Source organism: Equus caballus, chromosome 1 (assembly GCF_041296265.1).
Source record: "Equus caballus isolate H_3958 breed thoroughbred chromosome 1, TB-T2T, whole genome shotgun sequence".
Classification (NCBI taxonomy): Eukaryota; Metazoa; Chordata; class Mammalia; order Perissodactyla; family Equidae; genus Equus; species Equus caballus.
Window position 1 is genome coordinate 174,985,146 of NC_091684.1, and position 116,830 is coordinate 175,101,975.

At 51.0% G+C, this 116,830-nt stretch overlaps 8 protein-coding genes and 1 long non-coding RNA gene across 29 annotated transcripts; 5 read left to right on the forward strand and 4 right to left on the reverse strand.

The window, feature by feature from the left end:
- Positions 1-11,736: 11,736 nt before the first annotated feature.
- Positions 11,737-18,964, reverse strand: DHRS1 (dehydrogenase/reductase 1). The gene is made up of 9 exons (XM_023623078.2): positions 18,711-18,964; positions 18,109-18,281; positions 16,424-16,564; positions 16,200-16,279; positions 13,810-13,942; positions 13,342-13,488; positions 12,734-12,803; positions 12,318-12,398; positions 11,737-12,133 (listed from the first exon to the last, which is right to left on the reverse strand). Exons 2-9 carry the CDS (start codon positions 18,256-18,258, stop codon positions 11,997-11,999), a joined length of 939 nt encoding a protein of 312 aa, XP_023478846.1. The 5' UTR covers positions 18,259-18,281; positions 18,711-18,964; the 3' UTR covers positions 11,737-11,996.
- Positions 18,965-19,024: 60 nt separating this feature from the next.
- On the forward strand, positions 19,025-24,569 carry NOP9 (NOP9 nucleolar protein). 2 transcript variants are annotated; one of them, XM_023623039.2, is made up of 10 exons: positions 19,025-19,388; positions 19,601-20,056; positions 20,808-20,960; positions 21,199-21,340; positions 21,462-21,654; positions 22,293-22,433; positions 23,100-23,225; positions 23,392-23,628; positions 23,837-23,942; positions 24,290-24,569. In XM_023623039.2, exons 1-10 carry the CDS (start codon positions 19,025-19,027, stop codon positions 24,445-24,447), a joined length of 2,076 nt encoding a protein of 691 aa, XP_023478807.2. In that variant the 3' UTR covers positions 24,448-24,569. The 2 variants fall into 2 exon arrangements, with proteins under 2 accessions (XP_023478807.2, XP_023478816.2); XM_023623048.2 differs by having other exon boundaries at positions 20,850-20,960.
- On the reverse strand, positions 24,538-30,130 carry CIDEB (cell death inducing DFFA like effector b). 3 transcript variants are annotated; one of them, XM_070262343.1, is made up of 6 exons: positions 29,824-29,937; positions 27,189-29,201; positions 26,750-26,894; positions 25,727-25,876; positions 25,305-25,495; positions 24,547-25,136 (listed from the first exon to the last, which is right to left on the reverse strand). In XM_070262343.1, exons 2-6 carry the CDS (start codon positions 27,227-27,229, stop codon positions 24,998-25,000), a joined length of 666 nt encoding a protein of 221 aa, XP_070118444.1. In that variant the 5' UTR covers positions 27,230-29,201; positions 29,824-29,937; the 3' UTR covers positions 24,547-24,997. The 3 variants fall into 3 exon arrangements, with proteins under 3 accessions (NP_001420456.1, XP_070118444.1, XP_070118484.1); NM_001433527.1 differs by lacking the exon at positions 29,824-29,937 and having other exon boundaries at positions 24,538-25,136; positions 27,189-27,348; XM_070262383.1 differs by lacking the exon at positions 27,189-29,201 and having other exon boundaries at positions 29,824-30,130.
- LTB4R2 (leukotriene B4 receptor 2) lies at positions 29,290-35,573 on the forward strand. Its single transcript, XM_070273380.1, has 2 exons — positions 29,290-29,394; positions 29,742-35,573. The coding sequence occupies exon 2, from the start codon at positions 29,762-29,764 to the stop codon at positions 30,836-30,838; it is 1,077 nt and encodes a 358-aa protein (XP_070129481.1). The 5' UTR covers positions 29,290-29,394; positions 29,742-29,761; the 3' UTR covers positions 30,839-35,573.
- LTB4R (leukotriene B4 receptor) lies at positions 33,564-35,573 on the forward strand. Of its 2 annotated transcripts, none has more exons than XM_023623087.2 (2): positions 33,564-33,710; positions 34,309-35,573. In XM_023623087.2, exon 2 carries the CDS (start codon positions 34,318-34,320, stop codon positions 35,371-35,373), a length of 1,056 nt encoding a protein of 351 aa, XP_023478855.1. In that variant the 5' UTR covers positions 33,564-33,710; positions 34,309-34,317; the 3' UTR covers positions 35,374-35,573. The 2 variants fall into 2 exon arrangements, with proteins under 2 accessions (XP_023478855.1, XP_070129494.1); XM_070273393.1 differs by having other exon boundaries at positions 33,564-33,706.
- Positions 35,574-37,232: 1,659 nt separating this feature from the next.
- Positions 37,233-52,228, reverse strand: ADCY4 (adenylate cyclase 4). 6 transcript variants are annotated; one of them, XM_070273419.1, is made up of 27 exons: positions 52,067-52,213; positions 51,913-51,985; positions 51,552-51,778; positions 50,116-50,313; positions 49,829-49,990; positions 49,059-49,208; positions 48,473-48,621; positions 48,284-48,395; positions 47,186-47,313; positions 46,874-47,032; positions 46,502-46,634; positions 46,126-46,299; positions 44,097-44,140; positions 43,901-43,961; positions 43,588-43,653; positions 43,146-43,243; positions 42,413-42,497; positions 42,166-42,303; positions 41,418-41,528; positions 40,968-41,152; positions 40,679-40,763; positions 40,061-40,219; positions 38,627-38,773; positions 38,216-38,323; positions 37,985-38,099; positions 37,531-37,655; positions 37,233-37,448 (listed from the first exon to the last, which is right to left on the reverse strand). In XM_070273419.1, exons 3-27 carry the CDS (start codon positions 51,708-51,710, stop codon positions 37,296-37,298), a joined length of 3,204 nt encoding a protein of 1,067 aa, XP_070129520.1. In that variant the 5' UTR covers positions 51,711-51,778; positions 51,913-51,985; positions 52,067-52,213; the 3' UTR covers positions 37,233-37,295. The 6 variants fall into 6 exon arrangements, with proteins under 6 accessions (XP_070129520.1, XP_070129511.1, XP_023478861.1 ...); XM_070273410.1 differs by having other exon boundaries at positions 43,588-43,657; positions 43,875-43,961; XM_023623093.2 differs by lacking the exon at positions 51,913-51,985 and having other exon boundaries at positions 52,067-52,228.
- A 927-nt stretch (positions 52,229-53,155) lies between these two features.
- On the reverse strand, positions 53,156-57,276 carry RIPK3 (receptor interacting serine/threonine kinase 3). Of its 4 annotated transcripts, none has more exons than XR_011440715.1 (10): positions 56,956-57,123; positions 56,590-56,730; positions 56,149-56,458; positions 55,512-55,657; positions 55,340-55,386; positions 54,965-55,132; positions 54,786-54,853; positions 54,196-54,488; positions 53,992-54,052; positions 53,156-53,481 (listed from the first exon to the last, which is right to left on the reverse strand). XR_011440715.1 is itself a non-coding variant. In XM_005603254.4 (10 exons), exons 1-10 carry the CDS (start codon positions 56,973-56,975, stop codon positions 53,255-53,257), a joined length of 1,542 nt encoding a protein of 513 aa, XP_005603311.3. In that variant the 5' UTR covers positions 56,976-57,276; the 3' UTR covers positions 53,156-53,254. The 4 variants fall into 4 exon arrangements, 2 of the variants coding, with proteins under 2 accessions (XP_005603311.3, XP_070129540.1); XM_005603254.4 differs by having other exon boundaries at positions 54,196-54,549; positions 56,956-57,276; XR_011440716.1 differs by lacking the exon at positions 53,992-54,052.
- LOC111768928 (uncharacterized) lies at positions 56,939-63,349 on the forward strand. Of its 2 annotated transcripts, none has more exons than XR_011440722.1 (3): positions 56,939-57,121; positions 61,965-62,040; positions 62,932-63,349. It is a non-coding gene; the product is annotated as an uncharacterized lncRNA (long non-coding RNA). The 2 variants fall into 2 exon arrangements; XR_002801611.2 differs by lacking the exon at positions 56,939-57,121 and adding an exon at positions 57,253-57,387 and having other exon boundaries at positions 62,932-63,067.
- Positions 63,350-86,636: 23,287 nt separating this feature from the next.
- NFATC4 (nuclear factor of activated T cells 4) lies at positions 86,637-97,741 on the forward strand. Of its 8 annotated transcripts, none has more exons than XM_001489002.6 (11): positions 86,637-86,759; positions 88,684-88,812; positions 89,909-91,004; positions 92,451-92,613; positions 93,195-93,394; positions 93,717-93,889; positions 94,358-94,498; positions 95,403-95,458; positions 95,736-95,862; positions 96,012-96,593; positions 97,317-97,741. In XM_001489002.6, exons 2-11 carry the CDS (start codon positions 88,713-88,715, stop codon positions 97,382-97,384), a joined length of 2,706 nt encoding a protein of 901 aa, XP_001489052.2. In that variant the 5' UTR covers positions 86,637-86,759; positions 88,684-88,712; the 3' UTR covers positions 97,385-97,741. The 8 variants fall into 8 exon arrangements, with proteins under 8 accessions (XP_001489052.2, XP_070129586.1, XP_070129566.1 ...); XM_070273485.1 differs by having other exon boundaries at positions 86,669-86,786; XM_070273465.1 differs by lacking the exon at positions 86,637-86,759 and adding an exon at positions 87,350-87,550.
- Positions 97,742-116,830: the final 19,089 nt, after the last annotated feature.

The following is a 116,830-nucleotide window of genomic DNA, read 5'->3' on the forward strand; positions in this document are numbered from 1 at the left end:
TGACCCAGACTAAGGTCAAGAGGAATTTGTTCTAGATCTGGTGATAGGTAATGGTTTACAATTTTTTCTTAAACTCCTGATGCTTCTTTTTTCTTCCTATAAAACTTGTCAGAGAAGCACAACATATATAGTAGAATGAAGCACAAATCAAATCATGAGTGTACAGATTTGATCCTCTTTTTTTTTTTTGGTCAGGAAGATTGGCCCTGAGCTAACATCTGTTGCCAATCTTCCTTTTTCTTTTTTTTCCCTCCCAAAGCCCTCCAGTACATTGTTGTATATCCTAGTTGTAAGTTCTTCTAGTTCTATGTGGGACACTGCCTCAGCACGGCTTCATGAGTGGTGCTGGATCCGCACCCAGGATCCAAACAGGCAAACCCTGGGCTGCCAAAGTGGAGCACATGAACTTAACCTCTTGGCCATGGGGCAGGCCCCTAATCCTCCTATTTTAAACTCTCCAGCCACAGGTATAGGGAAAGGGGTTATTGGGTCCCAGAAATACAGGAAGTGGAGGGGAACGTGGGAAAGGGGGTCAGAAAACCACTTCCTCAGGGATATTTAGGCACGACCTGAAATCCAAGATCCGCATCCTGGAGTCTTGCTAGGGGGTGAGGAGTAGGGGTGAGGGGGGGCTATTTCGGAGAAACAGTAGGCAGGGCATGGTGGTGGGTGGGCTGAGACACCTGTAGGGACATAGGAGACTTTGAGGTAGACTTGCGGGGTGTAAGGCTGTGGCACTGGGGAATGTGTGGTGTCCACAGCGGTCTTGGAACAGGGGTTGGGGGAGGGAGTGTTATGTGAGAAGAGAAAGGCTAGTTCTCACATGTCTGGTCTGATGTGGAGATGTCCTGATGACAATGAGCAGTACTTGCCTGGCGAGGGGTTGAGAGGTCAAGGCAGAAGTAGTCAGCGTGGGTGCAGGTATGTGCAGGTCGTAATTACACCTGGTAGAGAATGGGCACTCAGGATGGGGAGCTGAGGAAACCCACAAACAAGCTTTGGTAGAGTCATGGTGAGGGCAGGACTGGGGGTGTGGGGCAGAGAAGCCTCAATGGGAGAGCAGAGGAAGAAATGGGCTATAAAGAAGAGTTCTGTGGCGTTGAAGCCAGTATTAATGACAACTAATAATGACTGAATGCTTGATGGCCGTGACAAGTAACTGAGACTCTGCCCAAGACCACACGACTCAAGCAACAGAGCCTGGTCTCACCCTCTGTCTGTCTGATTGCAGAAGACACACCCTTCTTACTTTCTCTGGATCCCAGCCTGGCCCACCATGCTCTGCTATAGGCAAAGGCGGAGAGCTGGGGGAGAGTGAGAGGAGGGTGGAAATGCCTCGAGGCTTCTGGGGAGCTGGGGTGGCTGTGCTGGATGGCCTGGTGGGGAGGCAGCCAGCAAGGGGAACTCAGGCCTGAGGGTCCGGATCTTCTTGGGGTCCTAGGTCAGCAGGTTATCAAGTGATCCAGGATTGACATTTGGGTGGGGGCATGCTGGGCACTTGATGGGAAATTAAATATGAGAAGTCTGGGGGTCAGCTTAAGTTTTGGTACAGGAAACAAAGGGGAAGAGCTGAGCAGGGCACCTGCTGCACAGCAGGAAGGGCGGAGATGAAGGTTTCCCACAGCATGGGCAGAAGTGCCCGCTTGTTATCTCTTGCAACATGGACACCCCCCCCCCTTTGCCCCTAGCTTCCTGACCCTTTCTTTCTAACTCTGACCACCACAGAACAGGATGTCAGAGCTGGAGAGAGCTTGACAGATCGTCTGGCCCCTGCTCATTTCCCAGTGGCTCAGAGCTACTCCGTGATATGAACTCACACGCACTTTGGCAGTAGAGCCAGGGCTGGAAACCAGATTGTCCAATGATTATTGCAGTACTTTGGCATCATCAGCCCATCTCAGGACACGTTTAGGAATGAAATGGTGAACTGTGGGTGGGATGATAGGGTAGGTGATATACCTGGTAGGACATTCATGTCCAAATAACGTTGTTTAATGTGTCTTTGTCAACCTGGAGGGAAGTCCCTAGTGGTATCAGTTTTCCAGAGCCATGTTGGATGAGCACACGGTGCCATCCTCATATTTGAAGATAGCTAACATGTATTGGGAGGAATGCTGGGTGATGGAATCAGGATCTAAACATAATTTGAGGGGCGAGATTTGACTAGATGATATTTAATAGGGACAGAGGTAGAGTCTGGTTCTTTGGTCCCCAAATCATCATCTGCACAAGAGCAAGAGGTGTGGGAGGTGGAATAACATGAGTGTGTGCAGCTAGGGAGAGGCTGGTTGGCACAGGGTTGGTCAAAGTCGACACTGTGACTTGCTTGCCAAAAGCACTGACATGACTTTCAGCTGCATGAAGAGACCTTTAGGATCCAGAATCATGGGGTGCGTAGACCCCAGATCTGTGATAGTCAGACTCCATTTGGAGTGTGTGGTCCACTTTAAGAGGGATGGGGACAAATCGCAAGATCCCGAGGGAGAAATCAGGATGGTGAAGAAAGCCCATGACCACAGGGAGGACATGGAGATGTTGGACTCAAGGGGCAGATGATAGAGGTCTTCAAACCCCTGAAAGGCTGCTAGTTGGAACAGAAACTACGTTGATTCTGTGTATATTGAGAGCAAAGAACAAAGACCAGTCAGTGGATATAGACTCACTATGAGGAAAGACTTTCCAATAATTAAAGCTGTCCAGAGGTGGAATGGGCCTCAATGAGTGATGGTGAGCTCACTTTCATGGGAGGTAATCAAGCATGTGTTGGTCAACCACTTTATGAGAATGTGGTAGAGGACATTTAAGGACTAGAGTCTCCCCACCCCAAAGTTCTGAAAGGTTCTGATCACTGGGATGGACCAGGGAATTAGAATGACTCAAACCCCAGGAAGATCCTCTTCACTGCCTGTTCCCCTGGGGTCCTGGGGTTCCTTGGGCACTTGGTCTGAGTTCTTGGACTTTTTCCTCTCCTCCCTGCTCCCCAGTTCCTTTTGCTAGGCTGGGGAAATCCCTCAATGGCCAGGACTGCCGCCATGTGCCTAGAGCACACTTCCTGGCTGGGAAAGACAGGGAACAGACCGGCAGTAAGAGGGAAACACAGGGCTCCAAGGGTGAGCCCGAAAGACAGATGGGCCCCAGAGGGAAAGTCCCCACAATAGAGCATCCTATTTCACCCAGGGCGCGGTGAGTGCTGACTCAGGTTAGCATCTCTAGGGGAAGAGATGCAGGAATCACAACCAGGAAATGGGGCTGAAAAGCTGGAAAAACGTCTTGAGCCAGAACTGGAGCCTCTGTTAGAGGAGGAAGGCACTGCCCAGTGGTTGGTGAAGATGCGACATCGCCTTAAAATTGCCCACAGCATTGGTGGGGCTGGGCATGTGGCCAAGAAGCTCGCTCCCTGGCAGGGTCTGAGTGGCAACAACTGCTGTACAAATCTAGGGGACACCTTGGGTATGGGGCGGACACAATGTGAATGGCACCAGGAGGCAGCAGCCCAAGGTTCTCCACCCATGTGAGAAACAGAAGCCTTAGAACAAGGTGAGGCTGGGGCGGCCAGGGGCAAGAAGGGATGCTCTGGCTGGTAGATAAGCACAGGGGAGAAATGACCAGTTCTGGGAGGGAGGGGCTGCTCCCTGGCGGAGGACCGAGCCCTTACCCCTTTCCTGTCCCATTCATTAACAGAGAGTGACTAGTGCCCTCAGTGCTGGACACCATGCTAGGCATGGGGGCTGTGGCAGACAGTCCAGAGCAGGGCTAACCAACAGAACTTTCTGGATGATGGAAATAGTGCAGAGAGGAAGTGGAGTAACCGTATCAGCAAATGTAAGATTACAGCTCTGCCCCTGTGGAGAGGTGTGTGGTGCTGGGCGAACTGCAAACGGGAGAGCTGCCCTCTCTGGGCTGGGGGAAGTTTCCCAGGGAAGTGAGCTTAGAGCTGGGGCTGTAGATGACCGGGGGGGCCCTGGCTGGGGGCTCAGAGGCACATGTCCCCTGTTCTGCTCCAGCAGCATGCAGTGGGGCCTGTGCTGCTCACATTCTAGCTCATCCTGTGGGGTGCAGCGCCCCCCCTTCCACTCCCACCATGAATTACCCAAGGAGGCTCATTTGACTGCATTTCCCCTCACCTAGCCTGGTGTCTGCACTGTGCTGGTTGCTCAACAAGCATTGACATAATTCAGCCAATTATCAAGCAGTAATCATTGAGCACCAATTCAACTCACTGCACAGCAGGGCCCCAGACAGCAGGCCCTGCTCTCCTAGGGCTTACACGTGCGCTGGGGAGACAGCCTCTGCAGAAGCAAATGCACACAAAAGGTGTTTTCAGAGTCATAGTGCTCCGAGGAAAATTAAACAGAGTGTTGAGACAGAGTTAGGGTTGGGGGAGGGGGTGCCTGGGAAAGAAAGAATGAATGAATGAGTGAATGAATGAATGAGTGAATGAATGAATGGTGGGCCATGGGCATCAGAGCAAGACATGCTGCACCCCACTGGGCTGGAGTGGGGATCAGGAGCGGGAGCTGGAGACTCTAAGATCCCAAGGCAGGGAGCTTGGGGCGAGGTCAAGGGTGGCTACGCTCCAGGCCTCACGGCCAGGGCGCCGTGGGGAGGGAGTGGACAGGGAGTGGTTGGAACCTCAGAGTTCAGTAAAAATGAGAACGCCTGGAATTGCTAACAGGAGCAAGATTGTGCCCCTGTGTCCCCTTTGTACCCAATCATGACTCAGGCTTGAGTTCTGAGGGGAGGGGTGGGGCAGGGAGGACCTGGAATTGAGATTCAGGGAGCTTGCCAAGGGTTGTCCAGCTTCCCCAGGACCTGCCCCCAAAGAGGCCCCAGGCCCACAGCTGAAAGCCCTGATGGACAGTACTCTCCCAGACCCCAGGCCCAGGGAGGGAGGGTGGGGCCCTCACCAGTGGGTCCCACTGTGCCTGTGAGCTTGGCCACACTCTGGGTGGCTTGGACACTCCAGCACTGTTCTGTTCTGTGTGCGGGGTCAAAGGTTCTGTGAATATGTATGTGTGTGTGTGTGTGTGTGGCAGAGAGCGGTGGAGGGGGAAGGGTCCAAAACCCAGCCGCTGATGGGGGGGGGGGGGGCGGCATTGTCAACCTTCTCTAGGCGAAGGCATGAGGACATTTATGGCTCTAATACCATTCAAGAGCCAAGTCATAGGTTCCCAGAAGGGACAGGAGCAATAACAGAAGAAACCAGAAGTTTCTAGGAGGCTGAGATGGGCCTTGTGGGAAGAATTCTGTCAGGTAGAAATGGGGCAGGACGGGGAGTGTGTGGCACCCCGGGGATCAGAACAGCTCAAGCAAAGGTGCGGACGAAAGGAAGTGTGGTCAAATGGAGAGGAGGGTGATTCTGAATTTGGCCAGGGGGTCCTCGGGCCGAGTGAACTTGGGAATGCTTTTCACCATTCTGCCCGATCCCCATTCTTCTCTGCCAAAAAGAAAAGCTTCTCCAAAACCAAACAAAAAATCCCAAAACGCCAAGCAGCAGAGGGCAGCATGATGCGGGGGAAAGAGCCGGTGCTTGGAGTCCCATGTATTTGGTTGAATCCATACACTTTTGCTGTAAAGATGTGAAATTCTGGACAAGTTCCTGAGCTTTTCTGAGCTGCAGTTTCCTGAGGCGTAAGAGAGTACTTGCCCCATATGCAGATGGAAAAAGATGAAGTCAGACCCACGCAGAGGGTTAGGTCATTGTGGGCACTCAATGAACACTAATCCTCTCAGCCCTACATCACTAGGCTGTGGCCGGCTCAGCGGTGTTAAAGTGACAGCGAAAGCCCGGAGCTGACTCATCTTGCTTCCTCTTGCACAAGCCCCTCTGAGGATGCTGGGACACTGCTGTCTGTGGAGTTCCAGCTTTGCTTGTTTCTTCTGGAAACCCCTCTCCAAGGAAGGGGGAACCAAGACCTGCTCACTGGAGGATAGGGGCATTTACATGTGTTCCTACTTGCTAACAGAAATTGCACAAAGCTGACCCCACTTCCTCCCTCTGCCTTCTTCCCAGCATTCTGTGCAGGTTCCTCCGTTTCCAAGGACTTAAGGAGGGGTCCTTTTCTCTCCCAGATTCCCATTTATCGAGTTAAGCACAGGTGGCTTCTAGTTCCTTTCCTCTTGTGGCACACAAGTCCAGGCAGGCCTTGTGACCCCTTGACCTAGCTCCCAGTGAGTCTGTGCTGGGCCCTGGCTGGGGCCGGCCCACTTCTGAGCTCCATGAGGTGCCTCTGTGCAGAGAGCAGTGGCAGCGGCCCAGAGATGGTCCAGCCTATGCCTGTCTTTAGCCCCTGCTCAGTCTTGGGGTGAATTCTGCCTCTGCAGCTCAACATAGGCCAGGGCAGCCTGGTCAAAAGGGAGGCCACGAGGCTCTGCAGATGGCCCCTGGGCAGGGGTACCCACTGTGTGTGTGTGTATGTGGGTGGGGCTGACAGAGGCTGGTGTCTGGGAGGGAATCGGGACAGACCATGATGGGCAAGGTTGCCTGGAGGCAGAGACAGAGACAGAGGTAAAGTTTTGCAGAGAAAGGCAGGGATAAGGATGTGGTAACACTCCCAGGACGGTGAAACCAGAAAGGAACAAGAGTTGTGTGTAGCCTGGGGAGGAACCCGATGCACTGACTTCTCCTACTCCTTTGGCTCCTACCCTGGCTCTCTCCGTGGTTGCCGAATTAGTTCGTGGTGATAACTGAAGGCACTTTGAGAGCCAGACCTTTGTCTCACAAAGCTTGCCTGTGCCTGTCTGCCCCGGCCCTACCTAGGGCTGGGCACAGAGGAGGCTGCAACACACGCCAGCTCCTGGGAGACGGAAGGGCAGGTGATGGGGGGGCCAAGGGGCTAGGAGGAGCAGTGGATGGATGGGAAGCCTGAGAGGGCTGAGGCAGAGGGTCCAGGGTGGAGGCGTGACAACCTGGGGGCGTGGACAAGACAGCTGACAGGAGAGGGGCAAGCGGAGGCCAAGCGACTTCTGAGGTCACAGTGGGGGCTCTCCCCAGGGAGAGGGAGATGGGATGGGAGGCCAAGGAGCTGAAGGGACTTTGCACAACATCTCAGAGACAGTGTCAAGGACTTTGGGGGCCCATGGGTGGGTAGGAGGGAGGATGAGGAGGGAAAAAGGGCACGTCTGGGCCCGAGCACCTCACCTTGATTTGTCCACGGAGCTCAGCTCCTGTAGGGCCCTTGTGTGGGCTCCTCATTCCTCGTGTCTGGATCCCCACCCCACTTTCACTCACATCACCCAAAGGGGCCTCAGAAGTCGATGGAAACTCCTCCTCAGTGACTTCTCCTGAAAGCTGGAATCTGAGACCCCTTGGTCCAGCCCTGCTTCCATCACCTTCCTGCTTTGTGTCAGCCAGTTGGTCAGCGCTCTCATCATGGGGATACCCTGGGGACAGGCGCTCCACAGTCGGCCTCATTTGGGTACGCCTAACCCCTGGGGAGCTCCTCAGGTGTGACATGCACCTCACAGCTGCAATGTGGGTCCGCTTCTGTGAGGAGGCCGAGCTGGGCCACTCGGACTAGGCTCCTTGGTATTCACTTTGCTTCTCTGTAGTCATTACTCTCTGTTCCTTAAGCCATCAGTTCCTTACCCTCCCTGCTGGCAGGGTAGGGAATTTTCTGGTGATGGGAGCAGCTGCATCAGGACCTGGGAAGGGTTGGGGCCGCTGGGCCCAGAGCTGCTTCTAGCTTAGAAGTGTAAGATACAAAGACCAGAATAGGCCTCAGAAGCTGGAAAAGACAACCCTTTAGCTGGAGAAAGAGAGGCCCAGATTTGCACGCAGTCACATCTCTTCCCTGAATCTGCTTACTATTTGCTTGTGTGGGCACAGGCTCTCTCTGTGGCCACCCAGTGCTATGGTAGCACTGGCTGCCTCTGGCTTGAGGACTGGGCACTAGGGAGCAGGAATGGTTTGGCTTCTGACCCATGTGAAAGTTTTATCTTTTAAAAACGTAAATTAAAAAAATACAAGTCAAAAATCTCTTCTTCATCCCTCCCTGTGCCCCTTTGGGGGATTAACCATCTTCTGAGGACCAGCCAAGCCCCTTGGTTTGGCCCGATGGGGGTAGGGGCTGCATCTCAGCCAGCCCCTCAGACTAACCTCAGGCAAACTGGCACCTCCGTCCTTCACAGCTCAGGCACATCCTTTCTTTTCCTATGCCTTTTGCTGGTTTCAGGGTCCCCCAGGCCAGTGGTACCACCACAGCAGTCCTGCTCTACCCCACCTTCCTTCCTACGTTCCCAGTCTGTTGACTCCTACAGTCTCTCCTCAGCCCACACCTCCACTGCCCATCACATCCTGGGATACCCGGCCAGCCTCCTGGCGGCTCTTCTGATGCCGGCCTCTCCTCCCTCTGCTCCATCCTCTCCATATCTCCACCCCAGTGAACTTTCAAAACTACAAATCTGGTCACACTACTCTCCTGCTTAAATCTTCCTGTAGCTGACAGTGCTAGTGCTCTGCCCGGATCCCCTCGGATGCCCTTTCCCATTTTGGGGCATCATGCTCCCTTTAGTGTGCTCTCAAGGTTGACATCTGCGGCTCTCTCGGAGGGCTGCCCTTGGCTTCCTGGAGCTACTTTGCCCCTGGGTCACAGCATAACCTGTGAGTGTTCAGTGGGGGTGGGGGTAGGGGTGGTGGTGGTGGTGGTGGTGAAGGAAAGCCTGGCTCCCTTGTCCCAGGCTGGGGCTACTCTGAGGCCTTACACTCCAGGGCTGTTTCCTGGCATCACTAAGACGCCCTCCACAGCTGAGATGGTGCGCTTGCTTGGCCTCTACCCCGTCCGCGGGCCTCCCCTGAGTGCACTTCCTTAGTATGTCACTCAGCATCTAAGATGAATCCCTCAGTGGAAACCTACGCCCACAGTTTAAATCGCAGTCATCTGTCTTTACTCCTCTTGCTCTCTGGAAATCTATCCCATCATATGTATATTTAAGCCACCTCAAACTTCTAGCGCTTCTGCCACACGTTTGTGTCTTAGTACCTGCTTTTTTTCTTCAATTAAAAAAAAAAAATAAACCTCCCCTGCTTCCAAGACCAGCTAGGCAGCCAGCTGAAGGGGCGGACAGAATTAATAGACAGAACACAGTCTATATAATAGACACAACACAATCTATATTATTCAATGGGACAGGGGACCATCAGCCTCAAGGGCTGAGGTGAGGTCCCTCTGATTGCCACGTATTTATTTGCAGGCAAAGAAATACAAGCATAGCAGGAACTCATGCCAGTAGGGATATGCAAGTCAAAGCTCAGCAGTTCTAGTCTTCCTCCCTTCAACAGACCGGGGCCCTACCCAAGGCCATTCCCTTAGGGAGTATCCTGGGAACAATCAGCAAGTTATGCAAATGGCCTTCCGTTCCTGCAAGGGCCCTGCTTCTTAAGTCCCTTGCCTTCATGCTTGATAAGATACTCCCTTCCCGGCCTTTGATTCCAAAGCACAAACAATCTAGTATAGTAATTTATGAGAATGAGCAGATCACATATTTCTCAGCCACCCATTTGTAACTTGCTCTTGCTAAGCTTAAAGCCTAGCAAGAAGGTTGCTATGATCTCCTATAACACTCCCCTCTCCTGCCTCTCGGATTCTTTAAGTCTCTGGACAGTATCACTTCCTTCAATTCTCTAAGGGAGCTAGTTGCTTCCTCCTGTCTCAGGGTGCTCTGTGTAAACTTCACTACAGCACCCATCTCACCAAATTTAACGAGTCTTCCCTGGTGCCTAGCATGGTGCTGGGCAGAGAGCAGGTGTTAAGTAAAGGTTTTTTGAATGAATATTGATCCTCCAAATGTCCTAAGACTCCCTTCTATTGGGCTTCTCAGATCTGGAATCTTTTCTGCCTTCAATCAAAACTCACTGTCCATGTTTCGTTCTCTCAGAGCTCCGTGCTCTATTGCTCATGTTTCTAAGATTGATTAATCTTGTCGGAGGGAAGCAGGGTGGTGGACTGTAAGGAACACTTTCTTCTGGTTTCTTAGGAAACCAGAAACCCGTGATCAAACTATGTGTGGTGTGAACTCTTGGAGCCCCAGTGTGCTCACTTCCTTCAGTAATAAGGTCTAGATGACTTCTCAGAACAGGCTGAAATGAAAGTCTTTTTTTTTTTTTGAGGAGGATTAGCCCTAAGCTAACTACGGCCAATCTTCCTCTTTTTGCTGAGGAAGACTGGCCCTGAGCTAACATCCATGCCCATCTTCCTCTACTTTATACTTGGGATGCCTACCACAGCATGGCTTTTTGCCAAGCGGTGCCATGTCCTCACCCGGGATCCGAACCGGTGAACCCCGGGCCACCAAGAAGCGGAACATGTAAACTTAACCACTGTGCCACCAGCAGGCCCCTGAAATGAAAGTCCTTTGTGGCCTGTGGCCTGGTTTGTCTTGTTCTCTGCCCTCCCAAAACCAGGAATGGTGCCTGCTGCAGAGCATGCTCTTAAATTTCTGTGGAGAGAAGCAACTGACAATTTCAATGGCTACATATTGCTTGGTGCTTCATATATGTTACTTCATTCAATTTTCAAAGTGGTGGAGTCAGGATTTATATGCAGATTTGTATGGCTTTGAAGCCCACGTTCTTCCCATAATACCTTGTGGCCTTTAGGAGAAAAGGCCACCATGCAAGGATTTGTTCCAGTGATGTCTTCTAATGATGGCCGTGGAAGGCTGGAGGAGATCCTGTGGTCCTCTCCTTCGTCTAGCAGATGGGCAACTGCCTCTGCCCCTCACCAACCTCAGGGAGTGAGAGGAGTTGAATTAGGCTGGTGAGTGGAGGGGGCGAGAGGGCAGAAACCTGCTCACTGTGATCTAAATGGGAGTGCCCTGGCAGACAGTGGCCTTCAAGTGCACAGTCCCAGTAACGTGCTGGTAAGCCATCTCTCTAAAAAAAAAAAAAGCCCTGATAGGCAGCTTTTATTGATTTCTGTGGTATATATACTCTCACTATGACTGATTTCAAGCATTCAACAGGAAGTCAGTGACTCATAGTTGGAAGAGATGAGCATCATCAGGCCCCACAGGCCAGTGACCTGTCCAGCACACCCCTGAAACAGTAACGGGGGGCTGTCCCCAGAAAGCCACAGGAAGATCACAGCTTCTGCAGATGCTCTGGGCAGCCTGGGGGAGGCCGAGCTCTCTCCCTGCCTTTTCTGAAGACTGGAAATGATCTCTGCCCCTGATTCTCAGCAGCCATCCCCTGACCTCGATGGCCATCTAGGCTGCCGGCAGGCAAGCCCGCCCTAAAGAGCACTTGCCATCAGTTCTTCAGAGACCAATTCAGGACCTGAAAGGAGGGAGGAGAGAGTGTCGGTGCCATTAGTTATTCCTCTGCCCTCACTTGGATTCGGGCAGTACTTTCCACCCAAATTCCAGGAAATCATAAACACCATACCCTCCCTGGATCGGGCTCACCTGGAGATCAGGCCCAGCTGGAAGGCAGCAGGCATCCCAGAAGCCAGGGTGGAATGAGGGGGCGGGAAAGCAGCGTGAGCCTGGGGCGTGCCCGCTTCTGGTGTGGAGGGACCCAGCTTCCCAGCTGGCACCTAGGAAACTGGCCTCGCTGTGAGGGGCAGGTGCCCTGAGATGGGCAGCTCTCCAGGGAAGAGCAGGAACAGCTCTGGAGGAAAGGGGCCTTGTCCTGGGGATGGAGCTCCGAAAGAAGAACCTAAACATTTTGCTATCTTTGAGTCTTTCTCTCAAGTACCTAACACTTTGCTAAGCACAGAATCAGCACTCAAAAACATGTTGAAGAAGAAATAAGACCTTTATTAGTCCCCAGAGAATTTTTCAATACTAAGGCAAAAAGTAAACTGTAGGAGCAAGGAAGACCAAGAAACACAGATGAACCTTTAAGGGCCTCAAGGCTCCCCCAGGACACAGAGGGGCCTTCTCTTCCTATCACGGGCATGTGGCAGGCAGGAAAGCCGCCACGTTCCACTGAGACAGGCCCAACCACCCAGCCTGAATGAGAAGACGAGCAGAGTTGTGACGTCAGGCCAGGAGGTTTAGAACTTGCTGGTGTAGAGGGTCAAAATCCACTTGGGCACACGGAGAAAGCTGGGCAAGAAGGAGGCCAGCCAGCCCAGGCTGGAGACACGGGTGAGAACGGAGCTCAAAGAGAAATAGTCATCAACGGGGCGGCCTGGGGACAACAGGAAGAGGAGGAGGATTAGACCCCATTTCCCCCCCATCCAACACCCCTCACTTTGGCTGAAGAGACAGAGTTGGGCGTGAGGGAGGAAGGAGCAGGGAGAGAGTGAGGGAGAAGGAACGAGCAGAGAACAGAAGGAAGAGAGGTCCAGGCTGCTGCCAGGCTGAGCTCTTACCATCCACGTCCCGAAGGCCATAGCGTCGAGCAAGGTCACAGGACGGCAGGACCTTCCCACTCAGGCTCAGGATATTGGGGTCTGTGGGCACAGAGACAGCTGAGACGGCAGGGCAGTGGTGCAGGGTGACAAGCTTTGGGCCCAAGGGGACAGGGAACCACTGACACACCACAGGAGCCCTGAATTGTTTCTCTCTGTTCCTAAGAAGGCTCCTGGGCCTCTGGCTCCTGGTCACACCTGTTTCTAAGACTCTCAAACCTCAAACAGGGCATTTGAATCCTTTGGGTCTCCAGAAGCGAGAGAAAAGAAGGGTGTATTCCTCAACCACCTCTGGAGCCAGGACCCAGAACCGGCTGCCACCACCATGCAGACCCTCCATGCCCTCTCTCGTCACCAGCTGTCCCCAGCCTCTTCACCTGTTGCCAAAGCTACCACACATTTGCCACTCATTTCTGTGGTCTCTGCGGATGAGAAGCGATTTCTGACCTGAAACACAGGGGCAGAGACGTGAAGGTTAATCTCCAAGAGCACAGCCCAAGTCTCTCCCCTGCTTTCAGTTTCTGTTCCACGAGAGACACCCTCACCGCTGCCCCCGTGGGACTTAGCAAAACGCTGGAGTCACTCCTCCCCACATCCAGGTGAGCCCTGCAGCCCAGCACCAGGACCCACTGCTTTTCCTATGAGAAGGGACCTGGGGAGGCCAAATATATCTGGACCTTCTAGGTTCGTTCAGTGTAGGGGTGAAGAGTATGGGCTTTGAAGCCAGACAGCCTTTCCTCTTATGGCATATGTGACCTTGACCAAGTTTCTTAACCTCTCTGGGTCTCGGTTTTGCCATCTATAAAATGGTGATAGCATCTCCCCTACAGGATTAAAGGACATAACGTGTGACCAGTGCTCAGCTGTGTGCCTGCCACTGTAAGCACCAGGTATTTCCTCTCTGATCTTGTTACTGTCCTGTCTTTGAGGATGGTGAGGCTGACTCCCCTGCATCCCCTGCCTCCCTTGCCCTCCCCTTGCCAACCAGATTAAACAGGGAATCCTCAGTGTTGTCATCCTTCATCAAGTGATCCTTCAGCAGTTCCGTCTGCACCAACCCTGGCCACAGAGACACGTAGCTGACCCCGTGGCACCGCAGCTCCTGGGCACAGTCAGCAGCGAGCCTGTCACACTGTAGAGGGACAGAAGGCAGGGTGAGAGCCAGGGTACCAGGCCAGTCACCTTCTTCCCCTGCCCTCCCTGCTTCCGCTGAGGATGCCCCAACCCCCTGCCCTTCCCAAGAGCCCTGTCCAGCTGTGCACCTTCCCCAGGGCACCGCCACTCTGGCTGGCTGAGAGGAGCCCAAGAAAAGGAACTGTCCATGGAGGGGCAGTGGGAGAGGTAAGGGCCAGCCGTCGGCCTTACCACTCTGACCACTGGGGATTGGACCTCCTGAGCTGTGGGTACCGTCACTGTCCTATACCTCCCCAACCCCGTGGCACTGGGTCCTCACCGCAGCTTTGCCCACACCATAGGAAACATTGAAGAGATACTGCAGCCCCCCAGCTGAGGAGATGACCACGATGAGCCCTCGGCCAGCTGGTACCATCAGCCGCGCCCCATACACCGAGCACAAGTAGTGGCCTCTAGAAGGTGGGGCAAAGAAGGAGAAGGAATGGACCGTGTTCAGGGCTGGCCTGGGTGCTGTAGCCCTGGTGGCTTCCTCTGCCCCTAGCGGCTGTAGCAGCTGGGAGGCCCCGTGGGGTAGCCGCAGACCTGGCAAATTAAGGGATGGAGGCCACATTCTGGGAGGAACAAGGGTAAAATTAACTGTTGAAGGATGAGAAACAGCAGTCTTTAGAAGATGTAATGGAATAAAAAAGCTCTTCCATAATAGCAATAACAAACCTAAAATAGCTCAGGGGGCAAACATAGAAATATATAGGATCTACATGGGAAAACTATAAAATTCTGTCTGATATAAAAGAACAAGTACACACACAATCTGTTCAAAGAAGAATCAACATGTAAAACATCAGTTCTACTTAAATTAATCCATAGATTCAGTCAATTTGAGATATATCTCAAGAAGACTTTTGGAGGAATTGACAAAATAATCTAAAGCTCAATGAGAATAAACATGTGAGGGGCTGGCCCGGTGGCATAGTGTTTAAGTTTGTGTGCTCCATTTTGGCAGCCTGGGGTTCTCTGGTTTGGATCCTAGGCACGGACCTACTCAGCGCTCATCAAGCCATGCTGTTAGGGGGTCCCACATACAAAACAGAGGAAGATTGGCACAGATGTTAGCTCAGCGACAATCTTCCTCAAGTAAAAAGAGGAAGATTGGCAACAGATGTTAGCTCAGGGCCAATCTTCCTCACCAAAAAAAAAAAAAAAGAAAAGAAAAGAAAAGAAAAAGAAAAACAAAACCCAAAGAACTAGAAATGGGCAATGCCACATTCCTTAACCTGCAAACAGGTACCTTCCACATCCTTATCTCTTCCTGGTAAGGGTTTTGAGCCTACAAGGCAGAGGCCCAGACCCTGACCCAAGTCCTGGTGAATTCTCCAAGGTAAAGGCCAGTTTGTGAGCCTCTTGGAAGCCCACCAACACTTCCTCTTACCTTCCGCACACAGGTTCACATATACACTTACTGTGCCTTCCCTCTGTGTTACCTTAGGCTGGGCTTTCCTTTTGAAACTATAACTCTCTCTACTGATTTTCATTTGGAGGGTCCTGTTTCCCATGCAAAGGAAATTTTTTCTGGTTACCAAGTATGTGTGTATTTTTACCAAAAAAATTATGGACAAATGTGAAGACCAGTATAATCCTATTCCCCTCATTACCACTCCTTCCTCCCTTGACTGAGATATAGCTACTATTAACAGCCTAGTATATAGTCTGTCAGGTTTTTTCACATAAATATTTCTTGGGTTTTTGTTTGTTTGTTTGTTTTTTGTTTTCACTGGGAAAGATTTGCCCTGAGCTAACATCTGTTGCCAATCTTCCTCTTTTTTTTTTTTTTTTCACTTTTCTTTTTAAACACCATGCCACCAGGCTGGCCACTGGGTTTTCTTTTCTTGCCTCTGGGCTGACCATTGCCCTCTGTCCTCATTCTCTTTCTTCCACTTTGGAAATCACAATTGCTTTCTAATCCTGCTTCCTTGGGATTGCCACTAGAGTACCAGATTTGAAGTCGTGGGTGGTCTTAAACACTGTAGTCAAAGATTTGCAGATAATCTCTTGGTTACTCCCACAGGTGGCTGATCATATCAAGAGTGTAGTTTCTGAGAGGGTACCACTCAGGGTACCACTGTTCCAAAAATAATAAACAGAGACAAAACTGATGTATATCATGCTGGGTGAACTCAGGCTGTGTTTCACCTCCTGTGCCAGAGGTCTGTGTAACCCCATGACAGCTCTGCCCTCCCAGTGCTGTCCTGGGAGTGCCCTTGTCTGTGGGTCTGGAGTGAGGATGTGGAGGCCAAGATGGCCGGCACCCATTCTTTCTTAGTGACCTTCTCTCGATCTAAAACAACACAATTTTTTCCTCTAACCATTTTTGAAAATACCCACTGTGGGTGGTGTGCATTACTGAGGGAGGCAGCTCCCTTCTGGGTTATGCATTGGGAAAGGCAGAAAGCGAGGCAAGAGAAAGCCCCAAGGCAGGTTCAGATGAAAATTACTGATGGAAACAAGGCAAAAGGTGATGTTCCCAGGTACAGCCTCACCTGGATGGAACTTCTCCAGAGGTAACTGAGACAGATGGGACAGGAGAGAAGAAAGAGCAGGGGGAGGGCAGAGGGAAACGCAGAGGGTGTACGGGGAAAGGCCTGTGCCCTTGGCCTGCTGAGTGAGTGAGGGAAGCCCAGGCCCTTGCAGCAGGGAATGGAGAACACCCACCTGAGTCCCACGTTGTTCATATCATCCCACAGGGAGGCGGGGCTTTCCCAGAATGGCTTCTTAGCATTGGTCAGGATTGCCTGGAAGGCATAGGAAGGGTGATGAATTGGATGATCTGAAGGCAGGAAGGTATGAGGGGCTGGATAATGGAAGGGACAATGAGGACTCAGGGGTCAGAGGGGGAGGTCAGGAGTGTGGAGTTTGGATCAAGTTCAAAGGGCTACCTGGACTCCAGCATAGGCATTGTTGACCAGCACGTCCAGACGGCCCTGTTCCTCATTCACTTGCTCAAATAGGCTTTGCACTTGACTCTCCTGGCTTGAATCACACACCACCGGCACACAGCGGCCCCCTCGGGATTGCGCCTGGAGGGGGACAGAGGGGATATGAGCTCACGGTAGCGCATGAGTGTGAGACAAAATTCAGCTCCCCTTAACTCCCAGCTTGGGAGCTGAGAAGCCAGTCATAGGAATCAGAGCCAATAGCTGAGGGAACATGGTGGGCAATACTGCCCTCTGGTGTCTGTTTGAGGAGTTTCAGGAATGCTAGGTCCTCCCATTATAGAGCAAAGTGGATTGGGATCCCGGGTTTAAAATCTACAGACATTTACTGGGGCCAACCATGTGCAAAGCATTGCACTCTGCATGTGGAAGGTAAGGGACAGACAAGGCATGGAGGCTGCTCTTGAGAAATGAGGGTCTGTCTTTTTTTCATCCTTGGTCATTCCCATCTTGCATGCCCTTAGCTCCCACCTTCACCACTCACATAGAACCCCTACTCAATCCCAGCCCTCTTACCCTCACTCCACCAACACCCCTGCCTGGTAAGTGGGAAATCAAAGCTCTCAGGCACGATCTACTTCTACTTCCCGTTCTGCCTCACCGTCTACAAATGTGCCCCTATCCTCTAACTTCAGAGGAAGAATACCTTATTCAAGAACTATTGTCCAGATCCAGGCTCTGGGTCCCACCCTTTGACCTCCTTACCTCCTAACTGCTCACCTGACCTCCAGTCTTTCTGCCTTAACTTAATTCTTCATACTCCAGACAGTATGAACTACCTAAAACATAAATCTGTTCAAAATCTTCCAACGGGATCACCATCTCTTAGAGAAAAAGGCCAAAGTTCTCTACTGGCTTCTTCCAATACCCATTGTGTCCTCTCTGCAGACTCTCGCCTACCACTCCGTCCTTGTACCTTTATGCTCTGGCATTATTTCTCACAATATCCACACTCTTTCACCATCGTCCCTCTGCTCGTGTAGCTCCCTTTGCTGGAATGGTTTTCTTAACTTCCTTCACCTAACTCTTACCTTTCAAGACTCAGTTCAAGAACCATTTCCTCCAGAATGCTTTCCCTAACCACTCCCCCATTTTCTCTCGATACCCACTGGTGCTCCCAGAACATTCTGCGCCTATCTCCCTCTTATCACTTACTTCATTCGCATTACATTGAAATGATCCATTTCTGCCTCTGACTTCCTGCTAGCCTCTATCTTTTAAAAGCAGAATTATATATTATTAATCTTGCTAACCCCAGTGCTTCATGCAGTACCTAGCAAACCAAATGTACCCAAATATTTATGTAACTGATATCCAGCAGAAAAGTCAAATAAAAACGTACAGTTCAATAAAGTCTTGCCTAAAATAGGGAAAAGCACAGGTCCACAACTCTTTAGTTGCAATTCCAAAATCCCTAACACAGAGCTAACACAGAGTTTTTTCATAAAACTAACTTGGTGGCTAAATTTGACCTGATCTGAAGTTGTTTATGGGGTTTATTTACCCAATTTGAGTTAATAGTCATGTTGGGTTGAGTATTATTGTTTCAGGTAACCGATTAGGAGTGGTTAATGGGACAGGCTCCCTCAGGTGGTTTCTGCCCCTGTGGTTCTAGGGGAAGGACTCACCTCCTGAGCAGTGACCTGCAGCGTGTCCAGATGACGGCCAGTGATGTACACTGTGGCACCAGCTTGGCAGAGCTGCAAGGCGATGCCGCGGCCGATACCCCTGGAAGCCCCAGTCACCACGCACACTTGGCCCTTCATGGGAGCTGCCATGACTCACAAGCAAAGAGGGAAATCTGTGGAAGCAAAGACTTGCTCTGAAGGAAGGCTGCAGATTGTCTACTCTATGGGGAGGGGACCCCGAAAGTGGTAGGAGGGGGGGCCAAGGTTGGGATCCTTTGAGGGGAGAGAGGTTTCAGAGGGGGACAGCGGAGTGCAGGCCACAGGGCAAAGTTGGCTGTCTCTTTCGGGAGGCCCAGGAGTGAAGAACGGGGCTGGGTGGCGCTGTCCAGGGCACCTACTGGGACTCTGAGTAGGGCTGACTAGGGGGGAGCTCCGTGCGGCGTCCTTCATGGCGCATCCGCACAAAGTCTTGGGCCATCTGGAGCTCTCGCCCAACCCCGGCCCAGTCAGGCGGAGCCCGGAGGAGGGGCTTCTGGATCGGAGGTGTGCACGCAGCCCAGGGACCCTGGACCTTAAGTGGGGAGAAGTCCCACTCCTCCTACCTGCCAACTTTGCTGCTTCTGGACTTCCTTTGCTGCCTGGGGAGTCCTCGCGCCGCCTCTCTCGTAAGGTTCTCGGAATCGAGAATTTAGATCCTCCCGCCGGGGGGGTGGTGAGGTGACTACGACGCGGTTAGAGTCCGAGGCTGGCGTGGAAATCCGTATACTGCCCGAGGTTCAGCGGGCAACGTGGAGATCAGGATCAAAGAGCGCATCAGCGGCTCCGGGATACTTCTGGGCGGGGCCAGGACAGGCGCATGGAGGCGGGGCGGTCTGGAGACACACCCCCTCCGGCCGGCTCGAGCGGTCGCTGGACTATGACGCGTACTCTGCGCAGCGAGCGCGCTGGCTTTTCTAAGCTCTGTCTGGGCCTGGCCCACGCTTGGTGGCAGGAGGCTTCTCCGGTGTCCAAGGGAGCCGGTCCCGGAGCGCTCATGGGGCTGGGGCCGCGCTCCCCGCACAAGGCGGGGCGTCGGTTCCCAGCTGGTGGCAAACGAGGCCGCGGGGCCAAGGGGTCGGGGCGCCCCCCACCAGGCCGCCGGCGACAGCCCTGCCCGCCTCCGGACGGGCGCTCGGAGCCGGCTCAGGATGCGCTGCCCCACCTGAGCCCCGAGGCTCTGGGGTACTTCCGCCGGGCGCTGTCTGCGCTGAAAGAGGCCCCCGAGACCGGAGAAGAACGAGGTAGGGAGCAACTTCGCGTGGGACCGAGAGGAACTTGGGCATAAAATCCGGACAGGCGAGGAAATTTTCGTGGGTCTCCATGGCACGGAGACTTAGTTCCATCTCCCATATCCTCTTTCTAGCCCTCCCCGCCTCCCAGCTTGGCCTAACCAAGAACATAACCCTATCCTCCTCTCAGTCTCTTTAAAATATTTCTTTCCTTGTCTTTCCAGAGCTGATGGTGCACAATGTTTTGAAGGAGGTTGAGGCTCAGGCCCTAGCCTTGGCCACGAACAGGACTGGCAGTGAGATGCTGCAGGAACTGTTGGGGTTCAGTCCCCTGAAACCGCTGTGTCGAGTATGGGCTGCTCTGCGCTCCAACTTGCGCTTTGTGGCCTGTCATCGATGCGGGGTCCATGTACTGCAAAGCGCTTTGCTGCAGCTGCCTCGGTTGCTGGGGACCCCTGCAGAGGAGGAGGAGGAGGAAGAGGAGGATGGAGATAGGAAGGATGGTTCCTTAGAGACCCTGGAGGAGCTAGTCCTGGGACTCGCCGCTGAGGTGTGTGATGATTTTTTTTTCTACTGTGGAGACACACATGGCACCTTCGTGGTCAGAACTCTCCTGCAGGTGTTAGGAGGGACTCTCCTGGAGTCTGAGAGAGCCAGGCACCGTGGCTCCCACTCACCTGGTAAGTATTACAAGAGAGGGAAGTGGACCTAAAGGAGAGTTTAGGAAGTTCAGAAGGAGAGAGGGAGCAGAAGAGTATTTCTTCATGACCTTGAAGAATTAGCAGAGAAATTAGGACAGGGTTTAGCAGGCCAAAGGTTAGTGTGTGCAGAGGCCCAGAGGTGAGGACGCCTAGATATGTTTAGGGGACAGCCGTTAGAAGAATGGGGCAAGGGGAAGAGGTGATTCATTTGAGCATTGGATTTCAAACTTTTTTTAAACCACCACTCACAGTAAGAAATCTATTTTTTTTTTAAACAAGACTCAACATACATATGTGTATATATACACATATTAGATTCAAGCAAAAGTTCAGGAAACATTACTCTTACTACATGCAACCCACTTTGATGTTTTCTTTCCTTATTTATTCTGTTCTGTGTATTCCATTAAAAAAATGTCTCTTGAGACCCACTAAATTGATTTCGTGATACACTCAGGCAGCAGCCCACATTTTGAAAAACTCTGGGAAATAAGGGTAGAGAGTTTAGGTAAGGCTTGATTTTGGAACACCTCAAATTCCTGGCTGAGGAGTTTGGACTGTCTCTTGTGAACCATGGGGAAGCTGGTTGAAGTTTTTTAGAAAAATTAAAACAAATGTAATCTGAGTTCACTGATCCAGACGAGAAGAGACATTGAGTTGTACCATATGCGTTCTGCATCTCCAAGCTGAATCCCTGTTCATCTGTGGAATTCTCCCTCCTGGATGGCAGTTTGTGATCTCACTCCTGCACACGTTCTTGATCTTCCTTCAGAAGCACAAAGGGCCCCAACTCGGGACTGTAAGCCAACTGATTTTGAGGTCCCTGAAACCTTCCTGAATTGCCTTCGGGACCTGAGCTCCTGCTTTCTGAAGGACATTGCTGGTAAGGAGGGAGATGGGAGGCTCTAGGATCTACTTTTCTGGGAGTTATTATCAAACAAGGCCCATATTTAGATCAGTGTTATTCCTCTTCAAATCTGATCTGGTTTGATGTTGCAAAGATTCTGTATGGACTCTTTGTGTCCATAGTCCCTTGTACCGTGTTACTTGAGGTTTGAGGTTGTCCAGGTCATCTGGATTTGGGGAAAGCTGCTTTTATTATTTCTGCCTTCTCTCCACAGTGTTTATCACTGACAAGATCTCCAGCTTCTGCCTTCAAGTGGGCTTACAGGTCTTACACCGCAAACTGCCCCAGCTTTGTGCCCACCTCTGCAATGCTGTGATTGGCTACCTGAGTAGCCGCAATTCTTCAGCAGATGGCAGGTATGGTCGGGGCCTCAGGATTGACCCAGGTTGATGGACCTGTGTGAAATGAACGAGGTGATGTGGGTATTTTGGATGGAGTGGAGTTAAGAGTACCCATTCACCTTCTGCTTGTCCCTAGTCCCCTCCTGCTGTTTCTGCGGGATCAGACGAGCTCCAGACTGCTAGAGCAGGTGCTACTGGTGTCGGATCCCCCGAGGCTTCAGAGCCTCTTTGAGGATCACTTCCAAGGGCAGCTGCAGACCCTGGCTGCACATCCTATTGCCAACTTCCCTTTGCAGCGTTTCCTGGATGCGGTCACTACCCCTGAGCTGGTGAGTGGGGAACTTGACTGGGTCTGTTTCTGCACTCTGTTGTTTGTGTTATTCTCATTCAGTCGGCCTTATTTTATTGTGTGCCTGCCTCTGTATCTCTGACAGTGTGCTGGCCTTTTCTCTTGAAAAGTTGTTCCCTGGGGGTTTCCCAGAGCTTAGGGTGAAGATGCCTTCTTCCCAGAGAGGATTTGCTTTGGCTTCTCTCAGGCGCCACTACCAGCAGGCGACTGGCTTAATCCAAGTTCACAGCTTGAGGTTCTGTGGCCCACTCATCTTGGCTACAAATCCACATGAGGGCTGGAGCTGTTGCCATGGCCTCTCTTTTCCTTTGCTGCTTAGCACCAAGGCATGCTTCCCCGGATCTCCTGGGTTGGGAGTTAGGGTGGAAGGGCAGATTTCATTTTCCCTTACCCTGAGAGTGTGGCCATTTAAAGTCTCCTCTACATGTGAGGCAGCACCTCCAATCCTGCTCTCTTGTCTTGGACCTTCCTTATCTGGCCAAACCAAAGTTCTGATAATGGCAATGCTTTTATGTTTTATCTAGCATTTTTAGTTGTTTTTGGCAGGAAGCTTTCTTTGAATAACTTAGCCCACCATTACCAGAATGCCAAAGATTCTTTACCCCATGTCTCCGCTAGCTATCGCCCATGTTCAAGGAGCTGAGCCCTGCCCTGGAAGCTGTGTTAGCCCAAGGTCACCCAGGGGTCATCGTTGCCCTGGTGGGGGCCTGCCGCAGAGTTGGGACCCACCAAGCCCAGGTCCTGCAGCTGTTGTTGGAGGTGAGTGAGTGTTACCCACAACCCATTTATGCCCTCAGTTCAAATTCCACCTGTTAAGACTTAGCTAATCTTTTCTTTCTTTTTTTTTTGGAGGATTGGTCTTGAGCTAACATCTGTTGCCAATCTTCCTTTTTTTTTTTTTTTCTTCTCCCCAAAGCCCCAGTACATAGTTGTAGGTCATTCTAGTCTCTCTGTGGGATGCTGCCACTGTCTGGCTTGATGAGCGGTCCATAGGCCTGTGCCGTGGATCCGAACCGGAGAACCCCGGGCCGCTGAAGTGAAGTGTGGGAACTTAACCACTCAGCCACGGGGCCAGCCCCAAGACTTGTCTGATCTTCAGTGGTTGTATCTCTGGGACCCAAGAGGTCTCGTGCTCAGGGAGTTCAGATACAGGGCAGAACGAGGCCAAAGCATCTCACAGTCCTGCAAGGAAAACTACCTCCCAGAACGAAGAGAGAAGTTTATTTAAGACATAAATGTTTATTCAACCCCTGTTGTTTGTATAGAGGCTGGGGATACAGAAGGCAGGCGAAGTCCCGTCCTTGCGCAGCTTACATTCTTGTGGAGTTAGGTGTTCTCACCTCTCCTGAATGCTTTCCCCTGTCAGAAGGTCGGGTTAGGGATGAGGTGGTTCTCAGAGTCATCATGTTTTGTCTTCCCTTCTAGGCATTCCACTGTGCAGAGCCCTCTTCCCGGCAAGTGTCCTGTGTGCCTCTCTTTGCCACTTTGATGGCTTATGAGGTGTACTATGGACTGATGGAGGATGAGGGGGCAGTGCCTGCGGAGCACCAGGTGAGGTAGGGGAGAGGCCAAGCCAGTGACTAATTGGGGACCAGGCCTCCCAGGGCTTAGGAAGCCCCTCACCACTGAGGTGAGGGTGGTGAGATCTCTGGCTCCATCCCAGTGAAGGTGGCAGTCTGGTGGTTACCTCCTAAATTCCCTGTCTCTGTCCTCCCAGGTGGAAATGGCCACAGCCAGGGCCCTGGGGGAAGTGACGGTGCTTGGGTCTCTACTGCTCCAGCATCTGCTGCACTTCTCCACTCCTGATCTTATACTTCGAAGTCTGGGTGCCTTGACAGGACCGCAGCTTCTGAGTCTGGCCCAAAGCCCTGCTGGTTCCCACGTGCTCGATACCGTCCTGAGCAGCCCCTCCGTGACGCGCAAGCAGCGCCGCCGTGTGCTGAAGACCCTAAAGGTTAGACTTCTGGCTTCTGCTTTGATTCCTCTGCCGTCATCCACTGAGAGAATGTGAGCTTCCCAGGACTGTCCTTCAGAGTCACAGAGAATATGTAGTTCCTAGATTGTTACGACTCAACCTCTAAACTTCCAAAAACTTTACCTCCCCCGCCAACACACTTTTGTGGCCTGCCATAGAGGGACCTATCTTGCTTGTCTCAATGCAGGGACAATATGTAGCTCTGGCCTGTAGTCGCCATGGCAGCCGTGTGCTGGATGCCATCTGGAGTGGAGCAGCCTTGGGGGCCCGGAAGGAAATTGCTGCAGAGCTGGGTGAGTACTGGCACCTCTCTCTGATCTTTCCAGACTTTCTTTCCCTCACTCCAGTAGCTGGGTGGCTGGGTAGTGGACTTAAATTCAGCAGAGACTTCAGTTCCAAAGGGTGGTCTCGGCTTGGGTTCTTAGCAGTCAGCTCTCTGCTTCTCCTCTGCTGATCGTGCAGCCCTGTGCGCCCACCCCTTCTCCCAGCATCTCTTCTTTGCAGATTGAGGTGTTAAGTCTATACCCAGGCAGGCACAGGGTCCAGGGAAAATGGAGGGACCTTCACCCCAAGTAGAGTCTCTTCAAGCGTGGGTGGGTGACTGCATGGTGATACTGAACATGAATGGTTCCCTTTGCAGGGGAGCGGAACGAGGAGCTCTTAAGAGACCCTTTTGGCCACCATGTGGCTCGAAATGTGGCCCTGACTACCTTCCTGAAGCGGCGAAAGGCTTGGGAACAGCAGCAGGGGGCAGTGGCCAAGCGGAGACGGGCTCTGAACTCAATACTTGAAGACTGAGGCCTTTGGATCTGGGACTGGGTGTTGATGGGGGAGGGGAAAGGGAGTATCTATCCTGTCCTCTTCCTAGTTTAAATTGGAGTCAAAGACTTATTGATAAACATTTTTATATTTTTATTGGACATGTGTTTGTTATTTTTTGGGGGAAGGTTTCAAACAAATAGAGATGTCAAGGTAAAGTCAGAGAGGGCTGCCCTCAGTGCACTGGGGAGCTTAGGGAAAGGAAGAGTTGTAAGGACATCTAGATGTAGCAGCAGTCAGGGAGGGATCAAGATGCCTGGGGCCAGGCTTGTGGCCTTTCAGGCTATGTGGGAGGCTGGAGAGATGGCTAGGCAGGGACAGCATTCTTCAGGAATAGGCATAGGCTAGGGGTGTAAGGCATTATGCTGATGGAGTCTGTTACAATGGGGTCAGAGGACACTGGGGGAATCAGGTAAGTTATCTGGTCTGCACTGTCTGCACAAGTCTGCGGGTCCCCAAACTTGATGTTGTCAGAGTCCTTACAGTCTGTCTCTTGGAATGAGTAGTGGCAGAAGCTCAGAGCCCCTTCTCAGTAGCGATGGAGGCGACCCTGACGCTGCAGCTGCCACTGCTCAGCCCCTTCTACCACATGTCGAAGGGTGGAGGAAATTCCCAGCAGTATATGGCCCAGGCCTTGCAGCAGAGCGGAGATCCATCGGAGGAGCTCCCTGAAGGGCAGACAGCAGGAAGTCAGACGGGTAGGGGAAGGGAGGGGAAGCCGGGAGGAGGCCGTGGAGCTGGGGGCTGGGGGTTTCCACAAGGGGTAGGAGAGTGCAGGAGAGGGAATTATGGGGACTGCAACTCTAGGGATGGGGAAGTATGACTTGGTCTCTGACCTGAGTACTTTCTTTGGGCCGAGTCCTTGTATGTCACAACTCATGGAGTAGAGCCCGTAGAATGTGGCTTTGATGTTCAGGCTGCCAAAAAGGTCTCGAGGGTTTTGCTTGTATACGTCGAAGGTGATGCGGGCGATGTCCTTGCTGTGCTTGGGCTTCTCCCGGCCCAGACCATAAGACAGCACCCTGCTCTGTAGGGCACCCCCATCAGTGCAATGGACCCTCACATACTGACACCCACCACTAATCCCCATCAGCACCAGGACAGACCTGCCCTTGTCTGGATTGTTTGTCCACTATAAGGTGTCCTTGACAACTCATCTCTCCCATTGCCTCTGCCCCCAAGATCAGGGTCAGGCAAGAGAACAGGCTTGCGAGAGAGAAGGACTGGTGACCTATAGCAGTCCCCGTGTGGGCCTCACCCTGATGGGGCTCCAGCTCTGCCCGGACTCCAGCACCATCAGGCACGTGTCATCCTCCAACAGCTGGAAGAAGTCCTCGCTCTCCACGGCTGTCCCGTCCTCCTCTAGCACCAGTGTCAGCACTCCGCTCAGCAGCAGGGTCTCCAATGCCTAGGCGACCGGTGGCGGGAAGCAGGAGGGAAGGGGCAGAGCTTATCCTGTGCTACTTCCCTTCCAGCAGCCCGCATCCCTCTGCTGGGCCCAGACACGGGTTGATATCCCAGCTCTTCGCCCCGGGGCTTTGCCATCCTTTCAAATGGCTCTAGTGTTCTTAGTCGTTGGGGAACCCTCACTGAGGGCAGATGGTTTTTTCCTATTTGCTCCTGCTTTGCTCCTACCATGTCATCGTCATCTCCCTGTGCTTCCCTCTAAGCCACTCCTGCTGGTTTGAAACTGATAAGCTGGCCAGGTTCTCTGGAAGTCTATCGTTCAGGAATGGGTATAGGCTAGGGGTGGAAGGCATTATGCTGGTGGGGCCTGTCACATGGGGTCTGATCTCCAATGTCCCTCCTCACTTTCCCCCATGCTTACAGAGGTATCCAGAGCTGTTTTCACTCACACTGACTTATCCTTGAGTCTTCTATGTAGCACTGTACACACATTATCCTCTACTCCTTTCAGTAGCCCTAAGGAGTAGCTATGTCATTCCCTTTTTATAGATAAAGAAACTGAGTTTTGATAGGTTCAATAACTTCCCAAAGTTTGATGTTAGGAGGTGGCAGAGTTAGGATTTAAACTTGTTTTATCTTATGACTTGCCATTTTATACTGATTTCTGAACTCCATCCCTCCCTATCTACTCCTTCCCCTACCCTCAAGGAAAAGCCCACTCCTTGGGGAAAAAATGAATTGACCCAAGTGCAGCAGAGGTCATTGCCCCCTCAGTCCCCCCTCTTCAGCCCTTTCTGCTGTCATTCCAAATTCTCACTCTTCTTGAGCCCCTTGGCTGTCCCTGCAACAGAACCCAGGGACTTGGCTCCCTTACCTTGTCTAGCAGTTCCTGTCGGGTGGCAGCTGTCAGACCTTTCCGGGTGGTCCGCTTGTGATCACAGACACGGAAAGGTCGCTGGGGTGGTGGAGCTGAGGTCCAGACCCTACGGCCAAACTCAGAGCTCATATTGGATACTGACCTGGTAGTTGGGAAGAAAGGTCATGAAGGAGTGAGGGGTTTGGTGGGTGCAATGGGGATGATGGGCTGGAGAGTTAGGGAGGGAGGGAGGGATCTGGGTTTGTAGCCTAGGGAGAGGGAGAGACCATGGAAAGGGGTGGGGAAGCGGTGGCTCAGGGCTGGACAAGCCCCCAGTGCAAAGCCGGGGCGAGGAGGGGAGGGGTGCAGCTCGCCAGGCTCCTAGGGGCTGAATGGAGTTCCATTGCCTTGCCTGTATCCCCAGAGTTGGAGAGTGGAGAGGAGGGTTAGAAGTCACCTGAGCAGGCCGCTGGGGTTGAGGGCGGAGAGGTACTCCATGGTGGCCGGAAGGCGCAGGAGAGTCCTGGGCCGGGTGGTTCTCTGCTGTGCTGGGGCTGAAGTGGTGGTGTTTTCTGTTACAGAGCTGGGACCTCAGCCACAGGGAGGTGGGGGATGAGTCAAGCCCGGACTCTGGCCCCCCAGGCCTGGCCAGTAAGAAGGGCAAAGTCCAAGGGGAGGGAGCAGGGGAGGGACCTAGATGGGGTCTTAGAGGAAGGATTAAGGCCCAGAGTTGCCCGGCAAAAGCCTGGAAGTTTGTGTGTGTGTGTGTCTCTGGTGGCGGCACCCGATGTGAGGGTAAATGGGAACTATGTGAGAGAATGGAATGTGGTGTCTGGTGTTTTTCTTTCTATGGAGGGAATTTCTAGGAAGAGTTTCTGGCTCCCAAACTGTGAGAAGCCGCATTATGTGTGATTTGCACCGTACATGCTGCCACCTAATGAAAGCCATAAACTGCAGCTTTAAGACGAGGGAGGCGGGGCTGAGGATGGGATCTTGGTCAGGGCTTGGAGAAAATGGGAGGTGAGGCAGTGTGCCTGGGTTGGGGGTGGGGAGAGGATGGGTCCTGATCCATGGATCCAGGATCAACAGGATCCTGTCTGGGAGACTCTGCCTTTCTACTCTCCTGCTCTTTTCTCCATGGTCTAGGGCAGGGGCTAGCTCAACATCTCTCTGGCTTCATTCTCCAGAACTACCTGCTTCAGCCACACTGGACTAGTCACTTTCTCGGCTTTCTCCTTTGGCCACTTAATGGGCACGAGGCAGATGTGAAGGGGCGGGAGGTGTCCTTTGATGGCATCAGGACTTTAGCTTTGGTGCCCCGTCCCATCTCTGATTTCAGCTGTGATGGATGGTTGTGTGGAAGCTCAAGACTCTTGCTGACAGTGGACCCCTCACGTGAGCACACGTCTCTCTGCTTTCCTCCTAGGAGTTTGCCTGAAGCTGTGGCAGCTTACTCAGCCCTCCCGACAAGTACAGGCTGCAGGTGTGTCTAGGGGCATTAATACCTCTAGGACAGCCAGCAAACAGTGGGCGAGCCGGCATAAATGCCCCAGGCTCTGTCTCTCTGGAAGGCATTCTGTGTCCTTCTCAGGCCTGATGCCTACTAAAGGGACTCAAGAGCACGCCCTCATTGGCTCTCCTCTTCCCTCTCTTCCTCTGCTCCTCACTCCTGCTTCCTGAGCTGACCTCTCACATACAGAATCACCTGTACAGACGCCCTCTACTCAGGCTCTGCTTTGGAGGGAACCCAAACGGAGACAATACTGGTGTCCTGGCTCCTGAGGAACCCTCAGTTCTGGCTGTTGACTGGGCAGGGGCCTTTCTTTCCCCTTCCTTCAACTTTATCAATCTGCCAAGTCCCCCTCAAATTTCCTCATTTCCAGGCTTTGCCTGACTTCTCCACCCAGAGAAGGCTTCTTTCCAGTATGTCTCCACCACTGCACTCTTTCCTTTCCTCTTGTTCCGAATCCTGATGTAGCCCTGTTGTGTGGTCTCTTCACAGATGTGTTATGAGTCCTCAACCAGCTTATAAGCCCCTGACACCTCCATGCATCTCCCCTTTCCCCTAGAACTTAGCATTGTGCTTGCCACTGAAAGCTGTCATTGACAGCCCAGTGAGAGCCCTGGGGGAGGAATGACTGGGTCAGGGCCCAAGGCAAGACAGGAGAGGGGTAGGTGGGAAGCTGAGGAAAAGGGGGCTCAGCAGGGTCAGGAGTGCAGAAAGGTGAGGCTAGAGCAGCTGGCGGAGTGAGTGGTTTGGGTCACCTTCTCTGTGAGGGCAGCCAGGGAGGCCAGGAAGCATACAGGCTTCAAGGCCAGAAGCACTGCGACCGGAGCTGAGGGAGGGATGAGTGCAGAAGCAGGACCCAGGGTCAGGATTCTGCAGTGTCCCTCCTCACCCACACAGCCAGGGAAGCGTGTCTGCACCCCTTAAGCTTTTCCAGTTCCGGAGAGGCAGGTTCTCGCATGCCTGGATGGTTAGTGATGGGAAGGAGTCGGGTGAGGGAGGGGCCCCAGCAAAGGCTGAGAGGAGCCCCACCTTGTCCCTCCCTCTTCTCACCTCACCCTCTGCAAACCTGACAGGCACAGGACAGGCAGCGACACCTTGCCTTTCAGCTTCCCCAGGCCCTTCGCTGCCCCCAACCCTGCCAGCTCCCAGCTGGGTAAGCAGATCTGCCAACGCGCCGTTACTCCCCACCATGTGCTTTTGCCCTGAGGTATAAGGAATGAAGCTGAACAAAGAAGGAGGGGCCAGGCTAGAGGGGTGGAGGTGGAGGTAGTGACAGCCTGGGAGTTAGGACTGGGGAGGTCAGCTGACTGAAAGCAAGGATTTGGGTTCCAAGAAGTAGGCTTGAGTTGGGGCTGGGGTCCTGAGAGAGGAGAGGCGGGCTGCTGGGAAGTAGGGGCAGGTGCAGTCCCTCTCACCGGCATCCCCCACCCCCGCCCGCCCCGCCCGCCCGCCAACATGGGCTTTTGCGCCACCACTGAACGCGCTCTATGGCTTTTCCAGCCCCTTGTAGGCGCAGGAGGATGTCGGTCTGCTACCGTCCCCCGGGGAATGAGACGCTGCTGAGCCGGAAGGCCTCACGGACCACAGGCTCGGCCTTCCTTCTGCTGGCGGCACTGCTGGGGCTGCCCGGCAACGGCTTTGTGGTGTGGAGCTTGGCGGGCTGGCGGCCCGCACGGGGGCGACCGCTGGCGGCCACGCTCGTGCTGCACCTGGCGCTGGCCGACGGCTCGGTGCTGTTGCTCACGCCGCTCTTCGTGGCCTTCCTGACGCGGCAGGCCTGGCCTCTGGGCCAGGCGGGCTGCAAGGCCGTGTACTACGTGTGCGCGTTCAGCATGTACGCCAGCGTCCTGCTCACCAGCCTGCTCAGCCTGCAGCGCTGCCTGGCCGTCACGCGCCCCTTCCTGGCACCGCGGCTGCGCAGTCCGGCCCTGGCCCGCCGCCTGCTGCTCGCCGTCTGGCTTGCCGCGCTGCTGCTCGCCGTGCCGGCCGCCGTCTACCGCCACCTCTGGGGGGACCACCTGTGCCAGCTGTGCCACCCGTCGCCGGCCCACGCCGCCGCGCACCTGAGCCTCGAGACTCTGACGGCCTTCGTGCTTCCCTTCGGGCTGGTGCTCAGCTGCTACAGCGCGACGCTGGCGCGGCTGCGGGGCACCCGCTGGCGCACCGGGCGGCACGGCACGCGGGTGGGCCGGCTGGTGAGCGCCATCGTGCTCGCCTTCGGCTTGCTCTGGGCGCCCTACCACGCGGTCAATATTCTGCAGGCCGTGGCCGCGCTGGCGCCGCCCGAAGGGGCCCTGGCGAGGCTCGGCGGGGCGGGCCAAGCGGCGAGAGCTGGAACGACGGCTTTGGCCTTCTTCAGCTCCAGCGTCAACCCGGTGCTCTACCTCTTCACCGCCGGCGATCTGCTGCCCCTGGCAGGTCCTCGCTTCCTCACTCGGCTCTTTGAGGGTTCCGGAGAGGCCCGAGGGGGCGGCCGCTCTAGAGAGGGGACCCTGGAGCTCCGAGCTACTTCTCGACTCAAAGTAGTGGGGCAGGGCAGGGGGAATGGAGACCCCGGGGGCGGGGCGGAGAAGGACAGTCAGGGATGGAACCCTTGACACCAAACCCTGCACCCGGGCCTGCTCTTTCCTGTCTCCTTCCGTCGCCCCCCAGAACTCAGGGAACCGCTCTGGAGCATTTGCGGATCCTTCTCCGATGTAGTTTGGAACTATCTGGGCAGAATTATTATACACCTGGGGCAGGCCTAGGTTCTTCCAAACTGAGGGGTTGTCGTGGTGATGGTCCATGTGAGTGAATATTGTGTACTCGCAGGCTGGCATATGCTCATGTGCCAGAGCTGCTTATTTGTCGCCAACAGCTATGGTGAAATACGCTGGGCAGCCATTAGATGATGGCTTAAGCTTGCGCCCCCTGGTGGTGCATCATGACTGAGCTGTGTTGAAGCTGCCTGGTTCCCTGCTGGGTCAAGCCAAGGCTGGGCAGCACCAGCCTTCAGTGGCATCCTAGCCCAGGTGGCCTGGTTCCCGGAGGCCAACTCATAGAACCACTCTGAAAATAAAGAGAGAAAGAGGAAGGAAAGGTAAGGACGCTTGGATGAGGAGTGGGGCTGAGGTCCATTCTCTGGAGTCTGTAAGGGTTTGGCTCTGGAAGGGGAAAGTCAATGTGTGGGGTTTGAAAGGAATGTTTTCCTGTCTTGCGGTTGGTACAGTGGGGGAGGGGCCCTGGGAGTCTGAGACTTATCTTTCTCTCTGAATCCAACTCTCCCCCCAAAGGTCACTTGACTCAAAAATTTGCCCAGGAGCAGGCACAGGCTCACCCAGGGGATGTTTGGGGGTTGGGGACAAGGGGCTATGGGGAATGGTGTAGATATTTGGACAACAAAAAGAATTTTTCAGGGAGGGGCCACCTGTCCTTTCTCTCCGTTTTCTCTCTGCCAAGTCTTGACTCCTCTCAAGCCTTCCAGCTGTTCCTCACCCCCACTCCCCAACACTTCTCAGCCCCCCATCTTTTGGAAGCTTCCCATCTCTAGCTCTCAAACCTGTTCTGGACCTTGATGCTTTTCAGTTTGGGGATGTAAGATGAGATTCTTTTTATGGGACGTCCACATGCACACACCTGTAGTCAGGGTGACCAGTGCCTCCCGATTTGCCCAGGACTTTCCCAGTGTTGGCACTGGAAGGCTCTTGTCCCGGTCCCCTCAGTCCCTGGCACATGGAGATGGTTGGTTCCCTCAGGGGTCACCCTGACCATCACCCCAACTTCTGCTTTCGTGCTTCTTCACACCACCCAGGCAGAGGCCAAGAGAGAGCCAAGGAAATCCAATCCTCAGGGTCACAGCAGGGTCACCAAAGCTCCAGGGGTGGAGCTCTAGACGTGGGGGGGGGCAGGGAGTATGCCTAGAGTATCTAGTCTGGGGTGGAAGAAGAAAGACCATTGAAAGAGATGGAGGTGGGAGGCAGCTTGGGAGAGGAGGCAAAGACAACCCAGTTTCCATCAGAACAGGCCTCTGAGTCAGAAGCTTCTATCCCCAAACAGCGACTGCGGGGGCTTCTTCCTGTCCTCGGGCACCGGGTCAGAGGCTCCTAACTTCCTCTGTTACATATGCCTGTGTGGTCAGAAAGCCCTTCCTCAGCTCTACCTTCAGTTCTTGCTGTGGTTTCAGCCCAGTGCTTTTCATCATATCTTCTGCCTGACAGCTACTGAGTCAACGCGGTGGTGGCTCTTCTCAAAGCAGAGGAAGTGGGGACACTGCAAAGGGTAAGGGACCTCAGTGACCACCGGTACACTCTGCATCTTTCCTGAGAAGTGACAGATTTGAAAAGGAAGCAGGAAGCCTCATGGTCAGATTGAAGGAAAGACTTTCCATTTCTTAGCTTCTGTAGGAGAGCTCCAGAAGAGGAGACTGCCCTCCTTCCGGGCAAGGGGAAGAGTGCTCCTTTTAGGGACTGTTTCCCTTTCCACATTCCTGGTCTCTCCTCTTGGCAGGGCACTGTCCCCACTCCCTCATGCCTGCTGCCTAAACTCAGCCCCTACTTTCTCTGTGTGTCGAAGGTGGGACTGACAGTCGGCTGTGGGAAGGTAGGAAAGAGGTGGTGCTGACCTCCTTGCCCAGCGCCCAGACCTTAAATCCAAACTCATGTGGCAGCGCAGCCACATGGGCAAGAACAAGGCGAACGGTTGGGAGAAGGGGGAGAAATTGGCATTTTAAGTGATACTAAAGAGACTCTTTGGACTTTCGCTTCTACCAGAGAGAAGGGAAAAGTGATTGACCTAGAATGGAACCAGTCCTTTTGAATGAGGGGAGGGATTGGGGGTGCAGGAAGAGAGACCTCTCCCCGGACTCTGCTCATGGCTTGAACGCAAGCCAAGGACAGGGTACTGTCCTCTTTAAGTCACGATGTTGCCTAACCCAAACTCTGAACCTAGCCACACCTCCAACCTACACTTCCTATTAATTTAAAAATCTACACCCTTCACACAATATAAAGATAGCCCGTATTCCGGCCTCTTAATCTGAGCCCATTTCCCATCTCCGGCTTCCCTCTCTCCTCTTGGATGACATAATTTATTACTCTGTTCGCTTCTCCAGTCTAGACCTGCATCTGAGGTCACACCCCAGCCTACTCACTCCCCGCACCCCTCTTTCCTCTCTCACTGCCCCTTCCTGGGCTCTTCTCATCTGGCCCCACCCCTGAGGAGTCCTCCTCCCGGCTGGGCTCTTCTGGAACACAAAGACTATTCCCTCTTCTAGTGAAGGGAGGGAGTAGGAGTTTCAGCCCCTCCCTGAGGACGATGTGTCTTCCCCCTGCCCTGCTCCGTAGTACTTCCTCTCTGGCTGACTTAGCTGACAGCACCCAGGCCCAGGGCCAGGCCCCTGGCACTGGGACAGATCTGGGGATAGGCTACACCACTCTGCCCTGACCCTGGGATTGGCACCAGCTTCCAACCAGTACCTGGAAGAGCCTGTAAGTAAGTATCCTGGGAGTAGGAGAGGTGATGGTGGGGCGGGTGCAGCCATGAGAGAAGGTACTGAGGAATTTCCAAAGACAGCCTTACCAGTGATAAAAGGACTTGGGAGGATTTGTTCTTGTCTCTTATCCACAAACTTCTCCCCATCCCTGTTATTCCTGGTGGACCCTGGGCATCTCTGGGGAGAGTAGGCAGGTGACTGGAGGAAGTCAATGGGACTGCGGTGGCTAGGGGCCTGGCAGGGTACAGAGGAGCTAGCCTTTGGAGGGGTGCAGCATTGGTAAGGAAAGCCCCCAGTTTGGAAGGAAGCTGAAAGGGTGTGGAAATACTGCCGCTGCTGTTGCCGTTGCCATATATTTTGCTATTGGGTCTGTGGGCAGGAAGGGGCCCTGTGGCCCAGTCAGGAAGTCAGTCTTTCTACTCAGCTGGATCCCCTTAAGACAGGTCAATTGGCAGTGATGAGGGCAGTATATTGCACAGGTCCGTCTGACACTGCTGATCTTGGAGACAGACTCCAGTATTCAGGCTAAGTGTGTCCAAGGTGTCAAGAAACCCTTGGTCCCCCACCCTCATGAGTGTGTCCACTCTCACTCTCCAGGTCCTTGCAATGGCCACAAACATTACATCTCCTGTAACACCCTCCTCAGTAAGTGGCATGGTCATCCCTCTGCTGGCTATCATCCTACTGTCAGTGGCGCTGGCTGTGGGCCTTCCTGGCAACGGCTTTGTGGTGTGGAGCATCCTGGTAAAGATGCGGAAGCGCTCTGTCACTGCCCTGCTGGTGCTGAACTTAGCTGTGGCTGACTTGGCTGTAGTGCTCACTGCCCCCTTTTTCCTCCACTTCCTGGCCCGAGGCACCTGGATTTTTGGATCAGCTGCCTGCTGCCTGTTCCACTATGTCTGTGGAGTCAGCATGTATGCCAGTGTCCTGCTTATTACGGCCATGAGTCTGGACCGCTCGCTGGCAGTGGCCCTCCCCTTTGTGTCCCAGAAGATCCGCACCAAGAGGATTGCCTGGCGGCTGCTGGCAGGCCTCTGGGTGGTGTCCTTTCTGCTGGCCACGCCTGTCATCGTATACCGCAAAGTAACCTCGGGACGCAACAACAGGACCCTGATCTGCTTCCCAGTGTACCCCAGTGAGGGACACAGGGCCTTCCACCTGCTCTTCGAGGCCATCACTGGCTTCCTGCTGCCCTTCCTGGTCGTGGTGGCCAGCTACTCCGACATCGGGCGCAGGCTGCAGGCCAGGCGCTTTCGCCGCAGCCGCCGCACGGGTCGCCTGGTGGTGCTCATCATCTTGACCTTCGCTGCCTTCTGGCTGCCCTACCACGTGGTGAACCTGGCCGATGCGGGCCGCGTGCTGGCTGGCAAGGCCTCTGGGTCCGGGCTGGTGGGGCACCGGCTGTTCCTGGCCCGCCAGGTGCTCATCGCGCTGGCCTTCCTGAGCAGCAGCGTGAACCCCGTGCTGTACGCGTGCGCCGGCGGCGGCCTGCTGCGCTCAGCGGGCGTGGGCTTCGTCGCCAAGATGCTGGAGGGCACCGGCTCCGAGATGTCCAGCACGCGCCGTGGGGGCACCCTGAACCTGACTGTAAAGGGCGCCCCCACCTCCCCCGAGCCTGCACCCTCCGAGAGCCTCACTCTCTCCACCAACCCTCTCGAATGAAGCGAACCCAAGTGGGCCTGGGGGTATGGTGATGGCGGAATGCCCCCTTGCCAGCCTGACCCAATTTCTGTACCCCAGGAGGAGAACTCATGTTGGGGGTGGAGCGGAAGAAGGGGGGGGGGAGGGCCGAGTAAGGGCGGAGTGAGAGCCTGGCTCCCGAGGCAGCTTTACAATTAAAACTGAGTCTGAAATTGGGTCAACTCTGTATGTGGGGCGTGTGTATTATGGGGGATTGGGGTGCTCCTGGGCGCCCTTATGGGGGACCTTCTCAATAGTTGAGAGTCACATCCTTTAGTTTCCCATGATTTTCAGTTGTGGAAGGGACACAGAGACGTAGAAATCAGACCCCTCCTCCCCTCCTCTATTCTGAGGCAAGCCATCTGCAGCTCACCCTTAGAGCCAAACAGGTCCGCAGACTCTTGAAGGCGCTGACCAAGGAAGACCACCCATTTGGGCTCATCTCTCCAGACTCCCTGACCCATCGGACCTTCCGAGGAAACTTAGCCCAGCCGTGGGGCATCTACCCTGAAGCCTGGGATGGGTATAATTGTTAGCATGACTCCAACTTTCTGCCAGTAATCTTCCTCCTCTCAGTGGGAGATGCTCTCGGGGATTGCCTTCCTTCCCCCCATCTCCCAAGGAGGCTTCACTTGAGAACCAGGTCATCAGATGTCATCCCCAAGAATTCCGCACATCAGCATCCGCCAGCCCCCAAAACATGCGCTGGTACAGGGTGGGGCTGAGGGCCCATGTGACCCTGATCACCCTTAGGAAACGAAGACTCCCCAAAGTGAGAGATGAGTCATTCTTTCCTCAGAATGACTTTTGTCTTGGAGAGCCTTGAACTGGCTCTGTCCTGACAGCATTTAGGAAGATGGTAGCAGCAGTGGCAGTGGTGTACTTTTTGAATCTGTCCCAGAAAAAGAGAAAGCGCAACTAGGAGAAAACCCAAAAATCCATGTGCAACATCTTCCGCAAACCTAGGATGTTGAGATCTCCCCTACGGACCCCAAAATATGAGCAGGTGGGAATGGGCTGTGGATGCTTCAAACCCTACATAATATCAGCATCTGTGCAGAAGGATGCAGAAGGAAGCCAAGGGCATCTGAGGGACCTGAGAACAGAACCCCCAAACTGTCTACAGGTCCTCGCTGGAAAGCTGGGTGGGTCAATCTGAGAAGAGCAGCTAAAACAGGGAGAGACCTAACAGGTTATTTCTCAGGCCTCCCACCTATGCTGCATAGGAAGCACATAGTGGTGCTTGTTTAGTGTTTGTTGAATGAATAAAGTTCAAATGACATTTTCCTGGAGATTCCTTCTAATATTTGTGGGCGGGGAGCAGGAAAGGACAAATCCATGTTTTTGGTTTTTTTTTTTTTTGAGGAAGATTAGCCCTGAGCTATCATATGCCGCCAATCCTTCTGTTTTTGCTGGGGAAGACTGGCCCTGAGCTAACATCCATGCCCATCTTCCTCTATTTTATATGTGGGACACTGCTACAGCATGGCTTCACAAGTGGCATGTAGGTCCACACCCGAGATCTGAACTGGTGAACCTCAGGCCACTGAAGCATAACGTGTGAACTTAACTGCTGTGCCACTGGGCCAGCCCCGACAAATCCATGTTTTGAGTCACATGACTAAAATTCTTTATGCTTCCAAGGCATATGCTTTATGCCTCAGGCAGGCTGAGGCAGTCCTCTTCCTGAGCTTATGTAAAAGAATAACTCCTTTCTAACACACTCATGCTCCCACTTGCACACATGCTAGCACTCAATTTGCCTTGGAAGAAGGTGTCCTGCTGAGAGGCAAGGAGGAGAAGGATCCCTAGATATACCAGCAGCTCTGACATCAACTGGCTCCAGATGTAACAGAGTCTCTTTATTGAGGATCCTAGAGGTGGAGGGGAGGGGGCGGCGGGTCTCAGCCCAGGGCGGCAGAGGGAGGTCCAGTTCGTGTCAAATCTGTGTTCAGGAAGTAGGTGCAGAGCTGCCCTTTGCCTTTGACCTTGATGACACCCCGGCTGTAGCAGGTGTAGCCTAAAGACTGCAGGGCCCGAGCTGTCTCTTCAGTCACCTGCAAATGGAGGGGAGTGAGGGGCTGTGGGGGTGGCCCCATCCTGTCCCCTTGCCACCTGCCTCCAGTGTGGCTCCCTCACTTGGATCTTGCCCAGGACTCCTGTACTCTCCATGCGGCTGGCCACGTTCACCGTGTTGCCCCAGATGTCGTATTGTGGCTTCTGGGCCCCAATCACTCCAGCCACTACTGGTCCGTGGTTCAATCCTGACAAGAGGTGTGGTAAAGAGGGACTTTGGTGGGAGGGATTTGAGGAGGGAGAGTGGAAGAGGAAGCGAGGAAGCTCAAGGAACTAGGGTGAAGGGCCTGGGGTCCTTAGAGGAAAGGAGTGTGGGGTTGGAGGAGTGGGGCTTGGGGACAGGACTGGGTGAGCCTCAGAGCTCCTGGCCCAGTAGCTTCATGCTCCATCCCAGGGGTGAGTCTGGAGGGGGGTCCAGGGATGAGCTGGGGAGCACCTAACAAAGGACTTGGGGGAGGAAGAGCTTGGGGAGGCGAGGAGGAAGTCTCAGACTGCTCCAGCAAGGGAGGGGCCTCACCCACACGCAAGCGGAAGTTGTTGAATGAGTGCTTGTTGATGACATCTAGCTTAGACCCGAGGGCCACCGTGAATTCCACCATGGTGCCAAGGTGGCTGCAACTTCGCTCAGCATCCTAGCAATGGGCCAGCCCACCAGAATGGGTCAAGGAGGGCAAAGGAATAAGTCCCACTATGAGCCCACCAATGAGAGTCCAGACAAGGGTTGGTAGGTAAGGAAGGGATGCGGTACCTGCTGTGCGTCCTGTCCAGAGGTGGCATTTAAGCCTGTAGCTGCCATGTAGGTGCTGCCAATGGTTTTGATCTTCTCCACGCCACTGAATTTGGGCTTGGAGAGCAGCTGTATAGAGAGGAGGCTGTGTCCTCAGCCTCTCTTGCTCGCTCCCTCCTCTCTCCCAGAAACCCAGCCCCAGGCCTTTGGAGGCTAAAGGACCAGGTTGTCGGGTTAGGGATGGGGGCAGGAGGGAGAGTGGGTAGTGGGCAGAGTTGGTGGAGAGGACAGAGCTGGGGGATCAGAGGAGGAGCAGGAGGGCTGGGGAGGGGAGGATGGGCCTCATGGTTGGGAGAGCAAAGTGGAAGGAGGGACTGGTAGGAAATTCTAGAATCCATGACATAGGGCCTCGAGGACCCTTGGAGTTTTCACCTCATCAAAATCAGCAATTATCTCATTGAGCAGCCGCAGACACTCTAGGCCCTCGTGGTTGATATTGGATTCAGAGTAAAACTCCTTGAAGTCTGGGACGGAGGCGAAGAGGACACAAACACACTCGTACGACTGGTGGTAGAGATCCTAAGAGGGCGGGAGGCTGGGTGAGGGGGATGCCGTGTTCTTCCTCTCTGGGTCTGCAAGGGCCCTCCTCCCTGTGTCCACACTCCTCCCTCTCTGTTTAAGAAGGATTTGGAAGGAGGGGGGACAAGGCCAGGTTATCCCAGGGATGTGACATGGGAGTCAAAGATTGGGTCTCATTGTGATTCGAGGAGAGACAGGGGTTTGGGGTCAGGATTACCTCACAGCAACGTGAAGGGAGTCTCTTCTAGAAGTGGGATCACATCAATGGGCATTGTCTTTATATCCTATCTAATTACTGGGAGGTGTTGTCAGTTGTCAGCTTACAGACAGTTACAATTTGAAAGTGAAAATAACAGGGGAAACGAGCAGAGGGACAAGTAGGGAAAGATGGTGGAGAGGGAGTCAGATCTGAGGCTGGTTCACAAAACAGGCACCATGAAGTCCTAATTAGTCCTAGATTCTGGCTCTGAGCTTTCCAGTAGCCAGTGTGAAGACAGAAACAGGATCAGTTACAGGATTTCCAGGTCTATAAGAGAAGAAATCAGGAGAAGTGGAGCTACTCCTGATCTTGAGAGAAGAGAGCAGGTCGGTGGGGGCACGAGGCTGTGAAATAGCCCCTGAGCTATTTCTTTAATACCCCTCAATATAGGCCAAGAACACAGCCATAGCAGAGAGAGCGAGGTGCTGGTGGTACAAACAAGATGGTACAAATATGTGAGTGACCTTCTGACGGTCTGACTATGGCAAGATATTTGAGGGTCTAGAGCAACAACATCCAGTAGAAGTTTCTGTGCTGATGAAAATGTTCTATATATGTGTTGTCCTATATGGTGGCCACTAGCCATGAGCAGCTCTTGAATACTTGAAATGTGGCCAGGGTGACTGAGGAACTGAATTTTCTATTTTAATTAAATTACATGTAAATGTAAATGGTCACATGTGGCTAATGACTACCAGACCAGACAGTGCTGGTCTAGAGAGATGGGTGGACTGCGTTCTCCACACACGCCCATCAACACTCCACAAAGCTTCTGAAAGGCATGGAGTGACCATGAATGGGAGAGGACACTCCTTCCAAGTGGGAACTTGGAACATAGAGATTCGGTGCTCGTCAAAGACAGGGCCTGAGATCTTGTGAAAATGGAGGCACCTGACAGGGACAAGGGCTTGGGCAGCCACCTAACCTGCTGTGGGGGAACCCAGAGAGGACGGGCCAAAAGCCAAGACTTTTATCTGAAATTGGCCCCTATGGCGTCTGCGGCTCAGGAGTCAAGGGTGAGGAGTCACCTCGTTGCGCCGGTTCTGGCCAATGAACTGGGGGGCCACGTGCGCAGGGAGCACATTCTCCAAGAGCAGCCGGGTCAGGTTCTCCATTGTCTCTGTCTCCTCCCGCTCCTGCCTCAGCTTCTTCTTCCACAGGAAGTCCAGGCGGCAGTAATATTCATTCTGGGGAGGGTCAGCAGGGGGCCATGGGGAGACACAGTGCAGGGGAAACCCCAGCTCCTGCGTGTTCACTCCCGACTCCATGACGCCTCAAACCACACCACCCCCTAGACTAGAGATAAGGCTTAAGGTGCCATTATCCCTGGAGAGAGCACCTCGAAACCAGGGTCAAACTCGGGTGCATAGAATTGGCAGCAGATTTTTCCTCAAGCGTGGTTTTCCTACATCAGGGGTTGGAGGGAGGAGGGGAGGGGAGAATTTGAGGGTATTCTCCTTGAGGAGTAAAGGAGAAAGAAAGGGAGCAGGAAGCTTCACTTAAAAGCTTCCAATGGGCACACCACTTGGGCTCAACCCAGAGATGTAAGATTCAGGGAAAAGGTGAGAGAGACCAAGTCACAGATATGGGGACCCCCGCCTCACCCTTCAGAGGGAGGCTCTGGAGGGCTGAGCTGGGTGACTTACCTGCCGAGCCAGGACAAGGAGGGTAAAGAAGAAGATGAAGAAGGAGATAGCGCCCATCATTTTGGGCTCCTTCAGCACCCCTGGCCTGAAGAGGATGGGTCAGAATTGTCTCTTGCCCTGCCCCTTCCCGATGGCCTCCTCCCTGCTCTCAGGCCCACGGAGCCCTCAGCCTCCCTCCCCCTTTGCCCTGTGGGTGGTTCAGGGCAGTGAGGTGAGGACAGCTCTGCTCTGACCCATCTCACCCCCGTCCCAGACGGCCTGGGCACCTCTGTCCAGCGCTCGTGCGCACCTGGAATCCGCGGGGCCCAGATAGAGGCGGGCGATGAGGCAGTCAGACAGCCAGGCGTGGGAGTGCAAGAAGAGGGAGCAGGAGGCCGTCAGCCACAGCAGGAGCAGCAGCAGCTTCAGTTCGAAGCTCATGTGCAGAAAGAGGGAGCAGGAGAGGAAACCCAGCACGCAGCAGTGCATGGAGTACTGTGGGGCCAGGCAGGGGGATCAGGAGGTGGGGCATGTCCCACCTCCAGGGAGGGGCAGGGGAACACCCTGGGGGCTCCTGTCCTGCCCCTCCCAGGGCCCAGGTCCTATATGAGGGGCAGGAGGTGTCATGCACACAAACACACACCAAGTGTGCTTATGTCTGTCCCAATCCACAGGATTGCGTGTTCTTCAACTAAGGAGGGGGGAGAGGGGCCAAGGAAGGTTCTGGAGAAGGAGATTCACGGCTGTGAGGAACACTCACTGGGATGCTGATGAGAGGCAGGGACCCAGGGAGCTCCCAGGAGAGGTTCAAAGCCATGGAGGACACATTGGGAGCCTGGAAAGGGCACTTCGATGCTGGCGGTAAGAAGAACTGCAGAAGGAGATGAGGAGCTGAGGGGTGCAGGCAGCTCCTTGGGCACAAGGGTGGCTTGTGCTGGGTTTCAGGTGGCCCAGGGATGAGTCAGGGACAGACTGCTCCAAAGGGATGGATTCTGCTATTTCTGGTTGGTGAGGGAGCCTCAGCACTGGGGTCCTTGCTTGGGGGGGCAGGGATTGGGGGAGTGGGTGTCATGAGCTCTAGTCTGCCATGGATTCACTGTGTGATCTCTTGTCAGCCATTTAACCACTCTGGGCCCCAGCTTCCTCTCTGTAACTTGGCGGGGGGCGGGGGGGAGATTCCTAGGGTGTAAAGGGAAAGAATTCCAGGAATGATTCCGAGTTCAAAAATCAGCCAAACTCAGCTATAAAGTCATAGTGAGTCAGCTAAGTAGTAAATATGTGCCTACATAGAAAAAAGACAGGAAGGATGTCCACCAAAGCATTATTAGCAATGATTATGCCCAAGTAGTAGATGTGGGTGACTGCCATTTTTTCTTTTATACTTGGCCAACATTTCCAGCATCCTCTAGCCTTAGTTCAGATGCTCCCCACATCCAGGGGTTCCCTTTCAGCCTCTGGCAGTTTCAGCATACCCTGATGGGGGTGCTTAGGGTCCCCTATGCCCTCACCAGGCTGGTAATGGCCATGGCGAAGACGAGAAGGATGGTGGCGGTGCCCAGGGCGACTCGCAGTCCGGGCCGTGTGGACACCAGGCCAGACAGTGCAGGCAGCCAGTGTAGCACCTTGGGGCCTTTCAAGACACACCTCTGTGGAAAGAGCATGGGAGTCTTAGCCATGGGGCCAGGGCACCTACTTCAGGCCAGGTCATGGTTAGGGGCCTCAGATTGCTACTTCCGCCCCCCTAGCCCATCTCACCGTCAGGTGCTCTGAGAAACAGATGAAGAGGAGGAGGAGGAAGAGGAGGAAGGTGATACTATAGGTGATGGCCAGAGCTGGGGGCCTAAAGGGAAACAAAAGTGAGGCCTTGAAGAGCCAGAATAGCCTCCCTGTGTGCTGGGAGGGTGCCGCATCATCTGGTTGGGAGATGGGGAGAAGCGGTCCTGGGTTGATTTTGCCAATGGGGTCTGTGCTGATAAAAAATATTACATGCTGCTGATCTGGGAAAGCTGAGGGGTCTAGGGCAGTGTTGGGGCGGGACAGGAACTAATAAAGTAGGGACAATATTGGAAGGGGGCAGGGGGCTCACGAGAGTGGCTGAAGCTGCATCAGACTGGTCTCTGGGCCTTCAAGCCAAAGCTCTTTCACCTGGGCGAGTTTGGAACAAGTCCTCCCCTCTTCCGGCAGGGGGCTAAGAGTGAGGACCTACTTTCTAAGCTATTTGCTGTGAGATTTAGGCTTCTCGATGGGAACACACCTCCTTCATAAGGATATTGTTAGAATCGAGAGACAGGCATGTGAAAATGCTCTGGTTATGTGGAAAGCACACAGGATGTACAATGATAAGACGAGGGCGGTGATTATCACCGGTTCCCAGAACACGTATTTCCTCTGCGGGTCTGAAGCCAGGGGAAAGTGGGCAAAGGAAGACAACGTAGGTGGGGGATCAGGAAGAGCCAGGGGGTCCGTTTTTGAGAATCAGCTCTCTCACCTGTTTGTCACCAGCATCTGGACGATGAAGATGGAGAGAAAAACCAGGAAGGTGCAGGCTGTGTAGTATTTGAAGGCGGGGAGTGCAGAGAGTCGATACTGGAAGGGAGGGGTTCGGGGGGAGACAGGGGCACCAGTGCTGCCCATCACCTTGAAGGTGTTAATCCCAGGCCAGGAGTTGGTCCCCTAGACTCACTGAGCCACCCTCCAGTTCCATCCCAGGTAGCCCCTACCAGTGCTGCCCTCCTCCCATCCATCACCACCCAGTAATTCAATCTACAGGGTGACTTTCCTTTGGGAGAGAGGCACAAACCCTCACCCCGGGGATCACAAACTGAGCAGACCTGAGATGGGGAGGTGGGACCACAGAGCCTGCTCCCTCCCCAGGGCTGAGGAACTAAGATTGGGAAATCCTCTGGTGTCACCACCTCCTCCCAGCCCACCTCTTTCTCCATCTCCTTCTCTCGGAAGTACAGTGTCAGTGGGTTGAAGTCCTTCGACTGCTTCCACTGTCTGGTGAGAGGTGGGGGGGCGGGGTGGGCAACAAGCCCCAGAGAGGAAAGGGCAGGGCAGGGCCAGAGAGGGTAGGAGGGCATGGTCAGGCGAGTCTTTCCCTGGGCTAGGGCTGAGAAGCCCCTCTTTTCCTCCAGGTCATCAGGGGAGCGCCATCCCTTCTCTACCACATGACCCCGGGGCCTCAGCCCCCCCAGCCCTCTTCTCATCTCCGTACTTCTGAGAGTTGAGCTGTTCAATGACCTGGAAGAACTTGGCATCCCCGGTGTCCAATTCCTCATCTAGTCCCCGGGGGGTACGGCTCCTGCACAGTGAGAGTCCAGCCTGTCACCACGGAGACCCTCAAAAGCATCTGGGCAAAGCAGGAGCAGCCCCCTAGGAAGGTTGGAGGTAGACCACCCAGACAGCTCCACTGTCAAAGTCACTTGGGCCTCCTCACCGGTCCAGGCTCCACTGGGGGCTGAAGGAAGCCAGGGCCTTCTCCTGTTGGGAGAACACAGAGGGGATGGGGAGATGGGGAGCGTCCTTGGAGCCACTTTGCAGTGAGGCATCCCCCAAATGCACGCCTCCTTGGCTGTTTCCCCCGCCTCTAATGACTTCTCTCTTTCTTTCTCTCTGTCAAATCCCACCTGCCCTCAAGGGAAGGTTCAAACCACATTTACTCTTTAAAGATTCCTCCTGACTCTTTAGACTCCCAGGGTCTTTATACTCTGATTTCCTCACAGTTGCTATCACTTACGAGCCAACCTTGCATCATCTATAGGCTTCGGTGGCTACTGACTTTTTGTATCTCATCTTCCCTAAGGGCTGCACCAATTCCAAAGGCAGCAACTTGCCCATCACCACCCGGGGGTGCCAAAAAATCCTTGTGAGTGTAAACTGAAGTGACAATGCAGAACATTGCGACTCCTCTCTGACCTTCTGTGATGGTCAGGCTGAGTTGGGAAGCATTTGGGGTGGAAAACAAAAAAATGGAGAAGAAAGAGAAGAAGAGACACAAACCTGGCTATAGTCATTTTCTTCTGCATGAAAAGGAGTGCACGGTGTGTGCAGAGATATGAAAATGACAGGAAGTAAAGCGGGTGAGGACAGCGCCAAGGAGGAGGGTGAAGCCCCGTAGCCACCACCCAGGGCAAGAAGTATGGCGACCGTTCTTCCCCGCTCATCTTGGCTCATGTGAGGAAGCAAGGTCACAAGGGGCCACATCATCGCCCCCAACCAAAGCCTTGTGTATGTGAGAGGAGAGACAGAGACAGAGACTGAGCGGTACGTTCCAGGTAAGAGCCCATCTATGTATGTATGCCTGGACCTAACTTTCCAAACTACCTACCTGTACCTTCCCACATGCCTGTAAGTTATTTGAAGGCAGGGAAAACATCTTATTCATTTCTGTCTTCTCAAGAACTAGCCTAGTGCCCGCCACATAGGGTTACTCAAAAATGGTGGAAGGAATGAATGGATGAGTGGTATATACCACCACTAACCCTGCCCCATCACCCCAAAGTTCCTGCTGTTTGAGGGTAAGCCAGTTGTGATTCTCAGGATTTCCAGCATTTGACCGAGAACCTGGGACTTCAGAGGCTGAGAAGTGAATTTCGGGGCTGGTGAGGTCCTGCCTCAGGAGATACCCTAGAACAAAGGGCTCCTACTCCTCCACCCTGACACTTCTTAGCCTGCACACCGGTGGTGGGGGTGGAGGTTTGGCATGGGTTCTGGGGGGCATTCCCACCATGGGGATTGCACCCAACGTTGTCCACAGTCCCTGGGCTCCCAGCGAACTGCACCTTCTCCTCCACCCCACCCTGAAGGCCTCATGCTACAACAGTCAGCTGGGTCTTGAATTCTTCCTTCCTCTCCCTCCAGCTGGCTTAACTCTTCTGACCTCTCCCCTCCTCCATGTTGACACTTAAAATTAAGTACTCCTCTGAACCACTGATGCCAGTGTCCCCCCGTTCCCAAGGTTCACTGACCTCTGGCCTGCTTCCCCGCTGGATGGAAGAGGAAGGGGGAGGGAACACAGAAAAGATACTCTGGAGTCATTCCATAAATCCACTCAGATCTACCCAGTACAGAAGGTTCTGGGGCGATCTGCAGAAAGGTGGCCGGAAATGCCAAACAGGTTTGGGAAGATCAGGTAAAAGAGAGAAGAGGCTGAGGAACCAGTCCCGGGGCTAGCCTTTAGAGCCACGGCCTGCTCCTTGCATGAGGGGGTTCTGGCCGCTCATCATCAAGTACTAACTCCAAAAACCAGCCAGTGAGGAAGATTCAGGCTCCTCCATCAGTCATCTTTGCCCTTTCTCTGGAAAGAAGGGCAAAGAAGGGCTGAACCAGTGACCAGGGCAACTTGACAGTTCAGGACCTGGGGATGTCACCAAGTGACTCCCTGGTGGTGGGGGCTGGGTGGCTGGGAGTGGGCAATGGGAGTGGGTTTATGTAAGTTCTGGGGCTCGTGATGGAGGTGCACATACCGGGAGAGGAGTGGAGGTGGACACTGGGCTCTCTACGTGGCTCAGGTGGGCAAAAGGCTTGGCTGCACCCCAGGACTCCAGGTAGCGGGTCATCAGCAGTGATGGACGCATCTTGGGGCCCTCAAGAGAGGACAGCAACCCTCCTGCAGTGCCCTTCTCATCCTCTTCCTCAGCCTGGGATGTATGAGGGCTGAGAGTCAAGATCACAGACCCTTCCTTCCCCATTCTCCCCACACCCCTTAAAGGCTTGTTTCCCCTTCCCCTTGACACACACACTAGGACGCAGGAACTCAATCTTAGGTATAGACAAGATCAGGCCTGTTGGCTGTGGGTGAGTAGGGCTGACCAGCCCATGGGGTTCAGGCTGGGCTTTTACCCGGGGATCGATGACCAGGTAGGTAGGCTCCCCTAGCTCCCGAAGGTACGGGTCTCGGTGTTCCATGGCTGCATCCTCCACAGCATAAGCCCCTGCCAGCAGGGCCAGGGTAGCCCCTGTGATATGTACGCGCCTGGAAGGAGGGTGCAGTGGGAGTTAGGAGGGAGGGGCCCCCAGACCTCTCATTTCTTTCAAGGATCATTCCCAAGGGTCAACTATAGGAGGTGTCTCCCAGCTCCCCTCCCTACGCTGCATGGTCTCCCTAAGCCCCAAATGGGCTTGTGCTCATTTTAGGGAACTATGAAATGGGAGGTAGCATGTGGGAAGCCTGGTTGGCCTCTTGCTGTAGTCTTTTGCAGCCCCAGGTCTCACCCTGGCACGCCACCGGCCTCCATGTGGTTGGCCAGTGTGACGTCATGCGACCAGACATCGTACTGCCACTTCTGCAGCCCGATGACTCCGCAGAGCACGCTGCCTGAGTGCACACCCACACGCATGTTGATGTCCACACCAGTGGCTGCCCGAAGTTTCCTGAGCAGGGTGTATGGGGGACAATCTGAGTGCTGCCCTCAGCCCAGCCCATGCCACACCCCTCCCGCTCTCCAGGAGGACTTCCACCACCTTGCCTGCTCCTCTCGCACATTCAACCCTCGGTACTCCACCTGCCCACCCAGCTGAGCTCACCTGATGGCCCGGCACATGTCCAGCCCCATGCGCACGCAGTTGATGGCGTGGTCTGGCAGCGAGAGTGGCAGCCCGGAGACACAGTAGTAACAGTCTCCCAGGATCTTGATCCGCATGCATTCATGCTCCTGGGAGTGTGTGTGTGCAGGGGGGAGGGGGCACCTGGTTAGAGGCCAGAGGAGGCAGGAGGGAGCTGGGAAAAGTGGGAGCAAATGTGGTATTCCTGAAGAACTTCTGAGGTTGGGGCGGTCTGGGGTCTAGAGATTCCCCTAACTTGGTATGGGGCTGGCTGAGGTCCCCCCTGCAGGAGACTTTCTCAGAAGGATTTCCCAAGGGTTGGGATATCGGTGGCTCTCCCCAACTTTGGCATGTGTAGGGTGTATCCAAATTTGAGGATATGAAAGTTGCCTTAGGCTTGAAGATTTTTTAGGAAGATTAGCCCTGAGCTAACATCTGCCGCCAATCCTCCACTTTTTCCTCAGGAAGGCTGGCCCTGAGCTAACATCCGTGCCCATCCTCCTCTACTTTACATGTGGGACGCCTGCCACAGCATGGCTTGACAAGTGGTGCGTAGGTCTGCACCAGGGATCCGAACCAGCAAATCCCAGGCTGCCTGAGCAGAACTTGCGAACTTAACCGCTGCGCCACCAGGCTGGCCCCAGGATTGAAGCTTTTTGAGAGAGACTCAAGATGAGGTTGCTTGGGGACCTCCCTGGGGTCTGAGCAGGTGGCTGGGCTGAGGTTGCATAGGGCAGAGAATTCCCTTGGAAGGGCCTCCTAAGGTTAGAGCATCTAAAAATCTAGATTTGGTTGTAGTGTCCAGAGACACCTATGCTGGGGCTCTGAGCATATTTGGAGGTATGGTGGTTGGGGCATCTGTGGAGACCTTAAGAGCTCTCTCCAGGTTTGTGGTGTGTGGTGAGCAGCCCCATGACTTGGGATGTTTGAGAGGGTTTCCTACTCCCATTGCAATATCTGGGAGCCCATATGGCTGGGAAGTGGGACTGGGATCCTAGGAGGCAGGAGTTTCCTCTGGAAGGGGCTTTCCACGGTGGGGCATTTAAAAGTCCCTGGGTGGGGAGGGAGGCCCCCTCTGACCTTGGCGATCTGGTCGAACTTGCCAAAGAGCTCGTTGAGCATGAGCACCAACTCTTTAGGGGAGCACTCACTGGCCAGCCTCGTGAAGCCCACGATGTCAGCATACAGCACGCTGGGCAGGGCAGACTGCATCAGTGGGGCCGGGGCCACAGCCCACGGCCCCTCCCCTCCAGCCATCCTTCCTCATACCTGACTCCCTGGTGCCTCTTGACATAGAGGCTATGGAAGTTGTTGGTGCTCTCTGGCCGTGACCCCTGTCCAGCCTGCAGCCGTGCCATGATCTCTGCCTTCATCTCTTGGGCCAAGTAGGCAGGAAGGATGGACAAGAGAAGGTGTTCCTGGGGGAGGTCACTATGAGTACCAACCCCCCTGTATCCTTAAGCCAGACGCCTCAGCTGCCAAAACCCCCAGGAGCCCACACACTTCCCCAGTCCCCCTAAGTGTTCCCCAGGGCGCTCCCCAGGTCCTCCCCACCATGTACAGCCAGGCTCCAGCACCCTATCCTGCTCTGATCATCTTTAGGGACTGAATTCCCAGCACCAGCGCAGGAATTAGAGTCCTTCGTTTAGCATCCTAGCATACTAAGGTGCTTTCACAAGCTTCAGTTTGAGCCTCAGAACAACCTTCCATGGTGGGCACTAGCCAGATTTTACAAAAGAGGAAATGGAAGTGATCCTCTCAAAGTCATTCAGCTTGTGAAGGAGCCCGGTTGTGTGAGCTAAACAACTCCTCTCTCCCAGCCCTGGGCCCGCCCGGCCGCCCAGGCTCCGAGGACCTGGTGCTTCTTCTCGGTGTCCAGCCGCCGGCGCGAGTGCAGGGAACTCAGCGCCTCCCGGAACGTGGCGCGCAGGGCGCGCTCCATCAGCGCCTTGTGGTAGGCTCCAGCCACGTTCCCGCACAGGAACAATACCGCGTTTGCTGCCAGCTGTGGGTGAGGGTCAGCTTCAGAAGGCGCTGGATCCGGGCAGGGGTAGGGGTGGCTATGTGTGTAGCTGGAGTTGGTCTCCAAGATGGCTGAGGAGGACTCTACAGTTACAGACCGAATTATGTCGAGGCAATCGGTGCCACACTGTGGGATCCGTAGGGGGCGCTTCTCCTCCCCCATTCCCCCTGCTCCAGAAGACTCTTGGTTGCTGCACCAACAGGTCTAGAAACCTTTGCACATACGTTTCCTCTACCTGGAATACCACTCCACCATCCCCATCCCCTACCCTCACCGAAGCACAAAACTACTCGGGCTCCAATTTTTACATTCTCTGTGAAAGTTCCATCATCCATATCTGTCCCCACCCCCCTGGTACCCTGGGGAACTCCCTAACCCGTGGGCTCAGAGTCCTCTTCTGGTGTCTGCAGGCATCGTGCTGCACTGGTGTCCCAGCTCCAAGAGGGCACGGACGAGGCCTATCTATGTTTGTATCCTGCGCCCAGCATTGCGCCGTGTCATGGAGGCACGGCTTAGCAAACGGTGGCTGAACGCGCAGACGAACCAAGTAGCGCACAGGGGAGCCGGCCCGGGGTTGCAGCCTGGGCTGTGTGAGCGCTCACCTGAGGCAGCAGCGCGGGCCTAGAGTCGGGTTGAGGCCCAAGATACAGCCCAAGAACCAGCAGATGTGAGAGTGAGGAGGCGAGGCCCGCGGCGGTGGCGTCCCGCATGCCCAAGGGCAGCATGGCATAGACCGTGAAGATGACAAAGAGGAAAAAGGATACCTGGGGGAAAGGGGCATAGGAAGCTGCAGTCTTAGGCTGCTGGGCAGCTCACTTCTTGTGGCCTGTGTGCGAGTTCGAGGCCCGAGCTTCCCCCTCCCCCTCTCTCCTCCTGCTGCCCCTCTCACCTGGTCCCAGGCGCTCACCACGCCCCCGGTGAACAGGAAGCTGTAGCCTAGCGCAAGCAGCGCTGCCCACACGAGGCCGGACAGGGGACGCGTCCAGCGCTGCAGTCGGTGCTCGCGGGAAGCCAAGCCCAGCAGCAACGAGAAGCCGCCCAACGCGCACAGCACAGTGGTCAGGAAGCCCGTGTCAGAGGCCAGCTCCTGTGAGGACGGGGCGCGTGAGGTCCGATTGGACTGTGGAGTCTGGGGACTCGACCAGAGGAGGAAGAACGGGCAGCCCCACCGCCCAGTGCTGAAAAGCATCTCAAACTCAACTATGAAAAGGAGGTGGAGCCCCTTGGCTTGCCATTCGTATTAGGTAGAACCATACGAAATCGCGGATCACCTGTTTTTAATCTACATAGCCAGCAGTCTAGTATGGTTCAACCGAAGATATCACCTGCACGCTCCAGCGGCGCCCAAATCTTGGACCATCTACCTAGAAGACCGGGCTCCCACTCGAAATGGGCCATTTGTGAATCTATGACTTTTCTGAGCCTGTTTTCTCATCTGTTACGGAGGAATCATAGCACCAGCCTGGGATCCCTAAGCAGGTGAAAAATCCTATCTCACAGAAGCTCTTAGCAATGATTGTACCCAAATCTGGACAATTCGCTGAGGAGATTCCTTGCCAGGCACAAGGCTCGATTTCCGGCCCCTGGCAAAGCTGTCCTCCAGCAGCAGGGGGCGCCCCATCCTCCCTCGAAGCCAAGGGCTGCGCTCCCGCCACCCGCTTCAGGGCGTAGAAGTCCCGCTGCTGTCCCCGCCCTTTGTCCCCACGTCTTCCTGGATTTCGAGGTGGACCAGCCGGGATGGGTCACGTACAGTGATTTTCCCACCTTGCCTCTGGGAGAGTGAAAAGAAAATTTGCAGCAGGGTATTTCCAGAAATGGAATTGAAGACTCCTTTTCTCTCCCCAAAAGAAACTGGAAATGGGTTTATTTTGGGGACTAAATGAGAGTGGGATGAGGGTGCCTTCTGGGAGTCTGTGGGTACAACTGCTCCCCATCCCCTAAGAGGGAAAGAAAACCAGGAAACGGATTCCCAGGGGCCCAGTGTAATTTCCCCCCTGGAAAATTGGAAAATCCGGTGTTGGATTAATTCTAGTAAATGCAACGCATCACAGAAGCTCCTAAGGTCTGTCAATACTCTGAGAGAAATTAGAAGAATTTAGGGCTCTGCCACATCCCTGTGTAGACCCAGAGACTGGGGCCCAGAGAGGTGGAGTGACTTGTCCAGGGTCACTGCAGCGACGACCCAAGGTTTAGCGCTTCTTTCTCGGGTCCCAGCAAAGAAAGCACGTTAAAAGACCCCACAAGTCCCAACCCAGAAAATGCCCCCTAGGCAGTGACCCTCCCGCTACCCTCGAGGACACACCCCGAACCAGACGCCCCGCTCACCCTGCCACTGGCCCAGGCGACCGCGAGCAGCGCCAGGAGCGCGCAGAGCACGATGGCCAGCAGCATTAGCAGCAGTGGGTACTGCTGGCTCAGGCTGTAGTAGGTCTCGTAGAAGAGGTCTTCGCTGGGCTGCGGCCGGGGACTGAAGAGGCGGGCCATGGTGTCCCCTGCCCTGAGCTCCCGCGCCGCCTCGGCCCGGGGGTGGGGGCGGGCGGCGGACCCTGGGGCTGGGGAGGGCCAGGGGCCGGGTTACCTCCTGCCGCGCCAGCCGACCCAACTGTGCCCCTCTCACCTGGTCCAAGCCACTTCCACCCCGCGCGCCCAACCTCGCGGAGGGGTCCCACCTCCTTCCAGGCACTACCTGCGGCCTCCCAGCTCTGTCCACTGCCCAGTCCTTCTCTCCTTCCCTCTCAAACCCAGACTGCGGAGGTGCCCTAGCAAAAGCCTCATCACCAGGGGGCCAGGATTTGGGTTGAAGCAAAGGAGCCCAGGGTTCCCCCTTTTCTCCAACTCACTGCCCGCGATGCTGCCGCAGCTGAGTGGACGAGGCCCGGGGAGGGCTCCCGGGGGCTGGTTGTCGAGTGACACTCGCTGCTAGACTAGTGGCTCAGAGCCCTGGGCGACAGGCGCTTCCCTCCCAGCCGGCGCCGCGGCCCACTCCCACTTCCCCGATGACTGGCCAGCCCCTTCCCGTGCCCGACTCCCCAGGCCTCCTCCCCCACCCTGATAGTATCTCCTATTCCCATTGTCTTCCCCCTTCAGTCCCCTCAAGGAAGGGGAATGTGGACCAATGGGAGAGATGCCAGTGGGAGGGGCGGGCTGGGTGGGAAGTGTCAAAATAGGGGTGAACGGGCTGGGATGTGGGGAGACTGAGGGAGGGATGGAGTGAAGCCTGGCGAGAATGTAGGGAAGGATGCTGGGCCAGATGGGGGCTAGGATCTAGGTCAGGAGCAGGGAGGGCGATCATTCGCTTCCCCTCTGGCCTGAGTGGCAGCTGCCATAGCTGCGTCCGAACTATCCACGCTCCTCGGTCTCCAGCTCCATGGGAGGGGGCACATCTGTGTGTAGCTTTGCACAGCCTTAGCTTTCTGCTCCAGGACACCAGCTGAGAATCAAAAAACTCCCACTTTGGAAGCAATGGGCGTGTGAGTGTATGTGATGGAGGGAGGTGAGAGTATGGGGACGACCTCCGGGAACCTGGGGGCATCATCATGCAGGGCAGAAGATGGGCTTTGGTCTGTGAATTCCCGTGGAGAGCCCCCACCCCGGGACCCCACTGTTGAGTCTCCGGAGCCCAGAAGAAAAGGGGGGCAACAAGGACACACAGCCTCTATGCCCAGAGTTTAGGTTTAGAGTGGGTCTTGCCTGCTCTAGAGGAAGTGCTCCGCCCAGAGATTAGGCGGCCCCAGGAGCCAGGCCTCCAGGATTCCTTCCTGCTGCCGGCTGGGCCCTGACCTGGTGTACCATGCCGGTGTGCTGCCCCTAGCCCTCCGCGTCCCACTTCCGGCCTCAGTGAGCCTACAGTGCCTCTCCCTCCCTCAGTGTCAGCTCTCTAACCTCCCATCCCTGCCCCTTCCCGACGTGACTGAAACCGTAGCCTCGGGTGCAGCACTTTGGCTAAAATTCCATTTATTGACTCCTAGGGGCACAAAGTTAGTTCAGGTGCAAGTCAGATGGCCCTCGGAGAGTCTCGGTTAGCTGCCTCAACTCCTGCTAGTGTTACACGGGCCCTGCGGCCCACTCCAGACTTGAGGTTCTTGCGGTGGCCCTTCTTGAGAACCTACTTGTGGGGGGTGTGCTGTCAGCCCCCAGCCCATGCCCCAAAGTGCCGGGTGCTGCGTGGACGAGGTAGTTCTTCCTTGTATATAGAGGTAGTTGTTGTTTCCAATCTGTACCCCTTGGCAGTCAACTACGGTAATAGACGGGGGCCCTTTAAGAGAAACAGAGACGGTGGTGGGATGGTTGAGTAGTCAGAAACTCAAAGCTGGGAGGAGCCGCAGGGCCGTGGGGCAGCGGCCCCTCGTGTTCACCCTGGGGAAATGCAAGTATTTCCCCTTCCAGCTGCCCCTTCAGAATCGGGTTTGCAGAAGCTCAAGAGGAGTGGCAACCAACGTCTGGGACCTTGATATTTGGATCTTTTCCACTGGGAGGCCCTCTGGATTGACAAAGCAACAGTGGCATTGAGGAGTTCACAGAGTTGGTGCTGGGGAAAGTCAGAAGGCCCCAGGGGCAGATCCAGGCCGTGCTGTGCGACCTCAGCAGGATCCCATCCCAGTGTGTGTCAGTTTCTTCATTTATAAAATGAGAAGGTCAGTGCGCATGGCCTCAAGCCCTTTCTCTCCCCTCTCTGCAAGTTACCCTGGATCTATCTACATCTTGAGGAATAGGCTGGTGGAAGAGTGAAGCAGGGGAAAGGAAGGAGTGGGGAGTGAAGGAATACCTGGTGTCGGATCTGTCCCTGGTGCCCTGGGAGGCTGGTGGGCGCTGTGTCTCTCAGCCCCCTGTGAACGACACTCTGCTCTCAGGCTCCCTGTCCTGGGGTCTGTTCCCCCACCGCACACCCCCTAAGCCCCAAGTGTTCCCTGGCAAGAGGACAGGATTCACAGGCGCCCTAGTGCATCCCTTAGTCCTGCCAACATCTCACCTGATTCCCTTGGGGCCTAGGACCTGGGGTCCAAGCTGAGGTGGGGATCTGGCTTCTGAAAGGTGCATTCTCTGGAGTTTGGGGAGGTTGGGCTGTTGAGTCAGATGTCCCTGCTGGCCAGCCACGCTGAACCTGCCGTCCCTGTGCCCTGATCCTCTCAGGACGGTTTGTACATTTTTCAGGAACAGAGTTGGGGGACCCCTCCAGATTCAGGTTGCCCAGCATCTCAGAGACCATGGAATCATGGCTTCCTGTGGTTCCCCCAGGGCCATCCATTTCTGTCCTTCCTGGGCCTGGCTCAGGGGCAGACAACATCCTGTTGCTGTCCCTGTGGTTAGACATGAACTTCTTCACCTATAAGGACAGGGGGCTTGTTGGGTGTGGATGTGGGAGAGCAGAGTCAAGCCAGGGGAGGAGTCTCCTGGTCCACAATCTGTTGCCTAGGAACTCAGAGGTGGGATGGGGAGACTGGAGATGAGGGTAGAGGCATAAAGAACAGGGGTCATGATGAGTCACTGGGTGGCCAAGGGAGCAATGTGTGTCATCTCTGACCTGTTCCTGGGTAGGGGTAGGTTGTATTGGATACTCACCCTGGAGACAGCATCGTCTGTCTTGTCCTTTACCAAGTGAAAAACGTTCTTGGTTTTTGGTTGGCATTCTGGAGAGAAGGCAATGTGGGTGGCAGGGGAGCAAAACTTCTTTTCCAAGGCAAAGCCCCCTGCAGACAGATCCAGGCCTACCCCAGCTGCCAGCTAAATGGCAAGCTCACCTTGGAAGGAGGGCCTGTCCTTGGGTTCCTGGCTCCAGCACTGCTGCATTAACTCCTTCAGTTCTTCCAAGCCAGCAGTCTCAGGGCCAGGCGGGGGCAGCTCGGTCAAGGGGGGCCGGTTCTGCCTCTCGCATACTGCTTCCTGCACCACTGATGTCTGGGTCACCGCTGGGATGGGGATGGGGGACACACAGAAAAGGTATTAGGATATGAAGGGCCACCTGTTCCATCATGGAAAGGGGCAGGGAGTGTAGTCTAAGGGAAGGGGAGGACGGAAGAGGACAGCCTGAGCAGGTAAGCAGGAAGAGGAGGGCTGGGGGCTTGTGGAAGGAGGTACCTCGGGTTAAGGATCCCAGAGTGTGCCCAAAATCTTACTCTCAGCTTCTCTTCCAGCTAGCAGTGCCCACATTAGAATCCCGAAGCTGCACAAGACAGAAAGCTGAGGCTTGGCCTGACTACTGGCAAGACCCCTCTCCCATTGCCTTCCCCTAAAAGGGCCCAGAGAAGTGTAGAAATTGGGGATGGGTGTTTGCATTGATTACATTACCTGTAGACATCACTGGCCTTGGAGGCCTTCTGGTTTACATCAGCCAGGAGTTCTGGGGCCAAGTAGGCTAGGGTGCCCCCTGGCTCCCCAGACCATGACCCTGACCGTGAGCCTCCCTGAAATGTGGACAGGCCAAAATCTGCCAGCTGCAAAAGGAGGGAAGAAGGAAGAGGTAGAGGATAGACAGGGCCAATCAGCTTCTAGAATTCCCCCCCCCAACCCCCCACCCCGCTGCCCCGCTGGGAGATGCATGCAGGTCCAGCCTTGTAAAGGAGGTGTGGAGAGCTAGGGAACATTCGGACCAGTGGGGCCCTTGAGTTGGAAGTCTGGGTCCCCTCTCCATGGGGCTGGGTCAAGGTCTGATTCTCCTGGGCTAGGTTAGTCATTGGTCTCTGGAGGGCCTGGTGGCATGGGCCTATGGAACTGACTGGGTTGGTCAGGGCCTCTGTCACCTGGTAGGATAGGGCTAAAGCTCCTGAGTGGACTTTGACACTTGGGCAGCCCTGTGTCCAGAGGGAGATGCTGAGGTCATTCAGTAGCCAGGACTGCAGCAGGTCCTGTGTCCCACGGGTGGGGCTGGAGCAGCTTAGGGGCAGGACCTTATCCAGAGGCTGGGCTGGGGTATGGATGGGCTGACCTGGATGTGCAGCTCTGAGTCCAGCAGGACGTTGGAAGGCTTGAGGTCTCGGTGCAGAAGGACAGGGTTCTGGCTGTGCAGGTAACACATCCCAAGCACCAACTCCAGCAGCAGGCGGCAGCAGAGCGGCCAGGGCCGAGGGCACTGGGGCTGCAGCAGCCCGGCCAGGGAACCGTTCTCCATGAATGCAGTCACCAGAGCTGGCCCGGACACGTAGTCCCACTCCAGCTTCTCAGTGACCCCCAGCAGGAGCAGGATGTACGGGTTACGCAGATTTGCCATGGCCTTCACCTCCCTGGATATAGCTTCCCTACACCCCAGGAGAGAGTTGGAATCAGCTCTGCTTCTGGGAAGATCCCTCCCTTCCCCATTCTGGCCCCACCACACAGCGCCCTGCTTCCTAGGCTAGATACCAGCACGTCTGCAGCTTGGGTCACTCACCGGTTCACGATCTTGACCGCCACATCGTGACCCCAAGAACGGTGTTGCGCCTGGAACACGGTGCCAAACCCGCCTTGGCCAATGAACTTTGGGTTCTCCAATTCCTTGATGGGCACCAGGGAGGCTGGGGCTCCGCTGGCCCTGAGAGAGGGAGCCTCATTCACCAGCTGGCCATGGCGCCAAGTCCGTGTTGCTCCCAGCATCCCCCTGCCTCCGTGACCCCCGGGACTCGCATTGCCAGTACAATCCCTGGCCTCCCCTACGGCGGCCCTACTCTCCCCCCGGCCCTGCCACAGGGCACAGACGGATTCCTGAGCAAGTCCAAAGGGCACCCTCTGTGTCTGTCGGAGGCCACTCTCCACTCACCATAACTTGGAGCAAGACATCAGGCTGGAAGAGGTTATGAGCCCAAAAGATGGAGTGACTTCTGGGTGCAGGGGCTTGCGGCAGAGATGGAGAGGGGGTTGGGAGAGGAGTCAGTCTCCAGGCCGCTCCACAGATTCTGCTTCCTGGGTCGCCGGCCTGCACCCGAGTGAGTCAACAACTTCCTTCCCCTCTGGGCGCTTCTACAGTCCCGCCTCCAGGCGGGAGGGGAGAGTGCAAAACAGAAACTAAAGCTTCTCTCTTCTAACTAGTGTTTCCTTGAACTTGCTGCCTGCCTCGGTCGGGTTAGTTGTCACGGGGTATTCAGGGTACCCCGGAAGGAGTCCTCACCTTCCAGGAACCCACAATCACCCTACTCCTACAGCTGGTGTCTCTCCTTTCTCCCACAGGATTCCCAGCTCCACCACCTGCCAGGTCTGGGGTGGGGAGGGGATGGTGCTGAGGACTTTGTGGCCCAGGGCTCAGCTCTCCTACAGGTGTCCTAAGATTGTAGCTAACACTTCTATAAAGCCTACATGTACCAAGTTTGTATATTAGCTTGTTTAAGTCTCACATTAACCTTAAGGGAAGAGGTACTGCTTTTCTTACTTCTTTGTGGATGAGGAAACAAAGATGCTGATAGTTTCAGTGTCTTGCCTAAGCCGGTATGAACTGACTTCAGAGTCTGGCTCTGAACCGTCAAGGTTTCCTATTTTCACGTAGGCTTCAGCGGTGTGCCACTCAGCTGGTTGTGAGGTGGCTGAGGAAGGGGTGAAGCATCCAACAGTGTAGTGAAGGGTCCCTGTCTGTGTTCCTGCCCAGTCCCTGACAGCTGCTCTTGCTGGCAAGGCCCTGGCATTGGTAGTGACTTCCCTGCTGGCAAGACTAAGAAGCACTTCCTGGGCGCTGTGGTCAGACGAACTAGCCCAGCCACAGGGCTGCTGACATTGTGGCGTACGCTGCAGTGGAAACTCCTCGGCGCCTCCCTGCTCCGCTCGCCCCCATGCCAACTCCTCCATGCCAATTCCCTGGTTAATACATGTTCCTGACAAGCATATGCTCCAGACAAGGGCCTTTGAGAACTCGGAAGCTTGAGGAGCCTTAAAGATTTAGGGTAGACAAAAGGTGTCCATATTTTACCTGCCCTAGGCCTGACCATGGCTGGAGGTTGTGGGAACTAGATAAGGCCAGCCCTAGGCACTCAGTCCTTCGCGGGGAGACCCAACCCTGCGGGTCACGTGCCAGCTCTCACTGGGAGGTGCTCGCCTTGGTACGCACTTTCCATCCTGTCCAGTGGCCCATGGACTCTGCTGGTTGGATCAAAAGTGGCCAGCAGTTAACTGCGGTTTCTAGAGTACCTGGGAACTTCGGGATCCACACCGTGAATTCTGGGGGAATCAGTCCACGCTATAGTTCTTAGACTGTAGTCTCTTTAAAAGCTAGTATGTGGGAGGGGTCAATAAATATTTGTTGAATTGAATTAATAAGTGAACAGCCAAAACTTTTGGAGTTTCCTTAAGATGCTGATCACCCCAGCTAGAGCTCCGTGCCCGTTGGGAGGAAAGAGGAGGTTGGGCTTCTTTATGGTTTGTGGGCTTTCATCTGCACCTGCACAGCTGGCGGAATCCACCTGAAGCAGACTTTACTGTAGAGATGTGGTGTATCTCACAGAATACAAACGCAGGCGCCGCAGGTCCTCAAAATGTCTCTTCAGGAGCTAACAGCCTTCAGAGGGGACAGTCGTTCCTTTCATGATTCTCTTTGGGGAGAAGACCCTGGGCTCAACTCCTGGGCTCTACCGGAGGGGAGCAGGTGGACAGGAGATCAAAGGGTGTTTAAAGATCTTTTTAAGGCTGGATTTCTTTTTTTTTTAAAGATTGGCACGTGAGCTAACAACTGTTGCCAATCTTTTGTTTTTTGTTTTTGTTTTTGTCCTCCCCAAAGCCCCCCAGTACATAGTTGTCTATTCTAGGTGTGAGTGCCTCTGGTTGTGTTATGTGGGACCCCACCTCAGCATGGCCTGATGAGCGGTGCCATGTCCACACCCAGGATCCAAACTTACGAAACCCTGGGCCGCCAAAGCGGAGCACTCGAACTGAACCACTCGGCCACTCGGCCATCCCCAAGGCTGGATTTCTTTAGATTGGGACAAGACCCTGAGGATCAGGGGTCAACCACTATAAACATAGGTTTGGGGGTATTCTCAGAGCCTGTACTATTTTTTGGCTCAAAATAGACCAAGCTCCTTTAAAAGAAGGAGGGGCAGGGAGAGGAACCTGGAGTGAGTGCCTGAGAAGACCCTCTGCTTCTGCAGGAGGGGACTGGTAAGGCACAGTTGCATCCTGGATTTTGGAGCCCCGGCTTTCCTGAGGCCCAGTGCCCCTGACCCCAGGTGTCCTAGGCTTTCGAGGTCTATTTGGGTGTCTCTCATCCCTTCAGTTCTCTGCTCCTGATTGTTTTGGCTACTTTCAGCCCATCCCTGGGAACTGGTCTGCTTCCTTCTCCCTAGTTTTTGGGGTGAGAGGACAGAGGGTATGTTTTTCTTCTTGCATATTTTAGCCCTAACTAATTCTCATCTTTTGTTTGAGTAAGAGATTCCAATTATAGATCAAATAGTATTAATTGAGGTGACAGTATAAAGGATTATGGAGAAGTTTCATTTTCGTAGTGTTTGAAAATTTTATATTAGCACGTTACTTTTATAAATGGTTAAAGAATGGAGAAGATTGTGATATAAGCAAAGATTTAGCTGTAAAGATATTCACCAAACTGTTGTTTAAAATAGTGAAAAAATAGAACCCTAAATGTTCAATCATAGGAAAAAGTCTGAAAAAATTATGCAATGGAAGATTATGTAGCCATTAAAATGATGCTTTAGACCCATATTTATTAATATGACAGGTATTTACCATATACCAAGTGGAAAGAAAACAAGTTATAAAACAATATGTTCTCCCACCCGCACTCTCCACCCAGCCAGCTTACCCTCTTCACGGGGAAACTCGGCCAGAATGGAATGCGCATCCTCCAGGGGCCATCACATGCCCCCTCGCAGGCTCCTGGGAATCTGTAGGCTTGGCCATTTCTGCCACACGGCAAGTCCTGTGTCCCCTTGACACAGAGGAAGGAGGGCTGTCTATGTCCCAGGCCCTGGTGGGGAGAGACGCCCCTGCCCGGAGCAGCTCAGACCCAGCCCTCTGGGCCACTCAGGCCTCTCAGGCCTCGGGTCCCCAGGATCTGCTACCAGCAGTTCCACCTCTGGGTGTATCCCCAAAGGGACTGAAAGCAGGGACTCAGATATTCGTACACCAATGTTTATAGTAGCATTATTTACAATGGCCCAAAGGGGAAAACAACCCAAATGTCCATCAACAGATGAATGGATATACAAAATGGGATGTATACATGCAAAGGAATATCATTCAGCCTTAGAAAGGAATAAGTTTCGGACTCATGCTACAATGTGGATGAACCTTGAAGCTATTTTGCTAAGTGAAATAAGCCAATCACAAAAAGATAAATATTGTATGATTCCACTCATATGAAGTACCTAGAATAATCAAATTTCTAGTGACAGAAAGTAGAATGGTGGTTGCCAGGGGCTAGGGGGAAGAGGGAATGAGGTGTTACTGATTCATGGGTACAGAGTTTTAGTTTGAGAAGATGAAAAAGTTCTGGAAATGGATGGTGATGATGGTTATGCAACAATGTGAATGTCCTTAATACCGCTGAACTGTACGCTTAAAAATGGTTAAAAAGGGGCCAGCGCAGTGGCACAACTGTTAAGTGCACACGTTCTGTTTCGGTGGCCCAGGGTTCACCATTTTGGATCCTGGGTGCAGACATGGCACTGCATGTCAAGCCATGCTGTGGCAGGCGTCCCACGTATAAAGTGCAGGAAGATGGTCACGGATGTTAGCTCAGGGCCAGTCTTCCTCAGCAAAAAGAGGAGGATTGGCAGCAGATGTTAGATCAGGGCTAATCTTCCTCAAAAAAAAAATTATATAAAAAAAGGTTAAAATGGTAGCTTTTATGTTATGTATATTTCACCACAAGAAAAGGCCTGTTAAAAATATGATTCCCATGTATTAGATAGGGATGAGTGAAGATTTATATCAGCAAACATTTAGTTATTCAATTTGAACACTAAATTTTTCTGGGAAGAAAGGAAGTGTATATATGTATATCATATATCATACATCATAGTGTATCATGTATATATAATATCATATATATGTACAGTTAGAAAAATATCTAATTGGACAAATAGAAAAATGTTTAAAGTAATGGCTGGTGGGTTTACAGTGTCGATGCAAATAATCCATAACCAATTTATAAATGAAAATTTGGGTGAGTTTGTTCTGAGCCAAAATGTGAGGAGCATAGCCTGGGGCCTTCCTTCCCCGAGGAAGGAAGGGCACCAAAGAAGTGGGGTGTACAGAGTGGTTATATACCCCCAAAGAGGATGTTTCACATATGATTGAAATGTCCCTTTTACAATAGTCACGAGACTGCTCAGCGGCACAGCACAGCGATTGATGGACACAGCAGGTAGTAGGTTTGTTGTCTCGGTGGACACAGCAGGGTGGCAGATCTGTTGTCTTGAGCTGGGTGGTCACAGGTGAGCACAGCAATCAGTTCCTAGCCTAGGGAGAGATGCTTATCCTTAAGGAAATGCCATTTGTAGGGGGAAGTTGCACCTTTATCTTAAGGGTATTTGTTCTTGCCATAGGAAATGCTTAAAGCGGGTACACAATGGATATACAATGCATGCTCAATGGCTACGTCAGGCCCTTTTGGAAAAACAAAGTCAGGCTGAATTAGGTTTACACCAAATGGCTTCCTCATATACTCCCATATATCCTGTGGCTTGCCATTTCTATTTGTCAACAGGTGATTTTTATTTTCTTATATTTTATATTTGTATTTTTTTTCTCTATTGTCTAACTCCTAAAATGAATTCATGAAAGTTATATAGTAATGCTACATTTCAGCCTCCTCTTTCCCCCCAGGACATTGACCAGAGATATCCCACTACCCTCACCCTGAAATCTACTCTTTGATGCTCCCTCTTGATTCCTTGCAGCTGTAAGTATGCTTGCTGGTGTCACTTTAGATACTTGACTGAAGTTAGCCCTTGGTGTTCCAATGATGAGTGGGATTTTGACAGACATAAACCTGGGAGAGGTGAGTCCAGTCAGAGAGGACATTGTGAGCAAAGGTGCAAAGTTCACAGTGTGACCTTGGGAAATGACAAGGAGTCCAAATTGGCTGTGCGACCCTTTGTCCCCCAGGTGTCATTATTGTCATCAAAAGTGATAAAAGCTAGTCTTTTTTACCCTTGATAGCTCACAAAGCACTTTCACAGAAAGTCATCACAATCTTGTAAGGTCAGGTCTATTGTCAAGTTTTGCAGATGAAGAAATAAAAAGACCTCATTTTAGCTTCTACAAGGCAAGGGAAAACAGGATCAAAACAAAAAGACAACCTACCATTTGGGAGAAAATATTTGCAAATCATAAATCTGACAAGGGGTTCATCTCCATAATATATAAAGAACTCATAAACTCAACAACAAAAAATTAACAACTCAATAAAAAGTGGACAGAGGATATGAACAGACATTTCTCCAAAGAAGATATACAGATGGCCAACAGGCATGTGAAAAGATGTTTAACATCACTAATCATTAGGGAAATGCAAATCAAAACTACACTAAGATATCACCTTATACCCATTAGAATGGCTATACAAGACAAAAAAATAAATGTTGGAGAGGTTGTGGAGAAAAGGGAGCCCTCATACACTGTTGGTGGGAATGTGAATTGGTGAAGCCACTATGGCAAAAAGTATGGAGATTTCTCAATAAATTAAAAATAGAAATACCATATGACCCAGCCATCCCACTACTGGGCATCTATCTAAAGAACTTGAAATCAACAATTCAAAGAGACTCATGCACCCCTATGTTCATTGCAGCATTATTCACAATAGTCAAGATGTGCAAACACCCCAAGTGTCCATCGACTGATGATTGGATAAAGAAGATATGGTGTATATATACAATGGAATACTACTCAGCCATAAAAAAGACAAAATCGTCCCATTCGCAACAACATGGATGGACCTTGAGGATATAATGTAAAGTGAAATAAGCCAGACAGCGAAAGACAAACACTGTATGATTTCACTCACTTGTGGAAGATAAACAAACACATGGACAAAGAGAACCATTTAGTGGTTACCAGGGGAAGTGGGGTGGGGGCTGGGCATAAAGGGTGAAAGGGTGCACCTGTATGGTGACTGACAAATATATATAATCATGTACAACTGAAATTTCACAATGTTGTAAACTACCGTAACCTCAATAAAAAAAAAAACCTCATTTTATGTTGTGAAAAACAAACATCAAGAAGAGCCTTTTTACTGCCACAGTGCAGATCCCTCCCACTGGTGCAAGGCTGCTCTCTCTCCAGGGGACCCTTATCTCTGCTCCCAGCTACTGAAAAACAAACCCACCAGAGGGGGAAGGGGTAAGACTCTGGGTAAGTGAGCTGTCACTTTTGGGGACTGGGCTGCACTCAACTTGGAAAAGTCACAAGACAAACTCCAGAGTTTGAGCAGAGAAGAGTTATGGGGAAAACGTTCCACTTGCAATGGGATCTGTGATATTATGATTTATAAGAAATGTTTATTTGGACCCTGTTCCTGGTGCAGAGCTCCTAAAACTCTTGGAATTTCTTGTGACGTGAGTGAAAAATATGTCTTCTGTTATGTTAATGAAGTGACTTTTGGAAAGCCCTTAGGTAACCCAAGGATGGGGGACTGTTGCCAGGGGAACCAACCCTGTGATTGGAGGGTTGGCACTTTCAGTCTCAGGGGAGAGGGGAGGGGCTGGAGGTGGAATCAATCGCCAATGGCCAATGATTTAATCAATTGTGCCTAGGTAATGAAGCCTCCATAAAAACCCAAAGGGACGAGCTTCCGGGTTGGTGAACAGGCGGAGGTGCTGGGAGAGTGGCATGCTCAGAGAGCATGAAAATTCTGGGCCCCTTTCCACATACCTCACCCTATGCATCTCTTCCATCTGGCTGTTCCTGTGTTATATACTTTTATAATAAACCAGTAATCTAGTAAGTACACTATTTCGCTGAGTTCTGTGAGCCACTTCAGTAAATTAATCAAACCCAGGCAGGGTTTGTTGGAACCTCCAATTTGTAGCCAGTTGGTCAGAAGCTCTGGTGACCAGCAAGACTTGAGACTGGCCTCTGACATGGAGACCGGGGAAGGGCAGTCTTGTAGGACTGAGCCCTTAATCTTGTAGGACTTAGCCCTTGTTGAATTAGCCCATAACTAATCTCCAGGTAGATAGTGTCAGAATTCGTTGAATTGTAGGACACTCTACAGGTGTCCGAGAATTGCTTGGTGGTGTGGGCCTCCCCTGCCCGCTTGCACAAACACATTGGAACTGGATCCAGAAGTTTTAGTTGGTGGCAGTGATGGGCTCTCCTAGATGGGTCTTGGCTTATGAAAACATGCTTTGGGAAGAGAAGATGAAAGGGCGGGGGATGAACACCTTTCATTCCTGGATGGCCACGTGGTCACCCATGGTGTGGGGCAGCAGCTGTGCTGTATTCAGTTACCAAAGGTAAAAGTTACCAATGGAACTTACAGATGGATCCAACTCCTGGGAAGTTGGTTCACTGGATGAATAAGGAAATGCACGCTGACAAGAAAAAGGCAAAAAATTCAATCCCTTGGTTATTGTTATCTGTAATAGCTAAAATGAAAGTAAAAGAAAGTGCTGAGTCTGGCCTTCATATTAAACCAAGCTCAGATTTTGGTGAGTCTGAGCTTTGGCTGCTAGCCTCAGAGCTGCCTAGAAAGGGAAAAATTATGCAGGAGCAACAGAGTGTGCCTCTAGGACCTCTGGTTGTCAAGAATGTAGTCAATATGTAGGAGGAGGGCAAAACCAAGAAACTATTGAAACCAGGAGGTACAGTGTGAAGAAGTTGCTTCACTTTGCGGATCGGTATCATCAGCTTCCTAAAGAACCTTTCTTAAAACAATTGCTAGGGTAATTTAGGGAGAGTGAAGCCTGTAGAGGAGAAGAGCATGTTTGGGTTGGTGCAGGACCCACAGCTCGCTATGCAACAATCACAGATGGTTATGTGTGATCCAGACACACAGGAAGTTATTCCTGAGGGTACAGCCAGCCTGGTGGACTGGATAAAAGCCACCGTAAGGTCTGTTTACTCTGAGAAGGGGAACTGTCTGTCTCCCGCTATGAATGCCCAGTGGAATACCCCAGATGAAGCAGCTGATAAGCTTCACATGCAAGTCATGTGGGACTGGCTTTATGATGACCAGAATATTCACCTGCTAACTATGCTTGTTACCCAGGTCATGGTAAATGCCGTGGTTAAGGGGGCCCTTTTCATGCAGGGGCCTCATATAACCTCATTGCTACAACACCAAAAAACAGTTCAGGGAGCCTTATCAAACTTGCTGCCTCAGCTTCCCCTCATGGGTCTTACAGATGCTAATAAAAACGTTAGGTTAGGGGCTGGCCTGTGGCCTGTGGCTTCAGCAGCCAGGGTTCAGTTCCCAGGTGCAGACTAATTCTGCTCATTGGTGGCCATGCTGTGGCAGTGACTCACATGCGAGATAGAGGAAGATTGGCACAGATGTTAGCTTAGGGTGACTCTTCCTCAAGCAAAAAGAGGAAGATTGGCAGTAGATGTTAGCTTAGGGTGAATCTTCCTCAGCAAAAAAAATTAGGTTAATTAACAAGCGAATGGAGAGAGGCCAAAGGGAGGACCAAGGGACTCTCCCCTACAAAGTGGACATTTTTAAACCGTTATTAAGAAGTAAGGTGAATAAAGCGAATATTGATAGGAGCGATAGATACAAAGAGGAATCAGAACGGGGAGAGTCATAGGACTCGTGCCAGCAGGGTGGGAATCTTTAGACGATTGTTAAGAAATGGAACGGAGAGGGGCTGGAATTGCTTGTTGGTGTGGGAAAGCATCTCCTCTCCCACACATACATTGGAACTGGGTCCAGAACTGTTAGAGTCCCACTTGCTGTGGCCCCTGCTTCTCACTGCCCTTGGGGTTCTTTTGGGGGAGCCCCTTCTAGTGCCCAGGGCATGCTCTTCTCTATTAGCATTCCAAGCAGGTCAAAAGTCCCTTTTAACTTGCTTTTTCTTAGCAAAGCTGAGAGACTGATGCTTTCTCAAGGAACCACGCTGCCCGTAGGGCCGCCTGCCCCGGCAAAATAGAATCCCGGCTCATCATCTGTTTCTCCACAGAGCACATTTCAGTGGTGTCCCAGTGGCCGAGCCTAAGTGGCCTGTCTGCACCCTCAAGGCCAGGGAGACTGGGAAGGGTCATTTCTTATTCTGCTTTAGCAAGATGGGACTAAAAAGATTTTAAGCAGCCATCAATGACGTGTCCACACACCTACAATAACCACAACGCAACTTCTGTCAGTGTGGAGTCCTTCTGTTTGCTTACTGTGTCCAGATATGTTGAAGATCTAATTTCTGTGCTCCCTCAGCACCTCTCATCCCAGCGGGGCAGGCCACTGCTTCTAATTGCTTCCCCAGCTGGAGGATGTTCTGTTTTTTTTTTTTTTTTTTTTTTTTAATAAGGAGTTGAGTATAACCTAACCATCAAAGATACTGGCTCTGAAGTCAGGCTGTCTGGGACTGAATTCTGACTCTCCAAGTTACGAGCTGTTTGACATTTAGCAAGTTACTCAACCTTTCTGAGCTTCAGTTAATTATAGTAACTACAGGACTGGGCAGCGTGAGGATGAAATGAAATAAGGCATGAAAGAACACAGCACACTTCCAGGCACAAGGTATGTGCTCAATAAGTGATAGGCATTAATTATTACAATAAACATTTTTGTGTTTCCAATCTGAGGAACACTTCTAGTTCACAATTTACATGTAGAGCAGAGAAAAATGATTTCATGACTGCTCAGGGAAATAGCTGACTTTTCCTTCTGGTAAATTCCCAGCCCCACCCTTTCCTCCTAGGGCCCCTTCAATGACTCACTCCTCAGGTATTCTGCCTCTTCTCTCCCAGACAGATGTCCCGAGAGAGTGAATGCCCAAGTCAGTTGTGTCCCTCCCTGTGGCCTAGAGGAGAGAGGGCTTTGTTTTTTTAAATTGACGTCACATTGGTTTATAACATTGTGTGACTTCAGGTGTATATTATTATATATCAGTTTCTGTATAGACTGCATTGTGCTCACCACCAATAGTCTGGTTTTTATCCATCACCATACATGTGTGCCCCTTTACCCACTTCGCCCACCCCCAGCCCCTTCCCCTCTGGTAACCACTGATCTGTTCTCTTTATCCATGTGTTTGTTTATCTAGGGCTTTAATCCTGGGTCTCTAGCTTCTCAGTTGAAAGACCTGGCACAGAGTGCTCAACAAGGTTAAGGTCACACTGTTGACCCAAGGATGGGTGCTGGGCCTGAGGCAGCTGCTTTTGGTGCCCCAAGCCACATGTCCCCAGGCCACCTTTTTTTTTTTTTAAATTTTATTTTTCCCTTTTCTCCCCAAAGCCCCCCGGTACATAGTTGTATATTTTTAGTTGTGGGTCCTTCTAGTTGTGGCATGTGGGATGCCACCTCAGCATGGCTTGATGAGCGGTGCCATGTCCGCACCCAGGATCCGACCCGGCGAAACCCTGGGCCAGTGAAGTCGAGTATGAGAACTTAACCGCTCAGCCACGGGGCTGGCTGCCCCAGGCCACCTTTGATTGAGCTGCAGCTGGGTGGATGGTCCACGTCCCTGCCAGTGTCCCACGCAAGAGGACTTGTCTCTGTTTTTCTCCCTCAGTGGAGGGAAGTGTGGTGAGCGGAGAGTTAACGCACTGAGGGCAACCCTTACCCCGTGAAGGACATGGGTCAGTGCCCCAGCCTCCAGGCCTCCGGAGGGTCAATTCTGAAGTGTGTTCTAGAGTTTTTCAGAGGGTCTCTGGCTGGACAGAGCTCCACATCAGTAGCTAGCTCAATATGTACCTTGTATTGGAATTTTCTCCTTCCTGACTCACATTTCTGTCCCCTCCCTCCTGTTCCCTGGGACCATCCTCTAAACAGTCTCAAGTTCTGCTCTTGGGCACTGTTTTCAGGGGAACACAATCCAAGCCCTCTGCCCCGTTTCCTCCACATTGTTGTCTCCTCTGAATGTCTTTGTTACTAGGATCCCTCCCTAGCTGGAAGGAAAGAGGAAAGGAGGGAAGGGAAGGGAACAGAAAGGAATCTGACTACCTCAGAAATGGGGCCTAATGTATTCTGGGACCTAGGATGTGCTAGGGACTCTCTCATCTGTTATCTCACTCATATTTTAGCAACACACTTGTGAGGCAGATTATTAGCCCCATTTTATGGATGAAGAAACTGAGGAGGCCTTGAGGTTAAGTAACCAGCCCAAGGTCATACAGCAACCTTGTGGAGAGGAAGGTTTCAAACCCAGATCTGTGCTCTTTTGGCTACTTCCCTTTATGGGTGAGGTCCTTTGATAGAATCTGGAAGAAGGATTTTGAATCTAGTAAGACTGTTAGTTTTTTTAATTAAATATTTTAACAGCTTTATTGAAATAGAGTTGACATTCAGAAAACTGTACATACGTAAGGCGTACAATGTGATGAGTTTTGACATATGTGTATGCCCCTAAAACCATCACCACAGTTTGATAGTAAACACATTTATCACACCCCAAATTTCCCTTGTGAGCCTTTTCAATCCTTCCCTTCTGCCCTTCTGTGCCGCTCATGCTTTCCTGGCAACCACTAATCTGCTTTCTGTCTCTTTAGATTGGTTTGCATTTTCTCTTTTATGTAAATGGAATCACATAATATGTATATTTTTTTGTCTGACTTCTTTCACTCAGTGTGATTATTTCGAGATTCACCATATTGTTGTGTGTATCGCTAGTTCATTCCTTTTTACTGGTGAGGAGTATTCCATTGTACCACAATTTCTTCATCCATTCACCTGTTCATGGATGATAATTTTGGGCTATTACAAATAAGGCCCCTGTGAATATTCATGCACAAGTCTTACATGGACATATGCTTTCACTTCTCTTGGATAAATACCTAGGAGTGGAACAGCTTGATTATATGGCAGGTATATATTTAACTTTTCAAGAAACTGTTAAGGGGTTTTCCAGAGTGGTTGTCACATTTTACATTCCCACCAGCAGCATGAGAGTTCCGGTTCTTCTGTGTCCTTTCCAACACCTGGTATGTTCAAGAGTTTTTTTTTTTTAAAGATTTTACTTTTCCTTTTTTCTCCCCAAAACCCCCCAGTACATAGTTGTGCATTTTTTAGTTGTGGGTCCTTCTAGTTGTGGCATGTGGGATGCCTCCTCAGCATGGCCTAACGAGCAGTGCCGTGTCCATGCCCAGGATTCGAACCGGTGAAACCCTGGGCAGCCGAAGCAGAGTGTGCAGACTTAACTACTTGGCCATGGGGCCAGCCCCCTGGTCAAGTGTTTTTAATACCAGTGATTCTGATAGGTATCACATTGTGTTTTTACTTTCCCTTTCCCTAAGGACTAATGGCATTGAACCTCTTTTCACGTGCTTACTTGCCATCCACCTATCTTCTTAGATGAAGTGTCTGTTCAAATTTTATGTCCGTATTTTATTGAGTTGTTTATTTTCTTATTACTGACTTTGGAAATTTCTTTGTATATTCTCGATATAAGCCCTCTTTCAGATATATCATTTAAAACATTTTTTCTGTCTATGGCTTGTCTTTTCATTTTCTTAATAGTGTCTTCCAAAGAACAAAAGTTTTACTTTTGATAAAATCCAACTTGCTGTTTAGTGATGTCAGCAACATGGCAGAGTGAGCTGTTCCCTTCATCTCTCCCCCTGTGAACTACAACTAAATGGACAAGCATTGACCACTGGAGGATCCCCACACAGCACAACGGGACACCTGAGAGACCCACGCAGCTATACATCTGAAGGTGGATTGACTGGGCCCCCAGGAAGTAGTGGAGAGAGGTGAGCACTCCCCTACGCTTCCCCAGCAGCCCTGTGCACGTGCGTGAATGCTTTCCCGGCCAGCACGAGCAGCCATAGTGCCACTGAGGTCTTGCAAATGGAAACGCACCTTGGTGCAATTGTAAGAAGAAATAGCAGCAGCCCTGAGCCCACATGCAAAAGCTTTCCCAGCTGGTGGGAGAGCCCACTGTGCTGCTGCTGTCCCACTGAGTGGCCCAGGCTTGGACTCCTCAAAAAAGCCTCATCCACCAACCACAGCAGCCAATGTGACCATAAGAAGAGTCAGTGGCAGATCTATGCACACATGTGAATGCTTTCCCTGCCAGTAGGGGTTCCCATAGTACCTCTGTGGCCCCACAAGTGGGAATTCACCTCGGTATGACTGTAAGAAAAGGCAGTAGCAGTCCTGAGCCTGCACATGAACTCTTTCCTACTTGGCAGGAGTGGCCACTATACTCCCACAGCTTCCAGCGGATGGGGTGGGATCAGAAACACAGCTCTTGCTTCCCCCCAGTGGCAGCAGGTGGAATCTGTGACCTGATACAACCACAAATGCATCAGCAAAGGATTGGTTCATCAAACACCATGAGAAACTATAGCAACAACTCAGAGCAGAAGGAAAATGACAAGTCTCCAGAATCCAACCCTGAATTCACAGAAATTTACAATCTAAATGACAGAGAATTCAAAATAGCTGTCATAAAGAAACTCAATGATTTACAAGAAAACTCAGAAAGATAGTTCAATGAGCTCAGGAATAAAATTAATGAGAAGAAGGAATACTTCACCAAAGAGATTGAAACTATAAAAAAAAGTCAAGCAGAAATTCCAGATATGAAGAACAGAAGTAATGAGATAAAAAATAATCTAGAATCCTTAAAAAATAGAGCTGACATTATGGAGGAAAGAATTAGTGATTTAGAGAATAGAAATATAGAAATACATCAGGTGGAAGAGGAAATAAAAGTAACATTTAAAAAAATTAAAGGAATTCTTTGAGAAATATCTGACTCAATTGGGAAAAGCAACATAAGGATTATAGGTATTCCAGAGAGAGAAGAGAAGGAGAAAGGAGCAGAGAGCTTGTTCAAAGAAATAATAACTGAGAACTTCCCAAGCTTGGGGAAGGAACCAGACTTATAAATACATGAAGCCAATTGAACTCCTAACTACATCAATGCTAAAAGACCTTCTCCAAGGCATATGATAGTAAAACTGGCATAAGTCAATCACAAAGGAAAAATATTAAGGGCAGCAAGGCAGAAGAAAATAACCTACAAAGGAACTCCTATCAGACTTTCAGCAGATTTCTCTGCAGAAATCTTACAGACTAGGAGAGAATGGAATGATATATTCAAAATACTGAATAGCAGAAACTTTCAGCCGAGAATACTCTATCCAGTGAAACTATTCTTCAGATACAATGGAGAAATGAAAGCTTTCCCAGATAAACCAAAGCTGAGGGAATTCATCTCCACTAGATCTCCCCTACAAGAAATGATTAAGGATGTCCTCATACCCGAAACAAAAAGACAAAGGTCTATAAAACTTTGAGCAAGTAGATAAATAGACAGACAAAATCAGAAAACTGCAGCTCTCTTTCAGAACAGGGTAGCAAATACTTGACTATAACTTAAAAGATAAAGGGAAAGAAAGCATCAAAAGTAACTATAAATACCTCAACTTAGTCACAAACTCATAACACGAAACAGAAAAATTTGTGACAATAATAACTCAGAAGGGGAAGAGGAAAGGGATAGAAACTGCTTAGGCTGTGGAGATAAGAAGATAACAAAAAATGGACTATCTCATCTATGAGATCTTTTATACAAACCTCATGGTAACCACTAAACAAAAAATCAGAGAAGAGCCACAATTCATAAGGTAAGAGAACACGGATAAAACCACCACAATGAAAAAGGCAGTCAGAAATTCAAAGGAAGAGAAACAGTGGAAATATAGAACAACCAGAAAACAAGAGATAAAATGGCAGCATTAGGCCCTCATATATCAGTAGTCACTCTGAACATAAATGGATTGAATTCTTCAATTAAAAGACACTGAGTTGCTAGATGGATCAAAAAACAAGACCCAAAAATATGCTGCCTCCAGGAAACACATCTCAGCTCTAAAGACAAACATAGGCTCAGAGTAAAAGGATGGAAGATGATATTCCAAGCAAACGGCAAACAAAAGAAAGCAGGTGTCACCATACTTATATCAGACAAAGCAGACTTCAAGATAAAAAAGACAATGAGAGACAAAGAGGAGCAGCATATAATGATAAAAGGTACTTTCCACCAAGAGGACATAACACTCATGAATATATATGCACCTAACACAGGGACACCAAAGTACATAAAGCAATTGTTAACAGACCTAAAGGGAGAAATTAACAGCAACACAATAATAGTAGGGGACCTCAACACCCCACTTACACCAATGGATAGATCATCCAGACAGAAAGTCAACAAGAAAATAGCAAAATTAAATGAAACACTTGATCAGATGGACTTAATAGATATATAGAGAGTATTCCACCCCAAACCAGCAGAATACACGTTCTTATCAAGTGCACATGGAACATTCTCAAAGATAGACCATATGTTTGGAAACAAGGCAAGCCTCAATAAATTTAAGGAGACTGAAATGATATAAAGAATCTTTTCTGACCACAATGCTACGAAACTAGAAATCAACTACAAGACAAAAGCTGGGGAAGTCATAAATGTGTGGAGACTAAACAACATGCTACTGAACAACCATTGGATCAATGAAAAAATCAAATGAGAAATAAAAAAATACCTGGAGACAAATGAAAATGAAAATACAACATACCAACTCTTATTGGTTGCAGCAAAAGCAGTTGTAAGAGGGAAATTCATAGCAATACAGGCCCACTGCAACAAACAAGAAAAATCTTGAACAAGTAATGTTAAACTACACCTAACAGAACCAGGAAGAGAAAAAACAAACAAAGCCCAAAGTCAGCAGAAGGAGGGAAATAATAAGAATTAGAGCAGAAGTAAATGAGATAGAGACTAGAAAAAAGTAGAAAGGATCAACAAAACTAACAGCTGGTTCTTTGAGAAGATAAAAAAAAACCTGACAAATCCTTAGCCAGACTCACTAAGAAAAAAAGAGAGAAGGCTCAAATAAATAAAATTAGGGATGAAAGAGGAGAAATTACAATAGATACCACAGAAATGCAAAGGATTATAAGAGAACATTATGAAAAACTATATGCCAACAAATTGGATAACCGAGAAGAAATGGATAAATTCTTATACTCATACAACCTCCCAAAACTGAGTCAAGAAGAAATAAAAAAGCTGAATAGACCAATCACAAGTAAAGAGATTGAAACAGTAATCAAAAACCTCCCCCAAAACAAAAGTCCAGTACCAAATGGCTTGTCTGGAGAATTCTACCAAACATTCAAGGAAGATTTAATACCTATACTTCTCAAACTATTCCAAAAAATTGAAGAGGATGGAATGTTTCCTAATTGATTCTATGAGGCCAGCATTACTCTGATACCAAAACCAGGCAAGGACAGCACAAAGAAGGAAAATTACAGGCCAATATCTCTGATGAACATAGATGCAAAAATCCTCAACAAAATATTGGCAAACTGAATACAGCAATACATTAAAAGGATCATACACCGTGATCAAGTGGGATTCATATCAGGGTCACAGGGGTGGTTCAACATCTGCCAATCAATCAATGTGATACACCACATTAACAAAATGAGCAATAAAAATCACATGATCATCTCAATAGGTGCAGAGAAAGCAGTTGACAAGATCCAACATCCACTTATGATAAAACTCTTAATAAAATGGGTACAGAAGGAAAGCGCCTCAACATAATAAAGGCTACACATGACAAACCCTCAGCCAATGTCATACTCAATGGTGAAAAACTGAAAGCCATCCCCCTGAGGACAGGAACTAGAAAAGGGTGCCCACTCTCACAACTCCTATTCAACACACTACTGGAGCTGTTGGCCAGAGCAATTAGGCCAAAAAAAAAAAAAAAATTAAAAAAAAATAAACAAACAAAAGGAATCCAAATTGGAAAGGAAGAAAAGAAACTCTTACTGTTTGCAGATGGTATGGTTCTATATATAGAAAACCCTAAAGAATCCATCAGAAAACTATTAGAGATAATCAACAACTACAGCAAAGTTGCAGGGTACAAAGTCAACTTACAAAAATCAGTTGCATTTCAATACTCTAATAACAAACTAGCACAAAGAGAAGTCAAGAATACAAGAAATCCCATTTATAATAGCACCAACAAGAATAAAATATCTAGGAATAAATTTAACCAAAGAGGTAAAAGACCTATACAGTGACAACTATAAGACATTATTGAAAGAAATTGAAGAAGATATAAAGAAATAGAAAAATATTCCATGCTCATGGATTGGAAGAATAAACATAGTTAAAATGTCCATATTACTTAAAGCAATCTACGGATTCAATGAAATCCCAATGAGAATCCCAACAACATTTCTTCATGGAAATAGAACAAAGAATCCTAAAATTTATATGGAACAACAAAAGACCTCGAATAGCCAAAGCAATCCTGAGAAAAAAGAATAAAGCTGAAGGCATCACAATTGCTAACTTCAAAATATGCTACAAAGCTACAAAACAGCATGATACTGGTACAAAAAGAGACACACAGATCAATGGAACAGAATTGAAAGCTCAGAAATAAAAGCACGTGTCTATGGAAAGTCAATCTTCAACAAAGGAGCCAAGAACATATGGTGGAGAAAGCAAAGTCTCTTCAACAAATGATGTTGGGAAAAGTGGACAGCCACATGCAAAAGAATGAAAGTAGACCATTACCTTGCAGCTTTCACAAAAATTAACTCAAAATGCATTAAAGACTTGAATGTAAGACCTGAAACCATAAAACTCCTAGAAGAAAACATAGGCAGTACACTCCTTGACATCAGCAGCACCTTTTCGAATACCGTGTCTACTCAGGCAAGGGAATCAAAACAAAAAATTAACAAATGGGACTACGTCAGACTAATAAGCTTCTGCAAGGCAAAGGAAACCATGAACAAAATGAAAAGACAACCCACCAACTGGTGATACCGAACCTGAAGTGAGTTCGCTCACCCATTGCGCAGCAAGCCAATCTCTGACACCGGGTGTGGTGGAAGAAAGTAGGAATTTTATTTTTGCACAGCACTGAGCAAGGAGAGAGGGCAGCTAACGCTGAAATCCCAAACTCCCTGAAAAGCTAAAAGGAAGGGTTTTTATTTGGGGTTTGACAAATTGAAATGGCAAGCAATAGGATATATTGGAGTATATGAGGAAGCCATTTGGTATAAACCTAATCTGGCCTGACTTTGTTTTTTCCAAAAGGGCCTGACTGTGGCCATTGAGCATGCATTGTATATCTGCTTAGACATTTTGAGATAAAGGTGCAACTTCCCACCCCCTCCCAACGTTGGCATCTCCTTAAAGATTATGCATCTTTCTTTAGGCTGGGAACTGATTGCAGCGCTCATCTGTGACCACCCAGCTCGAGGCAACAGACCTGCCAGCCTGTGGGGTTCACTGAGACAGCAGGCCTATCTGCTGTTTCCATCAATCGCTGTGCTGACAGAGCAGCCTCATGACTATTGTAAAAGGGACATTTCAATCGTATGTGAAACATACTCTTTGAGGGTATATAACCACCCTGTATAACCCCACTTCTTTGGAGTGCTCTGTTCCTTTGTGGAAAGACTCTCCTGGGTTATAATCTTTAGATTTAAGCTCAGAATAAACTCACCCCAATTTTCATTTATAGATTAGTTATGGATTATTTTCGTCGACAGGTTTTAGGTAGGGGAGGGGGAGCATATGGCCTTGCTGGTCGGAGCTTTCCCACCAGCCTGTGTTTGGCCTTGAGATTACTTGCGGAGAGGAGGGAGCCCATGACCTTTCCCCAGCTTCCAATGTGAAAGCAAAGCAAAACCCTTTAAACTTTTGGCAGAGAAAAACTCAGAATGGCACATCTTCAGATGAGAACAGTGGTCATTAAGCATCCCTCATGCTCATTTGGATTACTTCTCTACCTCCACACCAAAGCTGCAGGGGTGGAGGGCACCCTCTTCTACCCAAAACCTGGCCTAAGCTACACAAATTCCCTGTCTGTAGTTCCTTTTTGAAAGGTGAGTCAATCTAAAGGCTGAGAAAATAGAGACCACAGTTAGAGCAGTTCCAGAGAGAGACGAGGAGGACCTGAACACAGTCAATGCCAGTGGGGATGGAGAGGAGGGAACCCAGCCTGGAGACATTTCTGAGGTATTAATAGAAGGATCTGGGGGATGAGAGAGAGGGAATATTTGAATGTTCTTTTTGGAACATTGTGAGAATGGTGATGCCACGAACGGAGACATGGAACATGGAAGGGACACAAATTGTGTGGGAATGGATTATGTTTGGATGTGGGCACATGGCTGAGAGCTCAGTGGGGCAGCCTCAAGGGATCCCTTGCAGGCAGGAGAAGACAGGAGACTGGAGCAGGGAGAGTGACAAGCACCAGGCTGAAATGAACGGCATCTATGGAGAGAGAAAGGAAGAAGGCAGAGGACAGAGAACACTGTGTTGTCAACGTCAGGCCAACAGAAGAGAGACCAGCGAGAGAAGCAGAGGTCAGAGAGGCTGGAGCAGAGTCCACTGTTCCTGAGAAGGCATCTAAGTTTCAGTTTCCCTCAAAGAAAAGCCTGAGGGTGGGTTTAGATGCATGTGGTATTTTAGGAGAGATCCCAGGAAGTCAGAGTGAGGGAATAGAGAGAGTGAGATAGGATAGGAGAAAAGCCAATAGAAGGGTGTTTTATTAAAATTGTGGTTGAGGGCAACAGAGGCTCCATTCCAGTAGAACCTCCAAATTTAGAGAAGGCCTCTCAGAACCTCCCACATGAAGGATGGGAGGCTGGAATATTCATCTGCCAGTGTCGCGCTCCTTTTTGAGGATTCCACCTGGGGGCACCGACTCCTCCCCCCCCCCCCCGCCCCCCCGTTTGCATCACAGTGGGCTAGGAGAGGGGTGATGAGCAAGCTCCCATGGTGTATAAGAAGGACTTGTGATGGTTAGTTTTATGTGTCAACTTGGAGGGTATTTTTGGATGAGACTCACATTTAAATGGCTGAACTTTGAGCAAAGCAGCCTGCAGAAATGCGCAGGCCTCACCCAATCGGCTGAAGGAATTATCCAACAGACTGCCTTTAGACTTCATCTGTGCCATCAGTTCTCTTGGGTCTCCAGTCTGCTGGCCTTCCGAGTGGAACTGGGACCTCAGCTCTCCTGGGTCTCCACCTGTTGGCCTTTGGGTGGGAACTGCACCATCGGGTGTCCTGGATCTGAGCCCGCAGGCCCACACTGCAGATTCTGGACTCCACAGCTTCCATAATTGTGTGAGCCAATTCTTTATAATAAATCTCTTTTCACACAACCTCCCCACCCCCACCCCCCGCCACCGGTTGATTCTGTTTCTCTGGAGAACTTTGACTAATACAGACCTGAAGCAGATTGTGAAAGCCAAGGCGTAGACGAGGTCAGATGCTGGCAGAGCGAGGTGAGTCAGAGCTCACACAAAACTGTCCACCACAACTGTGGCTGAACTCAGAGATGCGATGTGCAGGCCAGAGACATCTGGTAGAGATGATCAACAGGGTGAGGACTCACACAGCCTATGGGGTTTGGCATTCAAGAGGACTTTGATGACCTTCGTGAGAGGAGTTTTATGTTTCGTTTTCAATGAATTAATGAGTGTGTTGGAGCTGAGGATGTAGAAACAGAGAGCACAGGTTACCTTTGAGAAGTTTGGGAGTGAAGAGAGGGAGGGAGGAATGGATGCTAGATTAAGCAAGAAGAAGAATCGGGGGATTCTTTTTAGAATGGATGACTTGAGGCCGTGGAGAAGAGGGGGTGGGAGCAGAGGGGTAAGAGTCGCAGGCCTAAGAAGGGGAGAGAGGACCCCAAGTAAGAATGGATTTCAGGGCCACAGGTAGAAGGATTAGCCTTGCACAGAGGTAAGGGCATCTTTTTATGAGAAGAAAAGAAGAAAGAGGAAGTAGGTGAAGATACGGAGTTATGCTGAAGAGATAGGAAGGAAAGTAGCTTCTATCTGCTCAGACAAGTAGGGAAGAGGAGGGTAGTATGTAGTGGGGAGAACGTGAGCCTGGAGTCAGATTGACAGACCTGGGTTAGGGCTTCAGTTCAACATTTCTGTTGCCTTTGGGAAAATTCCTTAATCTCTGTGTCAATTTTTTTATGTATCGAATGGGGGAACTTGTATCTACTTAACAAGGTCAACGGGTGAATAGAAGTACATGATGCGTATATTACAATGTCTGGCACATACACACTCAAAAGATAATAATTATTAAGTAAAGCAATTTTATGAGCGGGAAAAATTAAGTGGGACTTGGGCATGGATCAGGTCCTATGAAAAGTGGGAAATAGGACAATATCATTTATTAGATTTTTTCAGTTCTTGATTTTACATTTGATAATTTTTATGGATTTCATTTCTCTGCCGAAATTCTCCATCTAAGCATGTATTTTCTTAGACTCATTAATTGCGGTTATTTCAAAGTCCATGTGTTATAACTCCAATATCTGGATCAGCTGTTGGTTTGTTTCTTTTGAGTCTTTTTTTTCTGTTGGTTTTCAATCATCTGATGATATCTCCTGGCATGCCTGGTAATTTTTGATTGAATGACAGATATTTTGTTTGAAAAATTGTAGAGATAATTTGTGTCTCTGGATAATATTAGGTTTCTTCAGAGATAATTCATTTTTGTTTTTGGCAGGCAATTAGAATAGAGGAAACTCACCTTAATCCAATATGAGGTTGAGTTGATTTGAAGGCCAGCTTCAGTCTTAGTGTGGGTTGGTCTAGTTCCAGATTGTCCTTTGTGCCAATTATCAATTAACTCAGCTCCAAACCCTTCCCTTCCTGCTTTGCAATACTGGAGCTGAATTCTGTGAATATTTCTCTTGCCAGCTGGTGCAATGTTAAACATTGTCATTAGAGGGTGCTTGAGGAACACCGGAGGAGGAAGAGGTCTCTTCCCAGTTCTGTTCCTTTGGCCAGGCTCCAGGGGCATGTACAACTTCTTCAGGGCAGGCTCCTGCAGTATAAGGCGGTCGGCAGTGCCCAGCAGCCAACAGCTTCTCCTGGCGCCTCCTTGCGTAGCTTCTCAGTGAATGACAAATGATGAGGCACCTCCCACGAAAGACTTTCCCTGGTCCCTCCTAGGGAAACTTTGCAGCATCTCAGCAACTCCTCTACCAGCTAGTGAGCCACAGCTAAGTCCTCTTAGACTAGGTCTGGATCTCAGCCCTGGGAGGGGTATGAGGCACAGTGGGTGGTCTTTCTCTGATATTCTTTTCTTTCTTTCTTTCTTTCTTTTTTTTTTGAGGAAGATTAGCTCCGAGCTAACATCTGCTACCAATCCTCCTCTTTTTGCTGAGGAAGACTGGCCCTGAGCTAACATCCGTGCCCATCTTCCTCTATTTTACATGTGGGATGCCTGCCACAGCATGGCTTGCCAAGCAGTGCCATGTCCACACCTGGGGTCCCAGCTGGCAAACCCTGGGCCGCTGAAGTGGAATGTGCACACTTAACCGCTGCGCCACTGGGCTGGCCCCTTTCTCAGATATTCTATTTCAGCCCCAAGCAGAGGGGCTCTTTCTCATATCTGTTATTCCTGTATTCTTTAGAATTCTCTTTTCTTCTGACTAGCCAATCTCTCAGTACTCCGATACCCTATTATAGTTAATACTTCTTTATTTTAAACTTCACTGGTTCAAATTTCTGTGTGACATCTGTCTCCTGATGGAACCCTGACTCATCCACCTGTAGTCTTAGGGTATGTTCTTCAGGGGCTCCAACTGAAATCCTAGAGTATTTATCAGGGCCCCTCCTTCTTGAGAGGTCTTGAACTCCAATTTTTGTTTCCTCAACAAAACAAGACTTCAACAAAACTTGTTCAACAAGACTGTTGAAAGTTCTTCTCAGACTCTCACGTAATAATTGGGGACCATTATTCTGCCTACCATATCTTGTTTCTCGGAACCATGTATTTCTGCTATTGGGTAAACAATACCAGTCACCAGCTCAAAGTACAAAGAACACTTAACTTTAATATGGTATCTTGCTGATGATGAATTAAATGATTGTTCAATAAGCCATTTCTCTAATCTATAGTAGGACTGTATGCAGTAAAACCTCAGAGAATATGTGGGACATATGGAATTGGATATAGAGTAAAGATTGAGCAAAAGGAAATGAGAATCCTTCCACATTCTAGCAAGGCAAGCTGGATGAGGTTCTGAGGGACCATGGGGCAGTTCCTACAGAACAAATTAAAGGTGATGAGGAATGTGGAATTTTAGGGTCAGATTTTTGCTTCCAATAGTATTGGACAGTTAAAGGTGGGAAAACAAAAATCTTAGAACTCAGAATATCCACCTCAAAGTCCAGAAGAAAATACAGCACTGCTGTATGCATCTTTCTTTCTGTAGGTGTCATATATAAACTGAATGCTGAAACTGATCTTGCACATTGCTGAATTGCAGACAAGTTTACAACCTCACCAGGATTTTGCAGTGTAAATAAGAATAGTGATCTGGAAAAAGATCAGGGTCTTGACAATCCAAATATGGACATAAGGAAAGAACTGGAAGTCTCGGGAAAACCCAATCCCATGGGCCCCTTTGAAACATTTTTCACTGTGTCTTCTCTGCAGAGGGGAGAGTGAGCCTCTGCTTTGCTTTGCTCCATCCCCCATACTTCCCCTCTTATGCTCATCCTATGGCCAGGATGAACCAGAGGGTAAGAAGCAATAAAGCAATCACGTAAAAGTGATTAGGATTGATACCCAGAAGGAGCTGCAGGAATTTTCTAAGGCAAAATCTGGGGAATTCTATGTGATCATGAAATTTAATGTATGTGATCACGTGAATTTAATTGGATCATGAGTTTATCCAAAAAGACAGAACGTAGTTTTAGATTGGACCAAATTAATTGCAGTAGTGGTCTACAATATATATCGTGAATGTTTAGTCCACAGAAAGCTCAGCATCTGCCATTTTAAATGTCTCTATGGTTTTGCCCCTTGCCTGATGATTCAGGAGAAGCACAGTTGTTGCTAAGACCTGAGAGAAAAGTGTTCCTGGTTACAGAGTGAGGACTCCACAGAGTTGCTGTAGACAACATTGTGGACCGCATCCCTCAGATAGAAGAACCATGAATTTCATAAAGCTATTTCTTCTTCGCTGTGAAAAAAACTTGATTTGTTCTGGGTAATAAATAACGAGAATAATTATGTGGCAAGTCAAGAATATCCTATATTAGAGGAAAGAGACAATAGGAGTAATTTGAATTTATGGATAACCCCCAAATTCTGTCTCTCTAGTTTGCAGAAGCTGCTGATTGACCCTAATAGACTTTCTCTCCATCTTCCTTAGTGATAGAACCTGACATTTTTAGCTAGACATATGTCCACTTGGAATAAAGAGATTTTCCAGTCTCCTTACAGCTATATGTGGCCATATCACTAAATTCTGGACAGTTGTAAGTAAACATAAATGGTGTGGGGAGGGAAAAGGTGTGCATTCTTCTGCTGTTCTTTTTCTTGTTGGTTTAAACGTGGGTGTGATGCTGGACCTTGAGCAGCCGTCTTCCATGAAGCGGAATGTTCAGGATGGTGGAGCAGCAAGACAGAAGGAGCTTGGGAGGCTGATAGTTTTGGAGCTACCATCCTGGTCCTTGAGAGCCTATCCACAGAGCCTTTCTATGAAGGAGAAGTAAACTCCCATCTCCTTTAAGCCACGGATATATCAGGTTTTTGTGTCATACACAGCCAAGCCTAGTCCTATCAGATGCACCTAGGTATTTAAACACCATCTCTTACCGACTCTTCAATTGGTCAACAACTATTTTCTATCAATCGCTGTATCCCAGAGCTTAGCATAGTCTATAGCACATAAGAGATGTTCAATAAATGTGAGAGACTGAATAAACAGATGGAAAATGGCCAGATCGTATATAAACCTAGAACTCTGACCCACAATCCTCAGCAACTAGCCAACCCTTATTTACAGTAACCAGCCCAGGAAACCAGCCTACTATCTATAAGTCAGACTTGTAGGAAATCAGACCACCATCTCTAGCAACCAGCCTAGGAAGCCAAACAATAAGCCCTGTAACAATCTTCCCCAAACAGCCAGGTCCTGATTAGTAAGTGACAGCATTCCTAATTTTGATCCCTGCTTCCAACTTGGGACCAACCACAGAAAGCCAACTGACGTATCCTTAAACGAGTACATAGGATGCCCTCCTTCGGGTTAGCCTTCCCACAGCTTCCCTGTACCAATAGTTTCCAACCAGAACCTACCTGAGCCTTCCCTTTTTCCCACCATAAAGCCTTCCCACACTGTCATCCGACTTTGAGTCTCCGCCAAAACGCAAGTGATGGCAGCTGACTCTGTTGCTAGAGCCAGCGCTGAATAAATGGCTTTTACCTGTTCTCATTTGATTGGTCTTCATTTATTTCCACAAGTGTTTGTCAAATAAGGGAAATGAAAGAAGTGGAGGACTTTGGTAGATAAATAAGACAAAATTCCTTGGAGAATTTACACTCTAGTGAGGTACACAGACATTAAACAAGGATTTACACAATTTTGTAGACAATTGGGGTGTGTGTGTGTTATGAATGCTGTGAGAATGCTGCAAGATTGTAGCTGAGATCTAAAGGTGAGGAGAAGTTAGTCAGGCAAAGAAGGTTGTGAGTAAGGAGGGACCCAGGCAGGAGGAACAGCATCTGTGAAGTACTGAAATTGGGAAGGAGTTGGCACATACCACGAACTGAAAACACCTAGTATCACGAATACATTGTGCCTCGGGTCTTGCTGACTAGCATCCCCAGAACCACTGGTTCCCAACCTTCCTGAAGCCTGATTCTCCTTTTCTTTTAGTTCTGTGATCTCTCCTTTCAATACATTACTCTTTTGTTTAAATTATATGGAGTCCGTTTCTGTTGCTTCCAACTGAACACCTCTTATTGATAGGATTGCTTTGTCACATCTCCTGAATTATTAACTCTTTCACTAGTCTGTAACGTTTCACATGTTATGTTTTTTCTCTCAGTTAGATAGTACATACCTGGAAGGAGCCATCGTTTTGGGGTAATTTGTTACACAACATTTGCTCAGACTTGAGGCCTAGGATCTAGGTGATGAAATCTGGGCCCCTGAGCCTGAGCGTGGTGCCATGTTGGGATCAGACTCCAGGGTCTTATGAAGAGGACATGACCGTGGGAAGGATGTGAATTGTTATGACCAGTAGGCAGACTGTGACAGATTGTGTTTTCTAAAGATGGCCACATGTATGTGTTTATCCCATTCTACATCCTCTTCTTGCAGTGTAACTGGTACTTCTTCCACCTAGAAGTGGGGTCTCACCCCTTGATTCTGGCCAGGGGCTTGTGACTGCCTTGACCAATGGCATACAATGACTTTCAAGGCTAGGTTGTAAAAAGGTTGTAACTTCTGCCTGGAGCTCTCTCTCGACACTTGCCATGATGTGAGAAAGCCCAAGCCATATGGAGCAGTCACATGGATGTAGGATAGCCAATTGCCCTAGCTAAAGTCTCAGCCAATAGTCAACATCAACTACTAGCCATGTGGCAGTTCTAGCTCCCAGCCTTCAGGTCCCCCACCAGACACTGTGGAGTACATAGGAGGAGCCTTCCTCGCACCCTGTCTGAATTTCTTACTCACAGAAACCATGAAAAATAATAAATGATCATTGCGGTTTGAAGCCACAAAGTTTTGGGAATGATTTGTTATGCAATAATAGAAGCTGATACGTTATGTAAAAACTCGAAGTGTTTATTTGTGTTTAAAATTTTTCAGCGAAGGAGACATTTGAAATCTGTTAGCTTCAGTCCTTGAGAAACAAAGACACATTGCAACCTTTGGAATTTATTGTGAAATGGGGCTTTTAGGAATCTTGCCAATCTTATCCTTAAGATTTTTTTCTAACCATTTATATGTTAGTGTGAAGAAAATTTTCAAAATTAAAATTGATATTTAGCCATAAAGAGAAATGAAGTACTGATGTATACTAAAACATGGATGAACCTTGAACACATTATGCTAAGTGAAAGAAGCCAGACACAAAAGGTGACATATTATGTGATTCCGTTTGTATGAAATGTCCAGAATAGACAAATCTGTAGAGACAGAAAGTGGATAAGTGGTTTCCAGAGGTTTCTGGAAGGGGAGAATGGGCAGTGACTACTAATAGGTATGGAATTTCTTTTTGAGGGGATGAAAATGTCCTGGAATTAGACATGGTGTTGGTTGCTCAACCTTGTGAATATACTAAAACCAGCAGACTTGTACACTTTAAAAAAGTGAATTTTATGGTGTGTGGATTATATCTCAACAAAAAAATTATTACAAAGTTTTCTTTGGTAAACCATGAGTGAGCTAGATCAACAAATCTGGCTATACTGTCTACATGTGAAATTCAGTTTTGACAAAGTCACAGACAAATTTGCAAAAATTAAGTCCTGGAACAGAAATTATAATATTATAATTCATTTCTATAACAGGCCAATATGTAAGTATATGTTTTTCCTTTTTATTTAAAATAAAAAGCATATGAATAAAATTATAATTATTAATCCATTCCTTTTTTCTTTGTACTGTAATATATAAAATGTATATATTTTTACTGGCATTATTATACATATGAGCATATGAGGTCAATAAAAGAAAATTTTTACTCTCTGCATTTCCTTTCTGACCATTATTATTGTGTTTCATGTTGGGGTTAACACCGAAAGTAATTTTTATTTTTTGTTATTGAGAGCCTAGGTGAGAAAAAATCAAGGTCTAAACTGGGATGGTAATGAAGGGAATGGAAAGGAAGGATAGACAGATAGATAGATAGATAGATATTGTATGAATAAAACTGATAGTTCTCTGCAGTTATGGGGATAAGGAAGAGGGAGATATCAAAACTTAAATATATTTGCAGACAATAACTGGCAATTCTTGGAGGCTTGGTTTATAAATATAAGGACCCAACGCCTAGAACTGCCTCTGAACATAGAGGTTCTTCAATATATTTTTTGTTTGAATAAATGAATGATCTTGTACAGAACACATGTTATCTGCCTCACATACTCTCCCTCCATCTTTTTACTGCACCTGTTACTGTGGCAACCGACTGCTTGTAGGAGTCCCCTGACTGAACCCATTCCCAGCTCTGGCTCCTGTCTTTTGCCTTTGGTCCAGGGCCTTCTTTGCCGCAGGCTTGTGGCACACTTACCGTTTTCTGACACTTGTGCAAACCTGAAATAGTGAGGGAATTAACACTCAAGGGGTAACTTGACCACTGGGGGTGAGAGCAAGTGGATTACCATTCCCCTGTCTGTCTCTTGAATCACATTCTATATGGCTCCACAGAAGGGCGCCAGGAGGACAGGGTTCCAGTTGATCAGAGCAGCCACTGACCAGCTGAATACTACACCCTTGCACGGGCTTCCCTCTTTCCCAGCTTCACTCTTCCCACTCAGTCTTTTGTCCCTAGTGATTGCTTTCCACAATAAATGACCTGCCTCTTGCTCTTGCCTCAGGCTCCGCTTTTGGGGCGAGCCCAGCCTAAGACAGGTTCCCATGTAAAATGCGCTGAGGTGGAATTAGCACTGGATAAGGACCCAGGGAGCCTGGGTTCTAGACCTTGCTCTGTCACTAACTTCAAATGAAGAAAGGAGCACTTTTATCACCGTTTTCAGATGCACATATACTGACAGGAAAAAGTCTCCAAGTCTTTTGTTAACTGAGAGAGAGAGAAAAAAAAAAGCAAGTCAAGAAAAATCCTTGTAGCATGGTCTCATGTGCATAAACAGAGCAGGTGTGTGTGTTCATATATATATATATATATATATAAGTAAATGTATAAAAATGATGCACTATCACAGTTTCCTATATATTTTTGTATACCTTGAATCGTTTACAAGGAGTACGTATCTTGTGTAGTTAAAGAAAAAAAATAATGTCCACCTCCAAGGCCCTTGAATCATGCTTGTCAAAGTGTAGAGCAGAAGGCAAAGAGCTCCACAAACGCGAGGTGAGAAGCCGAGCTGTGCCCAGGTGTGCGCGCTAGGGGGCAGCGGAGCGAGGACCCAGGCCAGGCGGGCGAGAAACCTGGAACAGCCGGCGGGAGGGCGGCTGGGTTTCTGTGGTCGCCAGGGGGACAGAAGTGTAGGGCAACCTAAAGCTACAACTACCCGCTCTTCCCCAGGCAGGACGTTGCAGAAGTCATAAATTCCATCCCTAGGCTGCAGCCCAGACAGATTGGAGGGTTTTCACAGTTGAGGGGATGGCCCCCTCCACTTCCCCTGAGAGAAGCTTGGTGCTCTGAGCAGTCCTCAGGCTCCTTCGTACCACATTTGCGCTCAACGACTCTCCCCTCTGCTCCTCGTCCTCCCCCCAACACCCGCAGAGGGGAAATTGAGTCACTGGGAAGCGAGGCCAGAGTTGCTGGGGGAATTTGCAACGACGCCAGCCCTCAGGGCCTTCCAGATGCCAGGAGGAGGGGGAGGGTTCTCCCGGAAAATATACAAAGGGGGGTCGGGGAGGCGGCGGCTGGCCGGGCAGGAGCTGAGCCAGACACATGGAGAAACGCTGCCGAGGATCAAAGGAAATATGACATTTGAAAAGAATGTGCGCGTCTGCTGGTGCCGCGGAGAGGTCGGAGGGGGCGGGGGGGGGGGGGGGGTCGCGGGGGCGGAATGCGAGGAAGCGAGGGCTGGGTCCGGGTCTCTACCCCTGCCCTTCTCGCCTCCTCTTCCACCTCCCCGCCCCCCCACTCCACCCCTTAGGTGGAGGCTGGCCGCCGGGCTCAGGGTGTTCCTCGCTCTCCCTCCCCTGGTGTCTCTCCTTCATTTCCGAGATGAAGCTGGAAGGGAAATGTAACCTGAGGAGACCAACCAAAGGGGGGAAAAAAAGAAAGAAAAATCAAACCAGGCCGCCTCCCGCTCGGCCTCGGCACATTCTTCTCTCCCCGCCGGCTTGGCCTCTCCTCCCCGCCCCTCTAGCGTCGCGGCCCTGGGCTCGGAGCCGGGGCAGCTCCGCGCGTCACCGGGGTCCCCGGGGGCTGGGGGGCTCCCCAGGGCGGGCCAGAGGGAGGACGGGAGGGAAGGGAGGGGAGCCGCTCGGCTGCCGCGGAGCTCGGGCCCGCGCTGGCCAGCCCTCCCTCTTCCCCTGTCCCGCAGAGCCTGTTTCTCATTAGAGTAACGGGCGCGGTCCCACCCGGCTCCCGAATGTTTGTAAACGTCTGACCCGAGGGCCGTCGCTTAACCCTTTAGGTGCAGGGCTGGGGCGGCGCTGGGGGCGCGGCCCCGAGCCGGAGGGATTTAGATTGAAGATCGCTGAGGCCTCTTAGAAAAGTTTGAAAGTACACGGTCTGCGTGAGGGGAAATGGTAGCAACCCGCCCCCCACCCACCCATTCGCGGTACGAGTCACCAATCTCGGATCTAACGTCCTCTCTTACACGAGGGCCCCTCCATGCCTGCCCTTCCTAGAAACTCCAGTCCGAGTCTTCCTTTATCCTCCCGCCCAGGTGACAGGTATCCAACCCTGGGGCCCACCGGGTCGCAGGGTTCCGGGCCCCTAGTAAACCTGGCCAGGATTTTCAGGAAAGCCGGAGCGGGATGCCATCGGATAGGGGATTCATTCCAGACTACAGATCTAGGGAGGAGGGAGCCGACTTCCCGTGGAGGCTAATTAACGGCCCCTCTGGGAGGCTGGGACAAGGGCAGCGGTAAAGCCTGGCCCGGATCATAGCCCACCGGAGGCCGTGGACATCTGACTCGTTCCCTAAGACGGATAAATGTTCTTCCCCCTTGGAGGATGGGGAGAGACGGCTGGCGGAGGGGCTGATTCTGCAGGAAGGCTTCCAGAGGGCCCAGTCAGGACGGCCTCAGGCGAGGGACTTGGAAGGAATGGCCTTTCTCTCTTTAGAGCGGCCTGAAGCCGCTCCGCATCCTTGGCTTCAGGCTTGGAGGCAAGAGGGAGGATTGGTCCTTTCCTTGCTAGTTGCTGGCTGCACAACTCTTCAGAACTTAAGAAAGGGTATTTGGTGGGCTCTCTACACTGTGGGCTCAGGATGTGGCCCCTTTAAGGCACTCGGACCCGGAGCCCCTGAACTTAGACTAAGTTGGGGGTGGTAGTGGTGGTGCTCCCTGCGGGAAATGATTGTCACAACTGCGGGCCAATAGGCATCATTCCGGTCGTACCACACTGGAGGGACCGTTTTCCAATTCAGTTTTGTTCTTTTCTTTTTGAGGGGGAGGTACTGGAGAGACGACAGGGGAGGGAGGGTGAGGGAGGACGAGGGGCGCGTGGTTTTCCCATCTCATCCCTGGAGGAGGGGCTGAAGCATCCCGGGCAGCCAATCAGGGACAGGCTGGGGTGGGGGGAGCGCTTTGAAGAAGTTTAGGGAAAAAAGTTTGGAAAAGTTTTTATAATAACGAGGGGGCGTCCGGAGGGAGGCGGCAGCGGCAGAGGAGGGGGCGTCTCAAGAAAGGGAGGGAGGGAGCCCCGGGTGAAGAGCCGCAGCCTCCTGAGCTCCCCCCTCCCACCCAGACCGGGACCTGGGGGCTCTGGCCGGACCCATGGGGGCAGCAAGCTGCGAGGATGAGGAGCTGGAATTTAAGCTGGTGTTCGGGGAGGAAAAGGAGGCCCCCCCGCTGGGCGCGGGGGGATCGGGGGAAGGTTAGTGCGGGGCTGGGAAGGGGTCTTGGGGTCAGTGAGGGAAGGGTCCGGGGATCCTGAGTCTAGGGATTTTAGGGCAGCGGCCTGGGGTGGGGGATGAGTGGGTCAGAGGTTGAGAGGAGTCGTGGGACTCGAGGGTCTGCAGAGGTGAGGCTGGGGGCCGGGCACCACTTTCTCCTTTTTAGGTGCTGACTGGGGTGGGGGTGGGGGTGCCGCTGGCTGCGCGCCGCCTCCCGGCTGGGCCGACTGTCACTGGGATGGGGGGCGGGCGGGGAACAAGCGGTCCCGAGAGCCCGGGGCGCCGCCAGGGGATGGGGAAGTTCGGCTCCGGAGTTTGCCCCTTGCGGACCGAGCCCCGGCCTCCAGACCGGACGCCGGGGCGGGGGGCCCTCTCGGGCCCCTCCCCTCCCCCTCCCTCTCCCCTGTCTGGCCGCAATGAGAGGCAGATGGCGGGGATTGAACCGGGGGCGGCGGCCGGCGCTCGCACGGAATCGGCACTGCCCGCGCCCCCCTCCCCAGGGCCGGCCCGGCACGCAGCACGCGCTTGGCTACACCACCCCCCAGATTGGGGGGAGCGAGGGAGGAGCTACCTCCCCTCGTCACCACAGCCCTGGCGCCCCCCTTCCCCTGGCCACCGTTGCGATGGCAACTGGGGCTCCTGCCAGCGCCGTTTGGGGGTTTGGGAACCGCTGCTAATTGGGTTCATGTGTGAGTCGCCCCCAGCCCAGCCGAGCGCCTCCCTAAACCCGCCTCCAGGCTCAGCTCCAGTCCCTCTCGACCCGCCTCCCTCACCTTAAGACCCGCCCCATCGGGTACCCCAGGTTCCAGGGCTGGGGGCTCAGAGTGTGAGGGTTTCCAAGTGAGAAAGGGCCTGGCACGCCTGGATCTATCTCCCTTCACCTTCCCAGAGGTCCAACTTTGCTTTTGTGTCTGTGGCTCTGAAGTGCTCCTCAGAGAGCCCTCCTTGCTGAGGAGAGGGTAGCAGAACAGGACTTGCTGGGGCTGGCCACTCAAGGAATCTAATCTCACCTGCTTCTCTCTCTCCTCATCTCCTGTGGCATCCCTCTCTCCTCGCCCTCCCTTCCCATTTTGACAGAACTGGACTCGGAGGATGCCCCGCCATGCTGCCGTCTGGCCCTGGGGGAGCCCCCTCCCTATGGCGCTGCCCCTATTGGCATTCCCCGGCCTCCACCCCCTCGGCCTGGCATGCACTCACCACCACCCCGCCCGGCCCCCTCACCTGGCACTTGGGAGAGCCAGCCAGCCCGGTCAGTGAGGCTGGGGGGGCTGGGAGGCGGTTCCGGGGGCGCTGGGGGAGGCCGTATTCTTGAGTGCCCCAGCATCCGCATCACCTCTATCTCTCCCACGCCTGAACCACCTGCCACACTGGAGGACAACCCAGATGCCTGGGTGGACGGCTCCCCCAGGGATTACCCCCCACCAGAAGGCTTTGGAGGCTACCGAGAGGCAGGGGGCCAGGGCGGGGGCCCCTTCTTCAGCCCGAGCCCTGGCAGCAGCAGCCTGTCCTCGTGGAGCTTCTTCTCAGATGCCTCCGATGAGGCAGCCCTGTATGCGGCCTGCGACGAAGTGGAGTCTGAGCTCAATGAGGCGGCCTCGCGCTTTGGCCTGGGCTCCCCACTGCCCTCGCCCCGGGCCTCTCCTAGGCCGTGGACCCCGGATGACCCCTGGAACCTGTATGGTCCAAGCCCCGGAGGCCGGGGGCCGGAGGATAGCTGGCTACTCCTCAGCGCTCCTGGGCCCACCCCGGCCTCCCCACGGCCTGCCTCTCCATGTGGCAAGCGGCGCTATTCCAGCTCGGGAACCCCATCTTCGGCCTCCCCAGCTCTGTCCCGCCGAGGCAGTCTAGGGGAGGAGGGGCCTGAGCCACCTCCACCACCCCCATTGCCTCTGGCCCGGGACCCTGGCTCCCCTGGCCCCTTTGACTACGTGGGGGCCCCACCTGCCGAGAGCATCCCACAGAAGACCCGGAGGACTTCCAGCGAGCAGGCAGTGGCCCTGCCTCGGTCTGAGGAGCCTGCCCCATGCAATGGAAAGCTGCCTTCTGGAGCAGAGGAGGCTGCAGCTCCCCCGGGGGGTCCTCGGAAGGAGGTGGCTGGCATGGACTACCTGGCAGTGCCCTCCCCACTGGCTTGGTCAAAGGCCCGGATTGGAGGACACAGCCCCATCTTCAGGTGAGGGTTGTGCCTGCCACCACCGCTGTCTCCAGCCATCCCACTGAAGGAGCAGAAGGGTCAAGGGCTGGGTTTGAAGAAAGGTCCTAGTTCTGTGCCCTTGGCATTTCAAAAGAGGATCTGCAACCAGCTTGGCTGCTGCCATCTACCCAGTCTTCGGGAGAATAAAAAAAGAGCAAAAAAAAAAAAAATCCCTTATGGTCAGAGGATTTGCAAAAGGACAATCCCTCCCTGTGGACCAATTAGAAAAAGGCGCCCCCCCCCCCCCAGGAGGACCACTTAGGTAAAGGAGGAGTTTCTCTAGGGTGTCCCCCACCCCCAGTTCTGGCTGGCACTGGCTGGGCCTGGACCATGGGCTAGATTTCAGCCCTACACTGGGTAGCAGGAAATCCTTCTCTAACTCTTAATTTCTAGAGCCTGACTTGTGGTTTAGAAGTATAGCTGCTCATTTGAATAAGATAGCATATATTTGCAAGTCAAAGAATTCTTATTAAAAACAAGCAGTTCTCTCAGCTCTTCTACCCCTTTCACCCTCAAAGAAGGCTGCCCATTTCAATAATCCTTAAACCCTGGGATGTCAGAGAAAGCCAGTTCTATCCAGAAAAGTTTCCTGGAGAAAGAAGCCTTAACGCATTTCCCCTGGGGTCCTGGAGGGCAGGTTTCTCTGTCAGCACTATTGATATTTCCAGCAGGATAACTTTTGTTGTGTGGGGCTGTGCCGAGCATTGTAGGATGGTTTAGCAGCGTCTCTGACCTCTACCCGCTAGATGCTAGTAGCATCCCCTCCCCAAGGTGCGACAACCAAAAACGTCTCTAGACATTGCCAAATATCACCTGGGGGCGATTATCCGTTGACCTCCCCGGGCCTAGGGCACCTGGAAGCTCCATACAGGAAAGTTGCACATCTGTAACCCTCAGCTCCCTGGAACCCACCTTGTCCAGCCCCAACTAGTGGAAAGGGACCTGGCCTGGGAACCGGATGTGCTCAGTCCTGGCTTTGTCAGTAGCTGGCTCGCTTGGCCCACTACTTCTACCCTCTGGGCCACAGTTTCTTTATTTGAAAAACAAAGGGGTTAATCTCACGGTCCTTTTCTGTTCTGCAGTGGTGCTTCTTTACTTGATGCTGTCCCATCTAGGTCTGGGGATGAGGATGGGTTTAGGGTTCCTCTGTATTCAGGTGAACCTTTGCCACCTCAGACCCTGTGCTCACAGCTGGAGAAGGGAGTCTCAGGTCTGGTGCCATCTTTCACACTCTCAGGGGGCTCTGAGGGGCCTTCCCCTATCTCCCCTTGCTTCTGGGCTTTTGGACTTCTTTATTTCTGCTGTGATTTCCTTTCTCCCACACTCACTCCCCCTCCTCCCTCGTATCCCAGCTAGCTGGGACCCAGCGCTGCCCTGACTGGGGTCTGAGGCTGCAGGTGACCGTTGCTCTTCTCTCCTATCCAGGACCTCTGCCCTACCCCCCCTGGACTGGCCTCTGCCAAGCCAGTATGAGCAGCTGGAGCTGAGGATCGAGGTGCAGCCTAGAGCCCACCACAGGGCCCACTATGAGACAGAGGGCAGCCGAGGAGCTGTCAAAGCTGCCCCTGGTGGTCACCCCGTAGTCAAGGTAAGTGGCAGAGGCCCATCCTGATAGCCTTTCTCCTCTCCAGTCCCAGATCCCTGCAGATGGGCTCCAGCTGTACAGACCCATGGCACTGCCCTTTCCCACACTCCCTCTCAGCCATGATCCTGCAGGCAGCCTGGGGGAGGGGCTGAAGTTGGGGGAGGAAGGGTGCACTTCAAGGACCCGGATATACTTTCTACTCCTCTGTCCCTCCACCCCTTCATCCCATGGGACACAAGCCTCCTGTCTACTCTGGAAAATGATGGCCTGCCAGATGTGGGGGAGGGGTTAGGCTGAGGCCAAAGTTCACTGGGAGTTAGGTTGTCTCTCTGTTGAGTTGGGCCAGTCTCTCCTAGAAGATTTTCCCCTTTCCCCAGCCCAGTTTAGGCCTTATTCCAAGAATAACACTGTAAACTCCAGGCCACGTTTTCTCTACAACTGGTGCCCAATTTCCCTTGGGAATCCCTTCCAGGATATCCTTTATCTTTCACCATCCTCATCTTCTGGTGGACTCAAAACCCAGGGATGGATGAAGGATGAGACAGTGGGGATTTTACCGGGTGGCCTCTATCTCCCTCTGCCAGCTCCTAGGCTACAGTGAGAAGCCACTGACCCTACAGATGTTCATTGGCACTGCAGATGAGAGGAACCTGCGGCCTCATGCTTTCTATCAGGTGCACCGTATCACGGGCAAGATGGTGGCCACAGCCAGCTATGAAGCTGTAGTCAGTGGTACCAAGGTGTTGGAGATGACCCTGCTTCCTGAGAACAACATGGCAGCCAAGTAGGTCCCCCCTCCACTTCTCCTCAGTCTTCAGGCTTTAGGACCAGTCTTTTCCACGGGGCCTAAGCTAGGCCCACTTCTTCCTTTTCCCAAAAAACCTAGACGTCTTCCCTAGAAGATGATTTCAGGCCTTCTCACCATCTAGAGGACTTTTGGGGCTGGGAGCATTCTGGAGAGCCCATCTCTATGTTCAAAGAGTCCCCCTAGGCCCCCAGGGAAGGTCATTCAGGGCTTTGGATGGAGGGTGGGGGCTTCCCTCTTGGGGAGCATCACCCATTCTGGCTTCAGCTAGGAGGGCTTGCCATCTATTCTTTGCCTTCAGCATCGACTGTGCTGGAATCCTGAAGCTTCGGAATTCCGACATTGAGCTGCGGAAGGGTGAGACGGACATCGGGCGCAAGAACACACGTGTGCGGCTGGTATTCCGGGTACACGTGCCCCAGGGCAGCGGGAAGGTCGTCTCGGTGCAGACAGCATCTGTGCCTATCGAGTGCTGTGAGCAAACGCGCCCTGTGCCATCTCTTTGTCTCTTGTGACCCTCTTGTCTGTGTGTCTGTCTGTCTAGCCACATCCTCTGCATGGTGTCCTGTGCCCTGTCTGTCCTGGGTAACCCTGTAAAGGACTCAGACCTCATTTCTATCATGGACAGGGTGTGCCCCTGCCACAGTCTCTGTCTCTGGGCTGAACCAAAGCGGTCCTGTCCTCCATCTGTCCCGGGGTGGCCCTGTGCACTTGTTTAGGTAGCTCTCTGGCCTACCCTGTTCACCTCTCTCTCTGCCCAGGAGTGGCTCCTTACGTGGTCTGTGTGACCCCAGAGAGACTGTTGGTTTACTTGTGTGTCTGCTACTAAGGAGGACTCCTCCAGGGCCCTATGGCCATTGTTCCTGCCGTAGGAGGAGCGGGCACAGGAGGCTGTCCTCTCCATACCCGGCCCAGCTAGACCTTTCCTGCCCTGCCTTGCAGCCCAGCGCTCAGCCCAGGAGCTGCCCCAGGTGGAGGCCTACAGCCCCAGCGCCTGCTCCGTGAGAGGAGGAGAGGAACTAGTGCTAACAGGCTCCAACTTCCTGCCAGACTCTAAGGTGGTATTCATTGAGAGGGGCCCTGGTGAGTACCCACTGGGAGAGGAGGGCAGGGCAGGCAGGAAGGGCTCGGAATGGGCAGGCGAAAGGTTTCTGGCACTGTCACTAAACTAGCTGGTTGAGCCTTAGTTTTCTTATGTGTAAAATGGGACAGACAGACTGCCCTTCCTGTTGCACTGTCTGCTTCCTACACGTAGGACAGCAGTCCAGAATGCTCAGGATAGTGAGCAAATGTAGGAAATGCACGTTCTATTTATTAAAGAGAGTCAGCTTTAAGATAACTCGCCTCCACGTGGAGAGGGTATATGATAAAGGAAGAGGTGACTTACACCCCCATAGCCCCACCCTGAGCCCCTCTTGAGTTATGGGCCTGGTGGCACAGCTATGATTCCAAGAGCCTGTGAGGTGCCCCCAGATGGAGCTGCAGGGATGGAGAGGGAAGACTGCGGGGTCCAGGTGCACCCACCAATCTGAGGCCTTTGCCCTCCTCAACCCCAGCAAAAGCCCTTATATTCAAATCCAGGACCCTGGGACCATGTCAGAGCAGATTCAGAGGTGCCCTGAGTCTTGGGGTCTCATTGCCTTCCTTCAAGCTAGGACCCTTTCCTACCCTTGACCTTCCTCTCAGCAGTTTCATGGGAGGGGACACTTGGAGTTGGGTGGGAGGGTTCAAGAGTTGCTCCTGTCACTAACTCCCTCTGGTCCCTGGTTCTCTTGGTCTCAGTTTGCTGCTCTGTATGTTGGGGATGGTTTTAAACCCCGCCTCTTCTACTGGATTGAGTAAACACGCAGAGGGCTCCTCTTTGAGCCTGGCCTTGTAGGGCCTTCTGAGTCCAGCCTTGGCTCTAGCAGGAGGGGAAATGGCAGGGGACTGGGCAGGGGGCGGGGGCCTTGGGGTTGGCCTGGAGCTCTCTGTTCCTCCTGCACAGATGGAAAGCTGCAGTGGGAGGAGGAGGCCACAGTGAACCGGTTGCAGAGCAATGAGGTACCAGTGTCACTAGGGTACCCGCTGGGGGCGGGGGTGGGAGACATCAGGTACTTCTCAGCTGGGTCCCTTGCCCATGGGAGTGGACTCCAGAAGCTGCCACTTCCTCTCTGGAGGAGGCAGTCCGGCTGCTCTGGAGGCAGGCTCAGCTCTGGGGAATGGCCTTTGCTCCTTAGCAAATGGGAAAAAAACAGGAGGTGGAGTTTGGGTCTTTGGAAGGACTGGGCTGAGCCTAGATCCCCGAGGACCCCCTGCCTCATCCTCTGCTCTTCCCCAGGTGACGCTGACCCTGACCGTCCCCGAGTACAGCAACAAGCGGGTGTCCCGGCCGGTCCAGGTCTACTTTTATGTCTCCAATGGGCGGAGGAAGCGCAGCCCTACCCAGAGTTTCAAGTTCCTGCCTGGTGCGCTCTGGGACAGTGCGTGGTGGGGTATGGGGATATGGGGAGCTGAGGCAGGGCGGAGGGATGGCTGAAAGCTGGGGATGGGAAGGTGGTTGGAGGGTGGCAGTGGGGGGACTGCCAGACCTCTCACTACGTGTTCTGCTTCCCAGTGATCTTCAAGGAGGAGCCCCTGCCAGACTCATCTCTCCGGGGTTTCCCTTCAGCATCGGGCCCCCCCTTTGGCACTGACATGGACTTCTCACCACCCAGGCCCCCCTACCCCTCCTATCCCCATGAAGACCCTGCTTATGAAACTCCTTACCTGTCAGAAGGCTTCAGCTATGGCACGCCACCTCTATACCCCCAGACGGGGCCCCCGCCATCCTACAGACCTGGCCTGCGGATATTCCCTGAGACTGGGGGTACCACAGGTTGTACCCGCCCACCTCCAGTCTCCTTCCTTCCCCGGCCTTTCCCTAGCGACCCCTATGGAGGACGGGGCTCCCCTTTTCCCCTGGGGCTGCCATTCTCTCCACCAGCCACCTTTCGGCCTCCACTGCCTTCATCCCCACCAAATGAAGGCCCCTTCCCTCCCCAGAGTGGTGTTCATCCCCCACCTGCTGAGGGGTACAGTGAGGTAGGGCCAAGCTATGGCCCTGGGGAGGGGGCTCCGGAGCAGGAGAAATCCAGGGGTGGCTACAGCAGCAGCTTCCGAGATGGAGTCCCTATCCAGGGTATCACGCTGGAGGAAGGTGGGTGTGGGACCAGGGGCTGTGAGTGTGAGTGTGTGCAAGAGATTGCTGTGCATGTTTGCTGAGGGCTGGAGCTTGGCTTGCCAGAGATTGAGCATCCTTGGTCCCCCAGGGCCCGTTGGAGGGTCTCAGGAGGCAAGTGCTTGGTGCGTGTGGCCACCTGAACCCAGTTCACTTAATTCAGAAGGATGCGTGGAGGACCTGCCCCAGCCCCTCTCCTGCCTCTGCCCCAGATCACAAAATCTCAGGCTAGAATTACTTTCAAGATCATTGAGTCAGCTCTCTCAATTTGCTGACTCAGGCACTGAATTTCAGAAAGGGGCATTGGCTCGCTGAGGTCCCAGTCAAGCTTGTTTCCCCTTGCCTGGGCTTCCCCCTAAACATGGCGGCTGTGGGCAGGATTGCTGATGCGGAACCTTCCTACTTTGCCTCTCCTTCCTCCCGCTGGCTGCACCAGCCTCTGGCCCCAAGGTTGCAGGCCAAACCAGCAGGAAAGGGCTGGGATGGGGGCCTGGGAGCCCACGTGGATGGAGTTGAGCAAGATTTGCTTGGGAGCAGATGTCAAGACACATTGGGGAAATTGAGACCCAGTGGAAGAGAAGTCAGTGGAGGAGAAAACTAGAGGCATCTTAGACTGAGGCCTGCCTGGCATGGCTTGGGGGGGCTCTGGAGAAGGAGGGGACCCGCCTCTAGCCCAACCTCTCAACTGCCCCTCCTTTACAGTGAGTGAGATTATTGGCCGAGACCTGAGTGGCTTCCCAGCGCCTCCTGGAGAAGAGCCTCCTGCCTGAGCCGTCGGCTGCCAACCCCAGCCCACCCCAGCCCACCCCAGCCGCCCAGCCCTGCCCACCTGCCCTTCATCCTGGGGCGGTGGTTCCAGAAGCTCGGGGCCAATCTGGTTCCTCTTTCCCCAGCTTTTGCCTCCTCTCCTCTGCCCCCCCTCCCCTCCCCTCGCTGAGGTGTGGCCCCCGGGCCTGGTGCTGCCATGGAGGGCACGGGGAGGGAAAGCGTGGAGGACCGGGGTGGGGTGGAGACTGAGGCAGGGTGCGAGGACTGATGAGCTGAGTCTGCGTCTAGACTGTGGACAGGCCGCAGTGCCGGGAGGCTGGGGACAGGTTGATGGGTAATAAACTGCTCACTGACTAGTGCTCCAGGCTCCAGCACTCTTTGGAGAGAGAGAGGTGGGGCAGCTGAGTCTAGCCCTGGCCTGAGGAGGCTTAGAGGTGGGAAAGAGATGGGATGTGGCTGGGATCATTGAGTCCCAAAGAGTTTCTTGGTGCAGGGGGCCTAGGGAGGGTTTGAAGGGGCCCCAGAGGCTCCCTGGCTGGGGCGAGGTGGGGGACCAGGGCTTGAGTAGGCCTCTCTTCCCTGGGATTCGGATTTCTTTAGGAACTTTGGGATGGGGCCCGGGAATCTGTATTAAGTTCCTTTCTCCTGACACAACCCAGATGATTCTGATTCATAGCCAAGGTCAGGAAACACCAGTCTAGTCCCTGTCCCTCATTTATGAAGGAGGGATCTGAGACTCGGAGAGGGAAAGGGGCTTGCCCAAGGTCTCACAGCTAATCAGTAGCAGGTTGAATGCCACACTCCTGGGCTCCTGCCCCCAGCCCACCCTCAGACACCCTGGCCCACGGGACACAGGCCCCTGAAGCTTACTTCCCTGGAGTAGGGCTGGGAGTGAGAGAGGGCTGGCATGGGTCCATCTACACTCTCAATTTTCCTACCCTTAGGGACCGAGAAGAAATTCTAGAAAGATCTGTGCTTCAGAGATAGACTGTAGGAAGCCAAGCGTCCTCCCCAGTAGCTCTGACTGCCACTTGCCCTAGGGCGCAGGGCACTGTATGAACTCCTGGCCTATCCTGCAGTTATACCCACCCATCACCACGGACAGGCTGGAAACCTGCTTTGTCCCTGCTCTTTTTTTTTTTTTTTTTTTAAAGATGGCAGCTGAGCTAACATCTGTTGCCAATCTTTTTTGTTTCTTTCTTCTTCTCCCCAAAGTCCCCCTGTACATAGTTGTGAGTGCCTCTGGTTGTGCTATGTGGGACGCCCCCTCAGCATGGCCTGATGAGCAGTGCCACATCCATGGCCGGGATCTGAACCGGCAAAACTCTGGGCCACCGAAGCAGAGCATGTGAACTTAACCACTCAGCCATGGGGCTGGCCCCTGTCCCTGCTCTTGATGGCCTATAGGGCCAAGCCCCCAGTGGGCTGGGGAAAGTCAGACCTTGACTGCCCCGCTCGCTGGAGCCTGGCACACAGTAGGCACTGTGTACCACTAGCCTGAGCTGGCCAGGCCCGGCTGCAGGGGGCTATGCCTAAAATGTGTTCGGGGAGTTAGTCCTGGGGAGTCTTGCCTCACCTCAAGGCTGTGAGGCTTCCATGTGTAGACAGGTCTGGAAGTGCCCATGTGTTTAGGGGGACTCTGGACTAGAGGACAAGAGAAGCAGATGACCCTGGTCTGGTCTAATCCATTGGTGCTTAGCAATGAATTGCCTTTATCATCCTGAACAAAAACTGTTGTGAACCAAACTGACATCAACTGATCAGCTCGCTGGGCCTTGGCTACTGTTCAGAGATACTCTCCAGCAGGAGGCAGCCATCACCCTGTAACCTCCCTGTCAGGAGTGGTCCTGGGGCACGGGTGTCAGATCCAGCATCCAGCTCCCCCCCAGCTCTCTGACCAGGGCAGGTCGCTGCCTCCCAAGGCAGCCAGTTTCATTTTCTGCCAGGGCACTGCTATTCACACACTGCCCAGACATTTATTGAGCAGCTACTAAGTGCCAGCCCACGGGCCCTGGAGGGCCTCTTAACCTCCCAGGGCAACAGTTAGTACCCGGCTCATTATAATTCAACAATTCAACTCAGTAAATATTTCTACATCAGGTCTGGGTCGGGGGTCAGTGAGCCATTTTAATATGGGGTACAGAAGGAGCAGAGAGCTGGGCACTCTATCCAGCTGTGGAGTTAGAGGGGGCTCTAAAGGGTGACTGCTAGACTGAGACCTGAGGCATGATGGAATTGAGCAGGCTGAGCAGGGGATGGGCAGGCCACGCGGAGCCACCAGATGGGCCAAGTCCTGGGGGAGAGAGGCGAATGAGGCTGGCAGACGGATGGAGGGCTTGGCACACTTAGGGGACCGTGAGAGGTTCTGTGTGGTGGGGGTGGAGGACAGGTGAAGTTCTGGGAAGTAGGGGTGGGGGGCTATGAGGAGGGATTGGGGAGGGAAGCAGGGGCTGGATTCTGAGGGGCCTCGTAGCCAAGCTGGGGAATCTAGAGTTATCTAAGGATGATGCAAGCTTTCCTGCTAAACGGTAGACCTCAAGCTGGGAGTGATACAATAAATTTGCCGTAAAGTTCTTCCTCGAGTTGAGCTGACATCTGCCTTCCTGTGACAGCTCTGCCAGGGCCTGGTCCTGCCCTCTAGGCCCACACTTTCCAGGCCTGTCCCCTCTTCCCATTGAAATCTCGATGCGGGTTGCCCTCCCAGGGTCATTGTCTCTTCCCAGGATCCCTACAGACATCCAGCTCCCTGAGGCTGGAGTTGGGAGAGAAGAGAAGGAGGCTGGATCCTCAGCTGGTGCCAGAAAAGACTTTCTTGGCCAGGGTTTCTCAAAGTGTGGTCTGAGGATTACTTGCATTTGAATCATTGGGGTTTTTTTGTTGTTTTTTGTTTTGGGTTGTAATGTAGATTCCTAGGCAACCTCAACCTCCTCAATTGTATTCTCTGGGGGCAGGGCCCAGGTATCTGCATTTTGATGAGTATGCTAGGTGATTCTTCAGCACGGGGAAAGTTTGAGTACTAGAGTCATTTGACAATTAGGTGTCACTCCGTCCCCCTCAAGACTCTAAAATGGCTCCCTGCCCCCTTCTCACTCATCTTGTCTGGGCTGCCCTGGGTGGAGGGTCACCTGGAAAAGTGTACTTGGAGGAGTAAGGGCACACACCTTCCTGACATGCAACTCTTTTCTCTGGCTCTGTCTTGCTCCTTAGATAATCTGAGGATGGTTTCAGGGAGAGCCTGGAATTCTAGTGCAGGAGCAGCTGCCCCCAGAACTTACCCAGTCTCCTCCTCTGGCTGGAACTCTGGGGAGGGCACACTGAGTTCCAGTTGGGTTTTGGGCGCTGCTTGGAGCGAGTTTTGTGATGCGCTGGAACCTGCCACCTGACTTTCTAAGTTGTGAAGAAGGCTGACGAGAAGCAGCATCCTGTGCACTTTCTGGAAGTTCCAGATGTGGGACGTGCCTAAGGGTTTGGCTGCCCTTTTGTGAGCTGGTTTTAGTGGCCTCCGTGTCTGATTACTCACTTAGCCACTCCCCACAAAGTCCTCCAGGGCCCCTGCTCTGTGCCAAGCCCTATGCTACGCACGAGGGATGTGGATATCACACTTGGGCCTCGCCCTGGGGGGGTGGACAGTCAGTCACTAGTGGAGGAGAACTGCCTGCCTGGAGACGAGGGTGAGATGGTTCCATCTGAGCTGTCTGAGAGGCAGAAGTGGTATGTTGCTATAGAAACAGTGGGAACCGAGTGCAAGGGGGAGGGCCAAAGAACATTTCACAAAGGCGGGTGATTCTGAGCTAGGTCTTCAAGGAGGAGGGGGAGTTTTCTGGGTGAAGAAGATGGACAATGAGAGAGGGGGTCATGCCTGGGGGTTAAAGCGTATGAGGTCAAGACCAGACAGGTGGGAAGGAATCAGACTCAGGATGCTTTAACAGGGCATGCTAAAGAGTGTGGACAACAGGGAGTCATTCACTCATTCGGTCAGAGGGTCTCCCAGAGTGTGTGGTTGTGTGTGTATATGAGAGAGAGATTTAAGATATAGAAGCTGTATGGAGAGAGAGCGGTAGGGAGAACAGAAGGAAGGGTTTTGCAGTAGTTCAGGAAAGAGAAGTCTGGGCTCTACCTACTGCTGAGCTCAGCTAGACAGGACAAGCTAAGGTGGGGTGTCAGGGAATAGACAAAGTGCTAGGCTGGAGTCCTAGCTCAGCCATCAACTGTCTGTGTGATCTCTAGCATGTTCCAGACCTAACTGGGCCCCAGCTGCCTCATCTGGAAATGTTTATTGAGCTCCTACTGTGTGCCAGCCTCTGTGGTAGCTACTGGGGATAGAATACAACACATGAGACAAACACGGTTCCTTTGTCCATGGAACTCGATTACAGAAAAGCGTGTAACTGTGGGGAAGTACTGGGGGCTTTGGGACCTTATCGAAAGGCCACTGGAGCTGTCTTCTCCTGCTGCTTGTGTATCTCTTGTAGAAATGGTGGATGACTGTGTTTTGAGAGAATCTATTGGATGTATCCCTGTAGGGGCGAACAAGACATTCTCTGAAAGGAATGGACATTCCCAGTCAGTTATCCTGGGTGAAGAGTATCGGGGCCAGGAAATGTGGATTTGTCATTCAGGCCTTGGGTAGAGTTGAAGGAGCATCTCTCTGCGCTTCTCTCTTTTGGGCCTCAACTCTGAGGGATCTAGTTAGTCCTGAGTGTCTCCAAGTGGCCTCTAGCACAGTGAGGCAGGATCCTGGCAGGGCAGGAAGCCAGGGACCAAGGGTGGGCAAGGTGGTGGCTCCATCACTACATGGCATTCCATTTTATGTTCCCCTGAGTAATTCCTTTTAGCCCTTTTTGGATGTCTTTGAATGAAGCACCACACACTGGGTGACTTAAAACAATAGAAACTTGTTCTCTTATAGTTCAGGAGGCCGGAAGTCGAAAATCAAGTCGTTGGCAGAGTTGGTTCCTTCCGGAGGCTCTCAGGGAGAGTCTGTTCCAGTCTTCTCTCCTAGTTTCTGACGGTTGCTGGCAGTCTTTGGTGGTCCTCCACTTGTAGAAGCGTCACTCCAGTCTCTGCCTCTGTGGAGAGGAATTCTCCACAGAGAATTCACATGGCATTCTCCCTGTGTCTCCCCTGTGTCTCTTTGTCCAGATTTCCATTATAAAGACACCAGTCAAAAGACATCATTTAGGGCTCACCCTAACTTGATTACATCTGCAAAGACTCTATTTCCAAATAAGGTCACATTCAAGGGTACCGGAGACGAGGACTTGACCGTATCTCTTTTGGGGACCCAATTCAACTTACTACACTGAATTTCTTGCAAAGTTTTGTCAATCGTTCTGATCTCAGTTGTGTTATGGAAAGTTGAGTAAAGGTACCCATGTTTGGGCCCAAGCGATGCAGGGGAAAGCGGTGTCCTCTGATGCCAGCTTGGTGGACGCAGCCATGATGTGTGGGATTCCCAAGGGAAAGGGGACTTTTGAAGCAGGGAAGAGCAGGAATTTGAAGGCCAGCTCCCTCACTCCTCAGGAGATCTCCGTCTCCTGCTGTCCTTGGACAACCTCAGTGTTGTATTAGATGGGGTGCTGGGAGATTGTGGATTTACTTACAACTACATTTCCAAACTGGAAGGAGTTAAGATGAAAAAGGAATAAACTGTCAAAGAGCATTAGTATATTAAAAGCTCTGAAGATTCTTCCAGTAAAGAAATCCCTTTAACTGTGTAATTCAGTGTTTCCTAAATGTACTTAACCATGAAGCTGTTTTCTGTAGGACAATACTATATTAGTTATCTATTACTGGGTAACGTATTATCCCAAAACTTAGTGGCTTAAAGCAACAATAAAAAGTTACCTCTCGGGGACGGCCCGGTGGCGCAGAGGTTAAGTTCGCACGTTCCGCTTTGGTGGCCTGGGGTTCACTGGTTCCGTTCCCGGGTGCGGACATGGCACCGCTTGGCACGCCATGCTGTGGTAGGCGTCCCACATATAAAGTAGAGGAAGATGGGCAAGGATGTTAGCTCAGGGCCAGGCTTCCTCAGCAAAAAAGAGGAGGACTGGCAGTAGTTAGCTCAGGGCTAATCTTCCTCAAAAAAAAAAAAAAGTTACCTCTCCCAGTGTCTGAGTGCCAGAGATTTGGGAATGGTGTGGCTGAGCGGTTTAGGCTTGGAGTCTTTCATGGGTCTGCAAGTCATCTGAAGGCTTTGCTGGAACTGGGGGATCCATTTTCTAGGTGGCTCCTTTACATGGCTGGCAGGTTGATCTGGCTATTGGTGGGAGGTCTCACATCTTCGTTTCATGGGCCTCTCCACAAGCTGCTTGAGTGTCCTCATGACACGGCAGCTGGTTCCCCAGTGCCAGCTATCCAGGAAGCTACGGTGGAAACTATAACCTAGCCTTGGAAGTCGCACAATGTCATCTCCATGGTACTCTGTTGGTTACCAGCCCTGATTTAGTGGGGGAACACCAGGAGGTGAAGGTCATATGGGGCCATCTGAGAGGGTATGTACCACAAATATGAATATTCACAAAGTAAATATTTACTGGTGCCTGTTCTAATCCAGGCACTGTTCTAGACACTGAAGATAAACCTGTGAAGACACAGACACATCCCTGTCCTTGTGGAGCTCACGTTCTAGTGACGCCTCACTGCTTGAGACAGTTTAGGAAATACTGCTTCACAGGAACTTAGAAGAGTAACTGAGAAGTGTGCAGATAGAATGTTAAATGGTAATACAGGGGAAACTCACAATACCATGGGCACTGGGGCTCCTGACACAGGCTTGACATTCTGGAAAAGGCAAAATGATAGTGATGGAAAACAGATGAGTGGTTGCCAGGGAACTGATTAGAGAACAAAGAGAGGTTGACTACAAATGGGAATTTTCAGTGTGATGGGACAGTTCTGTGTGGTATCACAGTGGTAAATACATGACTCCATGCCATTGTCAAAGCCCACAGAACTCTACAGAGAAATACAAGTAGAAAAAAACTCCATTCAATCCCAAGGTAGAATGCAGAATGAGACATATGAATCTAACTATATTACAAATATATATGAAAAAGTTGGTGGTGGGGGGAAGGAGCTAAAATAAACAATTTTGGAAAACAATGTTTTGACTGGATACTGTAAGGCAAAAGACAAAAGGAACCTACATAAACATTATAGTTGGTACATATAACAAACAAATAGTTAAATTGTAGCTAATGGGAGGTAGGTTTCTCACTGTCAGAGAAAGAGGAGCGTGGCTGTTTTGGTATGGGAAGAGGAAGGCTAGGATAAACCCTATCAGGGTGGAGTCGGAGATAACAGTATGAACTCATGCTTATTTTATATACATACACACAGCCCCCGACTTATGTAGTTTGACTTACAATTTTTCGACTTTATGATGGTGCAACAGTGATACACATTCAGTAGAAACCATACTTCGAATTTTGAAATTGGATCTTTTCCCAGGCAAGTGATAATGCAGTGCGATACTCTCTTATGATGCAGTGAGCTGCAGCTCCCAGGCAGCCACACGATCGTGAGAGTAAACAACCTGTGTACTTACAACCATTCTGTACCCATACAACCATTCTGCTTTTCATTTTCAGTACAGTATTCAATAAATTACATGAGATATTCAACACTTAATTATAAAACAGGCTTTGTGTTAGATGATTTTGCCCAAGTGTAGGCTAATGTAAGTGCTCTGAGCGTGTTTGAGGTGGCTAGGATAAGCTAGGATGTTCAGTAGGTTAGGTGTATTAAATGCATTTTTGAGTTATTGTCAACTTATGATGGGTTTATTGGGATATAACCTCATTGTAAGTCGAGGAAGATCTGCATATATATACATAATTTTATGGAATATGTGTAATATATTACAGAATATATGTAATAAATTTACATAGATATCTTTATATATAGACCTATCATCCATAGATGTCTGTATAATGTACATACATGTGTTTGTATACACATTCAAATAGACACAGAGGTAAATATAGATACGGTGTGTAAATATGGATTAATATACATGCATATATTTGCAAGCCTTATCTGCTAAGAGGATCTAAAAGAAGGGGCACCCCATTAGCAATGAGCACACCTGGCATCCACATGTTGGTTTCTAAATACCATTCTTCAATAAAAGGAACCAGGGTTCCTTGGAAAAATGGCTAATTCTAAGACTAGGGCAGGACAAATACAAGATAATCCTGGAGCAACTTGCATTGCCGGAAACTAAGTGCTAAAAAATGGGGGGGGGGGGGGGCATATCGAAAGGATACAGGAGCCAACTCAAAAGATGTCCCAGTGGCCAAAGCTGAAACAGTTTGAGCAATATTATAAATAATGATAATATTAGATTATAACTCGAAGAATAAAATAAATATATGTCCATAGTGATATAAATAATGATTGAGTATAACTCACTGGGAGAGAAGGAAAAAATTTCCTTTACGGAAGAATTCCAATTAATAAACATAGAAGGAATGAGGGAAACAGAAAATCACCATCAGACCATCACAGTCATAATTGCTATGGGAAAGACGGTCAATGAATGCTAAAATCAGGAGATAGAACTTTAAGGCAGAACAGGATATTTGCAAAGCCTCAAAGTATCTGCTCCAAAATATACTTACTACTGTGCAGGTTTTAAAATTCAACCCCAAATTTTTGATACCCTTTTCTCTACGAGATAGAACTTAATTCCTCTCGCCTTGAATGTGGTCTGGACTTAGCGACTTGCTTCTAACAAATAGAGTATGGAAAGGGAAAAATGGCAACTTGACAGTAGAGAAACCAGGCAAACACCACCTTAACCAAGCAATCAAGGTTAGCATACCAGCAATAATTCATGTTGATATCCGGTATCACTGATCTGATGCATTGCGAAGCACACATCACTTCCGGGATACTCTTTCCCAAAACCCATAACCTCAGTCTGTTCATGAGAAATCACCAAACAAACCCAAAGTGAGGGACATTCTACAAAATACCTAACCACAAATCTTGTAAAGAGTTGAGATTTTAATTTTTGTTATGAGGAAAAACACAAGCCTATTTATATATTGGTGCCAGCAAGGGAGTGAAGTGGAAGCTGTAGTAGAAGGAAGAGCAGTCCATTCTAAAGCTTTGTGATTCTGTGGTTTTTAGAGGCACAGCCCTTGTATCTGCGGCTTTCAGACCCTGCATCCACTTGGATGTGTCACTTTGCAAGCACTTTCTTCCGCTGGATAGTAATTCTTGGTTTCTTCTTTTCCCTCCATACATGTAGTTGCTGCTTGTGTCCTTGTCCAAGCTGGAGAATCTGAAGAAGAGAGACCCCTTCCTTCGTGTTGGGACCTGGCTGAGCTTCCAGTCCTTTTCGTTGTGCCTTGGGGGAGGTGGCGCCCCTACCCCCCACACTGCCCCAGGATGAGCAGTCCTGGGCTCTCACCCAGGAGTGCGAGGAAGGTGACCGACACCAGGGGGCAGCAGTAACAAGATGGAGCATGTGGTGGGCAGCGGGAGGAGGAGAAACATCAGAAAAAGCATTGCTCAGGTCCTGGTGAACTTCACATCCCAGATCCTCTGCATTTTCTCAGAACACACCCTGCAGGCTGGTTCCCCCTTCTCAGAATCATCAGTCATTTGGCCCTTAGTAACCATAGATTTGCCTTGTTAATTGTATTTTTAGGGAGCTTTCCCTGCCTCCCCTGCTAGATTGCAAGGTCCTAAAGAGCAGAGAAGGTGTTTCTATTTGTAACTCTGTACCTCCCTGTGCAGTGACTAACAATGGCTGCCTTTTTTGTGATGTGTCTTAGGGAAGTGCTTTACTGCAGAACAGCGGCAACAGAAGTAGATAACACTTCGGGAGTCCTCATTCTGCTCCTAGCACCTCATCAAGCCCTTTACGTAGCTCATCTCACGTAATCCTCTCCCAACAATCCCGGGGAGTCGCTCCTATTACTGCCTCCCCATTTCATAGATGAGGAAACTGAGGCACAGAGGGCCTAAGGAATGTCTAGGGTCACACGGCTCTCCAGGGACAGAGCGGAATTTAAAGGCTATCTTCTAACTCCAGGTCCAGCAATATTTTCCACGTTACTGCAGCCAATTCCTTATCCCACGGCCAAAATCAGATCGAAAGTAATCAGGGCTGCCTTCAGATGAGGCAGCCAGAGAGCCCAGGGACTGAACTTCAAACTTTTAACCAAAGGCCTGGGATTCATGCTCCTGTTTGGATGTCGGCCACTTGACAAGCAGTAAAATGCAGGGGTTGGACTTGTCCAGACAGTGTCTGAGACCCCTCCCAGTTCTTAACACTCCAGGGGTTTGTCACAAATGGCATTGTGCACAGGACCCTCCCACAGGAACAGGTTGTTAGATAAAATACAGGATGTCCAAGCTTCAGCCCCTAGTCTCCTGCTGAAACGGGGCGTGTGGAAGGGATCCACGGGCTGGCTGTATGTGGAGATGAGGGGCAGAACTTGTTTTGAGCCCCCCTGAATCCCTTTCTCCTTTATTCTTTAGGTTCTTTAAGGATGTTGCTCAGCCTCAAGGAGAAGTCTTCTTCATTCCTTGTCCCCGTGGTGGCAAAGGAAAGAGAAAGAAAGTGGGCCAAGGCTTTGGCTGGCCTTGGTACCTGGCCAGCCCACACCCTGGCTGTGCAGCCTAACCTGTAGCACTTAGATTCAACAGGTGTTGAAATACTTTATTACTCCTAACAGGAGTGATGATGGAGAAAATGAAAGGTTTTTCCAAGGCAGAGGAGATTATTTCAATTCCATTTTCTATTATTTGCTCCATCCTGAAAATTCTAACACTTCCTAACTTTAGCACTCCGTTGGTTGCTGACCATAGTCTCGCCTGGTTTTGGAGTTTCCCAATTCTGGTGGATCTGGCTACCCTCCACATCCCGCCACCATCCAGACTCCCCATTGTTTCTCTGAGGTCTTGTTGGTCAGGGTGACCTTCTCTTGCTCTTTCAAGACGTAACACACTGCCACCAAAATTCTTATTGGCTTAATTGTTCATTAGCCATCCAAAATTCCATTCTGTTATGCAATTTGCACTACTAATTCATCATTTAACAAACATTTCTTTGATGAGGACTGAAGAACTGCAGGGAAAAGTGTTAGTCTCTGTTGGGATCAAACAGGCGTGTATGACAAAGGCCCATCCTCATGGATGCTGCAGCTGAGGTAGGAGTCTGTCATATAGCCATATTTATTTGTTCACAGAGGATTTATTATGGAGCAAGGATCAGGCAATGTTAGGCACAGGGATACCAAGATCAATAAAATATGATTCCTGTCCCCCAGGGCTTCACATTGAAGAGGTCACTAACTGTGACATGAGGTGTTTGGTTGGTATGGCACTTTAACAATTTCTGCCTGTTATCTATTGCTGTGTAACAGATCATCCCAACTTAGTGGCTGAAAACAACAATGATTTACTTTTCCTCACAATTCTGTGGTTTACCCCGGTGGTTCTTCCATTGGTCTCACCTAGGTTCACTTAGGCGTCTGCATTCAGTGGATGGTTCGGTTAGTTGGTCCTAAATGGCCTCACTCCCACGTGAGGCCTCAGCTGGGATGGCTGGAATGGATGGGATGACTTTGCTTCTCTCTGACCACGTGGCCTCTCTCCGTGTGGGAGCTCCCCTTCCTTCAGGCTGTCCTGGATTCCTTTACATCATGACAGAGCATTCCACGGTGGCGAAAGCCAAAGTCACAAGGACTCTTGTGGTCTTGCTCAATGTTGTAAATGTCACTCCCACTGTATCTGACTGGTCAACACAAGACACAGGCCTGGCCAGAATCGGGGGGTGGGGAGGGTGGAGGAATAGACTCCCCCTCTGATGAGAGGAGCAGCAAAGGGTGTGCATAGAGGGATGGGAGGAATTTGTGGCCATGTTTTGCAGGCCACAGCAGTTGCCAAAATAATAACAAAATTAGATTTCACGTAAAGATCAGATTTACTATTTTTTCTTGGAAAATGAGATTTGGCAATAAGCTGTTGGAGCTGAGTAACTACTGGTCCATTTAGACCGGACATTCCATCTCCAGCTCATCAGAGTCTCCACCACTCACTGGCTATTGCTTATCCCAGGCTCTGCTCACCCAGTATGTCTCCTGCCTGGCTACTGTTTGTGACCACTGAATTTTAGGTGATAACCGTGGAGGACGGTATATGATGAGGTCACATGTGTCCTATAGGTCACTCAACCACTTGCCAGTGTGGGGTGATCTGAGGCAGTATAAAGTGGTGAACATTTTACTAAAAAGAGTTTAAATGTTGAAGCTAGTCGTATTAGTTTCCTAGGGCTGCCATAACAAATTGCCACAAATCGAGTGGCTTAAAACAACGGCAATTTATTCTCGCACAGTTCTGGAGGCCAGAAGTCCAATATCAAGGTGTCAGCAGGGGCCCTCCCCCTGAAGGCTCAAGGGAAGCAGTCTTCCTTGCCTCCTCCAGCTTCTGATGACTCCCAGTGATACTGGCTCGTTCCTTGCCTGCATCACGCCAATCTCTATCTCCATCTTCAGATGGTCTTCTTCTCCTCTGTGAGTCTCCTCTGTGCCTCTGTGTGTCTCCTTATCTCATAAGGACACCGGCCGTTGGATTCAGAGCCCATTCTAATTCAGTACGACCTCATCTTAATTGATTACATCTGCAAAGACTGTTTCCAAATAATGTCACATTCTGAGGTTCCAGGTGGACATGAATTTGAGGAGGACACCGTTCAACCCATTACTCTAGTGCTCTTGTGAGTGATTCTTCTTGACCAAACAGAGCATCTTTAAGTGTTTGCCTATAATAATTGTCACGCACACTCACGTGCATTCTAATATACTTTATAGAGTGAGAGACCAGTGGCATTATAACCAGCATTTTGCACAACTGTGGTAATACTCGGAGAGTGTATCTGGCATGTGAATTCTCCAGGGTGGGAGGAGGAGGAACAGGAAGGGAAAGGCTGGGAACAGCTGGTGAGGATGCTGAGTGCTACTTGGTCAGAGAAGAGATCGGAATGGCCAAGAGAGGCTTCGGAAGGAAGTGGGAAGTGGTTTTTGATTGAGTTCTTGGACCGCAGATAGGGTTTAGACGAGTAGAGAGGAAGTGAAAGAACAGCGTGGACGAAAGTTCAGAGATTCCATGACATATTGGAGCAAAGTAAATGATCAGTAGGGTCTGTTGTAAAGGTGAACAGCGAATTGGGGTGGGGGACGGCGCGCATCAGACTGGGCTGAGAGGTTAGATGTAATTTAGTAGAACCACGGTATTTGAATCATATCAACTGATTTTATATGTTGTATTTTGTTCTTTCTTTGAGGAGTAATAATAGTAATAACAACAACACCACTAAGAGCCCATGATTATCAGGTGTTTATTATGCACTAAAGTAAGTGCTTTATGTGCTTGATCTCATTTAATGTCCCCCAGGCTCCCACCTAGGTAGTGTTATCAGCCTCTTTAAAGATGAGGACGTTGGGATTCCTGGAGCTAGGATGTAGTTTCTGGGCTACAGATATCAGAGCCTATGCTTTTAATCCCTACACTCAACTGCCATCGCCAAATAGGTTCCACGGATAATGACGGTGGAAACCGCTGCTGGGGAATTCCTGGAAATGTCTGAGCAAGCTCATGCCACAGAGACAGTGGTGTTCTTCAATTAAGTGGGGATCTGGATTCAGAGTTGAACGGGAGGAGAGGGATGGTCTGATGGCTGGCAGACCACTTTGAAGGTCATTTTAGTAGCATGGGCAAGGGTGGTGTCTGTGGTACCTGAACCAAATAAATTTGAGAAGATAAGGACACATTCATGGGTCAGATAAGGAGAAGCAGTGAGTGAATTGCTTGTGCAAAACACTAGTTTAAGTGTGCCTCTTCCCTCTTAGAAACTGTGTAGGCTCCCTACTGCCTGTAGCTGTGAGTCTCGGTGTTAATACATTGTTACATTTAAAAAACGGGGCGGGGGGGGGGCGGTCTAATGTAAACTGTGGACTTTGGTAATGATGTGTCAACGTTGGCTCATCTGTTGTAACAAAAATACAGCCCGCATTGGTGCTGGATGCTGCTAGCGAGGGAGGCTGCGCACGTGTGGAGGGACGTGTGGGGGAGCTCTGTGCTTGCCGCTCAACTTGCTATGAACCTAAAACTGCTCTAAAAATAAAGTCTATATGTACAAAAAGGAGGGGGGGAGGTGGTGGTTTCTGAGGTGAGTTGAGAAAACAAAGGTAAATAAGGGTAATATGGTGCTACTTTTCCTTCACAACACTTAATACAATCATAATGAAATAATTAGGCAATTATTTGTTTAGCTGCAGACATGGGCTCCATGAGAGCAGGGACCATGATCACCGATGTATCCCCAGCACCTAGACAGAGGCTAGCAGGTGGTAGGCAGTCAGCACTCACTGGTTGAAGGGAAGAGAAATCTATCTACAAGACTTGACGATTTTTTTTTTTTTTTGAGGAAGATTAGCCCTGAGCTAACATCTGCTGTCAATCCTCCTCTTTTTGCTGAGGAAGACTGGCCCTGAGTTAACATCCATGCTCATCTTCCTCTATTTTATATGTGGGATGCCTACCACAGCATGGCTTGCCAAATGGTGCCATGTCCTCACCGGGGATCCGAACCGGCGAACCCTGGGCCGCCGAAGCGGAACGTGCGCACTTAACCGCTGCACCACCGGGCAGGCCCCTGAAAGACTTGATGATTGATTGGATGAGAGAGGTGAGGGAGCAGGAGGAGGGCCATAACCACAGAGTGGCTTTAATTAGTCAGAAGCTAGACACTCCCCACCTCCCGAAAGCTCCCCACTGCGTGCCCTGCATTGCTTGACATGTGTTGGCCTCTGACCTCTGCAGCCCCTATTTGACCAGCCTGGCCCTCCAGGCAAGTGTCTGTACATCCCCAGCACACAGTGTGCTCACTGTCCCCCCACCAAAACTCCAGGCTCCCCGAAGCTACTCACCTGAAAAGTCCTTCCAACCAGCCTCAAAGCCCCAGCCCAGCAGCAACAGAGCTCTAAAACATTGTTGCTCTTGGTTTATTCCAACTATTACCCAAAGTGCACCAGTGTCTCATGGCAGTAAATATGGGGTAAATGTGAGATCCACCAGGGTCCTCTGGTGTCCCTGGGCAGCCAGGGAGTAGATCCTCGTGAGCTGGACCCCAGGCTTTTTCTAGGAAGGGCTGGAGATATACCCGGACTGAGGCAAGGCAGAAGTCACGATATCTGGTGTGATATCGGGGACAGAGACTCTCTCTGCCAGCTCAAGCCAAGATGAACAGTCATCCCAAAGTCCTAGGGAAGATCTCTGTTTCAGAACCGGGGCTGTGAGTGAGGTGGAAATAGTAACTTCATGTCAGTTAGAACATTCCGAATACATAACAGAAGGAGGAACTCCCCTTAGGTACCGATATACCTGTATAACAACAGGTGTACCTTCCTCCTGTTAATATTAGAAAATTATAAGGGCAGTACCTGCTTATTTAAAAAATATTAAAAATGTAAAGGACTATGAAGCAGAAAGTAGAAATTTCTTTCCACACTCCCTCTCCACTCCTCCCCTCCTCACTTCAAAATCATGTCATATTTCTTGTTTTGCAGCCTGTGCCCACTTCCCCACTTTAAGGAAGTGAGCAATCATCAACCTCATTATTTTTATTTTCCACAGTATGGGTGCACTGTAATTCTGGAGAACAATTAAACATGCACAGCCTTTAATATGACAGTTGTGCTTCTAGGAATGTGTCTTACATAAACGCCTGCGCCCGCATGAAAGACTGTATGACCTGAATGTTCGCCAGCAGTGACACACTGGAGACAGTCTGGTCATTTGTAATATAATTGAGGACAGTCAGGGAGCAAACCACTTAGTATGAGAAACTCTGGCTTTTGGACTCTGTTGGGGAGACAAAGAGCCATTGTCAAATAGAGGACATGCTTTTCCTACTAATAAAAGGTTCTATTTTGGGGTGACAAACAGGGTGGTACTGGGCTTCCTGGGCCCCTGAGGTCTAAGCCAGTAGGAGGGACACTCCTGACAGTAGCTTGCTCTCCCTTTTTTTTTATTAATTATTTTTTTTTACTAAAGACAGAGATTAGCAAGGTATTCTGCATTTGCTTTTATTTTTTGGTGCAAAACACAGAAAAATCAAACTAAATACACATTTTAAAAACTGATAGGGCCGGCCTGGTGGCACAGTGGTTAAGTTCACACGTTCTGCTTCTCGGCGGCCTGGGGTTCTCCAGTTTGGATCCCGGGTGTGGACATGGCACCGCTTGGCACGCCATGCTGTGGTAGGCATCCCACATATAAAGTAGAGGAGGATGGGCATGATGTTAGCTCAGGGCCAGCCTTCCTCAGCAAAAAGAGGAGGACTGGCAGTAGTTAGCTCAGGGCTAATCTTCCTCAAAAAAAAAAAAAAAAAGAATAAAAAACTGATAAATACCACAAACACTCTAAAACCCAGAAAAATAGCATGGCATTAAAAAAAATTATTTGCAGGGGCTGGCCCCGTGGCCGAGTGGTTAAGTTCGCGTGCTCTGCTGCTGGCGGCCCAGTGTTTCGTTGGTTTGAATCCTGGGCGCGGACATGGCACTGCTCATCAAACCACGCTGAGGTAGTGTCCCACATGCCACAACTAGAAGGACCCACAATGAAGAATATACAACTATGTACTGGGGGGCTTCGGGGAGAAAAAGGAAAAAAAAATCTAAAAAAAAAAAATTATTAGCTGCTTATGTGTGTGACCTATACCTTTGTGTGATCCCAGGTGAGGTGGCAAAAGTGGGCAAAAGGACTATTTCTGGAAGTCCTTTCAGCACAGGGATGGCAAGCAACAATTCAACTCTGCATGGAAGTTACTGCAGGCCACATAAATTACAATTAATGTGTCTCCAACCCACTTTCCCTTAGCCAGATCCCGAAACTGCCCTTGGCTACGCCAATGCCACCTGACACAAGGGAAGTGTGACAGAGAGAATCCTGAAGGGAAAGACACGGTGGTTGGGGTTAAAATATCTTTTGCAAATTTTACAAAAACACAGGACCCTGTGAACATACAGCTGGGGCCCCTGTCAGGGCCTGTGGGAAGGCAGGGCCCCCAGCCTCAGCTCCCTGAGGCTCGAGGTAAATGTGCCTCTGGATGTGGGTGCTGGCTGCTGCACTGGGGCTGCTGGCAGCTAGACGGCTCCCCCAGCCACCCCTCCCTTGCTCTTGGTTTTATAAAGTTCACCTTTACGCATCTTGGGCATAGTTCCATATTAGGACAAATGGAGGAGCCTAACTCTACCTCCCACTGTTTTTGAATGATAGTATCTCATCATAGGAACAGCCACACTTAGATTATTTCCAATCTACCATAATAAACAATGCTGCAAAGAATATCCTTTCTCTTATGTTTTTTTAAAGCACATGTGAGAATCTACTTGTAAAACACATTCTTAGAGTGTGACTGCTGGGTCACAGAGTATCTCCAGTTAAAATTGAGATGGATCTTGCTAATTGCTGTCCCTGGAGGTTAGGAGGACATGAAGGCAGGGTCTGAGATAGGTCGACAATGTGTGTTAGCAAACAGTGCTGATTCTGGCCACTCTGCAGGTGAAAAATGCTATCTTGCTGTAGTTTTAATTTGCATTTCTCCTATTGACGGTGAAGGGGAGCATCTTTTCATACATTTAAGAAGCGTTTGTATTTCTTTTTTTTTTTTTTTTTTTTTTAAAGATTTTATTTTTTCCTTTTTATCCCCAAAGCCCCCCGGTACATAGTTGTGTATTCTTCGTTGTGGGTTCTTCTAGTTGTGGCATGTGGGACGCTGCCTCAGCGTGGTCTGATGAGCAGTGCCATGTCCGCGCCCAGGATTCGAACTAACGAAACACTGGGCCGCCTGCAGCGGAGCGCGCAAACTTAACCACTCGGCCACGGGGCCAGCCCCAGCGTTTGTATTTCTTTTTTGTGGACTCTTTATATCCTTTGTCCATTTTTCTATTGAGTTAGTTTTTTTTTCTTTTTGTTTTATAAAAGCTGTTTAAATACTGTATTAGGGAAATCAGCTCTTGCTCTGTGATATAACTGGCAAACGTATTTTCCCAGCTTTTCATTAGTCTCTTGACACTATTCATGGTGTTTATTTTCCCATGGAAAAAAATTCTATATTTATGTAACTGCATGCATTAAACAAGTTTTTAATGACTTCTGATATGGTGATTCTTAGAAAGTCCTGCCTCTCCCAGATATAATAATAAAAATAATTCTTCCATGCTTTGCTGTAGTATTTTTATGATTTCGTTTTTAATATTTAAATACTTGATTCTTCAGGAATTTGCTTTGGTGTATGGGGTGAAGTGTGGATAATCTGTTTTATCTGAAGGCTACCCTATTGTCCCAAGATCATTTATTGAAAACTACATCTTATCTCCACTGACTGAAACACTGCCTCTGTCACACACTAAATTTTGGTATGTAGTTGCTCTCCTTTTCTAGAATCTTGGTCTGTTCCACTGAACAGTCTCTCTACTCATGCACCAGGAGCTTCATATGTTTTGATTTCGGACTTTTGGCTTCCAGAACTGTTAGAGAATACATTTCTGGTGTTGTAAGCCACCACTTCGTGGGCATTTGTAATGGCAGCCCCAGGAAGCCAACACAGTGACAGAGCTGGGATCTGAACGCAAGTCTTTGACTGTAGGTCCTGCCTTCTGAATGTGAGCACGAGGATATTCATCCCTGTTTCCTGCTGTGAGGAAGTGAGTATAATTCCAACTTCCTTGGGCATCCTCAGCCTGTGGGTGTTAAGGGCTGAAGGGGTATGCTGACTATTTTATGGCCTTTCCAGTTCTCTTTGTTCTTGTCCACCTTGCCCTGCCTCCAGGAGGCTGACCTCAGTGGGCCTCAATCCCACTTCCTTGCCCTTTGGCTTCTGATCGGGTTTGGCCAATGCAAGGCACTGGCAGGAAACTGGACGGCAGCCCCTCCATGCTGAGCCACAGCTCGTCAGTGGCTGTGCACCTTCCCCTGTGGCCACAGCCCCTGTTTCGTGTTCTTCTATGGCTCCAGCTCTGGCCTGTTGGCTGGTTGCAGGAAGCAGTTCTTCCCTTTTCCCTAAGGCCTACAGGTGGGTAACAGCCTCCTCTACCCCAGCCCTGGAGAACTACAGCAGTCTCTTATCGGTTTTCCTTAATCCTGCTCGCATCTCCACAAACGATCCATTCTTTTAACTTCATCAGTCATCCCTTGTGAGACGACCATGTGTTTCCTCCCCAGATCCCGACCAACACGGGGGAGCCACCACTCCCTGCTGGAGTCACCCCAGTTCCCTCGGCTCTTGCCTCCGCCTGCTCACTTGGAACTACCTTAAGTCCTGACCCTTCTATGTGCCCCTGGGAAGCCATGTCTATTCTGATGAGAGCTCTGCAGGAATGCGAGCTGCTCAGGGACTCTGGCAAAGTCAGGGAGAAGCTTGTCTC

Bases quoted from the DNA above. Each gene is read 5' to 3' on its own strand.
- DHRS1 (XM_023623078.2), bottom strand. From the start codon at position 18,258: ATGGCAGCTCCCATGAAGGGCCAAGTGTGCGTGGTGACTGGGGCTTCC. The intron at 13,943-16,199 runs GTGGGTGTTCTC...CCCACCTTCTAG, and splicing joins ATGAACAACGTGGGACTCAG to AGGCCACTACTTGTGCTCGG. The intron at 12,134-12,317 runs GTAAGAGCTCAG...TGTTGTCCCCAG, and splicing joins TGGCCTTCGGGACGTGGATG to GCCGCCCCGTTGATGACTAT.
- NOP9 (XM_023623039.2), top strand. From the start codon at position 19,025: ATGACGCGTACTCTGCGCAGCGAGCGCGCTGGCTTTTCTAAGCTCTGT. The intron at 23,226-23,391 runs GTGAGGTAGGGG...CTGTCCTCCCAG, and splicing joins CAGTGCCTGCGGAGCACCAG to GTGGAAATGGCCACAGCCAG. The intron at 23,629-23,836 runs GTTAGACTTCTG...GTCTCAATGCAG, and splicing joins GTGTGCTGAAGACCCTAAAG to GGACAATATGTAGCTCTGGC.
- CIDEB (NM_001433527.1), bottom strand. From the start codon at position 27,229: ATGGAGTACCTCTCCGCCCTCAACCCCAGCGGCCTGCTCAG. The intron at 26,895-27,188 runs GTGACTTCTAAC...CCCAACTACCAG, and splicing joins AACCCCAGCGGCCTGCTCAG to GTCAGTATCCAATATGAGCT. The intron at 25,877-26,749 runs GTAAGGGAGCCA...CCGGTCGCCTAG, and splicing joins GACAGGAACTGCTAGACAAG to GCATTGGAGACCCTGCTGCT.
- LTB4R2 (XM_070273380.1), top strand. From the start codon at position 29,762: ATGTCGGTCTGCTACCGTCCCCCGGGGAATGAGACGCTGCTGAGCCGG.
- LTB4R (XM_023623087.2), top strand. From the start codon at position 34,318: ATGGCCACAAACATTACATCTCCTGTAACACCCTCCTCAGTAAGTGGC.
- ADCY4 (XM_005603253.4), bottom strand. From the start codon at position 51,710: ATGGCCCGCCTCTTCAGTCCCCGGCCGCAGCCCAGCGAAGACCTCTTC. The intron at 43,658-43,874 runs GTACGGAGATGA...ACCTCTCACCAG, and splicing joins GAACAGCTCAACTCTCAGAA to ACAGTGGAAGCAGTCGAAGG. The intron at 41,153-41,417 runs GTGAGTGTTCCT...CTGGCCCCACAG, and splicing joins TGCCTCTCATCAGCATCCCA to TACTCCATGCACTGCTGCGT.
- RIPK3 (XM_005603254.4), bottom strand. From the start codon at position 56,975: ATGTCTTGCTCCAAGTTATG. The intron at 55,658-56,148 runs GTCAGCCCATCC...CTCCTTTTGCAG, and splicing joins ACTCAGAGCTGCACATCCAG to CTGGCAGATTTTGGCCTGTC. The intron at 54,550-54,785 runs GTGAGTATCCAA...CTGTCCTTATAG, and splicing joins CAGACGATGCTGTCTCCAGG to GTGAAGAAGTTCATGTCTAA.
- NFATC4 (XM_070273471.1), top strand. From the start codon at position 88,041: ATGGCCTTTCTCTCTTTAGAGCGGCCTGAAGCCGCTCCGCATCCTTGG. The intron at 93,395-93,716 runs GTAGGTCCCCCC...CTTTGCCTTCAG, and splicing joins GAGAACAACATGGCAGCCAA to CATCGACTGTGCTGGAATCC. The intron at 95,863-96,011 runs GTGCGCTCTGGG...TCTGCTTCCCAG, and splicing joins GAGTTTCAAGTTCCTGCCTG to TGATCTTCAAGGAGGAGCCC.